Here is a 140889-nt window from a genome sequence, read left to right on the forward strand (position 1 = left end):
TAGCCTAGAACTTGTGATCTTCCTGCTTCAGCCTTCTGAGTGCTGACGTTGCAGATGAGCACCACGAAGCCTCGCGTTAGCTATCATATATGTTTATGTGACAATACTGTTATTTCTTTACATATTTACTTAATCTGTTTGTTCTTTGAGATGTGGTCTTCTGTATTCTAAACTGGCCCTGAACTCACCATGTACCAGCTTGGCCTTGAACTCATGGCTGCACATCTCAAGTGCTGAGATGAGAGATGTGTCCCACCATGTCTTGTCTGTTGTTCCATGTATATCATGTTAGATCATAAAATGTTACTCATTGGGGCTGGAGAGATGGCTCAGAGGTTAAGAGCACTCTTCCAGAGGTCCTGAGTTCTTCCAGAAGTCCTGAGTTCAATTCCCAGCACCCACATGGTGGCTCACAACCATCTGTGATGAGATCTGGTACCCTCTTCTGTGTACATAATAAATAAATAAATCTTTAACAACAAAAAAATGTTACTCATTAATGAAAAGGAATGAGTTACGGACAACAAACAACAGCATAAATTAACTTATAATTACACGGAGTTCAAGATGCTGGATTTGCCCCAACCCCAGACCAAAATAGTACCGTGTGGTTCCTTTTATATACAGATCCTAAGACAATATAAACTAGCCTATAATGACTGAAAGTGGGTCAGTGGTTGTCTGAGAGGGTAGGAGGTAGAATGTGGAGGGATGATTGACAGTGATTGCAAAAGGGCATGAGAAAACTAACTTTGGGGGTGATACATATGTCTGTTTTCTTGACTGTAGTGATAGATGTATGCAGATATCAAAATTTGTCAAGTTATACCCTTTAAATATGGAGTTCATTGCATGCCAACTATGCCTGTCGAAGACATAAATACCAGTAACAAAAATAACCAAGCACTAATTTCCCTATCTCGAAGGTATCTTTCCTATGGCTTTCTTCACTTTCACTCAGGGGATCTTAAGTCTTCCCCTTTGCCCACAAGATCCATCCTAGGTCCAGTGAAAACTTTGCTTCATAGGACCAGCTCCTACTCTTGGTTGAGAACTTTCTGCAGAACTGGCATCCCCCAGTGCTTAACTGATACCACCTCCCATGAGGCTCAGGAGAACTTTCTGGTGTAGGTACTATAATTAGCTTCAGAGGAAACTGAGGCAGAGACACAGGTCAGATACAAGGACTAGGTGTAGAAATTCAAACCCATATGCTGTCATGTCTTTCTAGAGATAGGAAACAAATACGAATGTACTTGGTGGAAGCAAGAATGAACGTATTGCAGGCTCTAGCTGCTGTAAGCCTGGAGCTGGTCCTCATACCTTTGGTTTGGCTTCTTGTTTAGCTGGATTGCGGACTCCTTTTTGGGGCTTTAGTTCCCCACAGCACAGACTTTCTGCTTGCGTTTTTAGATTCCACGTTGCCCTGATTGGCTTCATGGATTCTGGGATTGTTGTTTAAGGACTCCCCTGTGAGCTCATGTGACACACTCCTGCTTTAACTCACTAAAGCTGTCAGATGCTTCAGGTAGATGAACTCTTTGGGCCAGAAAGGGGTGGCTCTACCTCCACATAAGACACACATCAAAGGCTTTCTGGGGGATAAAGTGACAAGGCAGATAGATGACAAAATGAAAGGCCCAGAAGGAGATTGGCAGAAATTCAGGTGCAGTCCAGGCTGAGTCTGAATGGGAAAACTAGCCTTAGCCTGGAGGTCTGGAGAGCAGCAAGCCTTGTCCCAAGCCCCTGCTGTGTGCTGGGCAAGTAGAGCTGACAGGAAGAGAGCTCAGGGTTGAAAGAGCATTCTCTAAGAAGCTCTTGAAATGTCCTTCAAGAGGCAAGCTGTCCAGCAAAGCACCAAGGAACTGACAGCCTGTGGCCCTGGGCCAGCTTTTCCAGGGTTGACAAGGATTGCCAGGAGGCCCTGAAAAGCAGGACTTACAGTCTTGTCGCAACTCTCTCTCTCTCTCTCTCTCTCTCTCTCTCTCTCTCTCTCTCTCTCTCTCTCTCTCTCTCCACCAGTCAATCAAAACCATATAAAGGAGTCTCCTCAGGGTCTGAATGAAACTTCTTTCCAGACATGGACAGGAATGTAGCCTTCCCACCCTTCCAGCCTTCCAGATATTTCCCAGCCATATGAGCAAATGTCTCAGGAAAATCGAATAGTATGCTTCATCTTTCCATGCATGCATGCACCCATCCATCCTTCCATGCATGCATGCATGCCCACATCCATCCAGATGCTAACTGAGCACATGATGAACGCCACGACCCACTTTAGTAGCTGAAGAACAGTTCCCACCTATTATTCCTGACTGAACCTACAGCTGGAGAAGAGAGAGGGTTCTGTGAGGCTGGTGGTGGGCACAAGAATTTAAAAAGGGCTATTTCAAGGCAGGGGTGGGTGGGTGAAGAGGAAAGGGGGAAGGGGAAGGGGTGCCCACATAAGCTTCTCAAAGCAGCTATTAGAGTCAGTTGGAACACTACCCTCTTTTTCTTATAACTGGAAAACCTCCATTCCTAGAGTTTGGAGACTCTAATGTCTTGAATTCTGCCAGGTTTGTTTTCTGGAAGCTCTTTCTGTGTATCTACTTAGGGAAAACACACAGAACAATATAATTTAAGCAGAAAGAAAACTCAACAGGTTTTTAAACATAGATTTAAAGTGGTTGCCGGAGAGTAGTCAACACAGGGAACTTGTGATCCAAGGAACTGGAGTGTCTTCAAGAAGCAGTGGCTGCGGATGAATGGGAAACGAGCAGCTTTGGGAAAATGGGTGTGCTCCTTCATTGAGTCTTTATTGGATAAGTGCATCCCGGTCTGTACTAGGTGTGGAGGGGTCGATATTAGACTTTGGAGATTCAGACCTGGAAAGCATGTTTAGCTTGTGGGTGCTGGGCCTGTGTTGATCTGTTATGGACCACAGGGTTCATGTGGCATTATAGTCAAGGTCAGGACACATTTCTGAGTTGTTCTAATAGACAATGAGTCTTCCCTTGGTTTTTAGTAAAACAGTGGTTATAAGCAGAAGAGCCTGGCAGCTGGACACTTTCTTACTAAGTATGAGGAGTGTAGGAATCCATGAAATCTCATGGGCAATGGGTAAGAGGCAGCTATGGCGTGATGGCTATATAATGAAATGCTGCTATTTGTGTGTCCAAAACAATATTTAAATTAGCAAATGAACTGCTCTTATGGAAATTATTATTGTTCCCTGAAATAAAATTTACCTTTTTGTTGGGAAATATGTGTCTCTATTAGTTACTTTTATGTTGCTGTGATAAGACACCATGACCAAGGCCACTTTTAGAAGAAAGAGTTTGTTTTGGCTACAGTTCCAGAGGGTTAGAGTCCTTAATGGCCATGACAGTGTGGCAGCAGGCAGCAGGAATGGCAGCCAAAGTGGTCGCTGTGACTTGGCGTCTTGAACTGAAAGCCGGAAGTGAGAGTGAACTGGAGATGCACAGAGTCTCCAGGCTCTCAAAGACCACCTCCAGTGACAAACTTCCTGCAGTGAGGTCTCACTTCCTGTCACTCCCCTCCCCGCAAGCTGTGCCACCAAGGAGGGACCCAGTGTTCAAACATCTGGAGCCTATGGGGGATCTTCTTATTCAAACAGCTATGGTGCTCTCCACACTGTTCCCTCCAGGATGCTGTGCTGCAGGTTCGCCAGAACTGTGAGTCACATCTTGAAGCTTTATTTGAATCAATACTCCGTGAAGCTGGAAGTTCAGCCTGACAGGAAAATGTGGAGCAGGCCCTGTGGAATGCCTTGGCAGCCGTGCTGGAGGGGAAAATACTCACAAGCTGCAGCAAAGTCTGGCATGGGCTGAAGAAAAGGCAGCAGCTACTGGCTGAGAGAAGATCAGTGCAGGGAAGTCCTGGGTCCCTCGTGTGAGGCCTAGAGGATGGTACCGGGCCCAGACAGGAGGAAGTGTCCCGGAACTATGTCTGTTTCCTGAGCATGGAGAGGATGACAGCCACATAAACCAAGTTAGAAAAAGAACACCAGCATCGAGCCCTTTCCATCATGGCATTCCTCACCCAGGACCCTTCATGTGGCAGAGCAAGGTGCCAAGAGAAGGGAAGGTACATCAGAAGTCGTAACAACAGGCAGGCAGAGACAGGGTAGGAGGCCCCTCCGCAGTGGTGGGGTCTTGCACTGCTTTATGGTGGTCCTGGGGAAGTAGGAGTGCTTTCTTTTATACGAGTGCTTGTTTGGTGAAAACAATTTCTTTTTTGTTTCGTTTCCGTAAGGCTATGGTTTTTCTTTGAACCCTCCTGGGAGCTGGCTGAACCCTGTACCAATGACTGTTAATTCTGTCTTCTAGGACTGAAGGTAATGCTGGTCCACAGACTGTAACAATGACAGAAACCCAAATCCTTCAAATAAATAAACCAACCAACAAACAAAATGATTTGGAGTGGTGGGATGGCTCGGTGGGCAAAGATCTTGTGCAGTCCTGGTGACCTGAGTCTGATCCTGGGAACCCATGGTGGAAGGAGAGCTGACTCCCCAAAGTTATCCTCTGGCCTCCATACATGCACCCCCCCACATTACTGTCCCCCCCATACACAGAATAAAAGTGGAGACAAAAATTTTGCTTTGTTATAGGTACCAGGGACCTTGTCCTATGTTCCTGTGCAGCTGTCCTTGGGGAACAGAAAGTGTAGGAGTGTTTGATGGGGCACAAAGGTGACGCTTACAGTGATTTTGGATTGAGGCACAGGGGCCCACACAGTTACTTCCTGCTATCCTCTGGTAGTGAAACTACAATAAAAACCATTTATCCATGAGGCTTGGTAGACCTCAGAGAGAATGATCTTATGGATAAGTCATGGGATGAACGCTGTGGGAGTCTAGGACAGCTCCCAAACTCCCGCTCAGGGAAGGAGGGCTGTCTAGGATGCAGAAGTGTGTAGGGAAGGTGCAGCTGCCCACCTGCTGAATTCTGGGACAGGGGCCGCATGATATTGCCATATGATATGGTTGTTGGTTACTTCAAAGCAGAGAACCTGCTTTTGCCCTTGAGTTCTCCATGCCTAGCAAGGTGCCTGGAGGGTCAGATAACAACCAGATTCTGGTGTTGACTGAGACCATTAAAGAATGGATGCTATAAGGAGCAGAATTCCCAAGGCAAGAAGAAAGGAAAGCACCTTGTGGCACGAGAGCAGGCACTTCTGAGAGAGTGACATGCTGGCCACCCACCAGGTCCAGAGTCTTTCAGGAGGGGGCACTTTCAGGGCAGCACTAGTGGGAGGAGCTTCAGTTTGGGGGTGTGGCCTGAACGGGTAGTATAGGGATGCTGGTGACTTGTATTGAGATGAATTACCTCATTCATACTGTCTGCTTTAGCACTGGACAGAGCCCTCTGTCCAGCTGGAAACTATGTTTACGCTCTGATCCAATACAATAGAGACTTTATAGAAACTGTGTTATTATAAAAACAACCTTTCCCCCTCTTCACATGCCCACCTCACCTGAGTTCAGCCCAAATGTGTCATGCTGAACTCTCCTTCTGGTTCTTTTAGGTCAATAGCCAGACTGGACTGGTAGTGGATTGAATTTCTGTCAACAGTCTTATGAGTGCCCAGGAGTGACACTATGTGAATGCAGTACCATGCCACAGCCCATGCTTCCTGCAGACCCATCTCTACCCTACACCAGGACCTCTCTTGTGAGGGAGAGAGCAATCACGTGATTGGAGTTATAATTTAGACAGATTAATTTGGAGAGCAAAGGGGGGACCTGGGGAGACTGGATTTTCCTTCATGGTACAAACTTCTCAGTTCCTCTTATTTTCTTCTTTATGGTCTGAGAGATGGTATAGGCTGTTTGTTTATTTATTTACTTACTTCTTCAAACTGGGAAAGTTTGGGGATATATTTTTTCCATATTTTTACTACCTAGGGCAACATCTACTCCTACCCCTTCTATCCCCTCTTCCCACTCGTGTGGATCTCATCTACCACTGACTGAGCCAGAGCAAGTGCAAAAGAGGAAATGATAAGCAGCATAACCTTTAGTAAGGAAGGACACACACTAAAAACAGCACAGGCATTCCAAACAACCAGGGTCTCAGAAGCAAGCCTGGAGTGCACTGATTTAGCTAGACCATTGATAGCCAGCCAACGTCCTTTGGTGATCACGTGACTCTCCTCACACTTGTTGCAATTGTAGGGGGGTTGCTGTACCCATGGGGATTGTTCTTGGTCCTGGGGACCCAAACTTTGGTCTCAATGTTTGCAGTGTTTTACCACTGAGCCATTCCCCCAGCCCACATCTGCCAGGCTTCTTTTGCAATGCAGAGCAATAGGTTTACAAGTGCTTGGGATTAGGATGTGGGATTGGTCTTCATCTATTTGGTTTCTATAACACAATATCTTGAGCTGGTTAATATTTTGACTTATATTATTTTATGTGTATGAGTGCTTTGTTGTATGTATGTACACCACATGCATACCTGGTGCCGGCAGGGGTCAGAAGAAAGTATTAGATCCCCTGGCATTGGAGTTACAGATGGTGGTGAGCCACCATGTGGGTGCTGGGAACTATACTTGGACTCTGCAAGAGCAGCCAGTGCTCTTAACCACTGAGCATCTCTTTAATCTTGAACTGGGTAAGTTTTTTCTTTTGTTTGTTTGTTTGTTTGTTTGTTTGTTTTTTTGAGACAGGGCTTCTCTGTGTGACAGCCCTGGCTGTCCTGGAACTCACTCTGTAGACCAGGCTGGCTTGGAACTCAGATATCTGCCTGCCTCCGGTATGCTGGGGTTAAAAGAGTGCACCACCACCACCTGGCTGAGCTGGGCAATTTTATAAATGACAAAAACTGATTGGTCTTGGAGTCTGTGATGAGCACAAGCAAATCATGTGTCTGGTGAGAGCTCTTTGTAGCTAAGAGTTTTCCTGCCTGGCCCACAGTCAGGACAAATCTCTCTCACCCGCCAGTCCCACAGCCACTCAGACCCAACCAAATAAACACAGAGACTTATATTGCTTACAAATGGCCATGGCAGGCTTCTTGCTAACTGTTCTTACAGCTTAAATTAATCCATTTCCATCAATCTATACCTTGCCACATGGCTCGTGGCTTACCGGCGTCTTCACATGCTGCTTGTCATCATGGGGGCTGGCAGTGTCTCTCTGACTCAGCCTTCCACTTCCCAGCTTTATTCTCCTCCTTGTCCCGCCTACACTTCCTGCCTAGCTAATGGCCAATCAGTGTTTTATTTATTGACTAATTAGCAACACATTTGCCATACAGAACATTCCACAGCACTTGCCCCCCCTTTTTTTTTCAAAAAGGAAGGTTTTAACCTTAACAAAGTAAAATTACATATAATTTGGGAATTTGGGCATAGCTTCTCTTACTACTTCCTGATGGAGGGGGGTGCTGTATCTTATGGGGAAACAAAGAAAATTTTAGGATTATGGAATAGTCCATGAGGCTGTATCGTCTGAGCCAGATGCCTTCAAACCATTCTGGATGTTGGATCATCTGGGCCATGGTGTCATCGGAGACCTTTCAGGGGGTCTTGGCTGGTCAAACCTGATGTATCTTAATCTGGAACAAATCCAGAGCCTTTGGCTTTCTGTGGGAACAAAAGCAGAGTCTCCTTTCCAAAGCAACATATCCTTATATTCAAATTTTGAAGTCAAGGTACCTTTAAAATATACATTTTGGCATAACTCAACAGCTTTTACAATCAAATGTTTTTCTGCAGTTAAAAGTCCCAAAGACAACACAATCCAGATTCTCTGTGTAATATTCATCTTTATGTGGCTTATTTTTTATACTACCTTTACTGTCTCTTTAAAGACTTTATTTTTTTAAAACTATGTATTTGTTTATATAACTGTATATATCACCTTTTTTGTCTCTTTCAAGCCTACATATATTTTACACACATTGTAAACTATTACATCTGAATCTGTCTTATTGTGAATCTATTGCTTTAAACTGCAGCAGCTGTGGCTGCTGGCTCCGCCCACCTCAGCTTCCCAACATGGCGGTAGTACGTTTTCCGCCAGCTCTGGGAGCTATCCTGGGTCTATGCTTTTATCCAAGCAGCGTACAGCCCAGAAACCTCTTTTTTTGTTTTGTGCTAGCAAAGACTAAATCCACCATGCAGCTTAATGTGTCACTTGCAGAGGCCTCATTCCCGCCATACTGCAGGTCGAGCACGCGCTCTAGGAACCCACCAGTAGCTCAAACTGGCAGCTGCCGCTCATTTGAGAGAGACAATTAGGAAGCTGTTTTTAGCTCCGTTTTAGAATCTTTTTTCTCAGTTCTTAGGTGGAAACTCTTGTCACCACGTTGGACGCCATTTGTAGCTAGAGTTTTCCTGCCTGGCCCACAGTCAGGACAAATCTCTCTCACCTGCCAGTCCCACAGCCACTCAAACCCGACCAAGTAAACACAGAGACTTATATTGGTTACAAACTGTATGGCCGTGGCAGGCTTCTTGCTAACTGTTCTTACAGCTTAAATTAATCCATTTCCATAAATCTATACCTTGCCACATGGCTCGTGGCTTACCGGCATCTTCACATGCTGTTTCTCATCATGGCGGCTGGCAGTGTCTCTCTGACTCAGCCTTCCACTTCCCAGCTTTATTCTCCTCCTTGTCCCGCCTACACTTCCTGCCTAGCCAATGGCCAATCAGTGTTTTATTTATTGACTAATTAGCAACACATTTGCCATACAGAACATTCCACAGCAGCTCTTCACTTTTTCTGTAACCTTACATGATGGAAGGGACATGGGGCAAATAGGCCATGCACATATATGTATATATATTATTTAAAGCAATCTTTAAATTTAAATATATTTTGATAATATTCGTTCCCTCCCCCAAGTCCTTCTGAATCTTTTCCTTCTCCCTACTCACCCAGCTTTAAGTTTTTCTTCTTCAAAAACAAATAAACAAACAAACAAAAACTCAATATAACAAAATCCCCTAAAACCAAGGGAAAAAAAATAAAACAATCCCTCTCCAAAACAAAACAAAAACCACTAAGCTGAAATCAAATAACAGCACACAAAAAATTGTGGAATCCATCAAATGTTGGTCAACTGCTCCTGAACATGAGGTTTACCTGGAATGGCTGATATACCCAGTGCCACTCCCTTGGAGAAAAATGAACCCCTGCCCCAAAAGGTAAAAATGACAGTTTAGTTGTTTAAACTTTACCCTAGGGGCTGAGTTTTCATTCATTCATTCATTCAAATTTTAAAAATATAGCAAAATAAAATATAATAAAAAGCTATCACATTGGAGATAAACCAACAGAAGACACAAGAATCAGAGGCCCACTCATTCAGACACCCAGGAGTCCCATAAACACTAAACTGGAAGCAGTTATATAGATGCAGAGGAGCTGGTGCAGACACATGCAGGCCCTGTGCATGCTGCCTCAGTCTCTGTGACTTCATTGGAGCTTTGCTCATGTTGATTTAGAGGGCCTAGTTCTCCTGGGGTCCTCCATCCCCTCTGGCTCTAACGCTCTTTGCACTTCCTCTTCTGCAGGTTTCCTGAGCTCTGAGGAGAGGGATTTGAGGGGACATCCCATTTAGGGCTGAGTGTCCCAAGGTCTCTCACTGTCTGTGGAGTGTCTGGCAGTGGTTCCCATCTGCTTGCTACAGGAGGAAGTTCCTCTGATGCTGGCGGGGTAAGACACTGATCTGAGTATAGCAGAATATCATTATGAATCATTTCATCACTACATGCCCCCCGCCCCCATTTTTAGAACAGTATTATTTGGTTTTATCTAGGTCCCTGGGCTAGCCAGTCTCTGATTCTTGGTCATCAAGCCATGTTGTGTATGGGTTTCATCTCCTGGAGTGGGCTGCTGTGGGATGGTCTGTATGTCAAATGTGTTGTTGATTGGTCAATGAATAAATCACTGATTGGCAGTGGCCAGGCAGGAAGTATAGGCGGGACTAACAGAGGAAAATTGAGAGAACAGGAAGCTGGAGGGGGAGACACTGCCAGCCGCCATCAGGACAAGGAAGATGTAAAGTACCGGTAAGCCACAAGCCACGTGGCAAGGTATAGATTAATAGAAATGGATTAATTTAAGCTGTAAGAACAGTTAACAAGAAGCCTGCCACGGCCATACAGTTTGTAACCAATATAAGTCTCGGTGTTTACTTGATCGGGTTTGAGCGGCTTGGGACTGGCGGGTGAGAGAGATTTGCCCTGACTGTGGGCCAGGCAGGAAAACTCTAGCAACAAATGGCGCCCAACGTGGGGCAAGAGTTTCCACCTAAAAACTGACAAAAAAGATTCTAAAACGGAGCTAAAAACATTTCCTAATTGTTTCTCTCAAATGAGCGGCAGCTGCCGGTTTGAGCTACTGGTGGGTTCCTAGTGTGCGCGCTCGACCTGCCGCCATATGGCGGGAATGAGGCCTCTGCAAGTGGCACATTAAGCTACATTATGGATTTAGCCTTTGCTAGTACAAAAAAAAAAGAGGTTTCTGGGCTACACGCTGCTTGAATAAAAGCATAGACCCACGATGGCTCCCAGAGCTGGCGGTAAGCATACCGCCGCCATGTTGGGAAGCTGAGGTGGGCGGAGCCAGTAGCCACAGCACCAGCACCGTTTCAGGCTTAGAAGGCTGCAGCTTAAAACAATAGATTCACAATAAGACAGATTCAGATGTAATAGTTTAAAATGTATGTAAAATATACATAGGCTTAAAAGAAAAAAAAAGGTGATATATACAGTATAGAAACAAATACATGGTTTTAAAAAATAAAGTCTTTAAAGAGACAGTAAAAGTAATATAAAAAATAAGCCACGTAGAGATGACTATTACACAGAGAGTCTGGATTGTGTTGTCTTTGGGATTCTTAACTACAGAGAGATGTTTGATTGTAAAGGAAGCTGAGTTAAACCAGTACGTATATTTTAAAGATACTTTGACTTCAAAATTTGGATGTAAGGATATGTTGCTTTGAAAAAGAGTCTCTTTTGTTTCCACAGAAAGCAAGAGGCTATGGATTTGTTCCAGATTAAGACACATCAGGTTTGACCAGCCAAGACCACCTGAAAGGTCTCCGATGACACCATGGCCCAGATGATCCAACATCCAGAACCGTTTCAAGGCAACTGGCTCAGACGATACAGCCTCACGGACTACTCCATGATCCTAAAATTTTCTTTGTTTCCCCAGAAGAAACAGCGCCCCCCTCCAACAGGAAGTAGTAAGAGAAGCTACGCCCAAATTCCCAAATATACCAAGCTGACTTTGGAGATGTGTAAAGGTTAAAACCTTCCTTTTTTTTTTTTTTTTTTTTTGGTTTTTCGAGACAGGGTTTCTCTGTGTAGCTTTGCTCCTTTCCTGGAACTCACTTGGTAGTCCAGGCTGGCCTCGAACTCACAGAGATCCGCCTGGCTCTGCCTCCCGAGTGCTGGGATTAAAGGCGTGCGCCACCACCGCCCGGCTAAAACCTTCCTTTTTAAGAAAAGAAAAGGGGAGGTGCTGTGGGATGGTCTGTATGTCAAATGTGTTGCTGATTGGTCAATGAATAAATCACTGATTGGCAGTGGCCAGGCAGGAAGTATAGGCGGGACTAACAGAGGAAAATTGAGAGAACAGGAAGCTGGAGGGGGAGACACTGCCAGCCGCCATCAGGACAAGGAAGATGTAAAGTACCGGTAAGCCACAAGCCACGTGGCAAGGTATAGATTAATAGAAATGGATTAATTTAAGCTGTAAGAACAGTTAACAAGAAGCCTGCCACGGCCATACAGTTTGTAACCAATATAAGTCTCGGTGTTTACTTGATCGGGTTTGAGCGGCTTGGGACTGGCGGGTGAGAGAGATTTGCCCTGACTGTGGGCCAGACAGGAAAACTCTAACAACAGTGGGCCTTAAGCCAAATCAGTTATTGGTTGGTTTCCCCTACAAGCTTTGTGCCACGATTGCCCTAGCATACCTTACACCCTTTTGTTCCCCTTAGTCTCCTCTACTCTCAGCCATTGTTGAAGGCGAAAATCTCACTTTACCAATGACAATGTGTGTATCATTTCCATGCTATGTTCCCGCTCACCCTCTTCCCCGATACAATTTTCCGCGCACTTTTGTGCAGTGCCTGGGGGCCAGAGGAGGGCGTTGGATACCCTGGAACTGCATGCCAGATGGTTGTGAGCCGCCTGTGGGTGCTGGGCGCCATGTGGGTGCTGGGCATCCGTGTTGTAGTGAAGTCAGCCTCAGAGCGTGGGTGAATGCTGCCAGAAACAGCTCAGATTCATTAAGCATTTGGTTTTGAATTAGTTTTCAGCTATGCAAGGCATTCCGAAAAGGTTCACTTTCAGTTAGGGCCTCACAGGCAGTCCTGACCCACAGTATAAAAAGCTGTGCTGCCATGTCAAGTCTGCCCTGCCTTCTCCTGGTTTGCCTCAGAATCCTTTTCTGTAAGCTTGTGTGTCCCAAGGGGACCTACCTGAGCGTGTCACTGAACTGAGTCTACACCAGTCGCCAGTCCAGTGATGGTGGAGCGCAGCTTTCCTCCTGCGTCAGGTTCTTCGCGTTTCCTTCTCGCCACATTCGTTCTTCTTTGGGGTAATTCTAGTGAAGTCCTTGCTTCCTGTTGTGCAGAATCCCGGTCTCTCCTGGTGTTCCTATGCATTTAAGTTGTTAGCCACTGCCCCCTAGGCTCCTCTTGAGTTTGACCTTAGGAGTTAGGCAAGGCTTCTCACAAAGGAGGTGACATTTGAACTTGGCTTTGAAGAATTAGTAGAACTTTTCCAGGGGTGACAGAAGAATTGTCACTGGTAAAAAAGGGTACTTGCAACATATTCCCCCTTCTCTTCAAGATAGTTAGGAAAATTTAGATCTCAACTCCTATGTATTTATTCATCATGTTTAAGGCTCCAAGTAAATATGATTAACTAGATATAATCCAACTTTATAAATCCTCTTTTTAATGTGCAAAGTAAATATTTTTAAGCAGGAAAGCTTGATTTATTTATATTTTTAATTAAATGAAAATTACAGATAAAAGATGCTATACGAATCATCTTCTTAGGAAAGAAGAATATTGCAATGTAATTAAAAGGAAGGCTCAAATTATAATTAGGTTCACAATTTAATTATGACTAGAATACACCATCCTTATGTACACTGACACCTCATTGATATATAACCTTTAAAGTATATTTATTATATTTACTCCAAGATCCTAATCTGTGGACTAAATAAAACTCTTAGGTCCCTAAGAAGTATTAAAATTCATTACAATGTTTGTTTGTTTTTCTGGAAAAAATATTGCATTTTAGAAGTCCTGTTTTGACCATGGCTGAGTCTTCATAAAATGTCTAGCTCAGAACAGTGTAAAGATCCGTAGCAGAGGTGCCTTGCTGTGGTGGCAGTGTCCTTTGTTAGGACGGTCAGGCTTTGGTGTGTACCTGGTATTGCAGTTCCAGTTGAAAGAACTCCAGAACTCCAGAATCAATTTAGGAATTACATATATTCAGAAACAAAATTCCTATTACAGAATATCAGTATTCTATCTATGAATGAGATTAAAAAATCTTGGGCTACTTTATGTATATCCCAAATTTATAAATCATTTTTAATGTACAAACTAAGTATTTTTTAAGATGGAGGCTTTATGTATTTACATTTTTAATTAAGTGAAGATGACAGATTATATATTTATATTTATATGTATAAAGCTACTTGATGGAATCTACTCTGCAGTGAGCCCTGGTTAAGTACATTCACTATAATTAACTTCCTGTGGCATCATTTGACACTTCTTGCAGATTAGAAAACAATAACTTTCACAGTAAAAATGATTTAGTTGTAGCATAATGTGCTCTACTGGAAATGTTTTAGATAAAGATTCCCAATATGCAATTTCTATTAGCTTGATTTGCAAAGTATTGTGTGATTAAAAACTATTTGAAGAATTGCTACTTTAGCTTATTTTGACATAGAATGCACTTGACATAATGGAAGTTTCCCCTTCATCTGTAAAAATCTGAATTCGTATTCTGGAGACTTTCACTTTAAAATAGTTGTTAATTACACAATTGAAGTATATATGTAGACAGACAACTTATGGGATAAGCTTTTCCTCAATCTTAACCAGTGTGTGTTGGCCCTAATTTACTACAGTTATTACATCCATCAACCTTCATGGCAATGCAAATAGAACACACATCTTTATAAACTCAACAAGAACAAAGTGACAAGGTTTGATCATCTAAAACCAGCTCATTTTCATCCTACTGAGTTTGAACTGGCATTCCTCACTTAGCCCCTCCTAACTGAACCAATTTTTACCAGACAACTTCTCATAGATGAACTGAATGTCTACAAATGGCCGGCCTCCGTGGTCCTCTGTGCAGGCAAACCTCTCATTGAAGTCCTCATTGCTTTTGAAGGAACTTCAAAGGTCCATTGAAATCCAAAACTTTCCTTGAAGTTAAGTCAAGTTTTGCCTGTTTTAGGGCCTGCAGGATTTCATCCCGAAAAGCCTCAGTGGTTAACAAGGAGACGACATGCTAGCCTGGTCGGATCGTCACAAGTGGGATTCGGTCTGACAATTTTGGCTCCGTCAGGGGTTTAAAGCATATTCAGCTGCAGAAATGATAAAAGGATTCCCCTACCTGGTTTTGTAACACAATGCCTGAAAGACCAGCAGGTATTTCCAAGCATATTTCAGTGCATATCCCAAACTGCTGCACCAGCTGGGTCTTCAGTGAATGGAACTGCCCCACTGTGGAAGCATTTGAATCCCAGTCAAAGTCATTGACAGTGAAAATCCAGGTGGCTATGCAAATTGGTCATTTCCTTAAACGGTAAGGTAATTTGAGTCCCTCTGGGTGAGTCCTGCTCATAATGACAGCCAACACCCATGTAGCATGTTTCAGTTCACAGGACGCTTTTATGTATACTGTCACAATTAGTTCAGTGACATCCCAAGAGATGAAGAAATGCAAGTTCAAAGAGAGTAGGTGACTTTTTCAACATTGCACAGGTTGTAAGTGGTGAGCTGGGATTTGAACCCAGACACAGAGGCACAGTGGGCTTTCCATTCTACTACAAGTAGCTGTAGTATAGGCGATTATTCATTCATAGATCTCAATTCACAGGGCATGAGCTTTTTGTCTTCCTCATTGGGGTTATTGCGTTTGAAAACAGAACAGTGGGACCAGCTGAGGGACTCACTGTAGGCAAATGGAATACAGAGTAGGCAGTAGTAGGGGATGTTTCCTCTGTCAAGGTTATGGTTACATGATCAGCTACAGGAATGGGGTCTGTCATTTTTCAGGACTTTATCCTCCATATTTAGTGAAAACATATCTATTATAAAATAGAAACAAGTGCACTAAGTAAATATCTTTGCTACTTTTACTTTGTTATAACTGACTCAGACATAATGACTTTATTTCCATATCTAAGCATTGTTAATTTTATACCCAGTATTACAGAAGAGGAGATCAAAAGAGAAAACCCCATTCTGGAGTTGCACCTCCATCCCTGGGGGAAGACTGTGACTCTTATTTGAATGCAGAGGTGTTGAATGCATTTGGTTTACTCCTGACCTTGACATGAGCACATTAGCTATTTTCTGTTGCTGGTTAAGACCTCAGGGTCAAAGGCAGCTTATGGAAGGAAAGGTTTATCCTGGCTTATGGTTACAGGAGAGAGTCCATAGCATGAGGATGGCATGGTGGCCAGAGCAGGAAGCTGGAAGTTTATCATAAAGGAGGCCAAGAGCAGGAAATGGAAGTAGAGTGAGCTAACGGCTTGTGAAGCTCCTTCAGCGAACCTTCTTCCTCCTGCAAGGCTAACCTACAGAGGTTCCATAACCTTCCCACACATTGCCACCAACTGGGGACCGAATGTTCAAATACATGAACCTTTGGGGGACATTTCTCATTCCAACCAGCACAATGTGTGTGTGTGTGTGTGTGTGTGTGTGTGTGTGTGTGTAATTTGGTGACTGAATGTGGCTCAAAGAAGCAAACATGGTTGCCAAATTGGTAGATGATTAACTCATGTTAACTTTATGAATTATCTTGATTGAATGATAAGGACACCCAGGTAGTTGATAAAGCAGTTTTGGATGTTGACTGGAAGATATTAGTATTTGAGTTGGTACAATGAGTACAGATAAACACTCCACCATGTAGGTGGACATCACTCAATCCACCAAGGTTCTGAATAGACCAAAAATGCATAGGGGCATCAAACTTATTATCTTGTCTTAGTTTGTATCCTTTTTTTGCTCTCTTTTCTTGAGCTGGGGCTTCTTATGTCTTCTCAGAGGTGGTGGTGTCCTGCTTCTAGGTACTATGGGCATGGACCAAGACTTACACAATTGGTCACCCTATTGTCAGGTGTAGTTGGACTTTCTTTGTAATGCCAGCTCCCAAATAATGACATAGAGACTTCATATTAATTATGAAAGCTTGACCTTAGCTTAGGCTTGTTCCCAACTAGCTTTTAAAACTTAAGTTAACTTGTTTATCTTCATCTATGTTCTGCCACGTGGCTTGTTACCTCTGCTCAGTACTGTGCAGCCCATTTCCTCCATATCTGGTTGGTGGATCTTGCCTTTCTTCCTCCCAGAGTTTCTATCTCTTCCCAGAAGTCTTGCCTAGCTTCCCTTGCCTATGGGTCATTCAGTCATTTATTAAACCAATCAGAAGGTGCCTTGTCAGAGACACCGCTTCACAGTTTACAAAAAAATTATCCCGCAATACTCCCCCCCCCTTTTTTTGTCAAATAAGAAGGAAAGATTTTTACTCTAACACAGTAAAACTATATACAATAAGAACAATTATCAGGTAAAAATTACTTTTACAATGTCCAGTTTATTTGTATTTGACAACTATGGAGATGGTATTTTATTATCTATCTTATCTTGCTGAGTCCAAAGTTTTGTACCTAAATCACTTTCTATCATATTTTGTATTACTAACCTAAAAATATCTTTTTAGACCTTCAAACATTTTCTTAGATCAACAACTTAAGCTTTTATGTCTCTCAGCCTTTATAAACTTTACATCTCTTTTGTTTCTTTTCTAAATTTGATAACAAAGAAAACGGTATATATAACTATCTAGTCCTCAACCCCCATCAGAGACCCAAGTAGGATAAGATATTACCTGAGTAAATAGAAGTACAGAACAAGCAACTTCCAAAACTATAAAAATGACAGAGACAGCTGGCTGTCTGGACAGTCACATATGGTTCCTTTGTAACATAGGGGCATCCATCTTCAGCCTACAGGTCTAGAATATCTGACAGACTTTTGTGTGAAGCAGGAATTTTGAAGGACTGGCCTACCTAGTCTTGGCAAAGTTTGCAGTTGCCTTCTTATGTGTCCTACTTGTCCAGTTTGGGCAGGATACTGTCAACAGTCAAGGCAAGGGCAGTTTCTTGCCCATTGGCTAACTTTGTCACGATGAAAGCAAACTCCCTAAGAAGATTCTTTGATGCCCATCATCTTCTCTGAAGTAGATTGGTGCTGCCAGGAGCAGACATATTTCATTGTCATGAAAAGCCTTATGTTATTAAAACAAATGCCATATTTTGTAGATATCTGAAGTGTTTGAAGACCACCTATCTCTCTAAAATACACAAGGCTGAATAGAGCTTATTTTTATCTGTATCTAAACCCTTATTACAAATTTGGCTGTTATCTTACTTATCCTAAATAGTTTGTAATAGAAGCTTTTGAGGACTAGAGCTTTACATTACAATTTTAAATGAGTTGCATAGGTACAATACCTTACAGTATGTTGTAACAAAAATAGCCTTAAATTTGTATCAATATACAAAAAATCCATACTGATATAAAATAATTGAGACTAGAAGTTGCTTTTCAGTTTAAAAGTAGATTCAATCTTCTAGTCTTTTTATCCTATCAATCCTATATCTTCCCTTTTTTATTTTCAGGAAGAGGTCCCTAAATCTAACTTCCTTTGCTTAGTTTCTTCTCTGAACTTGATCAATAACAACTTGCAACTAGCCCCCTAAATGATGATAAACATCTGCAATCCATTGAATGACCAAAAACCACCCACCCCTCCTCTTGGGAATGTAGGTGTTGTGTTCTCTAGACTGCTTCCTTCTGTCAGGGAGCAATGGCATCTTTAGAGGGACCTGAGAATATTGGGATAATGGTCAAGTCCTAGGAGAGCTAGCTGTATCATTTGTTGTCCAATTTCTGTGTACTTGGAAAGTGTATAGCTTATCTGAAGTCCTGGCTGGAGCAGTGTGTGAGGGTGTACCATCTTAGCTAGCCACTTTGAAGTTGTTCTGGATGCAGATTTTTGAGGAAGCTGCTATAGAGGCATTCTGAGAGGCTGGATCACCTGGGTTACTTGTCTTCATTGATGTCTTGTCTTTTTGCTCTGGAAACACAGAATTTTAAAGGTAACACACAGATCTGCTTTAACACAAGTATGGAATGTGTGGTGTGCACAAATCAGCTAAAGTTGATTCTCTGCCCTGTGTTTGAGAAGTTAAAGGACATTTCTGTCAACTTTATAAATCCATTTGGACTGCATAACAAGCTATAATATAAATCTCCATCCATGTCATATGAAAGGATGTCATGTCATGATAAATCATTAGGACTGTGTAGCCAACAAGATTTATCATGTCTTATCCAGTCTCAGAGCTGGTCCCATAGCAGAGGGATCAGCATATACGTCACCTATCTTGTAGTTTTTCTTGGTTTCTTCCTGCAGCCATGATTTTCAGGAGGTCTCCCAGTCAAATCTGATCTTTATTAATTTTGAAGAAATCTATAGCTTTTGGTTTCCTGTGGAAACAAAAGCATAACCTCTCTCCCAACATAACACATTTCTTGACTTCCATTCTGAATTTAAGACATCCTTAAAGTATATATCCTGGTTTAATTAAGTGTTTTCCATAATCCAGTATCTCTCAGCAGCTCTTACTTTTTGCTCATTAGCATTTAAAAATTTCAAGTTAATAAAGCACTATTCAGGATCCAGACACCCTGTGTATTTCCCATCCTTATGTGGATTATTATTTTTATATTACTTTACTCTCTCTTTAAAGACTTTATTATTTTCAAAATGGCTGTCTATACCCATTTTCTTTTCTTTCTTTAGCATCTTAACACAGCATTCTCAAGCATACTGTATCCTGTTCAGAGGTTTTTTTGTTTTGTTTTGTTTTGGTTTTTTTTGACCTGACTATCTGTGTACTCGAAGCCTTGTGACCTTTAAAGTTTGACCATGTGGCCCTTTAAGGGCCAGATCAGCCACTGCCATGGCTTGCTTTTCACATGATGCTGGCAACTGACTCTGCCTGTCTTGGTTGGTCCGGCAGGCTACCCCACTGGTTCTGGACTGAGCTGCTGTTTGACCTTTCATGAGAGCCTAGTCTCCTGTCTGTGGGTATCTGCAGGGAGCTGTGCCTACCTGCCCCAGCTGTGGAAAGTTGTGGGGTCCATGCTTGCTGCTGCAGGTATGTCTATCTAGTGTTGAGTAGCACTGCTGCTCAAGTGCTTGGTTGCACAGCAGGGTCTCTTAAAGGAGCCCATGCCTCTGTTCACGGCAAGCACTGGGACTGCCCAAGTTAACTGGAAGTCAGCCATGTCAGGCTCCATGTCTGGAACTTTTTTTTCAAGTTTTTCAGGGCTTATATAGGATACAAGTGGCCTCTACATTGGACACCAAATGTAGCCGGACTTTCTTTGTACTACCAGTTCCCAAATAATAACATAAAAACTTCTTATTATAAAAGCTTGGCCTTAGCTTAGGCTTGTTCCCAACTAGCTCTTAAAACTTAATAACCTGTTTCTATTCATCTGTGTTCTGCCATGTGGCTCATTACCTCTGCTCCGTACTGTGCATCCCATTTCCTCCATGTCTGGTTGGTGAATTTTGCCTCTTTCCCTCCCAAAGTTCCTTTCTATTCCCAGAAGTCCCATCTATCCTCTCCTGACTAGTTATTGGTCATTCAATCCTTTATTAAATCAATCAGAAGGTGCCTTGTCAGAGACACAGCTTCTCAGTGTACAAGATTATCCCACAACAGTCAGGCATCTAGACTCAGGCTGAGTTATACAACCAACTTTTTGGTTCACTAGCTTACAGATGGTAGATCAGGGGTGGGGGTGGGGCTCTTTGCCTCCATGACATGAACATCCTCTCTCTCTCTGTTTCTTTTTCTAATAGATGATAGACAAATAGAAGATAGATAGTTAGGATTGTATCCCATTGTTCTGCATATTTAGGAAACTGTAACCTCCAGATTTTGAGGTGGGAGTTTATGTAATTCCTCCAAACTAAATCCTCCTGGTTTATAAGAAAAGTTGTAAGGCCCTGCCCTTGCAGAAGTCATCTAACTTGACTCTACTAGTTTGGCTTTTGTTTTCAATCACCTCATTGGTTTGGGTTTTAACTGTTTGCATATCCCTCCCTCCAAACACACATGGGGAAAAACGAAGCTGTGCCTTTAAGGAGGGCCCTTCCCTCTGGCTCTTCTGGTACTGCATCTGCCAGAGGGAAGGCTTGTTGTGCAGACCCAGGCTGTGGGGACAGGTGGAACAGACTGCAGCCTTACCTGCAGTTTGGATCCAAGCTCAGCCAATCCCAGCAGAGGCCAGTGGATTCCTGCAGAGTCCAGAGGAGCCCCAGCCAACAGGCACACCCATGAACAGAAAAGGAATGTTGCTGCTGCTAAGACGTTGAGGTTTGGGGTGTGGTTCTTGTGTCGTAACATCTCAGCAAAACTTGACAGCTTAAAGCATTAAAAAAATCGTTGTTTAAATGAAACATATTTGTGTAATGGATGCAGCTGGTGGGCGACTAGCCTGTGCTTTCTGAAGAGGATGGCATTTAGATGGCTGGGAAGAAAAGCTATGCCAGATGTTGGATGAATATTCAAAACAAAAGGCTGTGATTTTATGGATTAGACATCAATAATCTCCGTTTTCTTGTCCGGGGAGATGCATCAAGTAATGCCTGTCATTAGTTAAAGATGAAGTATGCTGGGAGCTTGTCCTCCTCATTTGCTGATATTCCAGGCTCACCCTTTGCATATCAGCACTTTTTTTTTTTTTTAATGCACATAGACCTAATCCTTAGAGAAGGAATTTGCTTTCTGTCATCCATGTTTGTGACAGTCAAAATTTTCTAGGATTTCCTGAGAACTCTTGGAAGATGAGTTTTCATATTTAGCAGTTTGTCCCTGTGAAAAACAAACTCTGATTGGATTTCATTTTCCACACTTCACCCTCCTAAACTGGGAAAGACCAATCTTAATTATTGAAAGGCATATCTCATGCTTCCCTAGACTCAGGGAATGCAGTAATTCATTTTACAGAGCAAATATCATCTGGGGAATTAAAGGAGATTTATTTCTTTGTGGAACCCAGGAGGAGATGAGCAGAGGGTGACATACAACAGAGAGATGAGTGTGTTGGTAATCTCTCACTGCTGAGCTGTCAGCTTGTGGGGCCCCAGCTGGGGGGTTTCGGGTGGATGAGAGAGGGTAACAGCACATCTTCTAGACCCATGGGCCTCTCCTCCAAGCCAAGCCTTGAGGATGTTCAGGTATAATCAAGAACACTGCTGAATCCGGATTCAGCTGGGACCCTTCAACGGAGCCACTTCACGGCTATAAGTGAACGGTGTGATGGCAGAGAGTGGCCTGGACAGCAGACTCCAGCATCACTGTGCTCCACACTGATCTCTTAGCCTCCCAGGTGATGCAGCCTGGTCTATGTATGATCCTAATCTCGGTGCAGTGGGTGGAGTCTGTCTGTGAGTTAGGGTCACAGGTCCTGAGACCCCTTAGTGGGTTGATCCTGCCACTCAAATCGTTGTTCGATTTTGACTGTGATGTGTGCCCCAAATGAGAAATTTGGGGAGCTGTGGGGCTGTATTGTGGTCATTGACTAGACCAAGGCACTGAGGAAAGATCCATGAATAAATAACGCTCTAAGAATACTAGAAAGGCAGATAGGTGGGACAGGCTTGAGAAAAAGAAGAAGTTATATGGGCTATGTGAGACAGACTGACAGAAAAAACATGCATGGATATGAATGAGAATGTGAGTCTCTGTTATTGCTTTTCCAAGGACTTACATGGTTGGAGAAAAGTGCTCCACAAGGTGTTTCTGGCATCCTCTTCATCCCCTAGTTTGAAGCAATGAGCTATTCCATGAATAGAAAAGAACTTTTGAAGAGGTTAAACATCGCTGGAGAAACTGTGAAGTAAAATCAATAAGCATTATGGTTAAGAGCCTGGAAATGAATACCAAACAGACCTTTTTTAAATCAGAGTTCTCTACTTAGTGGCTTTGTGACCTGGACAAGATACTCACTTCTCTTCTCTAGCATGCTTTCTTTTCATCTACAGGACAAGAAAAAATTAGTGCGTATTTCAGATGACTGCAGCAAGGACGGATTAGAACAGTACATGCAGACTTACTGTGATTACTCACAGGCTGCAGTTGGGCACAGATTGAAGCCGAAAGGCAAGCAGGCTCTAACCACGGTGGCTCTGCGGACTGAGTGGGTGGGAGCTGAGATAATATTCAATATTGTCTATAACATTCAGTCTGTAAAAGTCTGTTCTTGTATGCCACTTCCTGATGAGGAACAATAATCCACTCTAGAATTCTTTTTCTTCTCTTTTGAATTCATCTTTTAGGGGAGCTGTTAATAAAGTACCACAAACAGTCTGGATTGTCAACAGAGATGTCCAGTTCTTCAGCTTTGGAGTTGAGAAGTCCACTCAAGGTGTCAGCAGGGCCCGCAGCCCTGGGTTCCCCAATGGCTCCCTGTTTCAGTGCCTCTGTCTCTGCCAACTCTGCTTTCCCTGTGACTGTCTCTTTTTTGTAAGGGCACCTGCCATATTGGATTAGGTCAACCCTAGGAACCTCATTTTAATTTGACTAAATTTGTAAAAATCTTAGCAGATAACAACACAATCCTAGGTCCTGGGAGTGAGGACTTGGTCTCTGGTTTCAGGAGAGAACCTATTTACCAGTTGTTTGGATGATTTACTATACAGATGCTGAGATCATAAGATCAGTATACCCTGATGTTTAGAGTTCCTAGACTATCTGGGATTTATAGTGTCAGTTATCAAAATAGAGTTCTGATATGAGTTTTTCCCCAAGTTCTAAATATCTTCTTTTTCTGTCTTACCTTCTTTCCTTCCTTCCTTCCTTCCTTCCTTCCTTCCTTCCTTCCTCCCTCCCTTCCTCCCTCCCTCCCTCCCCCCTCCCTCCCCATCCTCCTTTCTCTGTCTCTCTCTCTCTCTGTATGTCTGTGTTTCTATGTATGTCTGTGTAACTGAAAGCACACATATTCCACGGACAGAGGACCACCTCATGTACCGGTCCTCACCTTCCATCTTATTTGAGACAATGTCACTTGCTTTTTCACATGAATGTCAGGCTAGCTAGCCCTCCAGCTACTGGAATTTGTCTGTCTTCATTTTCCATCTCACATTAGAAGGTCAGGAATTCCAGGTGTGAACCCTGTCTGACTTTATGTGGGTTCTGGGGTCTTAATTTAGGTCTTCACACTTGTGTGGCCAATGCTCTACCCACTGAGCCATTTCCCCTGCCACTAGGGTCTTCATAAGGATTGTCTCTGATTATGTAAAAATTTTCTTATCTCTTGGGATAAGGAGAGGGGACTGGAAGAAACCTCCATATTATTCAAAACAATCATTTTGAAAATTATGCCAGAATCAGGATGATATAAAATAATTTAGTAGTTCAACTGGACATTCTAATGTAGCTCCCTTTAGAGGGAAGTGTTGGAAGGTTCATGATATTTTTGATGATTTAAACTTAAACTCCAGTTATAACATGGAATAGTCTTGCTACACATACTATACTCTTCACTAGGGTTCCTAGGGTTCATATGTAGAGCTTATAGTGATGAAGTCATCTGCAGCCCCATAAAAGACTTCAGATTGATTCAGGATTAAAAACAAAAACAAAACAAAACAAAACAAAATAAAAACCCTTCCTGGGGCTAGATAGTGATTGAAATGGTTAAATCACATGTTGAAAAATGTGGTTTCAGTTCCAAGATTTAAAAAAAGGAAGTCAGGACTGTGCACTTTGACTCTTGGCCATGTACATTGCCATGTAATAATTAGATCCAGGTCCACAAGTTCAAAGCCTGCTGTCTGAAGCTGGGCATGTCCTTGACTGCTTGCCATGGTTTGGTCATGACTAATGGTGGATGAGGGCCAAGTGGTACCACAAATCAAAGAGAAACTCAGGGCAAGCCATTGTTGAAAGGTTCTGCTGCTTAAAGTTGTAGTCCACCATGTCTAGATAGCTCTCTGAGCTCCTCGCAAAATGGAAGACTCCCTTCCCACAGCAGCGACTTCCTTCTCTTTACCTGACCTTATTTGAAAGCTGCCCCTGAGTTTGAATGCCTGACTTATCTTAAGTGTGACCTTTGACACAGTTCCCTGCAAATGTTCTCCCCTTGCTGCCCATGTGATAATTGGATATTGTGCCCCCATCTGCATGATGGGATCGTGCTGCCTAATGCAGATAAAGCATACCATGAGCACCTATTGGGTGATGTCTCAGCTGCTCTCCCCATCCTATATATTCCCCTCACTCTGAAATAAAGTTGAGCTGTCTCACTGAAGCTGGCTCCGGAAGGTTATCACAGCTGGCCAAGCCCTGCTGGCTGCCTCTGCTCCCTTTGCCCTTATAGCCTGGTGGCCAACAGACCACAAGGAAACCAGAGACCTCACAGGCCATCAGCATAAGTCTTTCTCAGTCCCCCACTGTCCTCCACCACTCTTCAGGCCCTGCACTTAAGCTGTTTCATTTGACCCCAAGCCAAATGGGGTCCTTCAACTGAACAGAGAAATTTATATTTAAGCTGCAGATCATTGACTTGTTACTTTTTCTCCTGGGCGCAGACATTTTATAAGGCTGGACATGCCAACTTCTGTTGGCAAAAGGTTTTGACCTGAGTGTCTGGAAAGGAAGTGTCCCTGATGTCAACAGCTGCAGGTTTTGTCCCTGGGTGGAGATCTATCCAGGGGGTCCTGAGCAACATATCAGAGAAGAGGTCACCCTTCTGGGATGTCAGCTCTGAAGCCTCAGGAAGAAGATTAGTCACCTGGGAGAATTTAGGTTGTGGGGTAATTAGTCTACTTCTTGTGGAAGTTTAAAATCTGAAGTTGAATTCTTGAAGGAATAGTAACAAAAGTTAAGTTAATTAGGGGCTTAGAGAGGTCCTTCTGTTCATTTATCTGGAAACAAAGGAGGGGGGAAGAGAGAGAAGAGGAGGAGGAAGAGGAGGAAGAGGGGGAGGGAAGGAGGAGGAGAAAAAAGAAGAAGAAGGAGAAGGAGAAGAATAAGAATTACTTTTTCTTGCGCTGTTAAAAAGCCAGGTGAATAAAATCATGGGAAATATCTATAATCAACCTTTAGGGGTGGGGATCCCTGGAAATTAAAAGCAAGGGATATGTGACAATATAAACAACATGGTGAAAAAATAACAAAACTGAGAAGATTTTAGGTAAAATTAAAAAAAGGTAATGCATTGGACTTGAGGGATGATTGGTGGGTAAGAACACTTGCTGTTCTTGCAGAGGACCCAGGTTCTGTTTCCAGCACTCATGTCGAGAGACTCAGGACTGTTTGTGACTGTAGCTGCAGGGCATCTGGTGTCCTCTTCTGACCTCTGCAGGCACCAGGCACACATGTGGTGAGCAAACATACCTAAAGGCATTCATCCATACATGTAGATACTAATATATATACATTCAAAAGAAAGACATAAGAATGCAAGAGTAGCATTTAATCTATTAAACAAGAAATGATAACTAGATAAAACAGAAATAAAATATTGCTATTATATTTTTACCAAAATTATTTTTAACTCTTTTGGAGAAGAGATAAAACAAGTATATAAGAAAACCAAACACTGATAAAAATATAATTTTAAAAAGTTTTTTAAAAATTTATTTTATTTTTTTTAACTTTTGATATAGGATCTCATAAACCCTCATCCCAGGCTGGCCTCAAACTTGTTATATAGCTAGCTGAGGATGACTTTGAACTTCTTATCCTCCTGCTTCCACCACCTGAGTGTTAGGTAGGATTACAGGTAGACACCACCATGCCCAGTTTATGCTGAGTGGGGGATGGAACTCAGGGCTTCCTGCATGCTGGGCAACTGCCACCTACTAAACTACATTTCTAGCACTGAAGATGTTTTTAAAGCTAAAGTTTAATAAAACGTAAGTGGTGTCCAACGTGGTGGCAAGAGTTTCCACCTAAAAACTGAGAAAAAAGATTCTAAAACGGAGCTAAAAACAGCTTCCTAATTGTCTCTCTCAAATGAGCGGCAGCTGCCGGTTTGAGCTACTGGTGGGTTCCTAGTGTGCGTGCATGCTTGACCTGCAGTATGGTGGGAATGAGGCCTCTGCAAGTGGCACATTAAGCTGCATGGTGGATTTAGACTTTGCTAGCACAAAACAAAACAAAAAAAAGAGTATTTTGGGCTACACGCTGCTTGGATAAAAGCATAGAGACCCAGGATAGCTCCCAGAGCTGGTGGTAAACTACCGCCGCCATGTTGGGAAGCTGAGGTGGGTGGAGCCAGCAGCCACAGCTGCTGCAGCTTAAAGCAATAGATTCACAATAAGACAGATTCAGATGTAATAGTTTACAATGTGTGTAAAATATACGTAGGCTTGAAAGAGACAAAAAAGGTGATATATACAGTTATATAAACAAATACATAGTTTTAAAAAATAAAGTCTTTAAAGAGACAGTAAAATTAATATAAAAAATAAGCCACGTGAAGATGAATATTACACAGAAAATCTGGATTGTGTTGTCTTTGGGATTTTTAACTGCAGAAAAACATTTGATTGTAAAAGCTGTTGAGTTATGCCAAAATGTATATTTTAAAGGTACCTTGACTTCAAAATTTGGATGTAAGGATATGTTGCTTTGGAAAGGAGGCTCTGCTTTTGTTTCCACAGAAAGCCAGAGGCTATGGATTTGTTCCAGATTAAGATATATCAGGTTTGACCAGCCAAGACCCCCTGAAAGGTGACACCAAGGCCCAGATGATCCAACATCCAGAATGGTTTCAAGGCAACTGGCTCAGACGATACACCCTCATGGACTACTCCATAACCCTAAAATATTCTTTGTGTCCCCATAAGATACAGCGCCCCCCTCCAGCAGGAAGTAGTAAGAGAAGCTACGCTCAAATTCCCAAATATACCAAGCTGACTTTGGAGATGTGTAAAGGTTAAAACCTTCCTTTTTAAGAAAAGAAAAGGGGAAGTGCTGTGGGATGTTCTGTATGTCAAATGTGTTGCTGATTGGTCAATGAATAAATCACTGATTGGTCAGTGGCCAGGCAGGAAGTAAGGCAGGACTAACAGAGAGGAGAATTGAGAGAACAGGAAGCTGGGGAGAGAGACACTGCCAGCCGCCATGATGAGAAACAGCATGTGAAGATGCCGGTAAGCCATGAGCCATGTGGCAAGGTATAGATTAATGGAAATGGATTAATTTAAGCTGTAAGAACAGTTAGCAAGAAGCCTGCCATGGCCATACAGTTTGTAACCAATATAAGTTTCTGTGTTTACTTGGTCGGGTCTGAGAGGCTGTGGGACTGGCAGGTGAGAGAGATTTGTCCTGACTGTGGGCCAGGCAGGAAAACTCCAGCTACACATAAGTAAATAGAATGTTACTTTTCTTTATTTTAAGAAAACATTGACATAAAGAATGTGAGGTCATACCTGTAGGCGGACTTTTTTGTCCTACCAGGCAATTTGCAAATAACTACACAGAGGCTTATTATTAATTATAAATGCTCAGTCGATAGCTTAGGCTTGTTACCAGCTAGCTCTTACATCTTAAGTTAAAGCATATTTTTATCTATATTCTACCACATGGCTCAGTACCTTCTCTCAATATAGCATGTTAATTTCTTGCTCCATAGACTCCACCCTTCTTCTTTCCAGCATCCTTCTAGTCTGGCTCTCCTGCTCAATTTCTTCCTGCCCAGCTATCGGCCAGTCAACTCTTTATTAACCAATGAGAGTAACACATAGTTACAGTGTACAAAGATTGTTCCACAGCATTTCCCCCTTTTTGACTAATTAAAAAGGAAGGTTTTAACTTTAACATAGTAAAATTATATACAACAAAAACAGTTATCAAATAAGAATTACAGTTACAATATCCAGTCCATTTGTGTTTGGCAAATTTAGAGAAAATATTGTATTATCTATCTTGGAGAGTCTAAAATTTTATACCTAATTTACCTTTTATCATAACTAAGGAAAACTCAAGTCTAATTATTTTAGTCTTTAACTCCATCAAAGACCCCAGAAGGGTGTAATGTACCTAATGGCAGGGACATCTGGCTCCCTGGACAATCACCCAAAGTTCTTCTGTAACATTGGGGTATCCAACTTTGGCCTACAGGCCTAGAACATCTGACAGACATTTCTGAGAAGAAGGGAAATTTGAAGGACTATTCTACTTTGTTTTGGCAAAGTTGGGCAGTCACGTTTTTTTGCATCCTGCTGGTTCAGTTTGGACAGTATATGTCAGCAGTCTAGGCAAGGGCAGTTTCTTTGCCCAAATGGCTAGCTTTTATCATAAAGAAAGCAAACTCCATATGGAGGTTCTTCAATGCCCATCATGCTTTTTTGAAGTAGATTGGAGCTGTCAGGAGAAGACATGTCTCACTGTCAAGAAAAGCCTTATGTTATTAAAATATTTTAAATGCCATATTCTATAGGTCTTTGAAGTATTTGAAGACACTCTATCTAAATATATCTGCTTAACCTTGAAAACATACCTAATTCTTGCTACAAGTTTGATTATTATAGATGACTTCTAACCTGTATTTTTTATACATTGCACTTTTAAATGAGCTGCATAAACATAATACCCCAAACAAGAGTAGAAAAATACATACAGTATAAAAAAACCCTTAAATTTATATCAATAAACTAAAATCCATACCAATGTAAAATATTTTTTGGATTAAAGTAGATTCAATAATCTATCCTTTTTTCCTATTATTCCTATATCCCCCACTTTTCCCTTTAGAGAGAGATCTTTGAATTTAACTCTTTTGTTTAGCCTTTTTTTCTGACTATGACCAATAACAACTTATACCAACTCCCTTAAACAATGACAAACATCCATAATCCATTAAATAACTAGATCCATTCATACCCCATCTCTTGGGAATGTAGCATCATTCTCTAGAATACTTTCTGTTGTCTGTGAGCCCTGGTATCTTTGGAGGAACCCTGAGAAATCAGGATAATTGTTACATCTTGGCTGGAGTAGTTTGCAAGTCTGGACCATCTCATCCAGCAGCCTTGAAGCTGTTTTGGACACAGAATTCTGATGAGACTGTAACAGGCATTTGAGATCACTTAGGCCATTTGTTTTCATTGGTGTCTGGTCCCCTTGTTCTGAAATACATAAATTTTTAAAGGTAACATACATGTCTTTATTAATACAAGTATAGGCTCTGTGTTGTACACAAATTAGCCAAAGATGATATTTTGTTTTATGTTTGAGAAGGTAAAATATATGTTATGTGTTTTGTAGTTTTTCTAGGTTTATTTCTTTATTTCTGTAGCCAGGATTTTCGAGGGGGCGGTGGCGTTCTTTCCCAATCATACCTGATCCATAATAACCTGAAATGAATTCACAGCTTCTCATTTTCTGTGGAAATAAAAGCATAACCTCTCTCCCAAAGCACCACACCTTTTGACTGTTTAATCTAGCAGCTTTCATAAACCAATGTCTCTTAGAAGCTATTGCTCCTTTTTCAGCAGTCCAAAAAATTCAAAGACAACACAATAACATACAGGATTTAGACTCTCTGTGTATTTCCCATCTTTATGTGGCTTTTTTATTACTTTATTCCTTTTTTAAAGACTTTATTTTTTAAACTATTTTTTAATCTATGATTATATATATGCTTTTCTTTTTCTCCCAAGCCTATGTATATTTTTAAGTACACTGTAACCTGTTTAGAGGTTTTTTTTTCTTCCCCAATCTGGATCTGTCTTTACTGAGCATCTATATTGTTTTTTTGATCGCATGAGATGAATCTTAAATTGTTATGTCAGTCAGTAGCACTGCTTGGCTTCGTGAATGGTACTATCGCATGGTGGTTGGTGGCTGGCTGCATCCCGCAGATATGTCCCTTGTACTGGGGCTGGTGTGAGAGATACAAGACTAAGAAGCTGCATTTGGCTCTGTTTTTATGTTTAGAACCCTTTTAAAGCTTTCTCAGGTCTTATGTGGATGTACGTGCCCCATGTTGGAATTCCATTTGTAGGTGGAGTTTCTCTGTGTCCCACCGGCTACTCCCAAGTAACCACACAGAGACTTCTTATTAATTATAAAATCTCAGCCAATAGCTTAGGCTTATTTTTAGCTAGCTCTTATAACTTAAATTAACCCATTTCTATTAATCTATGTGCTGCCCTGAAGCTCATTTATGTCATCTACATACTTTTCATGCTGCTTTTTCCAAGTCTGGCTGGCAACTCCTCAAACTCAGCCCTTCTTCTTCCCAGCATCCTCCTAGTCTGGCTCTCCCACCTAATCTCCTCCTGCCCAGCTATAGGCCAGTCGGCTCTTTATTAACCAATGAGAGTAATACATATTTACAGTATACAAAGGTTGTTCCACAACACATACCTGCTGGGTGTGAAGTCACACCTATGAGATCAATGGCCAAGGGCAAACACTGACCAAGCCACAGGGGCATCTTACAAAGTCCCTAAGCAAGCCTCCCATTCAATCATCTTCTGGTGGATGGCCTTCTTTGAGGCTTCTTCTGTTGGGACTTGGATCAGTAATTTTTAGACTGGAAGCTGTAGGCATTGGTCATTGTCTTGGGAGCTACTGCAAGTCATTAGTTTTTAGGAGGAGGATTTAGTAAGGGAAGCTGAATGGCAAATTGTATGTGTGTGTCTGAAACAGGTCTCATGTAGCTCGCCCAGTTCATCCTCAAGCCCTTAATGTAGCTGAGAATGCCCTTGAACTTATGGTCTTCCTGCCTCTACCTTCTATGTTCTAGTAGTACAGGTTTGTGCAGTATGCCCTGCATATGCAAAGTTGGCGTCCAAACCCAGGGCTTCAAGACTGCTAACAAGCATTACTCTATCAACAGAGTTATGCTGCTGGCCCATGGTGTTGTTCTAGTATTGTTATTGTTGATATGTTGGACAAATCCTAATTGGTCTTATAATAAAAACTCAGAGCCAGATATCGGGGTAAATGCTGAAAGATCAGAGGAAACAAGCCACAGCCACTTCTCACCTCGCCAATTCCTCAGCCAAAAGGGGAAAATCTTGTCTCCATGAATCCTCAGACTGAATGTTCCTGAGTTCTCAGCCAAAAGAACTGAGTTCCTGTCTCTCCCACCTTATATGCCTTTCTCTGCCAAGCCGCATCACTTCCTGTCTCAACCTTCCTAGTACTGGGATTAATGGTATGTGTGCTTCCCAAATACTGAGAGCAAAGGCATGAGATCCCAAGTGCTGGGATTAAAGGTGTGTGCCACCATTGCCTGGCCTCTATATTTAATCTAGTGGCTGGCTCTATCCTCTGATCTTCAGGCAAATTTTATTTTAGTACAAACAAAATATCACTACATTGACACATGTTAACGTTATCCAGGTATCTTTCATTAATGGTTGTAGTAGTACTTTCGTTTTATAGTTAAGAAACTGAGGCTGAAGGAGGCTAACTGATGGAACTCAGACAACGCTGTAGGTAAGTGGCAGGGCAGTTCCTGGAAAGTGGGAGCATGGGTGCTCTGAGCTGATGATCTAGGCTGTGAGGGTCCACCAAAGGCTGTCTGTCCTCATCCTCATATGTAGATGTAACCGACCGACTTATTAAATAAGAAACACAGAACCAATGCAAAGAAGAAAGCCAAGAGATCAGAGCTAAGAGCCTTACCCGCCTGCTGCAGCTATCCTCTTCAGCCAAGAGACCTCTCCAAAAGAGACCTACTTCCTGTGTGTTTGTCTTTATACAGACTTTCTGTTCTGCCTTCTCATTGGTTGTAAACCCAACCACGTGACTGCCTCATCACTGCCTGTCTGTACAGACCTCCAGACACACATTGGAGCATGTGTCTCCAATGCTGGCTGTATCCTTGAACACACAGAGATCTACCCAGCTCTGCCTACCAAGTGCTGGGATTAAAGGCGTACGCCATGAACGCCCAGCTCTGCTATGGCTTGCTATTAGCTCTGACCCCCAGGCAACTTTATTTATTAACATACAAATAAAATCACATTTCAGTACAAATAAAATATCACCATACTCACAACTGGTAAGGCTGTGTATCTGCTAAGGAGTTGTGACAGTGGTACAAGTCTTAGGAAACCGGACTTAGACAGAGGTGAGACAGAAGACTTAATCATCCATGACAAAGCTTCATAATGGGTTTCTATGACTGAATGTGGAGGGTGTAAACATTTTTTTTGACAATAAACAAAAGGTTTTTGAATGAGCAATGGCCAACAATCACTTGTAATTCAAATGTGTAGTGAATCCAAGGTGTTTCTGGCCAGGATTGCCTGCCCTGAATCATGTGACTTCATCACTGCTGCCTTGGTTCTGCCTGTGCTAATGAGTGCTGCCCTAGACCCTCTGCTCAGACTCAAGACTATCGTATATCACAAATTATGGTGTTTATTGTATATACAGTTTCTGCTCTTATAGAAACATAATGGTTTAGTTATAGAAAACAGAGCTTTCGATATTTTCCTACCATCCTTAACCAGTATGTAAGCATCAAATTAATATATATTCAGATTGTATTTGCTAGACAAACAAGTACAGCCATCACATTAGTATGCAAATTTGGTTTTATCTGTCACAAATGACAAAATCCTGTATATGCCAAGGAATTATTTTAAAATAAACTTGTGAGTTTTTATAAGTGAGTGTCTGATTTTTATACCCATCTTATCTACTTGTATGCTTGGAGTATACATTTTCCTGGAAAGGGGTTGGGAGTAGAAGTTTCTGGAAGCCCTGATCTAGGAAGGGGTTTGTGTTCATCCTCAAATATGTGAGCACCTCCAGTTTACAGAGGCTTGGAAGGCTGCTTCTCTAGATGAACACTTGTACCTGGCTTGAAAGGGGAGTCAGTCTGTGACAGACCCAACATTTGCATGACATTGAAGATGGCAGAGTTCAGTGCTCTTCTGCTCCACCCTCGGCCAGAGTCAAGGCTGCCTTCACTATCATGCTAAGACACAATGAGCAGTCTACAACATGCTTTTCCTGACCACAGTCCTTCACAGACCCCGACTGACTGCCCACTGACTGATGGCACTTTCTGCTTCCCACCCCTGCCCTTCCCCACCCCTGCCCTTGCCTACCCCTTGCCCTTCCCCACCCCTGCCCTTCCCTACCCCTTACCCTTCCCCACCCCTGCCCTTCCCCATCCCCTGCCCTTTCCTACCCCCTGCCCTTCCCCAACCCCTTCTCCTTTTAGGGCTTCAGTCTCACCATCCCACTGATGCCTGGAACTTAGGGAAAGAGAAGGAAGCGTTCTCTCTTTCTGGCTGTAGAAACAAGCAGTAGTCACGCATTTACCCTCTGTTCACCACACCTGCCTGCTCCAGGAGAAGAACCAGAGTGCCTGGACTCCTGCCAACCCATCTCACCATCCCCTCCCTCATTGGTTTATGTGAGACATGAAGTAGCGTCTTGTTGGTGTGTGTCTGCATGCACAGGCTTCTGAGGGCATAGGGTTAGTGTTTGGAGGGACACAACTAACTGAAGGCATGTTTGGGGTTTGCTCTCTGTGGAATCTTATCAATTCTTGTTAGAACTCTACTGGAGATACAGAATCAGCTAAGATTCCCAACTCATCTTCTTTCACCAGCCATGGTATTCCTGTTTCTTTCACCAGTCATGGCATTCCTGTCCCAGTGTGCCCTTCGTATCAGGGGCATGTCATGCTTCCAACTTCAAAGCTTAGTGCTACCAATGGCCATCCTCAGGATGAACCATGGTAATAAATATTTGTCACAGAAAAACCCAGGCCCTGACAAGTGGCCCAGTAAAGACTAGACTTACATACATGAAAGATACTGGAGCTAGTATGAATTCTGTTACTATGTCTGTGTTGAACTGGGATGTCCCAAATCTCCAGATTGCTAGAGCAGTGTTTCTGGATATAGAGAATAAAAATACAACATGCCCAGTTAACTCCAAAGATAAGCAATCGATAGAGTTTGAAAAAATATAAGTTTGTCCCAAACATTACTTATACTAACCAAACACTTTCTGTTAATCTGAAATTAAAATGTAACAAGATGTCCTATGATTTATCTGACGATTCCAGATTCATCTGGAAAAGCTCCCAGATCAGAAGACAGATGACTTACTGATGTCAGTAAGAAGCTTGACAGCAGAGGACAGACTATTTGAAAATGATGATGGTTTTAAAAAGCTGTTCCATCCATAAAGAGAGAGAGGAAATGATTTTAACACGGTGTAGGAGCTCGGAATGTCCCATCCCCACTCCTGCTCTATACTCTTTCTCCTTTTAACTATTATTTCACGGTTTTCTTCCTCCTTTCTGCAGTCTCTAAGGTAATTCAAAATAAGTGGTACTCACAGAGAGGGGTCCTGAGCAGTGGTACTCATAGAGAGGTCCTGAGCAGTGGTACTCACAGAGAGATCCTGAGCAGTGATACTCACAGAGAGGGGTCCTGAGCAGTGGTGCTCACAGAGAGATCCTGAGCAGTGGTACTCACAGAGAGGGGTCCTGAGCAGTGGTGCTCAGAGAGAGGGGTCCTGAGCAGTGGTACTCACAGAGAGGGGTCCTGAGCAGTGGTACTCACAGAGAGGTCCTGAGCAGTGGTACTCACGGAGAGATCCTGAGCAGTGGTACTCACAGAGAGGTCCTGAGCAGTGGTACTCACAGAGAGGTCCTTAGCAGTGGTACTCACAGAGAGGGGTCCTGAGCAGTGGTACTCACGGAGAGATCCTGAGCAGTGGTACTCACAGAGAGGGGTCCTGAGCAGTGGTACTCACAGAGAGATCCTGAGCAGTGGTACTCACAGAGGGGGGTCCTGAGCAGTGGTACTCACAGAGAAGGGTCCTGAGCAGTGGTACTCACTGAGAGGTCCTGAGCAGTGGTACTCACAGAGGGGGGTCCTGAGCAGTGGTACTCACAGAGAGAGGTCCTGAGCAGTGGTACTCACAGAGAGATCCTGAGCAGTGGTACTCACAGAGAGGGGTCCTGAGCAGTGGTACTCACAGAGAGGGGTCCTGAGCAGTGGTACTCATAGAGAGGTCCTGAGCAGTGGTACTCACTGAGAGATCCTGAGCAGTGGTACTCACAGAGAGGGGTCCTGAGCAGTGGTACTGACAGAGAGGGGTCCTGAGCAGTGGTACTCACAGAGAGGGGTCCTGAGCAGTGGTACTCACAGAGAAGGGTCCTGAGCAGTGGTACTCACAGAGAGGTCCTGAGCAGTGGTACTCACAGAGGGGGGTCCTGAGCAGTGGTACTCACAGAGAGAGGTCCTGAGCAGTGGTACTCACAGAGAGATCCTGAGCAGTGGTACTCACAGAGGGGTGTCCTGAGCAGTGGTACTCACAAAGAGAGGTCCTGAGCAGTGGTACTCACAGAGGGGGGTCCTGAGCAGTGGTACTCACAGAGAGAGGTCCTGAGCAGTGGTACTCACAGAGAGATCCTGAGCAGTGGTACTCACGGAGAGATCCTGAGCCATGGTACTCACAGAGAGAGGTCCTGAGCAGTGGTACTCACGCAGAGATCCTGAGCAGTGGTACTCACAGAGAGATGTCCTGAGCAGTGGTGCTCACAGAGAGATCCTGAGCAGTGGTACTCACAGAGAGGGGTCCTGAGCAGTAGTACTCACTGAGAGGTCCTGAGCAGTGGTACTCACAGAGAGGGGTCCTGAGCAGTGGTACTCATAGAGAGGTCCTGAGCAGTGGTACTCACAGAGAGAGGTCCTGAGCAGAGGTACTCACAGAGAGAGGTCCTGAGCAGTGGTACTCACAGAGAGATCCTGAGCAGTGGTACTCACAGAGAGGGGTCCTGACCAGTGGTACTCACAGAGAGGGGTCCTGAGCAGTGGTACTCACTGAGAGGTCCTGAGCAGTGGTACTCACTGAGAGGTCCTGAGCAGTGGTACTCACAGAGAGGTCCTGAGCAGTGGTACTGACAGAGAGGGGTCCTGAGCAGTGGTACTCACAGAGAGGGGTCCTGAGCCGTGGTACTCACAGAGAGGTCCTGAGCAGTGGTACTGACAGAGAGGGGTCCTGAGCAGTGGTACTCAGAGAGAGGGGTCCTGAGCAGTGGTACTCATGGAGAGATCCTGAGCAGTGGTACTCACAGAGAGGTCCTGAGCAGTGGTACTCACAGAGAGGGGTCCTGAGCCGTGGTACTCACAGAGAGGTCCTGAGCAGTGGTACTCACAGAGAGGGGTCCTGAGCAGTGGTACTCACAGAGAGAGGTCCTGAGCAGTGGTACTCACAGAGAGATCCTGAGCAGTGGTACTCACAGAGAGAGGTCCTGAGCAGAGGTACTCACAGAGAGAGCTCCTGAGAAGTGGTACTCACAGAGAGGGATCCTGAGCAGTGGTACCCACAGAGAGGGGTCCTGAGCAGTGGTACTCACAGAGAGGTCCTGAACAGTGGTACTCACTGAGAGGTCCTGAGCAGTGGTACTCACAGAGTGAGGTCCTAAGCAGTGGTACTCACAGAGAGAGGTCCTGAGCAGTGGTACTCACAGAGAGAGGTCCTGAGCACTGGTACTCACAGAGAGGTCCTGAGCAGTGGTACTCAGAGAGAGGGGTCCTGAGCAGTGGTACTCATGGAGAGATCCTGAGCAGTGGTACTCACAGAGAGGTCCTGAGCAGTGGTACTCACAGAGAGGTCCTGAGCAGTGGTACTCACAGAGAGAGGTCCTGAGCAGTGGTACTCACAGAGAGGTCCTGAGCAGTGGTACTCACAGAGAGGTCCTGAGCAGTAGTACTCACAGAGAGATGCTGAACAGTGGTACTCACTGAGAGGTCCTGAGCAGTGGTACTCACAGAGAGGGGTCCTGAGCAGTCATACTCACAGAGAGGTCCTGAGCAGTGGTACTCACAGAGAGAGGTCCTGAGCAGAGGTACTCACAGATAGAGTTCCTGAGCAGTGGTACTCACAGAGAGGTCCTGAGCAGTGGTACTCACAGAGAGGTGTCCTGAGCAGTGGTACTCACAGAGAGATCCTGTGCAGTGGTACTCACAAAGAGGGGTCCTGAGCAGTGGTACTCACAGAGAGGTGTCCTGAGCAGTGGTACTCACAGAGAGATCCTGTGCAGTGGTACTCACAAAGAGGGGTCCTGAGCAGTGGTAGTCACAGAGAGGGGTCCTGAGCAGTGGTACTCATAGAGAGGTCCTGAGCAGCGGTGCTCACTGAGAGATCCTGAGCAGTGGTACTCACAGAGAGGGGTCCTGAGCAGTGGTACTCACAGAGAGGTCCTGAGCAGTGGTACTCACAGAGAGGGGTCCTGAGCAGTGGTACTCACAGAGAGGGGTCCTGAGCAGTGGTACTCACCGAGAAGTCCTGAGCAGTGGTACTCACAGAGAGATGTCCTGAGCAGTGGTGCTCACAGAGAGATCCTGAGCAGTGGTACTCACAGAGAGGGGTCCTGAACAGTGGTACTCACAAAGAGAGGTCCTGAGCAGTGGTACTCACAGAGAGGGGTCCTGAGCAGTGGTACTCATAGAGAGGTCCTGAGCAGTGGTACTCACAGAGAGAGGTCCTGAGCAGAGGTACTCACAGAGAGAGGTCCTGAGCAGTGGTACTCACAGAGAGATCCTGAGCAGTGGTACTCACAGAGAGGGGTCCTGACCAGTGGTACTCACAGAGAGGGGTCCTGAGCAGTGGTACTCACTGAGAGGTCCTGAGCAGTGGTACTCACTGAGAGGTCCTGAGCAGTGGTACTCACAGAGAGGTCCTGAGCAGTGGTACTGACAGAGAGGGGTCCTGAGCAGTGGTACTCACAGAGAGGGGTCCTGAGCCGTGGTACTCACAGAGAGGTCCTGAGCAGTGGTACTGACAGAGAGGGGTCCTGAGCAGTGGTACTCAGAGAGAGGGGTCCTGAGCAGTGGTACTCATGGAGAGATCCTGAGCAGTGGTACTCACAGAGAGGTCCTGAGCAGTGGTACTCACAGAGAGGGGTCCTGAGCCGTGGTACTCACAGAGAGGTCCTGAGCAGTGGTACTCACAGAGAGGGGTCCTGAGCAGTGGTACTCACAGAGAGAGGTCCTGAGCAGTGGTACTCACAGAGAGATCCTGAGCAGTGGTACTCACAGAGAGAGGTCCTGAGCAGAGGTACTCACAGAGAGAGCTCCTGAGAAGTGGTACTCACAGAGAGGGATCCTGAGCAGTGGTACCCACAGAGAGGGGTCCTGAGCAGTGGTACTCACAGAGAGGTCCTGAACAGTGGTACTCACTGAGAGGTCCTGAGCAGTGGTACTCACAGAGTGAGGTCCTAAGCAGTGGTACTCACAGAGAGAGGTCCTGAGCAGTGGTACTCACAGAGAGAGGTCCTGAGCACTGGTACTCACAGAGAGGTCCTGAGCAGTGGTACTCACAGAGAGGTCCTGAGCAGTGGTACTCAGAGAGAGGGGTCCTGAGCAGTGGTACTCATGGAGAGATCCTGAGCAGTGGTACTCACAGAGAGGTCCTGAGCAGTGGTACTCACAGAGAGGTCCTGAGCAGTGGTACTCACAGAGAGAGGTCCTGAGCAGTGGTACTCACAGAGAGGTCCTGAGCAGTGGTACTCACAGAGAGGTCCTGAGCAGTAGTACTCACAGAGAGATGCTGAACAGTGGTACTCACTGAGAGGTCCTGAGCAGTGGTACTCACAGAGAGGGGTCCTGAGCAGTCATACTCACAGAGAGGTCCTGAGCAGTGGTACTCACAGAGAGAGGTCCTGAGCAGAGGTACTCACAGATAGAGTTCCTGAGCAGTGGTACTCACAGAGAGGTCCTGAGCAGTGGTACTCACAGAGAGGTGTCCTGAGCAGTGGTACTCACAGAGAGATCCTGTGCAGTGGTACTCACAAAGAGGGGTCCTGAGCAGTGGTACTCACAGAGAGGGGTCCTGAGCAGTGGTACTCACTGAGAGATCCTGAGCAGTGGTACTCACAGAGAGATCCTGAGCAGTGGTACTCACAGAGAGGGGTCCTGAGCAGTGGTAGTCACAGAGAGGGGTCCTGAGCAGTGGTACTCATAGAGAGGTCCTGAGCAGCGGTGCTCACTGAGAGATCCTGAGCAGTGGTACTCACAGAGAGGGGTCCTGAGCAGTGGTACTCACAGAGAGGTCCTGAGCAGTGGTACTCACAGAGAGGGGTCCTGAGCAGTGGTACTCACAGAGAGGGGTCCTGAGCAGTGGTACTCACCGAGAAGTCCTGAGCAGTGGTACTCACAGAGGGGGGTCCTGAACAGTGGTACTCACAAAGAGAGGTCCTGAGCAGTGGTACTCACAGAGGGGGGTCCTGAGCAGTGGTACTCACAGAGAGAGGTCCTGATCAGTGATACTCACGGAGAGATCCTGAGCAGTGGTACTCACAGAGAGAGGTCCTGAGCAGTGGTACTCACAGAGAGAGGTCCTGAGCAGTGGTACTCACGGAGAGATCCTGAGCCATGGTACTCACAGAGAGAGGTCCTAAGCAGTGGTACTCACTGAGAGGTCCTGAGCAGTGGTACTCACAGAGAGGGGTCCTGAGCAGTGGTACTCACAGAGAGGGGTTCTGAGCAGTAGTACTCACTGAGAGGTCCTGAGCAGTGGTACTCACAGAGAGATCCTGAACAGTGGTACTTACATAGAGGGGTCCTGAGCAGTGGTATTCACAGAGAGGGGTCCTGAGCCGTGGTACTCACTGAGAGATCCTGAGCAGTGGTACTCACAGAGAGAGGTCCTGAGCAGTAGTACTCACTGAGAGGTCCTGAGCAGTGGTACTCACAGAGAAAGGTCCTGAGCAGTGGTACTCACAGAGAGAGGTCATGAGCAGAGGTACTCACAGAGAAAGGTCCTGAGCAGTGGTACTCACAGAGAGGTCTTGAGCAGTGGTACTCACAGAGAGGGGTCCTGAGCAGTGGTACTCACAGAGAGATCCTGAGCAGTGATACTCACAGAGAGGGGTCCTGAGCAGTGGTACTCACAGAGAGGGGTCCTGAGCAGTGGTACTCACTGAGAGGTCCTGAGCAGTGGTACTCACAGAGAGGGGTCCTGAGCAGTGGTTCTCACAGAGAGGTCCTGAATAGTGGTACTCACTGAGAGGTCCTGAGCAGTGGTACTCACAGAGTGAGGTCTTGAGCAGTGGTACTCACAGAGAGAGGTCCTGAGCAGTGGTACTCACAGAGAGAGGTCCTGAACAGTGGTACCCATGGAGAGATCCTGAGCAGTGGTACTCACAGAGAGGGGTCCTGAGCAGTGGTTCTCACAGAGAGGTCCTGAGCAGTGGTACTCACAGAGAGAGGTCCTGAGCAGTGGTACTCACAGAGAGGTCCTGAGCAGTGGTACTCACAGAGAGGTCCTGAGCAGTAGTACTCACAGAGAGATGCTGAACAGTGGTACTCACTGAGAGGTCCTGAGCAGTGGTACTCACAGAGAGGGGTCCTGAGCAGTCATACTCACAGAGAGGTCCTGAGCAGTGGTACTCACAGAGAGAGGTCCTGAGCAGAGGTACTCACAGATAGAGGTCCTGAGCAGTGGTACTCACAGAGAGGTCTTGAGCAGTGGTACTCACAGAGAGATCCTGAGCAGTGGTACTCACAGAGAGGTCCTGAGCAGTGGCACTCACAGAGAGAGGTCCTGAGCAGTGGTACTCACAGAGAGAGGTCCTGAGCAGTGGTACTCACAGAGAGATCCTGAGCAGTGGTACTCACAGAGAGCGGTCCTGAGCAGTGGTACTCACAGAGAGGGGTCCTGAGCAGTGGTACTCACTGAGAGGTCCTGAGCAGTGGTACTCACTGAGAGGTCCTGAGCAGTGGTACTCACAGAGAGGGGCCTGAGCAGTGGTACTGACAGAGAGGGGTCCTGCGCAGTGGTACTCACAGAAAGGGGTCCTGAGCCGTGGTAGTCACAGAGAGGTCCTGAGCAGTGGTACTCACAGAGAGAGGTCCTGAGCAGTGGTACTCACAGATAGATCCTGAGCAGTGGTACTCACAGTGAAGAATTTTGGGCAGAAGAAGAGGCACCATTTGCTCAACATCCTTTGATATTAAGGAGCTAGCTGGTACAGCTGAAGTTGGTGGAAGTACAGACAGAAAGACAGAAGGTGAGATTGTGGCAAGAAACAAAAATACTTTGCTTTCAAAACTTAAGAACCCTGTCAACAACTCAAGCATCTGTCACCTGTACCTGACACTGGACCCTTTACTTGCCAGCCTTTGGTACTTGGGAGAGTCATTGTCCTCCTGATTTAGGGTAACTCCACTTCAATTCCTTCCATATGTGTTTGTGTGTTTATTTTGGGAAGATTCTACAGTAATAGGTTTCCACATGGTTTTTCAAAGGTCTTTGGTGCTGGTCATCTCTCCCCATATACTGTCCTCTGCTGTCCCCCATCCCATCCAAGTTAACCCTTGCTCTTCCATCATTGCCTTTTTCCTTTTCATTCTCTCCTCATCTGACTCTCCACTCCTTGCCCCCTACCCATGCCTTCTGTGGGTATGCCAATTTAGACACACACACATCAAAAGATTCAAAGCTAGCACTCACTTATGAAAGAGAACATGTTGTGTTTGTCTTTTGGGTAGGGGTACCTTATTTAGAATGATTCTTTCTAGTGGCATCCATTTACTTACAAATTTCAAAATTGCTCCTCTTTTTACAGCTTAATAATGTTCTGTTATGTATATGTACCACATTTTAATTATCCATTCATCAGTTGGTAGCTACCTAGGCTATTCCCTTTTCCTTGCTATTGTGAATAGAGCAGCAGTGAACAAGCTGCTCTATTCTTAGATACATCTTTATCTAGATCTACCTGTCTCTAGATATCTATCTATCTATCTACCTACCTATCTATCTATCTATCTATCTATCTATCTATCTATCTATCTATCTATCAATCTATCTATCTATCTTCCTACCTACCTATATCTATGGGTGAGCAAGTATCTCTGTAGTAGGAATAGGGTCTTTTGGAATATGCCCAGGAGTGTATAGCTGGATCATATGGTAGATGTATTTATAGCTCTTGAGGAACCTCCACACTGATTACACAGTGGCTGCACCAGTTTTCACTCCCACCAACAGTGAGTAAGTGTCCCTCTTTCCCACATCCATGCCAGCTTTTGCTGTCATTTTTTAAATCTTAGTCATTCTGACCTGGGTAAGATGAAATCTCAAAGTTGTTGCATTTCCATGATGGATAAAGATCCTGGACATTTAAAAAATGTTTCTGAACCATTTGTGTTTTTTCTTTTGAGAACTTTATTTTGTTCCATGCCCCAGTTTTTAATTGGGTTATTTTCTTGGTGTTTAATTGTTTTTTGCTTGTTTGTTTGTTTTTGTTCCATATACTCTAGACCCTTTATAGGGGTCAAATGACCTTTTTACAGGGGTCATCTAAGACCATTGGAAAACATAGATATTTACAGTATGATTCATAACAGAAACAACATTACAGTTACGAAGTAGCAACAAAAATAATTTTATGATTGGGGGTCACCACAACATGAGGACATGTATTAAAGGGTCACAGCATTAGGAAGGTTGAGACCACTGCTCCAGAAAATAACCATCTGCCAGATATATAGCTGGGGTAAATATTCCCCCTCATTTTGTAGGCTGAGTCTTCACTTTGTTTATGGTGTTTTTTGCTGTACATAAACTTTTTAATTTCATAAGATCCTATTTGTTGATTATTGGTTGTAACACCTATGCTACTGGGAACCTAGGAAGTCTTCCTGGGCCCTTAGTTCAGGTGTACTCCCCACTTTCTCTAGAAAAGACTCAGGTCTTATATTGAGGTCCTTGATCCATTTGGAGCTGAGTTTTATGGAAGGTAAAAGATAAGGGTCAAATTTCATTCTTCTACATGAAGCTACCCAGTATGACAATTTGTTGAAAGATGCTGTCTTTTCTCTGGTGTGTATTTTAGGCCTCTGGCAAAAATTGGGTGGTTGTAGTAGTGTGGGTTTATATATCTTCAATGCTATTCCATTGATTACTTTGTTTGTTTTAATGCCAGTTCTATGCTATTTTTATTTCTATGGGCTGGTCAGTGTGTAAAGAGACTGTGAGGTACTCAGCTCTGAATGGTGTATCTATATCATATCCTTTCCATCCAAGGTTCAGCAACCATTGTAGAAGAGCGCGTAGGAAGTCTGTAAGGGCCAGAGGCAGCGAATGTCTGCAGTGAAACAATATTTGCTGGGCATGACAGGCCATTGCACACATGAACTCACAGTACCTGTAACTGTATGTGCAAGACCTAAACCAGGTCATGCCAGTTAACATCTCAGCACGCATGAGGAGTGTCATTTCCTCTAGGGCTATGGCCCCTGAAAGGCTACCTGTGGTCCCAACACTCATGCACGTACAGGCACCACTAGGTGGAGTTAGTGGGATTTTTAAAAGAGCACATGAAGTTGGGTGGGAAAAGTGGTAGGGAGGATAGAAGAGGAATTCGAGTCCAAGGACGCGGGGATGGATTTTATTGAAACACATTAAATGCATGTATTAATATTTAATAATTTGTTTTACTTTGCACTGCTTCTTTCTTGCTCTGCTCTGCTATCCCAGAGTGTGTCCTTATTTGTTTTGTGTGGCCGTGGGTCTTCACGCATTTGTTAGTACAAAAGCTCGTCCTCTGACCTGCTATGGTCTTACAGTTTTGACACAGACCGTCCTTTCCATTCATTCCTTTGAGTGGCAGATGTGGAGAAGAGGTGGAGACTTTTGGTCTGTACACATCCCGAGGCCATCCAAATGCATCAGTTTGCAGACCCTGCTTTCTCTCCAGGTGTTTTGGCACCTGGTTAGACCGAAGAAAAGGAAATACTGGAACGCTCTAGGTCTGGGTGGAATCTTAGAAACCCTGTGTCCTTCAGATTCACTCCGATCTTTGGCTGTGGTCTCAGCTCAATGATACCGTGCCATTTCCTGTCGATGACAGTTTCAAATGCTGGCTTGTTCCTTGCCTGATCCCTACTCCTACAAGGGATGCACCCCAGTACAATGATGCCACTTGTTTAAATTTGTATTTCCATAGATGACCCATATTCCAAACATGAAAAGTTCTCAGTTTTCTATGTATTAATTTTATACTCATTTTAATGAGCAACTAAATAATAGTTGTGTTGAAAGAGACTTTGGGGAATGTAAAATGGCCTAAGACAAAGTTCTTGCTCTCAAGGGGAGATGAAACATGTATGATATTTGATCAGGCAAGTGAGTTATTAGAGGGCAGGGCTGGTTAGGGGACGGGGAATCAAAGTCAGCAAGAGAGCTATGGGACATGTTCTAAACTCCTAGACCAGTAGGTTCATACAGATTACTAAAGGGTAAGTTTTCTGTCCTCAGCCTGTGGGTGAACAATCCTGGAGTCTTTCCTTGGGAACACCGGAAGTAGCCAGCCAAGGCCAGCAGGACTGTGGACTGCTTCTCTTGTAAAGCTGTTTGCTTGGTCACAAATAATATAGAGGAAAGGAAGAAATCCTGGACAACACTTATTTAAACAACAGTTCAGGCTGAGCTAGAGGGTTGGCTGAGGACAGGAGCCTTCATGTCCACACTGATCATCTCAGAGCTGTGGAGAGCAGCATCCAGGAACGTGCCCCACGCAGGCCTGGATATAAGCTGTAACTTCTACACAGAAGCGCAGGTGACTGATATACAAGCCTGGGGGAATTAGAACCCAGTCCAGCACCGTGGAAGCCATGTGAGCACAGACACTCAGCCATTTGAAACAGGCCAAGCTGGGCTTGGATTTTGTCCACTGATAATTCAATATAAATCAAGACAGAACATGGTGGAATTAAATAAAACAGAGGATTGGTGGCATTTCTGAGATAAAGGACTTATGGTAGAGCATTTATATTTAGATTAGAGTTGTGATGACAGTCTTTAGAAAGACAGGGATTTTAAACAAGTCCTGGTTGGGAAGGTTGGCAGCAAGCCAAGTGAAGAAAACAAAGCGTGTGCGTGCGGCAGGAAAGATGTCATGGAGAATGCTCTAGAATACGAGGACAATGGGGGAAACTGAGATCAAAGACCTGGATATACTTGGCTTGGCCTCAAGGTTTTTGAAACTGTAATTGAAAGATGGAGAAGGAGAGAAAAATGTTACCAGAGTGTAAAATCCGTTCACCTTTTACCTTTGAACTGTGCCCTCCCAGCGCCCTGAGTGGAAAATTAGGCGGTGAAGTCAGAGGGAGCCGAATGGGAGCAGACAGGGAGGGGGGAATTCTACCTGTGGCTACTGGGTGAGAAGGAGGCAACTGACATTCATCTTGCTAATTTGCCTTTAACATTTCTGACTTGTTCTGCTTCCCCGCCTCCACCTCCTCCCTCCTTTCTTCGGCTGTTTCCTTCAGATCTTCCCCCGAGCTCTCCTGCTCCAAATCCTAGCAGTTTTTCTGGCTGCATTTGTCTGGTGCTATTTTCCAGTCAAGGGAGAGCATACAGGAGGGAAGGCTGGCTATGTTCATAACCGTTTCATCAGGTTTCCTGTCCCTGCTCAAGGCGTGGATGAAACTGATAAGCAGCCCTCTTAATTTCAGGAAAACAGTGGAAATACCAAGTCTCAGAAAGAAAAGTTAAATTTTGTGACTGTCAATCAGAATTAGAACTTCCACGGGACTCACTACAACCCTGCAACTGCTGATAATTTAGATGTATTAATTACTTACATCTCCAACTGATATGACTGCAAAATTGGAAAATCACAAGGTAACTGACTAGATGATGTGAATTGACTGATTGACTATAAATGGCTCAAGTGCTACCTGGCTGTGTTAATGATTGAGCAATAATTTGTGAAGTTTTTTCTTTGCTTTTCCAAATTACAACAGGAAAATATCCTATGCAAATTATAAATGGGTCTGCAAACACGTTTTGATCATTATTTGGAAGGAGCTAGGTGAGATTTTTTGGAAGCCAGACTGTTTCTCATGTGCCCGTGAAACAAAAGGCCCAAGGCCAAACCACAAAGTGACAGTTTACTTTACCTAGAGATAAGCTAAATATATAGTTCAAAAGCCACACAAACGTCTCGTCTCTGGGTGCTGACATTAGGCTACTGCAAGCAAAAACGCTTAAACTTCCCATTCATTTTGGTCATTGGCAAAAACAATGGAATTATTTGCAAAAAAACAAAAACAGAACCAAAAAAAAAACCAAAAATTAAAAACAAAATGAGGCTGGATTCAACTTTTTTTTCTGGTGAGAAAATCTAAACTTCCAAAAGACCAAGTGAGTGAATCAAAGGCATACAGCTAACCAGGGCAGTCTCCATGGTGTGCAGTCTCTTCAGTGACTACCATTCACACTCAAACTCCTCGGTGAGGTGAGTACCGAACAGGCCAGCATAATCTGCACCCTCACTTTTTTTTTTTTTTTTTGTGTGTGTGTGTGTATGTGTAGGGGGCTTCTAATCTCTGTCAGAAATGTGTACTTGTTCTCTCCAACCACAGTGGTTTATTCAGGTTTTGAAACACTGAGATATGAGCTTTGCATGCACTGGGAGGCCACTCTTCTCTGCTGATTGACTTAGATAAGCATTGCTTGTTCCTCTCAACAAAACACAGTCCTGGCTCACCAGGACTCCATGTGCATAGGCCATCCCTTGAATCCTGTGGCACCTCTACAACCCATTGTCATCCTCTTGTCACATCCTGTTTTAATGCCCCACTACTCTGCTGCTTCCTACACTGTGGGCCATCACCCCATAAGGGGTCCTGTAACTCACTGTGACTCCTGTAACTCTTTGTACTCCATAGGTGGGAATGTGAACCAGTCATGAGTCAAATTAGAATGAAGGCTCTTTCAAAGCCTAAAACTAGACCTACCATGTGACCAGCTGTATCACACCTAGGCATTTACCCAGAGACCTCCAAGTGAACACATCACAGAGATACCTGTATATCAATGTTTAGTACAGCACTGGTCACAATAGCTGAGCTATGGAACTAACCTAGGGGCCCGTTCAACTGAGGAATGGACAAAAAAAAATGCAGTGCATATATACAATGGAATGTTTTCAGCCATAAAGAAAAATTAAGTTATGTTAATTGCAGGAAAATTGATGCATCCAGAGTTAAATGCTAAGCAAATTACATCAATTTCAGAAGGACAGCTCCCATGCTTTCTCTCATTTACAGGTCCTAGATTTTATGTAAATATCTAACATCATATATGCAGGGATGATTTGAAAGGAGCAAAACCGTCTAGTAGAACAAAGGGGACAAATGGGAAGTGGATGGAGCGGGGGAGGGGAGGTCTATGAGGTGGGGATGGAAACAGGTGTGAGGTGAAGAGAGGAGGTATATGAGGTAGGGAAGGGAGTGGGTGTGATGTGAAAAGGAGAGGTATATGAGGTGGAGAGGGAGTGAGGTATGAGGTGTAAATATGCTCAGGGTACTTTATACACTTGCAGAAAATGACCTTGTGTTGCACAGTCTAATAAAATAAGAAATAAAAAGTATTGGAAACAGTGAACGGTTTTTGAATGGACAGTGAATAAGAACTAGTTGGAAGCATGTAACGAATCTGAGGTATTTCTGGCAGGGCTCACCTTTGGTGCACTGTGCAGCTTTACTGCAGCCCTGGCTCTGCACACACCCCGGCCTCACACATTCTGCAGTGTGCAGCCTTCCACCTCAGGCAATGCCAATGAATGTTTCAGTGATCTTACTGTACTTGGGAAGTTTTCTGATCTTACATAAACAATGCTTTGTTACAGAAAACTTAATGTTTTCTTCTTGTCATTCCTCAGAGTATAAATCGTCAAATTAGTTTATCTTTAAAAGACTTATGTTTACACAAGCACATCTGTCTCACCAGTATGCAATTTGTTTCATCTTTAATACATGATAAAATGAACTATATACAAAGATGTTTTTAAAAGATTTATTTATTTAATTTATTTTTATGTATAAAGGTGTTTTGCCTGCATGAATATCTGTGCACCATGTGTGTGCCTGGTGCCCATAGAGGACCAAAGAAGGCATTGGATCTCCTGGAACTAGAGTTATAGATGGTTTTGAGCTGTCATGTGGGTGCTTGGAATTGAACCTGAGTCCTCTGGAGGAGTAGCCAGTGCTCTTAACCATTGAGCCATCTCTCCAGTCCCAAGATTTATGTTTGTTTTTATTTTTAGTTTGTATATGTGTGTAGCTGGAGAGTTTTCTCTCCAGGTTCCGCCAAGCCCCAGCAGTCCCTTAGCCCACTTATAAAATAAACATACAGATGCTTATATTATTTAAACTGTTTGGCCATTAGCTCAGGCCTATCATTGTCTAGCTCTTACTCTTATATTCAGCCCATTTCTATTAATCTATACTTTGCCACGTGGCTTGTGACTTATTGGTACCTTACATCTTCCTTGTCCTGGCAGCGGCTACAGGTAGTGTCTCCCTCTCTGCCTTCCTGTTCCCTCAATTCTCCTCTCTGTTAGTCTCCCGCCTATACTTACTGTCTGGCTACTGGCCAATCAGTGTTTTATTTATACAGAGAGATATCCACAGCATATGTGCATGGGTATGTGCATACGAATGCAATGCTCATGGAGGCCAGAAGAGGGTGACCAATCCCCTGAGGTCAAACTACAGGTTGTGGTGCCTGGCATGGTTGTTTGGAACCTGACTGGGCTCTCTGTGAAAGCAATGCATGCTCTTAACTGCTGAGCTATCTCTCCAGACCATAAAGAATGCTTTAAAATATTTTTATTAATACTTTATTACCAGAAACTGTTTAGCTTGAATGTATTTGTACACATTGAAATATAACATTTGGCCAAGGTACACTCAACAGAGAGCTGTTGGTTGGTTATTAGAATAAATGCCTCCATGAAGGAGATAATTTAATGTTAGAACATGGGTTGAGAAGTCTAGAGAGTGGGTAGATTCCACTTCTACTCATCAAATATTCCAACAAGTAGATGTAGCTTGAGTTTTCCTGCCTGGCCCACAGTCAGGGCAAATCTCTCTCACCTGCCAGTCCCACAGCCACTCAGACCCAACCAAGCAAACACAGAGACTTATATTGGTTACAAACTGTATGGCCATGGCAGGTTTCTTGCTAACTGTTCTTACAGCTTAAATTAATCCATTTCTATAAATCTATACCTTGCCACATGGCTCGTGGCTTACCGGCATCTTCACATGCTGTTTGTCATCGTGGCGGCTGGCAGTGTCTCTCTGACTCAGCCTTCCACTTCCCAGCTTTATTCTCCTCCTTGTCCCGCCTACACTTCCTGCCTAGCCAATGGCCAATCAGTGTTTTAATTATTGACTAATCAGCAACACATTTGCCATACAGAACATCCCACAGCAAGTAGAAGTGGGTGTGGGGTGCTCTTTGAATACCCTTTCTTTGAAGATGCTCAGATTTGCAAGTCATAGCAAGATACACTCAACTTTGCTGTATATGGATGTGAACTTACAAATATGCAACATCTGCTTAGGAAAGTCAGAAACTCAGGAAGCATTTGTTTATTTATAGTGGCATGCAGACCAATACAAGAGTTTGGCAAAATTATTGAAACTGCTTCCCATCTAGCAGGGCTAATATATTTAAGTAACCTACTTACAATTTAGAACTGATAAGACCTTGTGTGAAGCAGGATCTGCCAAATTCGACTTTTCTCCTGTTCTTATGTTTCCAAGTTTCAGCAAGATTATGGTTTTCCAGTGCAAGAGAAAGCATAAAGGCCATCCCTCTAGGACATGACTGGCTCTCATACATTGAGCCTTGACCAAAACACTCACTGTCATCATTTGTATGTTAGCAAATGAAGTAGCATGAAGGAAACTGTGTGGAAAAGAAAGCACACATTTCAAATTTCAGGGGTTTGACTTCGAAAAGAAAGTTCAAATTATACCTACTCATCCTAGGGCAAGGGACATCATGACCTCACTGGAGTTGTCCTCAGTCCCTGACACAGCCAGCATTCAAACCTTTGTATCTCATGTTTGCTTAGGAGAATGAGTCTGCAGCTCTGATTAGATAGTCAAAGGAGTCCGTGGCTTCCTCAACTACTGAGAATCACTGCTGTTAAGTCATTTCAGCTTGAAATCCTCTACAATGGGAATGGAAGAGTCCATTTTCTAACAGTATTCACTTTGGAGGGAAATTCAGTAACTTAAGCAAACTGTGAACTCAGGATGCCCTGATAAGGTTAGCATGAATCCGCCCTTAGTTCCCTGTGCTGTAACCAAATGACTGTTTCTTCTGTGTTAAATTGAAACTCCAGTGAAAGGACTTCCCTTCCCAATTGGATTGTACTGAAGACAATAATTCAGAAAGTGTCTCTAGGGATGCAGGGACACAAAGTAAAGCCTGCTTCTATGGTGGTAATGAGAAGCCTTGTTGTGCATGAGCTGTAACATTGGCTGTGGCCTTTGCTTGAATGATCATCTAGATTCAAAACATTTATAAAACTCTTTTACTCCTTAGCTGTTTGACCATTGTACAGAATTTGTCAATGTTGAAATAATATTTTTGAAGTGCTAGAAAGAGTCAATAAAAAAGCAAGTAAATTGTTATTTCACTTAACAAATATGTTGAGGAAAGAATATTATAAAAGAAATGATTGGATGAAATAATCTAAAAAGCATCATCCATCTGCGTGATTCTAGACTTTTATCATTGAAAATATATGAAGGATATTTACTCTTGTATAGAGCAGCATTTTGCGGTTATATCAATATGTTGTGTCTGAATGAACAATGAGGGTGATTATTTATAACTTGCATTCTTTATGTTAATATATTATTCAAAGAACCACTGGAGGGTTAAAATGAACATAATTTTCTCTACAAATTAGATTTGTTCAAAGATAAGTTATCAAGTACAGTTAAAATATGAAAAGAGTGAGGCTAGCATACATGTTTATTCTTGTGCCATTGGACTAATATTTTTTTTCAAGATTTTAAAAAGTATGTACTGATTTACTCTGGCAAAATAACAAGAAAAGCAACCCAAATGAAGAAGGATTTATTTGGCTCATGGTTTGAAGGGATACAATCAATCACAGTAGAGGAGACATGGTGGTAGGTGGCTCCATGGTAGGTGCCCTGAGATCCCTCACCTTCTCACATCTCCACGGAGAAGGAAGCAGAAAGTGAACAGGAAGCAGCATAGATTCATAAACAATCATGGCCCACCCCCAATGACCTACTTCTTCCAGCAAAGCGCCGCCTAATACAAGCTTCTCAAGACAGCGCCATCTGAGGGGAAACAAGTATTCAAATACATGAGCCTACGGAAGACATTTTACACTCCAGCAGTAAGACTTGGATTCCAACTATCATATCCTGGGTTCTGTTCTCCCTCAGGATTTACCCTTATACTGGCTGACTTGAACCCTACCTAGCATGTCTTCAGTGGAGTAGTCAACTCTGGTTGCTTGTAATATTAAAAGACCAAACCCTTATGTTATACCTTCAGAAATAATTTTCTCTCACTGATTACCTATTTGCTTTATTTTAGTTTTTCCCAAATCAGCTAAAAAGAATTAATGAGCTTTCAACTCAAGCCTGACCCACTGACCCTGTTTTTAGCGATGGTTTAAAACCCCCCTTGGCTCTTCTCAAGGTAACCTTGGTGATATTGTTGTAGTTGTTCATTATCATTTTTTAGTGCAATAACTATCTCTATTGATTCGTCTCTGCCCTTTGGTTCCATGAATCACAACATACGGCTGTTTGAGTGTCTTTCCATTTGCCAAGGTTTAACTACAGTGGAATGCCGCTCAGGCTGCATTAGAGAGTACACCGCAGTCATTTGGTTTAATGGTGTTGCGTCTGAGGTGAAAATGTTACACTCAAAGTTACCTTAGGAGCTAATTATGGGCCTCTTTTGCTTTTTCAGTTTTTATTAATGACCTGCCCACATCATATAGTTCATAAAATGCTCTGCACAAGCACATGCTGCTGATATGACCTCAGACCCAGGCAGAGTGCAGGCAGTATAAAGCCATTGTGTCTTGAATTAGACATTTACTGAGCGATGTTAATAACAGATATACATTTTACCCAAAATGCTCAGGTTCAGAGTGATTTAAACTGTACAAAGCAGTCCTTAGCAAATTCACTTTTACCTACTTTATAGATGTAAGTGAACAGGTAGTCGAGCTAGATGCAGGAATGTGTGTCCAGGGCTTTTCTTTCTAACGGCGCCTCTCTATGCAAGTGCACAGCCGTGCTAGTTTGCAAAAACTTAGCATGTCATAAGTATACTGTTTCACACCAGAGAATGAAAAAAAGGTGACTTCTTCATTGCCATGTCTCTGAATATAAACTGCGACATGTGCTTCCTCCAGGATTTTAAAAAAACTTGGTAAGTTCTCTACTAGCAAAAGTATTTTTCTTTGGAACTAGCATGTCAATTGCAATTAAAATACTATGGGAGGCATTTCACATATATAAGGCTGGAATACACACAGAGTGTTGTCTATGCCTCTGAATGTGATTTCTCATTCTGCAGAGGTGTCTTTCAATTGCTTCCTGTGCAGAGCAGGTGGGATGCTGGGCCACATTTGCTGCAATGAGCTCCCTTGCTCATGCTTCCCTTGGACCAGGGTCGTTGACTACACAGCTTGCAAGAGGAGGATGGGTGGGGTGGAGATGGGTGGTTTCAGTGTGTCTTCAGTTTTAGTAGCTGCTCAGACCTTGATTTCTAAGAGTGTCTTTGGTGGCTTGTGGATAAAACCATCTTATCTTCAGGAAATATGTTTGTATTAATAGCATGGAGATGAAAGAGAGCTCAAGAGAGTGAGAGCAAGCCAGAAGAGGAGAGAGAGAAAGGGAGTCGAGAGAGTTTCCATGCTCAATCCGATTTCCAGTGGGCTCTATAGTGGTGAATGAACTATATTTCAAGGAAGTTCTCCTGGTTTCAAACCCTGGTTCTGGAGTGACCCTGGGCAAGTTGCCTAGCCTCTTTGGCTTCAGCTTCCTACTCACTCTTATGGTGATATTGGTCACTCCTTCCCGGTGGAGCTTCCTAGCCTTAAATGAAGCAGTATGTGAATATGTGGAAGGGTCTTTAAAAAATGAGTGTGTAGGCAGTGCCAAATGCTTGGCTCACTGGATTCTTATCAGAGAAGTAAACACCCTGCCATAAAGGAAGAGGAGACTGTGTCAATCATGTTGTGAAGAGACATTGACTGAATGGAAGGGAATATTATAGGACAGATGGCATTTATACCAGTATTTACAGATGGGTAACTGTGCTAGGGGCATTGTGCTGAGGACCTCAACAATGCCATCATTTAAACCTCACAATAATGTCCTTTCAAATATCCTTCTGCATGCAGAAGACATGGAGGGCCCATGTCCCACAGCAAGGAGGGGCCAGAGAAGGGAGGCAGGTGGACTCTGTTGGCCTCACATGCAGGCTACATTACCCTGAAGTCCATGCTTCTCACTGCAGATGCCTCGTTTCCCCTGTGTTCACATTGGGGAATGTCCATGGGTAAATACATGCAGAAGAACGGATCTGAACATGTCTGAAAAGGGATTTGGGAATCATAAGATAAAAGGCTATCTGGACCATGATAAAGTGTTTGTATTTGGGCTCCTAAAGAATATCAAACCTCTGAGTTTACTTTTAAGAGAAAAAAAAAGCCCACCGAATTCAAGACGGATTTGTAAATTATGGTTTGTGAGCCCACGTGGGGCTTTATGACCCAGTGTGGAGCTCATGAAAGGTGACAACAATAAGGAGGTTTCTCAATGAGCAATGATGAAAAATCAATTCCAAAGCAAACATGTGACGGGTCTGAGGCGTTTCTGACAGAACTCACCCGTGTTGCATCGTGGGACTCCACTGTAGCCTTGGTTCTCAGCATATGGTACACACTTCCCACTGTGCCTGCCAGCACACCACACATCGCCAAGGAACATGCCCTGGACCCCGCAGCAGCTCAAACGCAACGCCATGTTCTGAATTGCGGTGCTCTGACCATGTCCACAGTTTCCTGCTCTTACAGAAACATGGTTTACTTAGAGAAAACAAAGACTTTCAATATTTTTCTACCACTATTTCTCACCATGTCATTATCCAATTACCACACCTTTAACAACTTTTAAAAGATTTTTTATTTTGTTTTATGTTTATGAGTGTTTTGACTGCCTGTATACATGTCAACCACATGCATGCAGTACCTGGGGAGGCCAGAAGAAGGTATGGAGTCCTCTGGAACTGGAATTGCACTACAGATGGTTGTGAGCAGCCATGCGGGTGCTGGGAACCGAACCCCAGTCCCCTGGAAGAGCTGTCAGTGTTCCTAATCCTCCAGTATAGTCCCAATTACTGTACTTCTGAATTATACTGTGTTTAGACCAACAAGGACACCCATCCCATTAGCATGCAAATTTGCTTTCACTTTTACTAACATAGTAAATCATATATATTTTGCAACCAATTAATTAAGATAAATTTATTTATGTTCTATTATCAGCAAATGTTTGATTGTATACTTAGCTTTTATACCTGTTTATTTGGGGTCACATAAAATTTCTCAGTAGAAAAGCAGTCATAGGTGGAGAAAGTTTAAGCAGCTAAATTTAGAGATGGGAAATGTTGGGAGTGGTCCTTTGTATCAGTGCAGAACATAGAGGTAAGAGCTGGTGGCTTGGGTGTGGTATGGAGGCAGGGTAGAAGCAGCAGTTTGGGTAGGGGTTTTTTTAGTTGGTTAAACAAGATACATGAGAGGCTGAGCAGGTCTTTAGCTTTGTGCCTTGTGTTTGAAATTAATAATGATGAGGACTAGAAAACATTTGCTCTATTTCTCATTAAGGATTTGTTGGGTAACATGTCTTAGGAAAGGGCAAGCCTTTGAATGTAGGTGTCAAAGACAAGGGGGAGCTTGCAGAGACAGTTTGAACTTGACAATGCAACTTCTATTGTGTGCAGGAAGAGTAGAGGAGAGACTAAAGGTGCCCGTGCTTGGCAACGTTCCAAGTGTCATCTCAGGCTCTCAGAGGGTCAGAGAAAATGGCAAGTATGCACAACTCCCAATTACCGTAAAAGCCCACTGATTTGGACTAATTGGGGTAAAGGGCAACACGACCAAATAAAAGTCTGATTTATAGAAAAAAAATTAAAATAAACTCAGTTTGATTACTTTATAGTATTTTAAGTTAACTGTTTCCTATTAAAAGTGATAAATTAGTGAGAATGATTTGTAAATACCATGAAACAAGGGCATGGATCTAAGGGCAATTATAATTATTAATTTTCCATTTATTTAGTGAGTACTTGTAGCTGACTTAGTGTTAGGTAACACTGTATGCCATGGTGCCTCTAAGTGGCCTATCAGTTGAGCATAAAACAATCATTTTCCTTCTTCTCTGACAGGCCCAAAACTTACAGTGTGTGTTGGGCTTCTAAGACGTGGTGTGGAAAGGAGTTTCTCTGCAATGCCCTCCTGCTGTGTGGAAAGCAAGCAGCTCTTGGCCTCAGTGATCCCTGCGCCGAGGTGGGACTGAGACATGATCTGGGTGGGAGGGTCTTACCAGTGTCTGTGCTTCTGCCTTCATTCATTTGCCGCCCAGACTTCCCTTGGCTTCACTTCTGGAATTTAATCTGACCCATTGGCTTCAGGATTAATACCTTTGTATTTTTTTTTGATTAAAATAATTTTTTTGTTTTTGCATGTGTGTTTAAGTGTGTATGTGTGTGTGTGTGTGTGTGTGTGTGTGTGTGTGTGTGTGTGGTGTGTAGGCATGGGTGTGCACATGCACAAGAAGGCAAGGCTGACCATCCAGTGAGACACAAGGCCCCCTCTCTCTCCACCTTCCCAACTCAGGGATTACAAACTCACACCGCCATGTTTGGTGTTTTCCTTAGTAAGTCCTAGGGATTGAACTCAGGTTCTCTGTTTGAAAGGCATGCACTCTTGTTAGTCCAGTGGCCTGCCGTTTCTGTCCCTGTGTCTCCATACATGACACTTCATCCATCTGAAAGTCCTTACCCATTTCACCCTTGAGCTCGTGTTCATCCTTCAAAGCCTTCTTGAGACCCTCTCTTTTATTCTCCTTAGATAGTATGGTCCACTGCTTATCTGTTTACCACCATGATCCTGATATTGTTTGTATTCTGTTAACCTTTGTTATGTAAATAATTCTGTCCCTTAAGACTGTAAATTCTGAAGTCAAGGACTTAGATGCATTTGTTTTTGACTCTGGGACACTGAGCACAGCATTAGATGCAAGATAGACACTAATAAGTACTTAGTGAACTAAGCAGTTTCTAATAGGTATGGATGTGTCAGCGTGGCTAGGTTAAAGGATATTTAGATAGTGGATGAACACTGTTTCCAGGAGGTTAATTCTGGAATCAATAGATTCAGTAAAGAAGATCTACTATTGCCAATATGGCAGGCACCATTTAGTCCCTTGAGCATCTGGTAGGACAAAAGGAGTACTTGCTTTCTAGCATCAAACTGAGGCATTCTTGTTCTCCTGCCCCCAGATACCAGGACTCCAGGTTCTCAGGCCTTAGACTCTGAAAGTCACAACAGAGGTCCCCATTACCTCCCCTGGTTCTCAGGCTTTAGACTCTGACTGGAATTGTACCTCTGGATTCTTTCGTTCTCCAGCTTAGAGACAGTGTCTCATGGGACTCCTGAACCTCAATAATCACGTGAGCTAGTTCTTATAATCAATGCCTTCTCATGTACTCATATCTGTATCTGTTATTTCCATTTTTCTGAAGAATTCTTAACTAGTACGCCATTAAAATAGGATACCGGACACTCTTATTTCTGCTATTAATTTTGGGTAAACGTTTGCTTGTCCAGCTTTGTGGTTTCTTATATTTATTATCTATTAATTTACTTATTTGTTTTTGAGACAGTCCTGAAACTCATTTATGTAGCCAAATTGGCCTTGAACTCATCGCAGTTCTCCTGCCTCAGTTTCCCAAGTGCTAGGTGCATAGGCGCAGACCATCATACAGGGCTCTTTTCTTATCTGTGGATCTAATGTGCCCATATGTTTCTCTCCCACTCCTCAGCACACTCTCTCATCTTTCTGTCAGCATCTCTGTCACTGTCTGGTTAGGTCCAAAGTCAGCTCTATAATTAGACTAGACTTCGTTCATGTGTCTCAGCAGCTCAGAATAGTTCACATGTTGGGGGGGAGGGTGGTTAGGTGCAGTTAGGCTTGATGGTGCATCTCTATAAATCCACACTGCATTTGATAGTCTGACTATTAGCTTTCTCTACTGTCCAACCCTCCCAGTGGTCCTGTCTTAGGGCATCTAACAGTAAATGATCACCATGCCAAGAAGAGAGATCATTAATTAGATTGATGCTCAAACAGTCTCCCTCAAGTTGTCAATACCCATATTTATATCACAATGCTGTGATTTTGACAGAATTATTTGCTTTTTATGAAAATCTGATGAAGCAATTTTCAGATTTTCTAACATGAATCAAAAGTTTGAGAAACATCCACATAGATATATAACTATATTTCTGTTAACTTTCTACCATTTAGTGTGATTTTTATGCTTTGGGATGTGAGCTGGGAACGATTAACCAAATATGGGAAGAATGAGATTTCCAACAGGTTTTCAGTCCAGTCTTGAAAAGGCCAGACATTCTGATAGAACTTTACTTATGAAAACATGTTAGGAGTGAAGTCTACTCAAGCTTTTGATCTCTGCTGAATAATAGCGAAGTACAAAGAGAATGGGAAAACGATTTTTTTTGTAACATCTACAAGAATGTCATTTAGCAATGTGAGGTTGTTGTAAAGAGCTACTGAATGTCTTATGTGTGAGACTGTAAGATATAACCACCCAGGCTTACACACTATCGTGCTACAAGAAACAATGCATAAAAATGATTTCTTTAACTAATGAAAAAATGAGTAGTTAAACTCATAGGAACTGATTATTTTAATACTAGGTAATGAATATAAAGCCCATATTATGTTTCTACACATCAAAGCTTCTGGAGATTTGTTTAAGATGTTGTATATTGTTCTGTATGGAGAATTTTCTATGATAGATATCTGTACTTTCAACATCAAGTGAGTTTGCTAAGTATGTACCCAGCTAAAGTAAAAGAATAAACACCAAGCAACAGATGAATAATAAAACAGCATCAAATGTAGGTCTTATGACACCCAAGAGAAATGGCTGGAAGAGCCAGCTGTGGTTCCCTATTGAGAGTCCCTGCAGAGTAGAACATCCCCTTGGGGAGGCTTCTGCTGCAGACATTTCCACACCACATGATGAACAACAGTGACCTCTTGGGATTGGCTTACCTTCTAGTGGTCCTCTAGAGAGAGACATTTTTAATACTCCAGGCTGTTTGCTGTTCCCCTTTCTCCTTGTCACAGTGCCAGGGGACCAGCCTGCTCTAGAACAATGACTCTGGAGATGGCAGAGAACAGGGAGACAAAGTCACAGGTGTTTGGACCAACACCAGGGTCATTTGTTTAGAAATACTGTCATTGTGTTTGAAATCTATATTTTTTGAAACCTTGACTGTTTTCTTAAAAGTATCTATTTATTTCTATGTGTATGAACTTCTGCCTGCTTGTCTGTGTGTACCTTGACTGTTTTCTTAAAAGTATCTATTTCTATGTGTATGAACTTCTGCCTGCTTGTCTGTGTGCACTGCCTACAGAAGCCAGAAGATGGCATCACTGACCCAGAACTGGAATTATGGATAGTTATGAGCTGCCATGTGGGTGTTGGGAACTGAATCCAGGTCCTCTGCAAGAGTAGCCAGTGCCCTTAACCACTGAGCAATCCCTCCTGTCCCTTGATTCTGTTAAAAAAAAAATCACTGAAAAAACAAACCACAAACCCACGAAACTCCCACAACACTGATGGAAAGCTCAGGGTAAGGGCTTCCTATCTCTGCATGGAAGACGTCAGAGAAACCAGACAGGAGGCATCATGAGTCCTGCACCTGATGACATGGAGGTGGATGTGGCCTTCCTGTTTGCACCAGTGCTAATCAAGGGTGGACTGCTAATCACCCCTCAGGACTGCAGACACAGCCCCTCACTGGCCTTTGCTCAGGGGCACCTCCAGCAGAGGTAGTCATCCTTTGTCATGTCTGTGGAGCCCAACAAATGTACAGATTCAACTGTACAATTCATTTACATTAATTGACATTGTTTCTGGCCCTTTGACAGTGCAATTTAATCCTTAAACATTACTAAGTGACTATTATATGAAATCCCAGATATTGAAGGTGAGACCAATAAAGTCAGTGATTATAAAAACTCAAGTCTCATGAGTTCATGATCCAAATGCTCTGCGGAATTAATTGTCCATGTGGAGTAGACTTTCCTCCATTGCCTCCCAATGCCAGGCATGGAGCAGCCTGGCTTTAAGTCAGAAGCTTATGGCAGGCATTCATTCATCCAATTGGTCAGTGAATAAACCTATTGAATATTTAGAGCATCAGAAGGCAGACACTGTTTCAGCTCCTGAGCTACAAAGGAACCTGTGAATCTTCTGTACCACATAACTTCATGATAATACAGTACCCTGCTCAGTTGGTTAATATAAACTTCTAATTCCCAATCAGCTATTATTCAGTCATTCATAGATGAACAAACAAAAATTGATCTGCCTTACTACAGCTGAGGTCCTCTCTTAGGCTGCCCCTTTTATTGGAGGCTTTCCCTCTGATGTTGGTTGATTCCAGCTGTTTCTGGACTCTCACCTGGGTTATCAGCTCACTCTGCCTGGTCTCATGTTTGTGGCTCCTTCCTTCAGCTCCTGGCCTTAGACCCTGATATCTGTGTTCACCTCCCATCTCAGCCTTCTCTGCCTATGACAGAATTGTGGATCCTTGGATTTATGTCTGGTCTACACGGAGCAGTTGCCTGGGGTTCTAATATTTAGGCTCCATTTAGAGGATATGGGTCCATATGGGTGAGTACCTATAGATGGATTCAGTCTAGTATTTTCTCAGCAGATGAACACATCTGTTATCCATCACCACTATATGCAGTGTTAAACCCTCTTTAAGAGGGAACAGAGCCTCTTCTCTAACCTTTGATGCTACTCTGTCCTTGTTGATCTTGACAATCAATACCATTTCCCTTCAGAGCCCAGGCTTCAAGAGCTCTTGTGTGGGGGCTCTTCCCCATAAGGCTGTTACTGCTATGACGACATACTTGAGCTGGTCTTCTGGAAGGTGAATCTGTACAGAGCGTGGATGACTCCATCTAGTTGTCCAAGCTCAGGCTAACCATATGAAAAAGCCCTGCACCATCAGCAGGCTTCCCGCCTGATTCAGCGGCCAAGCCAAAGCTCATCATTTTGTGCTTCTGGGTTGTGATGGTGGTTACTACACTATGTTCCATGGAAGGAGATAATAGCCATGCTTATTTGCTGAGAGAACTTGCTGGCCCAGGACAATCTAAAACACACTTGCACTAGTGTCAAAGTCACAGTGACTTGGCATCTGCGAAGTCAGAAGGGCATTTTGTCATCAGCCTTCCATACTGAGCTGCATTCCAGTCGTTAAGGATATTGCTACCATGAGGTCTTGAGCTTGGAGAAGCAGGCCTCATGTGTGGGGAGGGGAAGGGGACCTGCTGTGAGCAACCCTGCAGCAGGGAGCGATGGTTGAGCAAGGTATGGGTAGAAACATGCATGGGGTAGAGTGTGCAGTGTCTCCCGAATCATCCAGATGGCTCCCACTTTTGTCTTGGCGTTCAGAGGCAAGAGGAAAGAAGTGGCAGGCCTTTCTTTCCAGCTTCGTGCCTTCCTCTTGGCTCCACTGGATCAGCCTCAGAAACACCTGTGACTTTAATGGAACCTCTTTGACTCACAGTCATCGCGGTGGCCAAGTCTTTTCAGGCATTGCTTGGGAAAGCAATGGCTGGCAGCGAGTTGGCTCAGAAGACTTCTTCTGCACTTCCTTGGCTCTTTTCTCACTTGCACCACGGCACTGCCACCAGGTGGGGGAAGAAGGTGAAGCCTAGAAATCGTACCACCTTGTGTGACCCCACAGAACCTGACAGATTTCTGGCGGAGGTAGCTGGAGATGAAAGATGGGAAGGCATGAAGTACATGACACAGGCTAAGGGAAAAGCCAGCAGTTAGTTCTCTTTGGCAGAAATACAGAATGATGGGGAAAACCAGTGGAGGGAGGAGGGATGCAAGCTCGTCCTCAGATTGGGGGAGCCTTGGAAGGTGGGGTTAGCAGAGTTTCAGTATCTTATGCCACTGAGAACAAAAAGGTTAAGAGATGAGCACTACAGGGGGGGGGGGTGAATGGTTTCAGTGTTTGTTGTAGCGAATCAGGAAATAGGACTACGGCAGTTACAAAGGAAGGACTTTGTTCTGAGGCAGTAGTGACAGGCTCAAATGTAAAGGGTCAATTGCTGTTGACTGGGTGTGGCCTTGGTAGAGATTGCTGTTGACTGGGTGTGGCCTTGGTAGAGATTGCTGTTGACTGGGTGTGGCCTTGGTAGAGATTGCTGTTGACTGGGTGTGGCCTTGGTAGAGATTGCTGTTGTGGAAATAGCTCAAGGAGGAGATGCTGCCCTGTGGACCTTTCCTGAGTCCCTGTCTAGACTTAGAGCTTCCTGGGGCTCCTAGAACAGACAAGGTTAGTTCTCCTTTCTATACTACTCCACAGGGAGCATAATGCCTTACTCAGATGGATCCACTTGCTGCTTATGAGAGTTAGTGATGAGTTAAACAAATACAGTGCATTTAAGATTGTGGTTGTTTCTTAGTTTAAGATCCACATGGCAATAAACAAGTCACATTTCCCGTTTGTCCCTAGATATAGCATCGGGGACACAGAATGGATAGACCCTCTCTTATAGGGCAAGGTACAATGTTGGAATGGCTTGTATGCAATGTTACTAAATATGCCTGTGTTTCTCAGGCTATGTCTTCTGCACCTGATGTTCCTTAGTGTGGAACAGAGACAAACACCTCTATCTTTTGCCTTGCAAGTGCAGTCAGGAACTCTCATCCAAAGGTGATGTATTTCAGACTCCAAAAAATTATATGTGTAATGAGTGTGCAGAAACATCATTTTCTATAAACTACTCACATAGCCTTGACTCTGTTAGGTATTATACCCAGATGCCAATCAGAGAACACAGAAAAATATGCACAGATAATACTCACTCACTCTACTTTGTTAGATAACAGATTTGGTTATCTGTAGGTGTGTGCATACATGAAGGTCCTGGAACCAGTCCCCTGACATCTGCCTTTCAAATACCAAGGTACCACTGTGGCTTAAAAATGACACTGACTAGTCATAGGCAATTTTCCCTTTGATTTCTTTGTAACAGAAAAATTGGGCTAGGGCATGGTGGTACAAGCCTTTACTTCTAGCACGTGGGAGATAGAGGCAAGTGGATCTTTGTGAGTTTGAATCTGACCTGGTCTGAATAGTGAGGTTCAGGCTAGCTAGGTTGACATAGTAAGACTGGGTCTCAAAAATTAAAAAAGAGTTTCTTTGTCACATTTCCAGCGCTAAGACGGCACATTAGATTCTAGAAGCTGACTGTGGGAGGACAGATGACACAGCAAATTAAGTTTAGAATGGTAATTCACATCCATAACACCATTGCTTTTCATTTTCTTCATGTTTTTGGACACCATTGGTTGAAGGAGAGTATATTACAGCAATGGGGGGGGGGTCATATAGTGTGGAATAATTGTATTCACAATGCTGCTACATATTTGGCAAAAAGGAGCTTCATTTTGTCATGGTATATGGGGAAAGTTGCATCCTGTTCCATAGACCATAAACATGTGATATGGTTCTAGGAAGAGCTGCGTGGGTATATCTAGATTAAAAATTAAGTTAATTTGAGGCCAGCCTGGTCTACAGAGCGAGATCCAGGAAAGGCGCAAAGCTACATAGAGAAACCCTGTCTCGAAAAACAAAAAAAATTAAGTTAAAAAATTAATGTTAAACATATTCAGGGCATCCTGGAAGAGTAAGGGATGAGACATGTATTTTGTGTTAGTGGTTCTATGTCTTCAGTTTGCAGGTCCTGTATTTTCACTCATTTTCATTAGTGCTGACAGTGACCTCCATATCTTTATTTGAACTGTATCTTCTCACTATTAAGTGCTGCCTGTAGCTTGGAGCACCCTGTGCATTAAGAATATAGGAGGTAGTTTTGAAGTTATGCTCATTGGTGTTTAATTTGCTCCATAACTTTGTGAATGTTCTACTTTTCTTTTGTAAACAAAGTGTTACCTTTTTAAAAAATGTGTGTGCGTGTGCGTGTGCGTGTGCGTGTGTGTGTGCGTGCGTGCGTGTGTGTGTGTGTGTGTGTGTGTGTGTGTGTGTGTGTGTACTGTGCCTGCCATTTCACTTGTGTGAGGGTTAGAGGACAACTTCTTAGAGGTAATTCTCTCCATCTACTGTGTGAGTCCTCAGGATCAAACTTAACTTGCCGGATTTGGCAGCAAGCTTCTTTGGTGCATTTTTTTTTTTTATGTCCATGTATCTCTGTTGTTGAACTTGTGGATTTGTTTCTGGAACTTAGATTTCGGCACCACCATCTTTTGAGAAAAGGACTGACTGTGTGCTTAGTTACCTTTGCACCCAGCTGGTTTTGCACAGTGTTTGGTGCCCCGTAGAGGCTCAGCATGGCTGCCTAAGAGCTAGAAAAAACCACATTGTCTACTTACCACACAGATTTGCCAGTGCTTTATTCCTTTAAGCTTATGACCTCATTCATCCCACCTCCCTTTGTGGTTATTTTACAGATGGGTACATTGAGCCTCCCTGGTCATTCATCAGAGTATTTGTAATTATAGCCTGCATCAATGTTTGTAGCTACAGTGAAATGTTCATATATTCCAACAGTCACTGCTGCACACACATGTGCATGAGCTCTCATGCCATTTTCCATATCTGGGCTTTTACAGAGCGGCTCAGGTGTCAGTCTCGGGACTAACTTCGTCTTCCCTGTTACTTCTCCTTCATCCATATGAGTTACTCTGAGCCATCGCTGCACCACGTTGTGAAGACTGTAGTTAATCCATGCAATGTAGCTTATTAACACTATCAGAACAAATGAGCCCTTTCTTTCCTTGTGTTTGCAATGCACACAGTCACCAGACATAAAGCTTTCCCTAGGCGCCAGCATCCTAGAGTCCATCTTACTGAACTGACTTGACAGTGTGGTCTGCTCTCTGAGATTGCGGCAGCACACGCAGCTGTAACACTGAGAGCTCCATGCGGTGCACAGTCCACCGGCATTAATGAGAGTTGTGAATGTTCTGGGGTAAAGTACAAAATGTTTTTATTGGCCTTTATTCATGGGACAGTCAGTGCCTGTGGCACTTATACGCTACAGATAAGTTTCCTGTCCCGATAAGCTCAGAGTCTAATTCAGAGAGATGGCAGCTGTCAGGTGATGCTTTAGTGAGCCGGCTACTCTCCCACACATCACGACACCCTGAGGACAGTGGAATGTGGTCCTCGCTACTGAGGGCCTAGATTCATTGCTTGAAAGCAAGTGATATTTTAGAGCCATCCCAAATACAACCACCATGCTTATCCAATGGGGGTGATTATGTGGGTACTGCTTATGTATGTGAAGGGAGAAGATAAAGAAGCATGAAGTTTGGAAAATAGAAGAAACCAAGTTGAAAAAAAAATCAAAAAAGCAACAGAGAGAGCTTCCAGGTGCCGTGCTGGCCGTATCAAACTGTCCAATCTGGGATTAATCATATCAGTCATTTACGAGTCGGTGTGTGTCTCACTTTTCATAAGCGTCTCACCCCACTATAAATGACATTTTGTTTTATGAAAGCATAATGTGAAAATCCACTGATAAGCCAAATAATAAAAATGTTATAGCATGTCAGGGCTTTTTTTATTATTATTATTTAACCTCAATCAAGTTATAATAATGAACACATGTATTCTTGGCCTAAATCACCTTGTCAGGTTTAACTGTATATTCAAGTTCATTTACATGACATATGATCTAATACAGGAGAACAACAATACCATTGTAGTATTAATTGAAAACTCCAAACTGAGAGCCAGGGGAAACCACTGGGCTGATTGCTGAGGGTCCCAGGGAAGGATCAATTCCCACACCTGCAGTTGGCCCATAACACGGACATTGTTACACACATCTGTGTCTAATCAGCCCGGGGCCTTGATACGCTGCTCCCGGGGCACATAAATTTAGCATTACATTTATTTTAAAAGCCCCCTCTTTCAGTTTTTTAAGGACAAGATAGATTCATGGCTCCACAGAGTCTGACAAAGTAGAAACCACAGACAGAGTAAGTTACTGCCACAGGCCTCACGGACTTGACTTACCAACGCTTTGCCACTTCCCTAATGGAATCTTACGTTCAGCCCTGGCTAGCAGCAGTGCCTTCCCACCAATAGTGAAGTCTGACTGAAAAGCTGGATTAAAACTAAAAGCAGATCTTCAGAACAGGAGCCAGTTTGTCTAAATCAGAGTTTCTCTGAGATATTATAATACGGAAGAGAGAAATACAAGCTCAGGAATCTATTACTCATTCCACTCTCTTCACAACTGGAGGGCTATTGAGAGGCGGCCCTTCATAGAGTGCTTTGAGGGAGTTTCTATCCACAGGAGCTTTTCTGAAGAAAATCTGGAGATTTCAGGTCTCCCCCTGCAGTGTGGTGGGCTGGTGACTGAGGGCAAAGGGTCAGCTTGCCCTGATGATCACCTCATGCAAGTGCTCCACAAAGCTTGGCCAAACGCTCAGCTGCCATTCAACATGAGGGAAAACCAAATACCTTCCTGTGTTCTGTGCACAGGCCCCAGGTAACTGGAGTTCTGAGAAAGGAAAAGCCCATGTGATTCTCACAACCACATTTATTATTAATGATATAAATATGAACAAAATCAAACAGCCTTGCAAGCTACTTAACTTTTGTGCCTCAGACAGATTTGTTGGAGGGCAGAATTTTTAATATCTTTGTTTTTTGGGTGCCCTTCTCTCTTTTTCTTTCATTCTTTTATGTTGTCAAAGAAAAAAAATGGCTTATACATCTGGACATTGTACAGGAATTCTGTAAGTTCATGCAGTTTGTGCTTTCTGGCTGTACTGATTTTCTATTTATTGGCCAAACATGGCACCTGGTTTACAGGATATTCTATTAACCAGATTGATTACCATTAATAAATGTCCCTAAATAATCCACCTTAGGAAATTAGTCAATGAATGAGTTTAATTGTTCACCAAATAGAAGAAAGAAGAGGGTAGGAAGGCATGTTTCTTGCCTTTACAAGCAATAAGAAGCCATGTTCCTCTTCTCCCTGCATGGTTAGTGAGCACATCCTGATACCAAACCTCAACTGCACACATCCCAACACAGAGCCTATTCTGTCTGCATCCCAACACAGAGCTTATCTGCACATGTATGGTACAGAGCCTGTCTGCACACATCCCAACACAGAGCCTACTCTGTCTGCATCCCTACACAGAGCTTGTCTGCACACGTATGATACAGAGCCTGTCTGCACACATCCTAATACAGAGCCTCATCTACACACATCACGACACAGAGCCTACTCTGTGTAATCCTTTCCCATAGGCTAATGATTTACCTTGTAGGCAGTTATATTGTACAGAAGTTTAAATTCAAAGGGAATTTCAGTGGAAAAAAAAATCCACCTTTGTGTAACAAAGAAGTGATTGTGAGTTCCGGGTCCCCAAGAAAGGCACCACAAGTGTGAAGCTATTTGTAAGGATAACTTCCCACAAAGAAGGTTTGAAGAGGCTCTGCTTTTGGGTTTAAAAACTATTTCCTCCAAAAACTTTTGATTTCAAAAGAATGCTTTGGATTTTTCTGGAGAATCCAGCAATATGAGGATAAATATTAACAAAGCTATCCACATAAGCTAAACAATGCAGGCATTTGGATCTGTGACCAGAGTGTTAGTAGTTTTGAAATTTCCCTCAAGTCATGATTTTCAATGCAGCAATGTTCAGAGCTGGAGCCTTGAATGGGGTTGGGTCACGAGGGCTCTGACTTTACGAAGAGACATGTGGGTGCACTGGTAGCTGATTAGTCTATTAGCAAGGAGGGCCTAGCTGAAAGGAATAGGTTGCTGGAGACTATGCTGAGGTATCTTGTCCCAGTCCCTCACCTCCTTCCTTCCCAGGTGAAATGAGGTAAGCAGTCTCTTCCACCCCATGCTCCTGCTGCTGTGGTGGTCTTATTCCAAGACTCAACATAACAGAATGAAGGCACTATGGATAGAAATCTCTGAAGCCACAAGCAAAATAAATCTTTAAGTTGATTGTTTTCAGTCAGCTTGCCACAATGACGGAGAGTTAATTAACACAGGAGTAGCTTGGCCTGTGATGGATGGTTACTTCTTTTTGCCAACCCGACTTGCCTTGAATCACCTAGGAGACACAGCTCTGGCTTTGTCTGTGAGGGCTGTTGCTGAGTGGGTTAACTGAGGAACGGAGATGTACCCTAACTGTGAGCAGCGCTGTCCCGTGGAGGCTGGAGTCCCGGGATGAATCAGAGAGAAAGTGGAGGGAGTCAACTGAGGACCGACACTCACCACTTTCTGCTTCCTGACTGTGACTGTAACATGAGCAGTGGCTTCAGGTGCCCTTTGTCACAGCTAGAACCAACTTCTACCATGCTTTTTCACCACGCGAAATTGTCCCCTTGAACTCTAAACTTCTCCTTCAAATAACTGCTTTTGCGACAAGCAAGGACCGGAGGAACTAATACTGAGATCTACCAAGAGAAGTACCCACGCGTGTCAAACCTTGTAGTAGGTTCTGCATTTATTTAGTAATGGTGAGTACTTTTAGCTAAGGCCTACTTTTCCGAAGACAATTGTTACCTACTTTTTGTTAATGCCAAATTTCTTTTGTGGAGATGTTTGTGCTTTTTGTCCCTGGTGTGGTTTCTAGAAGCTGGTTGTACCCTCACAGCCAGTGTGTTATGACTGACACATTGTAGTCACATTACACTTTCTGCAATTTGTATTTGAAGAGAAGCTAAAGGTAGGTCAAGGAAGCCATATATGCTTAAATATAATGCACACTGACAGAAGTATAGAGTTTATTTCATTTGTTTAACATGAAGTGATCAAAATCATATGCAATGGGAGGATTTCCCATGAGACACACTGAGAAGTGTTGACAATTTCCCATTTACCAAATAATGTATGTGGGAAAATCCATACCGAATCTTAAAAGGCCCTTCAACGTTTGCTTTCAATGGTTTTTAAATACCTTGTTCCCGTAAGCTTAATTTTGTGACTCGGAACACTTTCAGGAAGTCCGTGTACAGTATGTTAACAGTCCTTGTATGCCTGGGGTCAGAGGCATGCAGAACAGAAGCTGTCATTATTAAATTTTACTTGGTTACTTGACAAGCTCTGAAACCCCTAGAGCTGTGCACAGATCTGGGTGTGCACCCATTTCCTAGTGTTGCACTAGGTTAGGGGAAGGATGAGGTGTCTGCCAGGAAATCTGAGCCTGTGGCTGGATCCCTTAACACTTGTGCAATCTGCATTTCCACAGACAAAACCAAGGAGGGCTCTCAGCAGTGTTCCAAGAGCAATGCACAAAAGATGGTGCCTCTGTTCAGGAGTGTTAGTTTAAGGGGTGTTACTTTTGCTCATGTTGCATTTGTTTAACTCTGTGAACCTGTGATACTGTGCCTGTCTAGAACACCTGATGGTCTAATAAAGAGCTGAACAGCCATTAGCAAGGCAGGAGAAAGGATAGGTGGGGATGGCAGGCAAGAGAATATATAGAAGGAGAAATCCGGGAGGTGAGCTCTAGTATCAATAGAAAGAGGAGGACTCCAGGGGACAGCTGCCCAGCTACACAGCAAGCCTACACAGTAAGAGTAAGATTTACAGAATGGGAAAAGCCCAGAGGCAAAAGGTAGGTGGGATAAGTTAAGTTAAGGAAAACTCACAAGAAGCAAGCCAAGCTAAGGCCAGGCATTCATAAGTAAGAATAAGCCTCTGGTTGTGATTTATTTGGGAACTGGGTGGTGGGCCCCCCAAAAGAGTAAAAAAAAAAAAACAAACAACAAGCCATGGCCTGGACAACTGCAAAACTCTCATTCTTCTCAATGGTAACCAAGTCTATTACAAGGCACAGATACGCCAAGACATTTTCATACATTGTCTTATTTAATTACTATAGCAACCAACAGCCAAAGAAGGAGATTATAATTCATAGAGATTAACATGCCCAAAGCCACACAATGCTTTGGACTGTCAGGTTCTTCATATCACAGTTTAAATTTCAGAACTGTCGTCATTATTGATTGATAGCTTTCATCTCCTTTTTGAGGTCATGGTCATGTTTATTTCACTTCTGGAGTTTGGCAACAATGCCTAGCACATAATTAAGGCTCCTACCTTCTGGCCCTCCTTCTTGCCTATAATTGGTTGTTACTATCTAAGTGGATATGGTGGTCTCTACCTGCCTTGATGTGTTCCTGTGTGTGCAGTAGTAATGCTAAAGGAGCTTGGGTTGGGGGTACTTTCTCTTTCCCTGGACTATCATTCTTGTATTGACTGGATTTTTTTCTTCTTCTCTTTTAATGTACTTCAGTCACCTCGCCATGCCAGCCACGGCCCAGCCCACCAGTCACCGCACCCATGGGTAGCAGGACTTGCCTTTCAATACTTTAAATCTGCTTTTCCCTTAGCCTTTTAAAAACCAAAGCTGAACTCTTACAGTCTGTGTATTAGTAGGGAGAATCACTACCCATGCCTATCTGTTGAAAATTAGATCCCCATCCCCACACTGGACCTGGAGCTCTGTCTAGGCCTTGTCTTGAGGAATATATATTTCTTCCAGGTGCAACTTGATCAGCAGTCATAATGGAATTGAAGTTGTGAAGGCCTGCAGAATGCGTGGTCCATCATCATGACAACAGGGTAAGCAGAACAAGATACTGATGGATAATGTACTAATGATGGAGCTGGTGTCAGCTAGTACTAGAGATGACGAAGGAAGGGTAGTCAGACTCTCACCATGGACCACTTACTGCACATGCACCCCACCCACCCCATCCCCAGCTACTTGTGGCCTTGGTGGTCGCTAGAGAATATGGTGAGGAAAGTTTAACTGAAGGGGGGACTCCATGATGCAACTTCTGTGAGGCTGTCACCCACAATGGAGTGGATTTTATTGTGATGCAGCTGTTTCTAGGCCATTTATGTTCCTGTTAGCAACCCCTGCCCTTTGTTCCTATAGCTAAGTCCAATAAACTCATTGGCTCACCAAGGAAGTCTTGGGTAAAATAACTTCTTTAGTCTATTGTTAGTGCTCTATCTGGGGTGGGGAGATGTTTGTTGCTCATGTCTTCCGTTAATTCATAACAAACACCATATGAACCTGCAGACTATTCAAGGCTGTCCAACTAGGGCTGCATCTATGTTTGAGTTTGCATTGTTGCTGTAAAGAGAGATAGGTGAGAAAGAGACTTTGAACTAGCATCCTGATTCTCGAGACATCATGCTTGGTTGCCAGGGGATTGGCTCAGTGAGTTTGAGCATTTCAATCCCTAGCACCTTCTTAAAAGGTAGAGAGGGAGACACATGAAACAAAAGTAGGAAGAACTGACTGAAAATGGAGGAGTAACATATTGTAAATTGAGGCTAGCCAGAACTAATGTCCACTCCTTGCTACTTTTCAGACTAACCCTACGTGAACTGAGGTCTTTCTGTTCTTTTCTTTGGGGGGGGCGGGGGTGGTAGTGGTTGTCTTTGAGTTCTTGCAGCCTAGGGAATTTTGTGCAGGACATTTCATGTGCTTGGTGACAATTTGTATCTTGTCACCATCCCCTTCATCTACCAGGTGTCATCAGAGAGATGACAAGAAACTTAGAAAACTTTGATCAGTAGATGTCTTCTCTTTCAGAACTCTTTCTTTCCCTCACAGCACTTACCATAATCTGTACCTTTCTAGAGTCCTGCTTGCTTATCATGTAACATCTTTTGCTCATACTCCACTCCAGCCTACAGGGGACAGGGCCATGCTTGCTCTGAGGGCCTTCTACTTCCATAGTGACAGGAGAATAGAGGCTGAAGGCTAAAACATCAAGACTAATGTGTGTGAGAAGTCCTTCACTTGGGCTTCATTTAAGGAACAGAGCATTGTAGCTAGAATTTTCCAGTCCTGCCTGGCCCACGGTCAGGACAAATCTCTCTCACCTGCCAGTCCCACAGCTGCTCAGCCAACTAAGTAAACACACAGAGACTTATATTGCTTATAAACTGTATGGCCGCAGCAGGCTTCTTGTTATCTAGTTCTTATATCTTAAATTAACCCATTTCTATTAATCTATAAGTTGCCACATGGCTTGTGGCTTACCGGTATCTTTTATATGTTGCTTGTCATGGCAGTGGCTGGCAGCGTCTCTCTGACTCAGCCTTCCACTTCCCAGCATTCTCCTCTCTCCTTGTCCCGCCTATACTGCCTGCCTGGCTACTGGCCAATCAGTGTTTTATTTATTAACCAATCAGAGCAACACATTTAACATACAGAGCATCCCACAGCAGAGCATGCTCCAAAAGCCCACGCTATATGCAGGGGAGAGGCTCATAAAGGGCTGTACACCTCACGACCTATTACTTTTGGCTCCTACCTAAGCTCTCCAGACCACTCCCATTCTTGAGAGTTCTTTCCCTTTCTTAATAAACTGTCTCTACTTCAATTTTAACCATGTGTCTGTGGTGTAACCTTTCGACCTGTGATAGCAGACTCTGGAATGGGGTACCCTTTCAACTCTGACACCATTCAAAGGCATGCTTTTCCAGACATGGGACTTTCACACTGTTTCTTAGATTTCCATTCCTAAATTTGAAAAAACATGCCTTTTTTTCTCCATTCCCTCTTTCTCTTCATAGCTTCTGAGACTTTTCAGCTTGCCTAGCCTATTGTTATTCCTCTCAAACTTTATTAAAATTTTCCTCATGTTTCCTCTGGGATCCATTTTTAGATTCTCTTACTATGCACAAAAACAGGCAACTATGCAAGATGACAGTTACGTATTGTAACTGTCACCATGTTTATCAAAATATATTGGATTCCTTATATTTTACATCTACAATAAAACAGCACTGAGAGACCACTAGGTCAGCTCAATAGTCATTCAAAGTGGCAGCAAAGGTCACTGAACATGGAGGTCGATGATTGTCAATTGTCCCATGTGAAAGAGTGGAAGAGACAAAAATCCAAAACAATGACCAGACCCCCAAACACATGAAAGACGATTTAGAACACTAAAAGGCAACTTTCAATTTATTGAGAAGACACACCAGTTGTAACAATTATGGTCACGATATGAAACCTGCACTTAGACAATGAGAGGGAGAAACAGGAACAAATTGCATCATAACTGAAAATTTCAGCACTTTGCTCTCAATAACTGATAAGTTCACATACTCCCCCCCCTCCACACTCACTAACCAATAAGAAAACTCTGAAAGCATTGTCAACCACTTTACCTTAACTGGCATTTATATAATAATTAATTTAACAACAATAGCTTTACATTCCTTTCTATAACACAAAGTCTGTTCAATAGTGTATATTTTATTCTGAGTTATAAAAACAATTGTCAATATATTTTAACACACTTAAATGTTTGAACTACAACAGACTAGACATCAGTATTAGTATCAAAAAAAGTCCTAAATACTTGGAAATTAAATACCACATGGCTAAATAAACCATAGATCAAAGGAAACAGCACATGGGAGTTAGAAATCTTAACAATGTAATAAGTATAAAAATATAAATTATCAAATTCTGTGATACATAACTAAAGTGATATGGGCACAGACAATTGTAGTTTTAAATGATTATCTTAAAAATATTTTGAAATTTAATTGCACATTTCTACCTTAGAAATACCAATGAAAATGACCAAAATAAGAAAATAAATATACAAACAGAAGTCCATTGACAGACTACACTTGTATTTGGAAAACACTGCTAAAATTGGGTAACTTCATCTTTTGAGGTATTGTAGCATTTTTATAGAGAGTCTTTTTTTAAGCCCATGTCTTGAAGTAGTTTCTTCTAGCAGTTTTAAGGTTTAAGGATTTACATTAAGGTCTTTGTTCCATTTTAAATGGATGCTTGTACAGGATGAGAGATACGGATTAAATCTCATCTTCTGCATGAGGATATCTAGTTTTTTAAGAACTATATTTAAAGATGCTGCATTATTTTCCAATGCTTGTTTTTGATCCTTTGTCAACAATAAGGTGGACTTACCATGTGGTAGAATTTCTGGGTCTTCTACTCCATCCCATATGTGTCTGTATTTATTTGTGTGCCTGTACCACATTTTCCTTTGTTACTTGGGTTCTGTAGCACAGTTTGAGATCAGGTAACATGATGTCTCCAGCATTGCTGCTTCTGGAGAGATGGATTGTCTAAATTAGTTGAAGCCTGCAGTAATGGTCAACTTTTTATACTTCTCCATTTGAAGAATCAATCCAGTACCAACAAGCTTTAAAATAAAAGTTGAAATGATGATTATAAACTATGTATAGAACTGTAAATGTTCCTTCCAGAAAACTCAAAACATATTGAAGGAAAAAACAAATGTGGAGTAATTCTATTACTTAGTTAAAAGCAAAAAACTGTTAAGCTATTCCATTTGGGCAATGTGTCACTGGTTCATACCTAAAGCATATTCATAAAGTAGTTTGAAGAGTCCAGAGATGGAGCAAATTTATTTTTGACAAAGGTACTAATGAAAGAAGCAGTAAAAAAAATCATGTTAACACCAGTGCTGAACTTAAAACTACATGAAAGTTGGCTTTCATTTATGTGCCATGGTATCACAGAAGTAATCCAAGTGCCCATAGGAGTTATTGTTAAAAATAGAAAAATTAAACCTCCTGGAAGAAAACATAGGGTACTATTTTCAGAACCTTGTTATAAGCCAAGATTTCATAGGTAAGACACATAGAACCGGTGAGGTATCTCAGAAAGTAAAAGTACTTGTTACACAAGCCTGATGACCAGAATTTGATCCATGGAACTCATGGTGGAAGGAGAGATGATGGAAAGAGAAAAGTGATGTTCACAAGTCATTTTCTGACTCTACACACATGCTGTTGCATGTATGTGCCTTGAATTAGATAAACACATTATATACATACACTACCCCACCATAAAATTACAACAAATAAAATAAAACATAGACTAGACACATGAAACAATAACCCCACAGTTAAAGAATTAATAATTAAAATTAACATCTGATCACAAAAAGAAGATTAGATGAGTCCCAGAATACTAAAAATTTCTATTCAGAACATATGAAACCTATAAAAACACATGATTTGAAAATAGTGAAAACCATAGATATTGCAGAGGGAAGATAGACAAGCAGCAACTAAATGTATGAGAAGTCTCTCAGCATTCTTAATCATCGGGGAAATGCAAACTAAACAGTCAGTGAGAGCCCATTATGCCCCCTAGAATAGTTAAAATTGAAGATACCAATGCCACTAATAATTGTCTAAATATGGGGAAATGAGCACATTTAAGAATTTTATTTATTTCCTTTTATGTGTATGTTTGTGAGTTTATGTCCACCACATGCATGCAGGAGCCAACAGAAGCCAGAAGAGGGCATCTGATCCCTTGGAGTTGAAGTTACAGACACGTGTGAGCTGCCATGTAGGTGCTGGGAACCAAACCCAGGCCCTCTGCAAGAATAGTAAGAGCTCTTATCATTGAGATATCTCTCTAGCCCCACAACTTGAGTTCTTATATGTCACTAGATGCCATAAAAATGGCACAACCAGTCAGTGAGAAATTTTGCCAGTTTTTATAAAGGTAAACACGGACTGAGTATATAACCTAGCATTCCACTCCTAAGCCTTATGCTTAATGAAATGAGAAACACATGAGCAGAAGCAACAGCTATTCAGAATGATTCCTCATGATTTTTCCCCAACATCTTCAAACCAGAAATAGCTCAAATTCTAATTTAAATCATAATGAATAGAAAGGTTTGGTATAGCCACTTTAAAGCACTGTATAAAACAATATATTACTTGTTCATAAAAATATGGAACTACTGACAATTGTAACAAGGTGATGTATCTCATGTGTCTTATGCCAAGAGAAAGAAGACACAGGAAAAGTAAATGCAATGAATCCATTAGTACAAAGTACTATAATGAAGTGAGCTAGATTATGAGGAAGTTAGGAAAGAATGGAAGGATAGAGGGAATGGATGGAGAAATGGAGGGAGGGAGAAAGAGAGGAAAGGAAAGAAAGGGAGAAAAGAGACAGGAAGAAAAAAACAGAAGGTTGCCTTCAAAGTAGATGGGCTTGACTGGGTAGGGGTTTGAAGGAAACTTCTGACTGGTAGAAATAGTATTTATATTGAAAGTTTTATTAAATATCATGTGCAATTTGGTAAGCTCATTTTGTTGAGCACTAAAATTCATATGTTTTTCTGAATTTACCCAAAAGTAACCTAGAAAAAAAATACCATAACTGTAGTGAGTCTTTCTCTGTACTGCCAGTTCCCCAATAATGGCACGTAGACTTATTAAATATGAATGCTCGGCCTTAGCTTAGGCTTGTTCCTAACTAATTCTTATAACTTAAATTAACCCATATTTTTAAATTGACATTCTGGTACATGGCTCGTTACTCCTTTCTGTACTGCCCTTACGGCTTCTCCTGCACTGACTGACAACTCTCTTGTGTGCCTAGATTTATCTACAGTTCCTCTCTTTGCCCAGAAGTCCCTCCTATTTTCTCCTGCCTAGCTATTGACTATACAGGTCTTTATTAAACCAATCACAGTGACACATCTTTACACAGTGTAAGCAAATATTCTGTAACATTTCCCCCTTTTGTCTAATTAAAAAGGAAAGATTTTTAGCTCTAACAGAAAAACTATATACAACAACAACAATTATCAGTTAAGAATTAAGTTCTCAATGTCCAGTCCATTTGTATTTGGCATATTTGGAGAAAGTACTGTATTATTTATCCTATCTTAGTGAGTTCAATTTTTATACCTAAACCATTATCTATCATAACTTGTATTACCATCCTAAAAATATCTTTTTAAACCTACAAATATATTCTTAGATAAAGAACTTAAGCTTTTACGTTTCTCAACCTTATAAACTTTAAATCTCTTATGTAAGTTTCTTTTTTTTTAATTTGGTAACAAGGAAAACTGTAACTATAACTACTTCTTCAACTCTATCAGGGACCCAAGAAGGATATAATGTTACCTGAGTAAACAGAAAGTGCAGAGCAAGCAACTTCCAAACCTATAGAAATGACAGAGACAGCTGGTTACCTGGACAGTCACCCAACATTCTTCTGCAATGTTGGGCATCTATCTTCAGCCTACAGGTGTTGAATATCTGACAGACTTTTCAGTGAAGCAGGAATTTTGAAGGACTGTAGTCATTTTCTTTTATGTCCTGCTTGTCAAGTTTGGACAGCATACTGTCAGCAGTTGAGGCCAGGGCAGTTCCTTGCCCAAATGAATAGCTTTGCCACATAGAAAGCAAACTCTGTATGCAGGCTCTTTGATGCCTATCATCTTTTTTTTGAAGTAAATGGTGCTGCCATGAGCAGACATGTCTCACTGTCATGAAAAGTCTAATGCTATTAAAACACTTTAAATGCCATATTATGTAGGTCTTTTAAATATTTGAAGACCATCTATCTATTTAAAATATATCTCTGTTTGATCTTGAAAATATATCTAACATGACCACAAGTTTGATTATTATAGATGACTAACTACTAACCTGTATTTCTTAATTAACCTAAATGGCTTTCAAGGACTAGAACTTTACATTGCATCTTGAAATGAGCTGCATAGATACAATACCTTAAACAAGAATAGAAACATATATACAGTATAACAAAAATAACCTTAAATTTGTATCAATATACAAAAATCCACACCAATGTAAAATACTTGAAATTAGTGGTTGTTTACAAGTAGAGTCAACAATCCACTATTTTATTTCATCATTTCAGTACTATATCTCCCCTTTTTCCTTCAGTAAGAGATCCCTGAATCTAATCTCCTCTGTTCAACTTTTTTCCTGAACACGACCAACAACAGCTTTTAGCAACCTCCCTCCCCCAATGATGATAAACATCCATAATCTGTTGAATGAGCCAAAACCACCCACTACACCTCTTGGAATGTGAGTGCCATGTTCTCTATACTGCTTCCTGTTGTCTGGAGGAGTGACAGCATCTTTAGAGGACCCTGAGAAGATTGGAATAATGCTCAAGTCCTGGGAGAGCTAGGTGTATTATTTTTGTTTAATTTCTATGTCATGGGAAAGTATAGAGCTTATCTGAAGTCTAGTTGGAGTAGCATGTGAGGCTGGATCCTCTCAGCTAGCAGCTTTGAAGTTGTTCTGGATGCAGAATTTTGAGGAAATAACAACAGAGGCATTCTGAGAGGCTGAATCACTGAGCTACTTATTTTCATTGGTGTCTGGTCCTTTTTTTCCCCTGAAAATGTACACTTTTAAAGGTAACATGTATCTATATTAACACAAGTATGGAATGTGCAGTGTGCACAAGTCAGTTAAAGATGATTTTTTGTTTTATGTTTGAGCAGGTAAAAGACATCTGTCAACTTTACAAGTCTGTTTGGACTGTATAACCAAATCTGTATCCATCCATATGAAAGGATGGCATGTAATAATAAGTCATGGTGACTCTGTAGTCAACAAGATTTATCATGTCTTGTCCAGTCTCAGAGACGTTCCCATGCAAGGGGATCAGCATACACATCATCTGTCCTGTAGTCTTTTTTGACCTTTTCCCTCACATCTGCAGCCAAGATCTTTAGGAGATCTCCCCTGGTCAAATCTGATCCCTATTAACTTTGAAGGAATCCATAACTTTTCATTTCCTGTGGAAAAAAAAGCATAACCTCTCCCCCAATGCAACACATTTCTTAACTTCCAGTCTGAAGCCAAGACATCCCTTAAGTATGTAGGTTGGTTTAGTCAGCAGTCCTTTCCATAATTCCATGTCTCTCAGCAGCTGTTATTTGCTCATCAGCATTCAAAAAATTCAAAGTCAACAAAGCACCATATAGGATCCAGATGCCCTGTATATTTCCCATCCTTAAGTGGCTTATTTTTTTATATTGTTTTGCTTTCTCTTTAAAGACTTTGTTATTTTTTAACTATTTTTTTATGGCTGTCAATACTCATTTTTTTACTGTGTCTGTTTAAAGGTCTTTGTGGTCTGGAATGCTTTACTGTGTGCCTGCAGTGTTGTCTGACAGTGAGACAAACAGCTGTACCAGCCACCTCATGGCTCTACCCACCTCAGTTTCCTGAGAGTCTAGCCTCATGTCAAAATGTTTAGCACCCCAGCTGCTGTGTCCACAAGTGGCAGGCATTTTTACCTAGCATGCTGGCCACTTAAGTGCTGTGTTTCACAGCAGGGCCTCTTAAAAAAGCCATGTCTCTGTGTTCCGAGCCTATTGGAGAGACTGCTTTCTCAGACGCTATGTGGATATTCATGCCCCATGTTGAGCGCTATATGTAGTGAGTCTTTCTCTGTAACACCAGCTCCCCAGTAACAACACAGACTAATTAATTATGAATGCTCAGCCTTAGCTTAGGCTTGTTCCTAACTAGTTCTTAAAACTTAACCCATATTTTGTAATCTACATTCTGTCACGTGGCTCATTACCTCATCTTTGTACTGCCCATCCTGCTTCCTCTGCATCTGGCTGGTGACTCTCTTGTGTGCCTAGATTTATCCACAGTTCCTCTCTTTGCCCAGAAGTCCCTCCTATTCTCTCCTGCCTAACTTTTGACCTTACAGCTCTTTATTAAACCAATCTTCACAAAGTAAAGTGACTTTGTGACACGTCTTCATAAAGTATAAACAAATATTCTGCAACACTTAACCGATACATTTACTAAATAAGCAGCTTTTTCCCCATTAAGGTAGAATGATATGCCCTGAAAAATAAGCACTTAGCTTTGACATGATTTTATACAGACGATCGAAAGAGATATAGATATGTGGTAGATACATGGGAAATGATGGATAAATGGCAGGTGATTGGTAGATGAATAGACTATAGATAATAGAAAGGTAAGTAGGTATGTGATTGATAGATGAAAGGTTGGTAGATTATATATATAATATATCTATTATCATATATATAATAATAGATGATCTATTGGTCTGTGGATATAATTATTAATCAGACATAAGCCTTGCATGCTTTCTCTGTTTTGAAATCATTTGTTTCTACATTTCCATTCCCTTCCTATCCCCTTGTAACACAAATTGCTAAATAGTCTTATTAATAAAAAGCCCAGAGCCAGATACTAGGGTAAAAGCTGAAAGATCAGAAAAACAGAGCAAGCCAGCAACGTTCTTACCCCTATGAAATCCTCTGCCGAAAGAGGACAAGTTCCTGTTTCCTCATGCTCTTCTGTGTCCTGCCATATTACTTCCTTGGATTAAAGGCATGTGTTCTTCCCAAGAAAAGTCATGAGATCTTAAGTACTGGGATTAAAGGTGTGTGCTACCACTGCCTAGCTCTATTTCCGGAGTGTCCTTGAACTCACAGAGATCCAGATGGATCTCTGCCTCCCAGAGTGATAGGATTAAGGGTGTGTGCCATTATTGTCTGCCCTCTATGTCTAATCTAGTGTCTGGCTCTGTCCTCTGATCCCCAGATAAGTTTATTAGGGTACACAATATATTGGGGTACACAATATATCACCACATCCCCTTCCCCATCTGGCATGTAACAAACACACGTATTCATAAGATGTTTCAGTAAACTTAAGGGCATGATTCTATATGGAGAAATGGGCATAGAAGGACACACTGGGAATAGTTCACTTTCTTAAGTCAGATAGACCTAGTTCCAAACCCTGGATCCCCGATTCATTCATTGGATGACCCTGAACAAGGAACTCAGCCTCTCTGAGAAACCAGTTCTTTAGTAATAAATGGCAGCAATATTTACCTGAAAGGGTTCATTTGCTCATACCTCTGAGAAGGCATATTCAGGACTCACTGTATACTTTGAAAAGGACATCTATATCCAGAACGTAAAGTGCTTCTGCAGCGAAACAATAAAGGGACAAGCCACCCTCTTATAAGAAAAACAAATGGACACTTGAGAGTAGAGGGTGAGCATGAGGAACCAGAAGAAACTCAGGAAAATGGGTGAGGTGGCTCTTTCAATAGTCTGGGGCTGGGATGATAGCAGTTTGAAATAGGGGGATGGCAGTGGGACAGGAAATGCCTGTTGACTCCATGTGTACTTCAGAGGCACAATAAACAGAACTTCATGTGAATTAGACATTAGCGTTATGATGGAGTTGGCAACAGAGGTCGTTCTTGCCCAACAAGATAGAGGGTGAAGCTTTCCCAGAGAAGGGACACTATGGTCATTCTTGAGATATGTGTCATGGTGACTGGCCATAGGTCATTGTTGTTGTCAACTTTCCATCATTGCACAGATACTCCAGGGATCAACTTAGAAGAACTCGGGTTTCGAAAGTGTAGGTCAAAGTCTGTTGGGTCAATCCCCTCTAATGAGGCAGAGCATTGTGGCAGGAAGGCATGGCAGAGCAAAGCAACCTACCTCAGCTCATAAAGCACAAGAGGCAAGAGAAGGGGCAAAGGTCCCACCATCTCTTCTAGGATCACAGACCCAATGACCTAAAGACCTCCCTATGGGCTTTGCCCATGTGTGCATGTTCATGTGTATGTATGATTTTGTGGTTTCATGTATGCATGCAGGGGTGTGTGTGTGTGTGTGTGTGTGTGTGTGTGTGTGTGTGTGTGTGTGTGTGTGTGTAGGCCAGAACTCAACATTGGATATTTTCCTCTGTCCATCTTTTTTTTTTTTTTTTTTTTTAAAGACAAGGTCTGTCACTCAAAATGCTCACTGATTTTGCTAGACTGTGATTTCCAGGGAATCTTGCTGTCCTCATATTCTTTGCACTGGGTTCACACACTGCTATGCCTGACTTTTATATGGATGCCAGGGATCTGAATTCAGGTCCTTATTGTGCAGCATGCACTTTAAACTACTGAGCCATCCCCCAGCTCCCTAGGCTTCATCTCTTTGCATTTATACTAGATCTGAAGAGTCTCATGCTGGGGACCAAGCCCTTTGGGGACACTTTAATTTCAACCTGTAGCAATATTTCACTGCAAGCCTCTGTGGATGTTAGAAGCTCTTTAATGTATGTAGACAACAGGTACGTGATATTGATTATAGCCGCTCTTTGGAAGACAGTGAAGCACATGAAGATGTGCCCAGTGTATGTGCACAAGTGCCACTGGAGTTTTTCGTTTCAATGTAACTGCACTTGATCAATGAATTTATAACTTTCACCACAGTTTGTGTACTGTGAGGACATGATCGGGCCTCTTAATTTCCCTTTCCCCTCTCTTCCACATGCATAAAAGATTCAGAAACTCATGGAAATGCACAGAAGTTTGGCTCAAATAACCTTATTTGCTGAAGAAGTAGGTAAGTTGGTCACAAAGAAGGAGGCTTATTTTACAATGGAGAAACAAGGTGTAAGGCAACAGTCATTGTGTTTGGTCATTTGGGACAAGATTGCTCTTTAAAATGTCCTAACAACAAGTGGCAATTCTGCTTCACTTGGGCGTGTCTCCTACTGTGCTCTGGTGACCAGGTTATGTATGGAAGAAACCTGCAGATCTCAGTGACAAAACCAAACTCTGATGAAATGACTTTAGCTTCTTTGCTATTTTTTTCATGCTTTGAAACCTGACCTGAAATATTTCACCACGGTGAAATCACAACAGCATCAAGACAAGAGCTGAAACCCTGGGGAGGTTATTAACAATTTTTCTTTTACACCTCCCACACGGTTGTAGACATGTGGGTTATACTTTCTCCCAAGATTCTTATTCCCACATTTGGTACAGCTGCTGCTATGTTAACAGAAAACATTAGGAACTACAGGGGTCCTTCATAGATCACGCCCTAGAAAATGAAATAGTCATGGAAAAAATATGTTAAAGGTTTGCCTTAAGTTGGGGGGAACTTGAGTTCCTGTAGAGAAAAAGGGTCATGATACAACACATATAAATAATGCTGAAACATGGTGGGTAGTAATTTTATAAAGTAGTAAGTTTCATAAATGAAGTCATATTTGGCCAGAGATACACAGGGTTATAGAATGCAGAGACAGTGGTAGACATTTGTGATAAGGTACCACGTGAGTGTGGCATAGGACTGTGGAGATAAGAGGTTTACCTAAGGAGGAGCAAGGGACTGCCGGGATGGGAAGAAGCTGGAGTCTAGCATATGTATGTGGGTGGTGGGAATGGAAGGGAAAAGTCTCACTGTAACTGTGACTTACAAAGAATTGTGTGCACAGAAATGAATTATGGAAGCCTATTTCAGGTGGTTATATATGTTAGAGCTCCCTGGCTCAGTTGATTGGTAGGGTGGAAGAGTTGACCTCAGGTACATTTGGGAGGGCCATTGGTGCCTTGTATTGGTGCCTTGTATTCAGGAGTTGGCTCCTGAAAGTTCTGAGCTGTGTAAGAGTAGAAGCAGCAGAAAACAGCTTTTTTAATCAATCACAAAGACATTTTAGAGTTGCTTTTTTTAAAAAAAAACCATGGAACATAAGCAAAATATTAGGACAACTTATAAGCTTAATGAAATGCAGCCAAGTTGGGTAGAGAGCAGATTCTAGGATGGGCTGTAGTTAAGTCATCCTTCAGAGATGAGCTTCCTGTAACATATGCTCTGGCCCAAGTCAGTCCTATCCATTGGGAAATGCAGGATGGAAAATCTTATTTCTGTAAGCTATTAAACTGCAAATAGAAGACTGAAATGAATACAGGGCTGTAGCATTGTGAGAAACTGTTAAATCAGGGTGGGAAGATGTTTCAACTGGTTTTCCAGCACCGTAGCAATTGAGAATAGGAAGGTTTTGGCCCAGACATCCTCATAAGTACCTCTGGACTCAGAACTGATGAGTGGGATGTTGCCTGTAACTGTGGCAGCTGGTGAGTAATTTGTAGCCTGTAGCCACCTCCCTCTAAGTGTTTACGGCAAATCTTTGGCTCCAATGTTTGGGTCAGAGCTGTTCTCCCTGGACCCATTATCACCAGGCCACACCATATTTATGGCATGTGACCAAGGGCTGCAGATGTCTGGAGACATTTTAGCTTTAAGATATGCTAAGCTAAGAATTCTGATTCTTAGAGTGTAATAAGGAGAGGAGTTTTGGGTAGAAGATGCTACTTTGGTGACCCAAGTGTGGGATAATCACTTCTCATCCCAGTTGTACTTATATGGAGCTGAGTGCTGGAGGGAAGGATATCAGACAGGGTTGGGTGTGGAGGAGACACTTCTCATAGAAGTACTAGTTGGTCCCACGTGGACTGTGAAGAGGACCAGGGAAAACTGCCACCCGTAGTTCCACAGTTCATCAGAGGCTTTTCGTTTTTCAGGGCTGTCTTAGCTTATAGTAATGACTTGTTCATCAACCCTTTCCCTAATTTCATTTTCTTCATTTACAAAACAAAAGACAGAATTAGGGGTAGAGTTCAGTAATGAGGCAGGTGTCCAATAATAGGCCCCATGTTTGATCCTCAGCATCTAAATAAATAAATAAATAGACAAGTAAGTAAGTAAATAAGCAAGTAATCAATCAATCAAACAAATAAATAAATAAGAACAATTGCCATTTGGAATCCTAGCACAAAGACTTGTATTCATGATCTAATAATTTCCACATGAGCCCATTTCTTTTTCCAATGTCCTCACCATTTGAGTGGTGACCGTCATTCTCTCATCAAAGGGATGAGTATAGTTCTTCATACCCTAAATATAGTATAGTTCTTCATACCCTAAATATAAACTGATCTCGTGACTTACTTCGGTCAACAGAATGGAATGGAGTGAGAATGTGCCAATTCTGATGGAGGCCTCAAAGGTCTCCATAGTTTTGCTTATTCTTTTGGATCTGTGCCATCACTCAGTGAACAACCCTAGGCTGGACTGATGGATGATGAGAGACGTGTGGCCCGGCCACCCCTATCACTCCAGCTGGCAGCCAGAAAGACAGCAGATGTAAGGGAGGCCACGGAGGCCAGCCAGCCCCTTGTTAACCTGCCAGCGGATGGCAGGTGCATGAAAGAGCCAAGCTGAGATCAGCTAAACCTGGCTGTATGCACAGAACAATCCATCTGACCTATAGGAGAATGACCAATAATACCTGGTTATACTTTTAAAAGAGAGGTTGACAATGATGGCCCATGAACCAGCTGCCAGTTTTTTTTTAATAAATAAAGTTTTATTGGCACACAGCCATGCCCATTTGTCTTTGTGCTATCCATGACTACTCTCATTCTACAGAGCCAGATTTGAGTATCTGGGAAGGAAACTTCATGGTTCACAAAGATTAAAATACCTTTAAAAAAAGAGTTTGATGAAATATTGTCTTAAATGACTACATTTGGGGGTGATTTGTTACACAGTAATGTCTAACAGGTACACTGTCACTGTGAGAGATTAAGAAAATATTTTGTTTATTCTTCCAAAACCAATTGGAGAATCTCATTGGCTTAGATAGCAATTATTTTGTTATTGCTCACAAGTCTCTGGGTTGACTGCTCAGCTGGATGGTTCTTCTGGGGTACTTGAAGTTGGCTGTTGATGTTGTATGGGAAAGAGACTAGCTGGAACTTCTACGCTGGCTCATGCACGGGCTGGCAGTCCACACTGGCTGTTTGGGGTTGGGAGATCAGCTGACAGCTCTTAACCAGGGGCTTTCATGGGTAGACTGGATTCTCAGTGAAGCACTCCTGTCAGAGGAGTGGACTTTAAGAGAAGCACACCAAAGCTACAGGACTTCCCATGACCTAGCCCTGTTGGATATTTATTGCTGCCATATTCCATTGGTCAAAAATGAGTCACATGGTCAGGTCAGGGTCAAGGGGAAGGACTAACTAAGGAGTAGGTTCACTTTTATTATGGTACTAGAGAACATCCTGTGGGCTTTGCTATCTCAAGTATAACGTTTTTCTTTTCCCTCCCTTTTTATCTATCCCCAGCTTCATTTTTGTTTGTTTGTTTGTTTGTTTTGGTCTTCATCTTATAGTGAGGGAAGTACTAGACTTACCAGCATACTTGATAAGCATATATATGCATATGTATGAATATGTATAATATATGCAAATGTGTGTATACGATTAATACTTAATCACAGTTCTTCAGCTGGAATATTGGACTGACTTGAGTTACAGCCAGGTGATGTTTACATATGGATCTCTACCTCTGGAGCAGGCCACCACAGTCTCTTCAATTAACATGGTGATGACTCTTTAACCTTCCTAGCTTTACAGCCTTAAGTAACACTCCATCACTTTGCTCATCACTGGCAGGCTGCTGGTTTGGACTGGAAGGTATCCAAGAAGGACATGTATGGAATAGTGTAACAGTTTCCTGTGAGTCTTCCTTCTCCCCTTGCCAGCCATTGCTGCCGCTGCACCTGTGCCTTCCTCGGGGTCTGTGGATGCAGGGTCTGAGGGAAGTCAGAGGGCAGGCCACCGAATGCCATGACACTGCTCACTTAGGGGGTTTTCTCAGTGGCACCTAACATTCTGGCACTCGAAGCTCTTAGTGCATTCTCTTAATTTAGGGTCAGTTGCTGTAAACTACAATATCTCTGCTCTTTGCTTCATGCTTTTGATTTTCCAAACATTGGCTTTCTCCTTAGCACCTTGTGTGCCCCTTGGTGTGTCTGTGTCTAGACCCTGTCACCTTCCTGTTGTTGTTGTTAAGTTCCGTGGCTCTGTGCCTGTGTGGACACCCCTCAGCACGGACCTGCACAATGAAAATGTGCTCAAAGATGTGAGGCTGCATCTCTTCATTTCGTGCTGGATGTCACATTGAGTGGGATGAAACAAGACCAAACATTTATTCTTTGATCAGTACTTGCAGTACAGAGAGTCTTTAAACATTCTCTTATCTTATTTGTAGAATTCACATGTGGAAAATCCTGTACTCTCTATTTCCAAAATCAGTGAGTCTCTTCTGTGACTGTGTTGAATGTTTCCATTTCTTGTCTTCTTTGACCATAGTAGTTTGTAATCCCTCATCCTGTGTTACTGGTTTCTTCTGCATTACTCCAATACTGACTGTAACGCCTCATCCTGTGTTGCTGGTTTCTTCTGCATTACTCCAGTATCGTTTGTAATCCCTCATCCTGTGTTGCTGGTTTCTTCTGCATTACTCCAGTATCGTTTGTAATCCCTCATCCTGTGTTGCTGGTTTCTTCTGCATTACTCCAGTATCATTTGTAATCCCTCATCCTGTGTTGCTGGTTTCTTCTGCATTACTCCAATAGCGTTTGTAATCCCTCATTCTGCATTGCTGGTTTCTTCTGCATTACTCCAATAGCGTTTGTAATCCCTCATTCTGCATTGCTGGTTTCTTCTGCATTACTCCAATACTGTAAGTAAAGCTGACGGCTCCTGGCTAAGCAGTCTTTCTTATGCCTTCATTCTCAGATCTTCTTTAGTCTGTACTCAGTTCTATCCTGATCCCTCTTGCTTCTCCTCTTGTCCCTACTGTCCTATACAATACCAGAAAGCTGGAGGTAAGAGCTCTCTGTCCCATCTAGGGCATGTCTCTTAGGACTCATGTAGTAGGCCTGTCAAAGAGGCCAGTCCACCTCTAGGCAGGAAACATATGCACAGATGACATAAGGTAATAATTAGTCAGGTGTAAACTCAGAATTTAAGAGGCAGATTAGGAGTTTAAGGCCAACTTTCATTGTGGGGTACATGATGAGTTCAAGACCAGTATGGACTACATGAGAACCTGCATTGAAGAAGAGAAATAGGAGGAGTCGGAAGGAGTGGGCAGAAGAGGAATCACTGTCATCATAAATGCTTTGTTTTGGAAAGAGAGTTTCTGTCTAGGACAAAGTCAAGACAGAGGATAGAGGTTAATTCATCAGAATAGATATACTAGGAGAAAGATGAAATAAATAAAGGACAATAATAATGAGTGAGAAAGAGGACAGTAAATCAGGTCCTGCAGTACATTTCCCACCAATGGCATGTGGGTGTCAGGGTCAGCTGCTCCATGTGGCGGTGCCTCCCTCACTGAAATGGCTGGAATCAGAGCCACCTGCTCCTGTAGGGACACTGTCCTCTTATTTCTTCTGCATTGTTCTTATATGTTTGCACCTGTTGTTTCTTCATGGAAAGCCCTTAGAGCTGTCTATGGGGCTGGGATCCTGGTCCACACTCAGAACTCTAGGTCTTTAACAGAGTTACTGCTCAAATACAGGAACATCACAAAACTGGAGTGTGTCTTTGAATGTGTATATCCTTGTATGTGGTGTGTGTGTGTGTGTGTGTGTGTGTGTGTGTGTGTGTGTGTGTGTACCTGTGTGAAGCTATAGATAGGTGTCCTTTATGTCCTTTTGAAGAATTATTACACTATGAATTAATTTTATCCTTACTGACAGTTTTTAAAGAGCACCATCAATACAGAATAATGATATATTTAACAGACAACATTTTCTAAGTTGTGAGAGGTGTGCAGTTGTGAAAAACATCAACCCAGTTTAGATAAGGAGCAGATCCATCATGTCGTGCCCCCTTTTCCTTTCCACACTCTCTACCCTCAATCCCAGGTAAGGCTCAACTGCACTGTCCAAATTAATATGTGATTGAATTACAGAATACAACTTTCATTGTCTTACTTCTTTTACTCCACGCAATTATTTTCTTGCCTATTCCTTAGTCACTGTATTTCAATATACTTCATTCCTTATATTGCTACCTGATACTGTAATAAATACACAGATTTAATGAACACATGATATTTGAGTTGCTTTACTTTTGGCCTTACAAATGAAGCTGCAGTGAGCATGTTGTATGTTGTTAGTTCTTATGGGTGAATATCTAGGAGTATATAGGCTTGATCACATGCTGTGTTTATTATTTTTTACATGAAATTGCCAAACGTTTTAACATTTTTTTATTGATTCTTGGGGAATTTCACATCATGCACCCCAATCCACCCCTTTCCCAGTCCCATTGACCTGTCCTTTACCCTGTAGTGTTCCCCCCAAAGGAAAACTTAATAAGAAATTATAAGAATAAAATAAAAATAAGAAATAAATAATACCAAAATACAAAAAATATTAATTTAAAAGACATAAAAAACAAAAACAATCCAAACAAACAAAAACCACACTCTGCTCCTCCACTTTTCCTGCCTCACTATGGCCTCTACATTAGTCTTTGTGGCGTTGGGAGCTGTGGTGCATCATGCAATACACCCTTTTGTCCAAACAGCTTTACTTGCAAATGTTCATTATGTAGTGTGTTGTTGGTCAGGTTCAAGTCCTCTGGCCTCTGGAACACCATCAATAGTGTACCCTCAGCAAAACTTCTCCTGGATAATCTGCCGTCGCCCCAAGTCATGAAGATCCTGTGGCTATGACTCTGTAGGGCCAGTCCCTTCATGTGCTCCAGCAGTCCATAGATGGGGTAGATGCTGGGGAGTGCAAACTCAAAGCCCTGAATATGTGCCTGGGTGGTAGGTGAGTTGGTCAGTTTGAGCTGCTAGGACCACCCTCCTCAGGTGAGGGGCACAGCCAGCTCTCCCATGCCTCTGGTAAGCAGTGGGGGCCAGCTTTCCTAGGTGCAGGGGCCAGTTCCCCTATGAAGGGTTGGGCCAGCTCTCCTGTGCTGGGGTCATTGTGGTAGCTATCCCAGGGCCAGTGAGGGGTCAACTGTCCAGTGGGGAGTGGGACTTACCCTGGTCCAGTGAGGGGTAGGGCCAGCTCAGTGCGGCCCTTGTACTTAAACACAGGATTCAACACATGGTTCTCATGGGCCCCTATGGTAACACGGGCAATGGACATCATCAACACAGACCTCCACTGCTACAGGACCATGAATGCAGACATGGCCAGCATCAGCAGCTTTGGCCCTGATGTCACCATCTGGGTGGCAATGCAGGCCACTCAGATCAGCCTTGCTCTAGCTGCAGGGTGACCCTTGGACACTAACGTGGCTCCACGTGGTGGCCTAGGCCCAAGGCATCCACGTACGTGGTCTTCAATGGTAACAGGTGCCATAGATATCAAAACAAATCCTTCCTGCCAAAATTGCCAAAATTTTATTTATTTTTTCTTTGTTTTGTTTTTGGGGCTGAGGACCGAACCCAGGACCTTGCACTTGTTAGGCAAGCGCTCTTCCACTGAGCTAAATCCCCAACCCCGCCAAACTTTTAAAAGTAGTTGTAATATCATTCCTATCTTTATCCAGTGGAGGTTTTTTTTTTTTTTTTGTCATTTCTTGGTATAGTTGGTATTTTTAGTTTTAGCCATTTTCATAGGTGTGGAAGGTGTTTCTGGTTTTACTTGCTTTTCCAGTGACTAGTGTTAGCAGCCTCTGTCCACATCCTTATTCTCTCTTCACATATCTTATTACAGGAAGTGTTCAATCAAACCCTTAATTTAGTTTTATGGGTTTTTTTTTTTTTTGCTTATTATTGAGTTGAAGGTTCCTTGTGTATTTGGGTAAAAGTACTTTATCATGCATACTCTTTGCAAATATTGTCTTCAAATTTGTGGTTCCCCAACTGTTTTTTAAATATATAATGTCTTTAGAGTATCACAGCTTATAATTTTGATGAAATATAATTCACTATTTTCCTCTTACTTTTTTTAATGACATACCAAAGGCATCTTTGCCCTATTTTTGGTCAGAAATACTCTCTTCTGTGTTTTCTTCTAAAAGTTTTACAGTTTGAAGATTTACATTTAGTTCTATGATATATGCTATAATCTATTTTGGATTAATTTTTAATATGTCAGTAAGTTTGGATCCAATTAATCTTTTTGTATCTAAGTACCCAGTTGTTCTAGCACAACTTACTGAAAGGATTACTCAGGCATTTGAAACTTCCTCTAAAGGAATCAATAGAATGACCTTATTGTCTCGCATTTCTTTTCTCTCAAAGTTGAAATTATGGACTTATTTCCTGTGTGTTCCAACAGTTTGTCACATCATTCCTTACTATGTGTTACCTCATTGTAAAGACATACCACCATCCACACATCACACCTACTTCTGCTGAATCTGCAGGCTGGTCCCAATTTCTTGCTCTTGGGGGCATTCTGGTCTTCTGAGGATGTGAGCACTGACCTTAGGGAGGCACATGCTCAGGAGTGGGATTTCTGAGTCATTGGGTATGAAGTGTTCAGTGCTATAGACAGTGCCAAGACCCGAAAGTGGGTGCAGCAATTTAGTGTCTTGCTGGCAAGTATACGAGCTTTCCTTGCAATTATTTGATATCATTAGCCCTTATTTCGGGCACTCCAGAGCACAGAGTGAGGCTTAGATTTGCTTCAGCGTGGACGTTCCTAGGTAAGAGCAACACTGAGCCTGCTGTACAGGGTTTGAGGCTGTTTGGCAATCTGTTCTGGTGTATCCTTTTTAAGACTGTTTCATTTCAAACATGTTTGTTCATTATTTATCTGTAAAAGTGTTCATGTTGTGAGGATGGAGAGATGGATCTGCATCTGAGATCATGTGATGACCTTGCAGAGGACCCAGGTTTGATTTCTAGCACCCACACCAGGAGGCTCACAATTCTAGCTCCAGAGTGATCTGACACTTATGGTCTCCAAGGGCACCTGCATTTGTCTGCCCATACCCACACATACATGTATAGAATTAAATATAAAAGAACTCTTTAAAAGTTTTATATTTCGTGTTGTGAGTTCTTTATAGAGTACATTGGGTTTATTTATTTGTTTTTAGATTTACTTTCATTTTAATTCTGTGTATATTTGTATCTCTGTAGTTGTATACATGTGACTACAAGTGTTCCTGAAGCTTAGAAAAGGGCATCAGATCCCCTGGAGCTGGTGTTACAGGTGGTTGTGAGTCACTTGACATTGGTGCTGGGGACCAAATTTGGTCTTCTGCAAGACCTGTAAGCAAGCACACTTAACCACTGAGATGTCCCTCAAATCCAGGACACATTTTAATAGCATAAAGCTTGAATCTTTCATATAATGACTTCAGTTCCAAGACTTCATTTAAGAACTTCATGTAGGTTGCTGTCTACATTCTCTTTCAGAATTCTTGTCTTTCCTTTGAAATTTTGACCTATGGTGTATCTTTAAGTTTTCTGTGACGTGTGGAAATTCTTTCATCTATAGATACCTGTGCTGATTTAGATGAGAAGACCCCCATAGTCTCATATATTTGAATTCTTGGCCCCCAGCAGGTGAACTGTTTGGGAAGGATTAGGAGGTGTGGCCTTGTTGGAGAAGGTGTGTCACCAGGAGTAAGCTTTGAGGTTTCGAAAGCTCACGCCAGGCCCAGTGTCTCTCTCTCTGCCTGCTCTTTGTTGGTCAGTGCATAAAGCTCTCAGTTAACCCTTCAGTGCTGTCTGATTTCTGCCATGCTGATAATGGACTAACCCTTAAAACTATAAGTCAGCCCCCAAGTAAATGTTTTCTTTATGTGAGTTGCCTTGATCATGGTATCTCTTCACAGCAATAGAACACTAAGACAATATCCAACTGATGTAGGCGACGTACTATAAGGAATGTCTTTTGCCCACTGAACCTTACCATACCTCAGTTTTCTATGTGTAGATCTTTTATTGATCTTCTATTTTGTGGTATTGTTTTGTCTTGTTTACTCCCCCAAATGCAGAAATCCACTAGGGAAAGCTGTGTTCTTCAAAATGGCCATGCCGGCCTAGATCCTTTTCATTTTCTTATAAATGTGGGAACTGCTTAGCAATTTACACAAAATCTCATTGGGATTTTGATTATGACTGTGCCAGTTGTCCAGGTCAACTTGAGAAGAAATGCTTTAAAACTTATCCAACTGCTGTAGCTCATGAACTGGTATAGCCCTCCAACTTCTGTCTTTATCTTGTAGGATTCTTTCATTGCATTTATTCTGGTATATTTTATGTATCTTGTTGAAACATTGAATGCCATCTAAATGTTATTTTATTTTTGGAGCTGGAGAGATGGTACAGTGGACAAGAGCACTGACTGCTCTTGCAGGGGAACTGGGTTTGGTTCCCAACATGCACATGGTGACTCACAGCCATCTACAACCCAGTTTCAGGAGATCTGATACCCTCTTCTGGCCTTTGTGGGCACCAGGCTTATACATGGTGTATATATACATATGCAAGTAACACTGATATACATACATACATATATGTGTGTGTGTATCTATACACATACATACATATATGATAAAAATAAATGCATTTTAAAAGAATTTTAATTTTCTTTTCTGTATGTGAAGACAGAGAAATCACATGGTCAAATTTCTCATAGGAAGGATCCTACTTCTTATCTGTTTTCTGTATTTAGTTGTATATGCTTCTCTGTGGTCTAATATCTAGCAATAAACAGTTTATAGGAGGAAGCCTGGCTTACATTTCAAGGAGATACAGGCCATTATGGCTGGTGGTTATGTTAGGAGGAGCCACAGGCTGCCTGACCACATTCCAGCTACCATCAGAGAGTGGCCGAAAAGTGGGGCTATGTTACTCCACTTCGTGTCCACCCACAGTGAGATGCTGTATTCCCTGAGGTGCCGCTCCCTGAAAACTTCACTATGTTCCCAAACAGTGCCCCATCTATGAACCCAGTGTTCAGCACATGAACGCAAGTGGGTCATTTCACAATTAAACCACAAAAGTATTTAATTATTCTGATTGCAAGATACCAGAACCAACTAGATAATTTTCTGCTTGTCCACTAGAAATAGTATTTGTAGAGCAGAGATTATGTTTCTTTAATCCTGTTATTTGGGGCATTAATCACATTGCATGGGTTCAGAAGTGATATTTGGTGAATATTTGATAAATATTTGCTGAACAAAAGCATGATTTGTAAACCCTGAGCTTCCATGGACCTCCTATATCTCATTATTAACTAGATGTTTTCATTTGGCTCCATGCGCAGTGGGACACTTATGCCTTGAATTCAATGAAGAAAGCTTCCGCTCTCCTTCTGGGTTCCTTTCTCAATGACTCAACTGTCCAATTAATTCTCTGGGACATTCATCTGGTGGTTTATTTTTATTGCTTCCTTTTTCTTATTTGGCTGCCTTTATTGAATCAGTTCTCATAAACTACAAATTCTTTCTTGCTGGGTTTGTTGCATTTGAGCCTCTTTCCATGATCAGGATCCTGTTCCAAAGTGTTATCTGTTCGTGCCTCTCCTGAGTTCCCTATCTGGATGGTTGTCAGTCTCTAGTTCTTCTCCCCACCCTCCTAACAGACCAGCCTCTGTCAACGTCGCCTTTAACCATGTATTTCTTCCAGTAAATGACCCACCATAGGCCCCTTACCTCGAACGCCATTCTGACTGTCTCCATTGCACCTTGTGCACAGCCAGCTTTGTCTCTAACGCAGCCACCCGCTCAGCCTCACAAAACACAACTTCTCCCTTGCTCTGAAAATACCACTTCTTTGTCAGGCTCTTCCGGTGCCACAGAATGTCTTCTTCCTTTTGTGTTCATCATGGCACTGCTACCATCTTCTGTAAGACCCCTCTTTAGACTTTATCTTTTTCAAAAAGATGGTAAAGAATTGGGCCATCTCAAAGAAAATGTTTCCTTTATTCTATACTCTCCTGATCCTTGTAGCTTGGGAATACTACTTTTGAGATCAATTTATTTTGTTGTGTTTTATTTTTAATTGTGTGTGTGTGTGTGTGTGTGTGTGTGTGTGTGTGTGTGTGTGTGTGTGTGTGTGTGTGCGTGCATGCGTGCGTGCGAGTGCGCGCATGTGCGCGCACTCGCATGCACATTTGGGTACAGTGCTTGCAGAGGCCAGAAGAGGGCATTGGATCTCTGGCTGTTGTGGGTCACCTTGTGGGCACTGGGAACCAATTTGGGTCCTCTGTAAGAGTAGGACACTGGAGGTTGTCCTTTGACCTCCACATGCTTATCTACACAGTACTTATATGCACTCACACATAGAAACATGTGCATGCCCATGTATACACACATGCACACACACACACACACAACAACAACAACAAAAAAGATACCCATTCTAAAACAATTATTTGTCTTCATAGTTGTGAATTATTGTAGAAGGCTGACATATGTTTTAGCTATTCACAAAAGAGACAGATTTCCTGAGCAGGATCATTTTTCTACCATGTTTCCTAAGAGCTCCCAGGATTTCCTGATCAGTGCTAGGAAAGTCCATAGGTGAAGCTCAAGCTTGTCACAGCAAGTGTAGTGCCAAGTGTTACCTTTAGGCTGCTGTTGGGAATGGTCCTAAGCAGCTGTCCTTCTGGGGCTGAGAATTCTCTACTGATCTATAACTGTCCTCCTGGGGTTGAGGATGCTCTGCTGATTGGCAGCTGTCCTTCTGGGGTTGAGAGGATGCTCTGCTGACTGGCAGAGAAACTAGAATATTAAAGTCTCGACCCTAAACAGGAGCTGGGAAATCTCAGATACAGGTTCCAGGCAAGAGCAGTAAGTTGCTCTATTTTAAAGCAAAGGTTGATAGAATTTTTAGTCATTTCCCTCCGAATGTAGGTACTCACCAATGCTTGCCTTCTTGTGTTAAAATCCTTGAGTTTGGTTAGCGCTAAAGTATACATATTCATTTAATTTTTCTTTTTTTTTTTGTTTTTTTTTTTTTTTTTTTTTTTTTTTTTTGGTTTTTCGAGACAGGGTTTCTCTGTGTAGCTTTGTGCCTTTCCTGGGACTCACTTGGTAGCCCAGGCTGGCCTCGAACTCACAGAGATCCGCCTGGCTCTGCCTCCCGAGTGCTGGGATTAAAGGCGTGCGCCACCTCTTTTTTAATCTCTAGATTCAAGTCCTGAAAACCAGAGAGTGGGAATGAAGGCAGATATTGACAAGAAGGGAGATGCTTGTGATATGGTGATGGTACACACAGTAAACACTGACAGGCAGACAAAAGTGTGACCGCTGAATGATGCAGAGCCGGAGTGGAAACTGAGTACAGTCTGACAGTGGCCATTCAGACGGGGAAAAGAAAGCTCGTTTTTCATGCCTTCATACTTTGGAAATGGTATTTGCAAGCTCAGAACCTCCCTTCATCATGGGGGCTTGAACACTGTTAATTTGTTTCAAGCAATTTCTGTTAGCCATGAAATCCCACTATTTCTAACAGCTGTGCTTGGGTCATCTGTTTACTTAGTTCCTTCATGAAATTACGGGGACTATAACTTTTAGGCTTTATAGACTTTCCCCATTTCTGTTTTATGCAAAGAAAACCCAAACAAATTATTCCCATATTTTCCTTTGTAAGGAAGGTCCCGTCTGAGCAGCACTACGCCAGCCTCTGTAGTTTTGGTTTTCTCCTTAGCTGGAGTAGAGAAGTGGTTCTTTTTTCCCCTTGAATGTGCATATTCCTGACAGAGCTTAAAAACTTCCATAAATCAATAAAGTAATTGCTACATAATGACCTATTGTTAGTGTTCGTGCCCAGAATGATGTCACAAGGGGGTAATGGAGCTACTGAATCAAAAAAAATGGCAGCTGTTTCCAATTTATTTGAGAGTCAGTTGGACAGAAAATTAAATAAACACATAGACAAGAGGACAAGGGCGAGCCCTTGTATTATTCTTATGATAGTTTTAATTCAATTGCAGAAGTCAGCAGGCAGCTGATACTGTGGCCCGGAGTTTCATTAATTGCCTGTCTCTCGTGTCAGCGAGACGGCACATGCTCACTCCATCCTTCTCGGCTTCTGCTGTTTGAATTTAAAGCCCGGATCAAACTTTTCTCTTATGAGTGTGTATTTGTTAGTACAGCCCTTCCATTCTCAAACATGCATGATTGGAAGGAATCACTTGATCTCTTGTGCCCCCCCCCCCCCGCCGTGTGTGTGTGTGTGTGTGTGTGTGTGTGTGTGTGTGTGTGTGTGTGTGTGTGTGTGTGTGTGTGTCTTCTCCTCCCTCAGGGATGCCAGCCTAGAATTTTTAAAGCAATCTCTCTCTCCTCCTTGGGGAAGGCCTGGAGACTGGTGTTTGTTGTTGAGCCGGAAGAGCAAAGCAGTCCCCAGGTTTTCAGGGCTCCCTCCACTGTGACTCGGCCCTTTGATGTGATCTTTTGAAGTTCCTGCCTGGGGGCTGCTGGTGAGGATTATCAAAAGTAGCCTTAACAGCCCAGGTTGGAGCTGGGTGTGCAGCACCGTCCATGCCAGTCTTCTCATTCCCTTCAGCAGGTTTCTGAGGTGGGGGTGGATCTCCACAGAGAAGGTTGCCAAGGCCCTCCACCCAGCTGCCTGTGTGGGCTCTCCTCTCCACAGTGTCCTTTTGGCAGGACTCTATCCTCCAATAATTGAGAAGCTTGCCACTTCATGTGGTCACCACCATTATTATTATTATTTTCTTCTCTTAAACCACGGGGTTTAATGCCTCATCCAAAGGGGATTGTAGTTTTCACCTAAGAACTTTAAGGGTCATTTTTTAAAAAGATTCTCTTTGAAATGTACACAATGCCTCTTTGTTTTAGAAGTGAGAAAAGCCGACATCCAGTGTCTCAAAGATTCTTACTATAAACTGATTTTGGGGGGACTGTGATGAACTCAAGGAAGGAATTTAATAGAAGGACACCGTGAGGAGGGGCTCTGTAACAGAGGTAAGGGAACCCCAGAGGCTCCAGAAGCAGAAGGGATGGACGGTAGAGCTGTGTGGGAAGGGAGGGGTGTGACAGGGGACAAACCTATAAACAAGTGCATGCAGGGTGCTGAGCACTGCAGAGGGCAATGCGGCTGTCTTAGCATTTCAGAGAAACCCCAGCGTGGGCTGGAGGGGCTGATGGTTGGTTCAGTGGGTCACCTGTCTTTATAAGCAACTGTTTAATGGAGCTGACCTGGTAGGTCCCAGCATGCCCTTCCACCACGCAAACACTAGGAAGGAAGTGGAATACAGTAGACAGAGGAAGGAGCTCAGGGTCAACTTGTGCTTCCAAGTGAGCTTCCATCTTAGGGAGGAGGCCATTGGGACGGAGGAGAGTGGGAGGCTGGAAAGTTGGGTGGGGTGGGAAAGAGCGGAACATATAGGGATGTGCGAGCCACTTAGGAGTGTTAGATTTCCTGTCATTGCGGTAATGGTCCCAGGACTAAGTGGGGTATGACGCACATGGTGATGCTGACGTTTGGAGGTTGGCAGGACCTGGTGGTGAGTTGGGCAAGTGACTACACCCTAAGTGGACCCCACGCCTCAACCAAAGTGCAGATGATTATGCGTTATGAGACCTCTGGGGTTGCCTGTGAACACCCAGAATTACAGACAGGAAGTCTCCACGTGCAAAGATCTGCATTGAAAGTTTTTCTTTTAAAAGTTTGGGAGATGTTCATAAGAAGTTAAGTTCTTAGTGATCGGTGGTTGCATGCCATGCACATTGTTGTTTTGTGGTTCTGTTGTCAAATACTTAACAGCAAATTTCATGACTTGAAATACACATTAATAATTATTCTTTTTAAAGGAAATTAATAACTTTTGCCAGCACCAATTATCCAGGATTTTGAAAATAGTCTTTGTGTATTTTTAAAACAGGTCTTTTTGAAAGGAGAAAGCAAGTGTAAATTCACAGATAAGCCACCAGCTAAAAGAATGTTGAATTGAGGCTTAAAGGACATACTTTTTCAGAGGAGGGGATGAGGGGTGGGCTGGGAGGTAAGGTTGAGGAGAGTGAAAAGAGAGATGGGGGGGATCTGTGGTTGGTATGTGGAATGAATAAAAAAATTTCTTACCAAAAAAACCCCCAAAGTCTTAATCTTATTTTATTAAAATGCTATCCAGTAGAAGCCTGCAGTACCTCTGCAGCAAAAACAGTAAGTGATGTATTTAAGTAAGTTCAGAAAAAAACAAAAACAAAAAAACAACCAAATAAACAAAACCAAAAAGGCAGATCATCAGGTCGTTCCTTCGGAGTAGGGGAATAATTCTGGTAAGCCAGCAGAATTTAACAGCAACCTGTAACTGTGATGTACAACAGGCAGATGGAGAGCAGATACCTCGGAAGCACGGAGTCTTTTTCTTCTGTCTTTTCCACAGATAGCAAGGCATTAGGAAGTTTTTGACCATGGGGAGAAAGCCTAGCCAGTTAAAGGAAAGTCCTTCCCTTCATGATCAGCTCGGAAGGGAAGATTGAATGCACCACAGTTGCGGGGCAGGGGCTTCTGCTGTGAAGAATTGAGAACAAGATGCAGTATGGCTGCTTGCTGTCTGCAGAGGCCATAAGAGAGCGTTGGGTCCCCTGAAACTGGAGTTACAAACGGTTGTGAACAACCATGTGGGTGCTGGGAGTCAAACTCAGGTCTTCTGGAAGAGTAGCCAGGGTTCTTAAGTGCTGAGATAGCTCTCCAGCCTACCCAGATGCATTGTGATCAAATCCACCACCATCACCTCCCTTCTAATGACTCCCCACACCAATTCCTCCTCTATTCACCTCCCACCACTTTGCACTTCTAACTTCCTGGGCTCTTCATTGTTACAACCCTCTAATTCACTTCAGGCTGCTGTTTGTGCATGAGTAGAGGATGATCTAAGCCGATGCTCCCTCCCCCAGCAGACATCAGTTGCCAATAGCTCCTCAGCTAGGAGTAGGGCTTCGAGAGCCCTTCTCCATTCATGCTGGCTTGATCTTGTCCAGGTCTTTACCTGGATCCACAGCCTATGTGAGTTCATATGGATAGCGGCATTGTGGTGTTCATCAAATGCTGGTTCACTGCAGATGTCCCCTACCTCTGGCTCTTCCAATCTTTTCGTCTCCATTATAGTCAGCACATAGATAACTCATGCTTGATTTAGTGAGTGATTTTGTTACCCTAATTTGGAACAGTAGTGGGAATTTCAGAATAAAATATATGTAGGCTCAAATCCTAAAAGACAGGACCTTAGAAAGTAATTTCACCTCCCTGTGTTTGGTTTCTCATCAGCGAAATGAAGAATATAGTGATATCTACCCAGTTTTATGTTTTGTAGAAGCCTTAGCTGTTATTGTGACTGTTAAAAATAATTTTGAGGCTGAGATATGGCTCAGTGGTGTATCATTTGCCTAACACACATGAGGTCATAGGTTCATTCCCTATTTCCACACATATACACAAAAAGGGGAATTTTTGATAGAGTGTGTTTCAACGGCCTTGTGATGAATACACACAATGGATGGCAGCTTATTTAAACCACCCAGTCAATTGCTAAGAAATGTGCCACCCCCTTACACAGCAGAATGGAAACTTTTCATCATCCATGAGCACCATGACAGTCAGCAGGGTTCAGTGTGGGAGATATTTCCTAGGATGGATAATTGCCTAGGAACACCAAGGAAGCCACTCAGCCTGTGACATGCATACCAAGGGTGTTCCCTTGCCTGGACCAATCTTGGCCAGAAGGTGGGTGTGGACCATGTTATAGGCACCTCTGGAGGAGTTGAGGCGTGGACTGCATTCGTAAATCCTTACCAACCATATGTTTGTTACATTGGCCTATGATTGTGAAGTCTCTATGTTACAACTATGAGTCCCTTAGCAACAAAAACAGATCCCCAGATGCCTGTCATTTTGTGATTGCTCCATTAAAAATGGAATTGGGAAATGTATTTATGAGAAAAAAAATCACGTGTCTCTCTTTTACTTTTAAAAATCCTCATTTAACAGTAAAGAACTGTACAAATGAAAGACTCACTTCCCTTTCCTTCCTCCTGGGGCCTCTGGGGGTCGGTTGTGTTTCAGCTCTGTTTTCATCACTTCAGCACATCCCACGTCGCTCAAACCCTGCCTTTTCGACACAGTTTCAGCAACTGCCACTGATTATGTTTCCAATTAGGTGCCCATGGAATCGTGGGTACGCTGATTACACTATACTCTTTTACAGAGGGAAAGGGAGAGGCTAGACTAACGAAGCCACAGTCTTACAGAGAAAACAATGAAGGAAGAGAGGGGGTCAAGCCACATAGAACCACCGAGTTTGCACTTGATACTGAGGCATCTTCTAAGGAGCCTCCCATCCCCACCCCATGCCTGAAATATGTGCACATGGACGATTTGTTTTTTTCTGGATTTCAGTATTCCCATTTATATAGCATGAATCGCTTTGGTGATATAAAAAGTAATGTCTGCTCTTCAGTAACCCTGTTGTCTTTCCATCTGAACCCCCCTTTCAAAGCTGCTTCATTTGGTACAAGATCGGCTCATAAGTCAGCTTTTATGAATCGAGCCAGCTCTGTATGGTCTTGCTGTAGCAGCTTGTACAGCTAATTTTCTTCTACACTTACACTCTTCAAGAGGCGTGCATGCACTTGTGGGGTAACTGCACACCCTATTAGTTTTTTAAACCTAATAGGGCCCTTGGCATTTCGAATCTTAAGCTAATTTGTTTAATTCTACCTCCCTTCTGTTGTAGTCAGAAAAGAGACTTGCCTCAAAGTTAAGCGACTCACAATCATCCTTTGTGAAGTCTGCTGTGGAAACCCCACCCTCAACGGTCTTGCTCTGGACTCCAGAGTCCTTGTGCTCTCTATGGAAAGAATTCAGAGACACACCGAGCATGGTGTAGAAGGCAGGTAGAACTTATGAAAGAGCAGAGGAGGGTGCACTCTGAAGAGGTGAGGGTGGGCATGGCCAAAGAGAACACTGTGCCAATCTGCACTTTAGGAGAGCTTCACACTCACTATTGCAAACGCCTTTGGAGCAAGCAGCTTTTCCTGAAGGACTTTGTCCTGACCAGGTGATTGACAGATTGACAGATGCCTTTGGATTGACTCTCATAGGAGGGTTGATGGTATTTTCTTGTTCTTTATCAGAAAGTCTCCAATAAATACTAATCTGATAGGGTTCAGGACTCTTAGAATCAGGTTTAGGTAGATATCCATAAGTGACCTTCTGGACAATTTAGGATATCATGTGCCGCCTACCCGAAACTGGATATAACTCCAGCCCCTCCCATTGGTCTGACCTATGGTGATATTTTATTTTGAAATATGATTTTATTTGTGTATTAATAAATAAAGTTGCCTGGGGGTCAGGGCTAATAGCAAGCCATAGCAGAAGCTGGGTGGTGGTGGTGCATGCCTTTAATCCCAGGACTTAGGAGGCAGAGCTAGGCAGATCTCTGTGTGTTCAAGGATACAGCCAGCATGGAGACACACACCTTTAATCTCAATACCAACCATAGAAGACCTGGAGGTCTGTATAGAAGGGCAGTGACGAGGAGGTCATGTGGTTGGGTTTACAACCAATGAGAAGGCAGAACAGAAAGTCTATATGAAGACAGATACACAGGATGTAGTTCTCTTGGCTGAAGAGGACAGCAGCAGTGAAGGGTAAGGTTTTTAGCTCTTAGCTCTGACCTCTTGGGCTTTCATCTCTGCATTGGCTCTGTGTTTCTTATTTAACAAGACGGTTACATCTTCACCGACCAGTCATAGGTTCTACAAGCTTCTGATTATTAGGGAGGGATCCATTCCCAAAGCCTGCTAATACCCAACTGCTACCTGTACTACTGATTGACAAGTGTCTCTCCTCCCTGAACTGCCCTCAAAGCCACAGCAATTTAAAGAGGAGCTTTGATTGTGACCTTATGCTCTTCAACTTAACAAGCTTCTGAATATTAATCTCTTATATAAATACATAAAGCCAAAGAAGAAGAAATTCACTCAGCGAGGGAGTTTGTTAAAGTGAGTTTTTCCATGGTTTCTACTCTTGAATATGCATGACCTCACTGAGATATTAGGATGTTATCGAAATCTGGGCAGGGCATGGATGTCAGTGGTCGAGTGCTCCCCTAACTGCACATGTGAGAGGTTTGGGGTTTGATACACAGCATTGAGTAAAGAACAGATCCTAGTTAAACTAATCCTGACCTCTGTATTCTTACAACCACACTAAAGAAAGGTCTCGGGAAAGCAAGGCAAGAACAGGCCGTGTCTTCCCCAGGAACTCCCAGATGCCAGTTCTCCTAGTGAATTGGGGTCATATTTTGTGTCAAGAGTATTTAATAATTCCCTGACCTACTAGCTACCATTTAGAAATTCTACCTCAGTATTTTATAATACTTTGTAGTATTTTGAAAGAGCTAATTCAACCGTTAACATATTCTTAAAAGGCATGGTTTAGCCATTGAAATAAATTAATGATAGTACAAAAATAGTACTGAATGTCCCTCACTTTCTGTGTTACTGTTGAGTTCATTGAATTGTCACTGGTACAATGTTCAATAAAAAAAGTGGATTGTACTAGGTGAATATTATTGTGTGTATATTAAAGTTTTATCGTTAAAGCACTTGTAATTCATTGTTTTACATCTTTATAACATGTTTTATGAATATAATTCAGAGCATATGACTATGTTTTTTTAATACTGCATAGTGCATTTATTGCTATCTGGATTCCCTATTATTAAGATATAGTCCTTTAAGTTTTTGGAGCTGTACATCATTTTATTTTTTATGAAGGAATGATTTATCAGCTCAATAATAACATGCTTTCAAATCTCTAAATCCTGAACATTTTATTTGCCACCAAGGCCATTGTTCCCACTTGAAGGCAATACATGCCTGTGCTTTGACTGTGTGAATCCCAGATCAAAGCTTATGAATTGGTTTTTGAAAATGCTTGAGTATTAATTGTTATAATACTCTCTTTTAAAAATCACCATTGTTGCCGGGCGGTGGTGGCACACGCCTTTAGTCCCAGCACTTGGGTGGCAGAGGCAGGCGGATCTCTGTGAGTTTGAGGCCAGCCTGGTCTCCAAAGCGAGTTCCAGGAAAGGCGCAAAACTGCACAGAGAAACCCTATCTCAAAAAACCAAAAAGGAAAAAAAATCACCATTGCTGCTCATAGTCTTTTGTCTGAGGCAAATTTTGTATAATTTTTAGCAGGGAAATTTTGCCTTGTCTTTTCTTCTTTACTCCTTATTTCCTACCAGGCAATAATCGCATCTGGTCAATACATTGAATACACAATGAAATTACATATCAGTTAAGATAACTAACCCATCCTCCCTCATCTTTCTGTTTTAAGATTTATTTTCCTTGTCAATTATCTGGACAGGCATATTGTTGTGTGGGTGTGCACATGTGAATACAGATGGCTACAGAGGCTAGGAAGGGCATAGGATCTCCTGGAGCTGGACTTACAGGCAGTTATGAGCTCCCACATGGATGCTGGGAATTGATCTCAGGTCCTCTTCAAGAGCAGTTAGTACTCTTAACCACTGGGCTGTCTGTCAGTTCCACTTCCTCATCTTGTTACACAAAGGAGATGTTCCATGCAAACATAATACTGTTAAATATTTATTTAGATGAAAGTATTATTTAATTTAAAGGACTTTGATCTACAACCACTAGTGGTATTAGTTACTTTAAAACACCAGGCAGAAACAGCTTAAGGGAGGAAGTCTTTATTTTGGCTCATGGTATCAGAGGGCTTGGTGCATCGTGGTAAGAAAGTCATGACCGAGTGTCTCATGTCACGATGGAGGGGTAGATAAGAGAGAGGGAATATGAGCAGGTAGTTTTTAGCTTTCTCCCTTTCTCATCTTGTTCCATCAGGGTCCCCAGCCCATGGGATAGAGCCACCCATATTCAGGGTAAATCAGCTAATGCCTTGGGAATGCCTTGCAGGAATACCTAGAAGCATAGTTTACAAATCTCCTAGGTGATTTTAAATCCAATCAGGTTGACAATGGAGACTATCATATACTTCTTTCCCATGCACTTCCCCAAACCCCCCAAGCAGAGGCCACAGGTTTCGTGTAAACTGCAGCTGATAGTATAGTAAGGTGGAGTCCTTATATGCTTATGTCCCTGTCTCTCTAGACTGATGTGGAGACTCTCTGAAGACCAAGAACATAAATAAAGCTATGTCTGCCACCAAGTCCTTATGACAAAGGACTATCAATATAACATATTCCTGCTTGCTGTTGTACTGTTGCCTATTCTTATACTGGTCCCTTTTCGTGTGGATTTAGAGACTCATAGCATCACATGTTTTGGCTGACCATCACTGTTCAGGCCAGATGGGCTCTAAGCGATAGAAGGGACAAGAGACAGAGCTAATAGAAGCTGAGAAAGTTACCTGTGATAGGCTGGCTGACTGTTCATATTAGGCCTTCCAAAATGCTAGCTTCAAATAAGGGGTAATTAGGGGTTTAGAGTTTTGACTCAACTTTGCAAGCCCAGCAATGTGTGAAGATTTTCCCACGCAGAGATTACAAGAATCAGAGAGACAAAACCACACAAGTAAATTGTAATTGCATTAATATTAAATAAAAATAACTATATATTCTGCTTATCTTTGTTATAGGGCATTGTTTAATAGTGATCTTTTTAGAAAACATGAGTTTAAATCTCAACATATATTCATAAAATATTTTTAAAAAATCCTAACTACTCTGATCTCCCTATATAGGTATGAGGATTTTGTATATTTTTAAAAACTGTGTTTATATATTACATATTAAATTAAGAGGACACAAATGCTTGCCATATATGTGCATAAATTTTGTATATATGCATAATATAGATAATTTCAAATAATTAGCTACAAGTAAATCAATTAGAACAATGATTCTCAATCTATGGATTTCAACCCCTTTGCAGGGGGGTCAAATGACCCTTTCATAGGGGTCACCTAAGACCATCCTTCAGCTCAGATATTTACATTACAATTCACAACAGTTGCAAAATTACAGTTATGAAGTAGTAATGAAAATAAATTATGGTTGAGGGTCACCACAACATAAGGGTTGGAGAATGTTGAGAACCACTGAATTAGAATATTTACCAACTTTTTACATTCTAAGTCAGATTCAAAGAAAGTAACCTCCTTTTCTGATGCTTACCACAAAGAAAGGGAGACAGGAAATATCAGTAAATAAGTGGACAAGATGGTTCCATGTTGTGGTAAGAGTAAAGAGAACAAAACGTGGAGGTGTACAAGAGACAATCACGTGGGGGAAGACTCTGTTAGACCAATTGGTCAAAAAGGCCTTTCGGAAGAGAGGCCTGGAGATAAGATCAAAATAATATAGAGAACATGAACATCTGGGGGCGGGGGGAGTGATGTACTCTCTAGAAGTCAGTCAATAATTAGGCATATTTAAATTAAAAAGGCTACATCTAGTGAACGACAGGGAGGGGAATGCAAGATAAAGTCTTGCATTCATGGGGACTCAGATTCTCTGCCAGTGTATAGTGGTTTCAACTAGAAACACCCCCCAAGGTCATGTTTTGAGTGCTTGATATCCAGTTGGTGGTACTGTTGGGGAAGTTTATGGAACCATTAGGAGTTGGATGCTTGCTGGAGGTGGTACTCACTGGGGTGGCCTTTAAGGGTTTATAACCTGGCCCCACTTCCTGTTTTCTTTCATTGCTTCCTGTTTGTGGATAAAATGTGACCTCTCTGTTTCCTTGCTGCTAGGCTGGCTAGCATTCCTGTTATCATGCCTTCCCAGTGATAATGGACTCTGTCACTCTGGAACTGTAAGCTAACGTAAACCCTTCCATTTCTTTCATAGCTTGCTTTTAGTCTGGACTGTCTGGGCATTTTATCACTGTTTTGACTGTGATGAAGAACGAGTCCAAGAAGGGATGTTATCTGGTTTTTACTTGAGAGGTTTCAAGAAAGAATTGGGATGGTGAGGTGGAGATGGAGGAAGTGGAGTCAGTTATGGAGATAAAATCTGCAACCCAGGTGTTTTAGAGTTGTTAGAAGGGAACAGATGAAAGGCACATGATAGATTAGATGGACAGATAAAATCTGTGTAATCCATGAAGGGCTATCAGGAATATACTTGAAGTTCTGAGTTGATCAGCTGAGTGGATAAGGATCCTGTTTACTGAAATGGAGGAGATCGGGGTGTGGGAGTTTATCATTGGCATGTTGACTTTGAGGTACATTTTGTCTTCCAGATGAGAAATAGCGTATGAAGAGTTAGATATATTAATCTTTCATTAAAGATTGAAAATTAGGTAGTATTAGCTGGATATATATGTACTTTAAAACTCTGGGTCTGACTAGTTACATAAAAAGGCTGTGTAGAATGAGACCCATGTGTCATGCCTTGGGGAATACTGATACTTTAAAGCTGAACAGTAAAGAAGTCAACAAAGGAAAATGGAATGAAATCAGATATGAACAGGAATAGGAAGGAGTGAAGGAAAGAAAAGAAGAAGGAAGGAAAGGGAAGTGTATTGTCTCAGTTAGGGTTTCTATTGCTGTGAAGAGACACCATGGCCACAGCAACTCTTATAAAGGAAAACAATTATTGGGGCTGACTTAGAGTGCAGAGTTTTAGTCTATTTTCATCATGTCTGGAAGCATGGCAACATACAGACAGACATGATGCTGAACATTCTGCCTCTGGATCTGCAGGCAACAGGAAGAGAATGCCACACTAGGCCTGGCTTGAGCATCTGAGACCTCAAAGTCCACACCCAGTGACACGCTTCCTCCAATAATGTCACACCTACTCCAACATGGCCACACCTCCTAATAGTGTCACCCTCTATGAGCCATCCATTTTCATTTGAACAACCATACACATATTATCATAGTGTCTTAGAAATGAGGAAGTCTCTATGACTTGGATGGTCCTGATTGAGATGGTAAGATTGATGTCATTGGTAACTGCAGAACTGTCACTACATAGTGAGGACAGAAATCTTGGGCATAACTTCTTCACTTCTACAATACTTCTGCTTAAGGAACTAAGACTAGCCAAGCAAATTTAAAAAATATCCCTTTTCCCTAAATGGAAGAAGGGAACCCTCACCACCAAATTATCCATTTTCTTTGTTAGTCAAAGTAGTGGCACAGGCAGCCTGTCATTTCTGGGTTCATTGTGGCCTTCTTTAACATTTGGACACAACTTTTTCTTGTAAGAGTCAACTATATAGTATCTTTAATCTAGTTTGGATTTATATGATGCTTTTAAACTTTCAATGAACAATTCAGTATGGAATTAAAAATGCAGACAGAGAAAAGCAGAGAAGTTTGGAGGAGTCAGGTAACTCTTCCCCCAGCACACAGGAATTAAAGATAGGAGCCACAATGATAGATTGTTTTCTTCTAGCTAAGTCACCTACTAAAAATGAATTTTATGACAGGAAATAGCTTTAGTAGGGTGATCATAGTCATTGGAAAGCTTGAAATTTAAACCAAATTTATAATTGAAATTTTCATGGTGTCTTTAGGACATAAACGATCATTTTCCTGTTATCAAAGATCTAATATCACGCAATGAAATATTATAAAGTACATGCAGAATTTTGTAACGAACACACACAGGGTCATTCAGTGTCCTTAAGCTTCAAAGGGTGATATAAACACATGAGAGTTCTTAGGATCCCTAGAAGGTACTTTCTTAGTATTGGTTACATCTTCATTGAGCTCCCAGAGACTAGACTAATACTCTGTCCAATAACACATTGTAGATATGTTTTACCCTAAATACTTGTACACATGGACAATACATTGACTAGTTGCCAAAGAGCATGGTTAGTTACCAAAGTGGTAAACACTGCAAAATCTGCCCTTTGTGTAGCTGACATAGAAGATGTCACAGTAGACGAGGTCAGAGGGCATGGCGATCATGTTTTCATCACTAAAACTGATTGGTCACTGTGACCTGGCATCCACCCTGGCCGAAGTTTGCCATATTTCTCTGGTGTGGTCACCTTGGTGGTTTAAGAAGGATACCCTGGGATCTTGGCAGTCAGAAATTGGAGTATGTGGGTCACTAGGGGTTGCCCTCAAGGTTTTATAGCCTGGTTCTGTTTCCTGTCTATCCGCTACTTCCTGTTCCACCAAGATCTGAGTAGGCAAGGAATCTCATCTACATATTTCTGCCACCATGGGGGTCACCTGCCACCATGCCTTCCCTCCACAATTGGCTGTATCTCCTTAAACTGTGAACCCAAACAAAAAGTTCCTGTTTACAATTGAGGCCAGCCTGGTCTATATAGTGAGTTCCAGGACAGCCAGGATTATACAGAGAGACCATGTCACCTAAAACAAAAAAAAGAAAACAAAACAACAAAAAAGTTTCTTCAGTCAGTATTTTATCCTTCCATTAGAAAATTTAACTAATTCCATCTCCAAATCCCAATGACTTTCCTGTGTAGCACAGTGGCCTGATTATAATGAAAGTAAAGAACTCTTGGCATGGGTGGCAGTCCTAATTTAGACAGGAAAAGCTTGGAACTTTCTTTGGAACCTGCTTGGTATCACCTCTATCTTGTCACCTTTCTCTCACGCTGTCTTTGTGTATAAAACACCTTCCCTGAGTTACCTCCCTCTCTGAGGCCCACATGTTCCTCAAAGCTGTTCCCGGCTGCTTTGGATTTCTTCTCTGCCAACTTTCCTGTCCCTCCTGTGCTCCTGACATCCTCCTTTCTCCATGATGTATATATTTTTAAGACATTAGAGGACTTACGGTTACCAGGTAGTAGGAAATCTGAGCCTCTAATGAATATAACTTCAGGTTAAATTCTTCAGAAACAGTGAGCATCATTTTACAAAGAAAACTTCAAAGAGCCATTCATTTTTTAATTGATCAGTTTTTTGTGTTCTTAACTGGTGCATGTATTAAATTTAAAACATGACTAGTTATCAGCTTTGCTGGTTTAAGCATTTCCCACATATTACATTGTCAACTTCTGCCAGTCTCTGATAAAAGAGAACTAACAGGGCAGGGAAGTTTATGGGTTCAGGTGGTAAAGAAGTGCATACTTTAGAGATGTGGTATTGTAGCAGTTGAGTTATTTTTGTCTTAGAACAGAATTTTAAAGTAATGCATAAGGAATTTGACTCAAAGATCACATACATTTAAAAAGCTTACCCTATAATGTTATATAGGGGATAATGATACATATTTGAGGTAAGCAACCTGTAGTTTTACTTAGAATTTAAAGTCTTTGATGTTCTTTATGCTATATTCAATAACAGTAAATTTTATTAAAGATAATTTGCAGGTATCCATTGGAAAAGTATAATTGTTGTTAGTATGCAAATTAATTGACTGTAATTAAATGTTTTAAATAGTAACTTTAATCAGGAGAAGTGAAAGGTAATTGATATATAAATGACACCACGTTGAAAGCTTCCTGAGGGCAGGGACTATATCCTTTGAACTATTTCACATGTTCATGAACATAAATGCATCCTTAGTAGACTTTCCTGTTCCTGGAAGCTCTGTGAGTAGACTGAATCAAAGAGAAATAAATGATAAACTTTTCCAAAGCCCTGCAAGGAGTGATTGAAGTGATTTTACTATTCTTCATTTGTTTGCCTTTAACATCAGAGTGGCATCATGGGATATATATATATATATATATGTGTGTGTGTGTGTGTGTGTGTGTGTGTGTGTGTGTGTACATCACATGCATATATATTCAGGAAAAAATATAGATGTAGTCAGGGTATATAAGTATACTGAGTTGGTCAGACATAGACTGTGTTTAAGAAAGTTCTTCACAGTGTGCCATGGATCACAGGGTATGTGTACAGTTACCTAAATTGAAGCCTTTAATTTTTGCATAGTACTTTTTTTACACCTGTATCATATATGCAAGTCATGTTTTTTTGCTCGATACTAGACATGCAGAACTCATTTGTCACAATCCAACACTGTGGCCTGTGCTGGGCCTATTAGTATTTTTGTTCTTATTTCTTCATTGACCATGTGAGTTAAGACTTGTGCCCACTGGTGCTTCACAGGCTGTATTAAATATGCTAGCCATAAATATTACAAGATGAATGAACTCTTCAGTAGAGCAGAGATGGACAGGTTCAGGAGGGTTGTCTTCTAGTCACACTACTGGCTAATTTCTTCATGTCCAGAGATCTTTTTCAGTGTCAGGCTCCGTTTCCAGAAGGGATGGACAGCACCCGACTCAGTGTCCAGACACTTAATTTTTGCTGCTTCCTAAGTCTCTGATTCATGGTAGAAATCATAACCCTTACTTCTGTTTTGAGCAAGATCTTAAAACAGTGGGATCCAGTGATTGATATTGTATGCCTGAGGCTGGGGATGACTCGTGGGTTAAGAGCACGAGTTTTGTTCCCAGCTCCTGAATTGTACAGTTCATTCACAACCTCCTGTGACTCTAGTTACAGGGGAACAGACACCTTCTTCTTACCTCCGTGTTCACTGCATGCCCATGGTGTGCATGCAGACAAGCAGGCATACACAGTTACATACATAAATAAAAATAAATAGTTAAAAACACTAAAAAACAAAGATTGGAGGCTCTGGATCAGACATCCCTTTTTCTGGAAGTTTGATCTTTGACTGGTCTATCCCAAATCTCTTGGGATATCTCTAATGTGAGTAAACAAACTCTCTAGTATGAACACCCAGTTTAACTGGGATAATGTACTGTAGAACTTTGAATGCAAGTGCCGGCATGTGAGCAGTCTCAATGCACCCACTCTACCTCACTGTTACTATTATGCTTGAATTTTCTTGTGTATTTGCTTGCAACAGAAAACACGGCTCTTTAGCAATTTCAGCTACAACATTTAGGCAGAAAGAACATCAAGGTGGTGATTTTTTGATCCTGTGAGGTTCTAAGAAATTGCTGATAAGGTTTAATATGGGGTGGGATGGGGGTGAAATGTAAAGAGTAATAACACACTGAATAATTGTACAAAGAATGCCTCACTCTCCTGGGGATGCAGCTCAGTTTACAGAGAGCCTATGGAGCATGTGTGAAGCCCAGGTTTGAGCCGATCCTAGTTCGCTTTCTGTGGCTGTGGAGACAACAGAGTAAGGAAAGGGTTTGTTTGGCTTCTACATTCTGATTGTGATCAAGTCCGTAACCAACGGGAGTCAGAGCAGGGACTCAAGACAAGCACCTGAGGCAGGGACTGAAGCAGAGGCCACAGAGGGGTGCTGCTGACTGGCTTGTTCCCCAGGGCTTGCTCAGCCTGCTTTCTTATAAAACCCAGGACCACCTGCTCAGGGGTGGCACTTCCTATAGTGGTTTAGGCCCTTCTACATCAGTCACTAATAAAAAAAAAATGCCCCACAGAACTGACTACAGGAAATCTCATGGAGGCAATCCTTCAATTAAAGTTCCTCATTCCTACATGACTCTAGCTTGTGTCAAGTTGACAAAATGTAACCCGCACAGATCATGAACACTCGGCATTGCTTGAACTGGGTGTGGTTACACAGTCCTGTAATCCCAGCATTTACGAGGGGAAGCAGGAAGATCAGAAATTCAGATTTATCCTTGCCTACATATGGAATTTTAAGCCACCACGAGATACGTGAGACTGTGTCTTAAAAAGCAAACAAAGGAATCTTTTCTAATTACTCTATAATTCAAAACCATTTCCCATTCCTTTTGTTTCAATATGGGCAGCAGGCTTGTTTCTACACACTCGAACCCCTTCCAGGGACAGAGGACAATTTTGATCTTCCTGCATCCTCTTCAGCATTTCAGCCAATGGATAGTTTTTATTAAATCTTTCCTTCTCTCCAGCCATGCCTGGAGTCTACCAGGTGAGCATCTTAAAAACATTTAAGTAATACATATTTAAAAGCTCTCACATTATTCATTATAATTCTTTCTAGAAGCTCTTGATATCATAGGGACAGAAGTATAGGATAAACATGTAAGTGGAAATATAGTCCACTAAAATAAAGAACAAAATGAAAGCTTGTGTATAATATTTGGAGAGTCAAATGAATGATTGTATTAGGAATCTCTATTTCTTAATATTAAATTTACTGATTTTTTTATTTGCTTAGTTGTAAATCTCATCTCTTCAAACTTTCACGTATGTTTTGCAATTAATCAACATGTGGCTTTTACAAACAGTTCTGGTGTGTTTATATATCCCAATGTATACACCCACCCTCCACCTTTCACTAAAGAGAATAACACCGTCTTTACTGAAAACTGGAAAAAGCACATTTCACCTCCTGTGGCATCTGACTATGTAAGTTACATTTTCACGACTTACAAAGGATTGGCTGCCAGGTGCTCAGACCAAAACTAAGGATGTAAAAATGGCTGTTCACAGGATAAGCTATGACGAAGAAGCCTCATGACATGTCAGGAACACTTTGCCAGCTGAGGCTTCCAGGAAAAAAACGATCATGTCTTGAGAACAGAAATGCCTCAATTTACAGAACACGTGATTTTTTATTTCCCAGCAAACATTCAGCAATGCAGTCTTTTGCAGAAAATGCATTTTCTCACTAAACATTTTTCTAATTCTTGAGAAAGAATTATGAAGTGAGATTTGCCTGACTGTATGGCAGTGACCATAGCCCACCCAAGTGTAGTTTTTACAGGCCTATACTTGTGAAAGAACATTGCCTGAAGTTATCAGAAGAAAAAATAGGGGGTTATTTATGAAGTTATAATGATGAAAAATAACATTGGCCAGTCACACTGGTTTTCTTACAATAACTATACTTTGCCATGATTCATGATTCTTTTGACTAAAATATTGAGTGAAATTTGCAGTCTTATAAATGGAGATGTAGAGGGATTCAAAACAACCAAACCAAACCAAACAAAACAACCTTCCTAAGTTCTGCCTTAATTCTAATCCCACATGTTGAAAGCAGAGAAGGTCATCATTTCCCACAAATGCACAGAAACACAGTAAGTGTTCTGGGCATCACATGCCTTCAAAGGTGCAAATTGGTAATTGGACATCAAAGAAATGAGGCTATTCCTTTGTCGAGGTGCAAATTGACAGTTGGGTTGTGGACATCAGCAAGGGAGGAGACAAGGGACTCCAAGATGATAAACTATGTTGCTGCCTAGGACAAGGGGAACCTCTGTTTCAAAGAGAGGAAACTACAGTGAAATTGAGCCATTTTATGGAATACATGTTTATGTTTGAGTGTGTGTGTTTTTTTTTTTTTTTTTTTTTTTTTTTTGTGTGTGTGTGTGTGTGTGTGTGTGTGTGTGTGTGTGTGTCTGTGTGTGTCTGTGTATGTGCATGTGCATGTGCACTTAGAAGGCAGAGGTCAATATCGGTTGTCTTCCTCAATTGCTCTCCCCCACCTTGTTTTTCAAGACAGGGTCTCTCTCTTAAACCTGGAGTTAGCCAAGTGACTACATTGCCTTAGCGAATCCTCTTGTTCCTGCCTTCCCCATGATGGGGTTACAGATGCATCTGGCTTTCTAAGTAGATCCTGAAGATCCAAACTCAGGTCCTCATGCTTACACTGCAAACACTTTACCAACTGAGCCTTCTCCCTGGCCCCCGAAATCTCACTTTTTAAATGACTTCTCTGGATTCGAAACTTTGAAAACTTTTTAACTCCTTGTCTATATTGCAAGTATGGAAGCCATGTCTCAGCTTTCCATTTTAGGTGGTTCCAAACAATGGCTCTTGAGATAAATGTATAAGAAAAATAATATAGTGACAGGATAATCCAAGCATCAGGGCTGATTCCTTTATAGTTATCAAGGTTGACAAATTAACCTTGATATCTGCCACAAAAAAAATGGGTGTTTGCTTGGGAACTAAGGAAGTTTCTGAGCACATAGCCTACCCACCTCCAAGAGTTCGTTATCATAGGCATGCATACAGCAGGATATGGTAGGATTAGTAGATGTCTAAGTTGCACTTGAAATTCCAACTAGAACTTCAAAAACTTGCAGTCCTATGTCATTTTAGTAGAACTGGTTGTGTTATGAAGATATATACACAAATGAGACGTGAAGATATGGACAAAAAAGGGGAAAACCACATCAGCTCAATCTAGAAGAAAAAGATGAGTAACTCATACCAATAGGAAGGGGCTGAGACTTCCTAGAAAAACAACTATAAAGACATTGAAATCAAACAGCATAGAGTTTAGAACATCAAAACCTTAGAAATTTTCATCTATTATTAATTATGATAAAAAATTCTATCTCAGAATATTTTACACAGCAACTGTGCCAAGGAGATCTACATCTTCCCGAGCTGGGGGAAGTTAGAAAGAAGAATTGGAGTTCTCAACTTCCAACTAAATCAGAGAGCCACTAATAAAAGAGCCTGGTGCCTTTGTACATTTTTCTTTCAATTAAAAAGCCACATTTTAAAGAGAAGAAGATTTATTATTTCAGTAGCATTTGAATATTTAATGGGACTACAATTAGAATGGCCACTGATAATGGGGGAACTTAGTAAGTTTCTAAAAAAAATCTCTTTCTTGCTGTTAGATTGTTATCTTTTCACCTGGGTTATATATAAGCTTACTCATAATAGCCTAAAGAAAACATTAGAGAAAACCCAGTACTAGAGTTTTATTCTGACTTGCTGATGGAAGACCTTTGTGGGCCTTCTTATTAACCTTTTTATTAACCTGTTAAGTAAGCATCTTATTAACCTGCGCAGGCAATAGCAGGGTAGACTTCTCCACATTGCCTCCAATGGTCTTTGAGGGGCTAATTAGTGAGTGAGGCACCACTAGACTTTCATCTGCATCCAATCCATATTCTATTCACTGAACATCTGTATCCCAATTAACACCGTCACCTCATCTATCCTCCATCCACATCTGCACCAGGACTCAGATGGCAACGGAACGATGCAGGGGCACAGATCAAGGCTAATCTCAAAAGCCCAGAAAGATTATTTAAACTTAGCTTCAGCTACAAAGCTCTCCATGGAGTTGAATTTCCTTATGTTACGGTTGTCTGAGTTTTGAAGGAGACATAGGTATATTCTTTTTCCTGTTGTAATATTGCATTCTTACATAAGAAATGAATGGGCCAAGAATTCAATGAGTAGAAATCCTTTGGAAGCAAAATCAGCACTCATTGTTGAGGAGATGGTTAGTGAGTGAAGTGTAGAAGTCTCCGTACCCACATGCAGAGCATGCAAGACAATGAACCCTTTGGATCTAGAGCTGTGAAGGTCTGATGACACCATCTTGAGAACGTGATTAAACTTTCTGACTCCCCAGCCTCCTCCTCTATTCACAGTGACATTGGTAACTACTTAATTTGCATTTTCAGAGTGTCACTGACTTATGTGGAAAACTGAGATAATGTTTATTTTCTTAGGTTGTTGAAAGAGGTAATGTACACTTTTAAATATGGTCTAGGAAGGAATTAGACACAGTATTTTATTCAAGTTCTTAAGAATTAAGCATTGGACTGGGAATTGTATTTCATTTTATATGCTTGGCTAATGACTATATTTTAAACATTGCTATCTAAATTCTTTAAATCATTTATTTTGTTATTTATTTATTATATGTGTTTGTGTGCGTGTGCATGTGCATGAACACAGGTGTGTGGGTGCCCACAGAGGCCAGAAGAGAACATCAGATCCCCTGGAACCAGAGATACTTGCAGTTGTGAGTCATTCTGGACACCTCACCTTCATGTGGGAGCTGGGAACTGAATTTGGTTCCTCTGGAAGAGCAATAAATGTTCTCAACTACTGACTCATCTCTCCAACCCCCTAAATTTTTTATGTAAGGAAAATATTGTAGAAAATAATTACCTTCCTATAAATTAGTAAAATAAAATTGAAAATCAAATAATACTAAACAAAAATCATTGAATACAGATTGAAACTGTTTGGCTATTTATTAATGTCATGGGATGTGTTCATTAAAGCGTATCAGACCACTTCAGATAAATAGCCATATCAGAATGTACAAATGGGTTTTCTTACCATGTAAATGTTAGATGAGTGAAAGAATTACTATAATTTTATGAAATAGATTCTGTAAATGGATCAATAGCAAATGTAATATTATTGGTAAAATGTGAAACAGTTATGAAAAAATCTGTAACAATGTAAAGAGAAAACACATTAACAATAGTTCTTAAAATATCTTTACATTGTGCTACATTTGATACTGAAATTTTCACTAGAATTTATAGTAGTAAAGTCAGCCATTGATGGCACATCACTGTAATCCCAGCAGTTAGAAGGTGAGGCCAGTCTGGGCTACTAAATGAGCTTTCTCACAGCTTGGCCTGAGTGTGAGATCAAATGTCAAAAATAAATAATAAATAAAAACAACAAAAGTAGAGGAACATACATAGAGATTGAAATCAGGCCTAGGTGCTTCTAGTCCTAGTGGGGGCACAGACAAGCAGGGGCTGTCACAAAAGTCCCAGTGAGCGGGACCCATCTTACTGGGTTTGATGAGCATCACTCTATGTATGGATGTGTGTGTACTTAGCACACACATATGATATTATTGGGAGAAATTTTAAATTCGCCTCAGTGCAACTTGCAGGTAAAAAGTTAGCTAGGTTTACAGGGAACCACTCTGGGGCAAATCTGTTGCTTTCTAGTGTCCTCGTAGACAAAGGCTGCCTGGAATAAAAACTTGACTTGGTCAACTGTGGTCCTCGAGCAGTAGGACCCACTACCATAGCCTGGCTTTAGGAGTGAACTCAAATAGAAACGATAGTCCCCATGTATGGTGATATTTTATTTGTATTAAAATGTTATTTGTATGTTAATAAATAAAGTTGCCCGGGGGTCAGAGCTATTAGCAAGCCATAGGAAAGCAGGGCAGTGGTAGTGTACGCTTGTAATTCCAGCACTTGGTAGGCAGAGCTGGGTAAGTCTCTGTGTGTTCAGGGATACAGCCATTATTGGATACACATGCCTTTAATCTTAATACCAATCATGGAAAACCTGGAGGCCTATACAGACAGGCTGTGAGGAGGCGGTCATGTGATTGGGTTTACAACCAATGAGAAGGCAGGACAGGAACTCTATATAAAGACTTTAACACAGGGGTAGCTCTGGTTCGGAGAGGTAGGACCACCACAGGAGGAAGGGTAAGGTTTTAGCTCTTAGCTCTGACCTCTTGGCTTTCTTCTTTGCATTGGTTCTGTGTTTCTTATTTAATAAGAAGGTTGGATACATCTACACCCATGTGCAGTTCACTGGGCAATTTTGATATTTGGGTTGATTTCCTGAAAGATTTACTTATTAATTGAATGAATGAATGATTGAGACAGGTCTGAATCTGTAGCCTATAGACTGACTGGCCTGTATTTCCAGGGTGGTCTGGAACTCATTATGTGGCCAAGGCTGACCTCAAACCCATGAAATCCTCCTGCCTCAGCCTCTGAGTACTGGGTCCATGGGCATAAACTGATACATTCTTAGGGTTCTCAGATATTTTTCTTTTAGAATTGTTTATTTTATGTGTATTAATGTTTTGCCTGCATCTCTGTATATGTGCCATGTTTCTGCCTGCTGCCCACAGAGGTTAGAAGAAGGTATTGGATTCCCCTGGCACTGGAGTTACAGATGGTTGTGAGCTAGCATGTGGGTGCTGGGAAAAGAACCCTGGTCCTCTGCAAGAGCAGACAGTGCCTATAACTGCTGAGCCACTTCCTCCGACTTGACATGCAATATGTAATGATACTGCCTTGTCAAATAAAACTGTGCCCATGCTGAGCATGTGGCTATTACCCTGCTTGCCTCTGGAACCAGTCCTTTGAGTGTGCATGGGTTTCCTGGACTCCAGTTGACAGACAGTGGAATCAGTGTGTCTATTAACAATGCAACGTTGTCGAGGATGACAGAAACAGAATTCCAGTGAGAGTTGAGTGTCCTCCAAGGGAAACTGGATCCTTCCTGAGGATTTCAGATTAGGCTTGCTCTTATCTCATCATTTATATTTGCATACACTTTCACTGATGTAAGTTGGGGTAATTCCATTTATTAAATGCTGACAAAATAAAGGTTGAGAATTAAGCCACCAGCTTTTTATTTGTGCATATCTTAGAAATAAAGAAGCACTGTGAGAGCCTGATGAAAGAGTATTTCAGCACAAAACACTTTTCCTTGATTCATTCTTTATGTATTTACTTTTCAGCCAATATTCTGACCCAGTTCTTTTCTTTGTTCATAGGCCATTCATCTCCCATTACTACAGTTATTTGTTTACCTATTTATCTGCTACCGAGGCAGGATCCCCTACAAGGGCAGAAGTTCTGCTTATGTAGTTTGTAGGTGCACTTTGTGCACATTTAACAGATTCACACACCTTCCCTTCTGTTTGTGTGAGTTCCCCCCATCGTCTGTCTTTCGGAGTGCGAGGGAGACCCAGCAAGAAGCAGCTGCCTTTATTCTGGGGACACTAACTACAGTATTCACGTTTCACTGGAGTCCTGTCTTGCATGGACACCTAGGTACGGGCAAGGGTGGAGCCCACATTAATACCAAATAGTCCCCACAGATGGAATCCATGTTTTAAACATGCTTTCTTTTTTGTTTTTGTTTTGTTTTTTGAAACAGGGTTTCTCTGTGTGGTTTTGGTGCCTGTCCTGGATCTCGCTCTGGTAGATCATGCTGGCCTCAAACTCACAGAGGTCTGCCTGGCTCTGCCTCCCAAGTGCTGGGATTAAAGGTGTGCACCACTGCCACCCAGCCTTAAACATGCTTTCTACGACTGATCAAATATACCTTATGGTTGTTAGCATAATTTCAGTATTTAAAATTCCGGTTGATGGCTCACACCTATATTTCCTAGTGCTCGAGAGGTAGACAGACACAAGAGAATTGCCATAAGTTCAAACCAATTTGGGCTACAGAGTAAGACCCTATAAACAAGCAAACAAACAAAATGTATATAATGAAAATTCAATAGGGTATTTTTAATTGCAGAACTGAATGGAAATGACTACTTACGTCTTTCATTTCAGAAAATCAACTTATCAACGCTCTGTCTCTGTGTGTGTATGGACATCACTCATCGTTTAAAATAGTGGTGTGTGAAATGAGATGTGACAGGTTTTTAACAGTCATATAACAAGTCAATATAATCCATGAAAGATAAAGTCATTGAAAAACACCAGAACTCAGAGGAAAGTTAAGAGATTCTTCTTAAGTGGGCATTTTTTTTAAATGAGCGTTACATTTTAAAGTTCTTTCCAATATAACAGATGAATTCTATCCAAAGAAATCTAGCTCAGGCTGTGCCTTAAAGTCATCAGCCTTCACGATCCCACCACATATTGTGTCTCAGAGACACAAGATGCAGACAAGAGAGAGAGAGGCATCTTCCTAAAGGTTCTGGATAGATTTTCTTTAACCTTGATGGCATATAACAATCTTATTGCCAATGAATTATTTGGATCTCATAACTGCTGTATAGTAAGCAGCTCAGTATTTCTGTGCTAAGATATATGCTTTGGGATTTCTTAGTACTTGTTTGTTCTCCTCTGAGGAGAGTTCTTATTTTACAAAAATCCCCACTGGCTTAGTTTTTGGAGTATGCATATGGTGTTAGAGCTGGTTAGTTACTGAACTCATACATGGTATCCCCACCATGGCCAAGGGGACTGGTCTGTCTCTTGTTGACATTCATCCACTGATTTATTCATCTAATAAGCTCTGGGTGTCTACACTGTGATTATGCCTCATTAAGAGGTATGGATGCCGCAAACATAAAATTAAGTCCTGTCCACACCAAGTTTCTGTCTGGAAAAATGGCTGGAGAAAGAGAAAGTAAACCTTACTGTTGACAGGGGCTGTGGATCTGACAGCACAGTCTCACTGGCTCTTATTTTCCTCCTGGTCTAGGTTGGGTGTTCTGATGCTCCTCTACCACATAAAGAGTGGACTCCCTTACACGATCTTCTCAGAAGTCAATGTTAAATAAGACCTGGACTACTTATAAAGAGTAAAATACAATATAGAAGTACTTCACATGCTTAAGAAGTATGTAGGCTTATACAGAGTAATATAGACCTATCTCTGTTGAATATCAGAATCCAATGCATAAGGAAAACATACAAGCTAACATTACAGGCCGATAATAGATCTGAGGGTCTTGTGGTTAATTTTAGCTGTCAACATGATACAACCTAGAATGACCTTGGAAGATCAGTGTGGCCTGTGAGCATGTTTTTAGATAACTTTTCTGATTGCCTTAATTGATTTGGGAAGACCAAGTCCACCGTGATTGGCACCAATTCCTAGGCAGGGAATCCTGAATTGTATAAGATGGAGAAATGGATCTGAGCACAAGCAAATGAGCCTGTATGTGTTCGTTTCTTTGTGCATGGGATATGACTGGCTGTCTGAAGTTGTTGCCTTGACTTCCTCATAATGATGAACCGTAACTTGGGTTTGTAAGCTGCAGTGAGCCCATTCTTCCTTAAGTTGATTTTTATAGAAGTAGTTTGTCACAGCAGCAGAACAGGACTAGGGCAGAGGGTGCATCAGTTATGAGACTAGGGCAGAAGGTGTATTGGTTATGTACTTTCCTTGTTGCAACAACAAAATCCCCGATAAGAAGTGATCGAAGGGTGAAGGGTTTACTTGGCTCACAGTTTGACATGAATTGGGAAGCATGGGAGCAGGAGCAGGAAGCTGGCTGCTCACATTACATCCACAGTTAAGAAGCAGAGAGGTTTCTAGCACAACAATTAGGGTGTTTGGCCATCCCATCACCAGAGTAGGTCAGAAACCTCATCCAACTACTGAGGGATCTGGATGCAGAGATCCATGACTAGGCCCCGGGTGGATCTCTGGGAGTCCAATTAGCGAGAATGAGGAGGGTTTATATGAGCGAGAATTGTTGAGACCAAGGTTGGATAAAGCACAGGGACAAATAGCCAAATGAATGGAAACACATGAACTATGAACCAATGGCTGAGGGGTCCCCACTGGATCAGGCCCTCTGAATGGATGAGACAGTTGATTGGCTTGATCTGTTTGGGAGGCATCCAGGCAGTGGGACCAGATCTTGTGCTCATTGCATGAGTTGGCTGTTTGAAACCTGGGGCCTATGCAGGATTGTTTGGCTCGGCCTGGGAGGAGGGGACTAGACCTACCTGGACTGAGTCTACCAGGTTGACCTCAGTCTGTGCGGAAGGCTTTGCCCTGGAGGAGATGGGAATGGGGGGGGGGGGGGGGGGTCGGGGGGAAGGTGAGGGGGACGGGAGGGGGGAGAACAAGGGAATCCGTGGCTGATATGTAGAACTGAATTGTATTGCAAAATAAATTAATAAAAAAAAAAAAAAAAAGAAGCAGAGAGGATATGAACTGGGACCATGCTGAAAATTCTCAAGGCTATCCCCAGTGACTCACTCCTAAAAGTTTTGCCCTCTTCTCAGGTGGAGCCACCAGTTGGGGACCAAGAGTGTTCAGATACCTAAGCCTGTGGAGGACATCACATTCTAACTGCCACAGAAGACACAGATTTCTAAAGACATAAGTGAGTGACACAGGCATGTGGCTCTCTTTCATTCTACTTAAGACTATTTTAATCAGTTCCTCAGCCCCAGTATTATTGAAAATTGAGTTCGGAAATTCTTTGGTATGGGAATTGTCTTGGGCACTGTGATATATTTAGCACCTCTGGCTTCTACCCATAGATGCTAGTTGCATCTGCCATATTATGACAACCAAAAATGTCTCATTTGCCAAATGTTCCGGCAGGAGGCAGGCATCCCCTGGTTGAGACTATTTTATTGAATCCAGCAGTTTTGAGCCTGGCTGTTGTAGCTTGTGGTAATTCTCTTAACAACAGCAGTTTCTACTTGAAAGCCTTGGAAACCGTGTAAGTACTGAGAAGGGGGAGGGGGAGTATTTCACAGTGAAGGTGGAGGGTGGCAGGTAGATGTTACAGCAGTGTTTTGTGGAAAGATGAGAGATAAGTTAGCTACTTTCATTGGTGTTTTATGGTTGACAAGGGCTGGGGAGATGACTTAGTAGATAAAGTGCTTGCCAGACAAGGTTGGGGACCTGAGTTTGGATTCCCAGAACCCATATAAAGCTGGATGTACTAGTATGTAGATATAATCCCAATGAGATGGAAGATGGAGACAGGAAAATCCATGGAAGCCCATTGACCAGTTATCCTCGTGCACATGTGAAGGATAAGGGATCTTTTCCTTTACATACAAGCTGTGACACACGCATATACACACATGCCCATGTTCTCACACTGAACACACACATGCACATACACACACACACACACACACACACACACACACACACACACACACGAAGAGAGAATAGAGAGGGAGAAGGGGGTGGAGAGAGATTTAAATATATATATATATGTGTATATATATATATATATATACACATATATATTGAGAAAATAAAAGTGGTGAATGGAGTACAATGACCCACTGAAATTTGAAATAGGTGGATGATATCATCATCCTGTTGATGAGGTTTCGGAGGGACAAGGGAACCTAGGAACTATACATAAAGTTCTGCTCTGAGGCTTGAAACACATACTAGATATCAACTAGCCATAGTAAAGGAGCACAGCTATTTAAATAAAAGGAGGGGCTGGAATAGATACAAAGGAGGGTAAAAACACCAGGTTGGCAGGAGTGTCACATGGTGGTGACTAAGACAGCTAGCCGGCAGCTCAGGCAGAGGGGGAGGTGGGAGGAGAAATAATTCAGCCTGGAAATTATGGAAAAGAAACGTCATAAATATCAGGTAAGTCCTAGGGTAAAATTGGACTTACAAGCAGTGTGCTATAGAGCTGTCTGTTCATGAAGATGTATGCAAATGCCTAACTGAAACAGAGAATGAGACACACAATGAAAAGTCACAAAGATGCTGTTATGTGACTTGGAGGTCCTTATTTTCTTATGAATTAAAAATTAATTTAAAATATAATAAGGTAGTTTGTATGTCTGAAAAAAATTGCAGTGAAACTCTGATTCCAGTTGAGTATCAGCATTGTCCTTCCCAATTTTTAGTGAAAAATATAGATATTAAAATTGCACATGTAAAGTTTTAAAATCACATTTCCAATTTCATAGTTGTTGAAAGTCTAGTGGATTCAGTGACCTGTTTTGGACTTTTTTTTATCCTCTAGTGGAAGTAGGTATTTGTATAGTTATTTGTTGATGCAAAAACAAGCAAGCAAGCAAGCAAATAAAAAAACCCACAACTCGAATATCAAAGGTAACAAAAGAGCTTATTCTGAAGCCAAACTTGAGCAACTGTGGCTTGGGAAACACAAAGTTAGGTTACCAGGTTCCATGTTCCCATGTGGAGTGCAAAAAGTTTTGTGGAGTTTTATAGCAACAGAACAGAGAAATTCATAAATAAAAGGCAATGTAAACAATACATTGGTGGAACCATTAAGTCAGCAGCTACAGCAGGCAGAGGTTATCTCAACTATAGGTCCCAGATGCTATCTGGTAGCTTCTAAGCCCTTCTATTGGTAGAGAAAGGGTTTTAAGAGTTTAATTATATTCCAAAGGTTTTTATGTGTTTATCAGGATGTTATAGGCCTGATACAGAGATGGGCAAGGAAAAGTGCTTATGGGGCTAGAGATAGCACAAGAGAAATTACCATTTGGCTCTGGACATGTGACATTCGAACTATCCATAGTTGTTGACATTTTGTAGTGAATCAGACTTTTCAGACAGCTTCTTTCTAGAAATTTTCATCCACACGATCCCCATAAGGATGGTTTTCTACAGCAAAGGTTAGGACTCAGACCACAGGGTACTTTGATTGGCATGATCACTGGCACAGCATTCCAGAGCCACATCCTCAGGATTCTGGAAACACCACAGCTCCGAGCTCCCACAGGAGGAATGTGCCTTGTTTTCTTGGCTCTCCTGAGTTCCCCACCTTTGGGACATGGGCCAGGGGAGTTTTTGTTGTTCTCAACTGTTCTTTGGCTCCTCTTACAAGATTCTGTGTTGAACTTTTGCATAATCTCCTTGGTTCTCCTGAAGGGTTGCTGAGCATTTCTCACTCGAGGACAAGGATGTGTGACATCTAGAGCAGAAGTAGTGACCTCATCTCCACCAGTATGGCGTCACTCCAGAAGGCCATCTATAGACTATAGCAGGGGCCTTCTCGCCTGTCAAGTCCAACGATTGGGTTTTGCTAGATGGTCAAGTGGTTCATTCTTCTGATTTCTTTTCCCTGATATGGAAGTTTTTATTTATGTTCTTCTTGGCTTTCCTCTTACCCCAATTTCTTCCGTTCTCATCTTCTGTTTTTCTTTACTCCTATCTTATTAATATTTGTTTGCTTGTGCCCCTTTCAACTTTCCTTTATATTACAAAATTCCAATTTCAGTTTTGTCTACCCCAAATTCTGATTTTTATACCTTCTTGTTCAAGTATTTTTATATGGAACTTTTTCCTATGATCATAACAAAGTGGCATTTGGGGACTTTGCCCTGTAGCCTTGAGAAACAAAACAGTGCTTGCCAGGGCTTTGGTCATAGTGATGGAGTTATTGACTGTCCCTCTGGAGGGTCAGGAAAGCATGTCTGAGATTCCAAAGGCTGTCACTTCCTACCCCCAGTGGCGAGTGAGCTTGAGAGATGTTGGATTGTATGTAGATGTGAAAGGTTGATTGAAGGCAGGATGCCATGATGCAGCTTCCAGGAGGTCAAATGATAGAGTGGAACTTAGTGGTAATGCAGCTGTTTTGGGGTCACCCACACTCCCCAAAAGAACCCCTCATCCATCTTTTGTAAGAAAACCCAATGAATTCATTTATTTCCCCAAGTTGGACTTTGATGAACTCTTTGTCTGTGGGATGACCATCTGTGGTGATTGTATCTCCCCAGGAAAAGCTAACACAGCATGTGTTTAATGTATCCTGTTGATGTATGAAGTGAAAACCAATAAGTAGTTGAACTACTAGAGCTTTATTTGGATCTGAATAACTAAAGACTATGTACAGTTTTTCCTTAGGACACTGGTAGTCTTTAAGAAGTGTTTTGTATATTATGCTTAACTAAGCATAACTTTTTTTCTGTGATCTTTAACTTCTGGTTTCTTTCCCCCACAGAAGCAGAAACCCCAGATATTTGATCAAACTGACAGTGCATTCATTTTTCAGATTTCTGGTTCTTGGAAGGGTGCCTTCAAAAGCCACAATGGTCTTTAATTGTACAGAGCACCTGCTTCAAAATACCTCAGTGTTAAACTATTTGTTTTTCCCCCTTGGAAGACCATAGTATTAGTTCTGTTAACACTTTGACACCATGCCAAAATATACAACATTCATTTAAGATTGAGTACTAAAGGCCCTATTCACCAGTTTTTAAGAGAAGGGAAAAAAGGAATAAGGGTCTTTCACACGTTCTCTCTGTAATTATAAATATAAAACTATTCTTGATTCATCTACCCAACAGATGGAAATACTGTAAGGGTTTACTGTATAGCTCTCGTATTTTCCAGTAAAAGAAAATACTGATTTTATTCATTTACTTTGGATTTCTTTTGCCTCTTTTTTTCATGGTCTCCAAGGTGCAAAACTAAGAAAGAACTTGTTATATTAGTTAAATCAGTCATGCGTATAGGTGGGTGCCTCTATGCCCAGAATAAATGCCACTGGGCGTTTAACTACAGCTCTGGCCAACTGCACATAGCTACCCTTGTTCTCAGACCCTCCCCCTGTGCTGCTCAATGCCCCCACAGTCTCTGGTCCTGATGCCTCTGAAAGAAAGGTGAGCTTGCTTTGTGTGGCAGCTGACTAAAAATTCCTGCACCCTGTGGGCTCACTACTGCTTCTCCTTCTGTTTTTTTGTTTTTGTTATTGTTTATCTTGTTTTTATTTTTTGAATAGAAAGATAATGGTGTGCAGCTTTTGGGAGAATATTAAAAGACACTGCCATAGGACTGGGCTTGGTAGAATTAAAGCATATATACAGGTATGTGTAAAGGAGAATAGCTGGAGAACACACACACACACACACACACACACACACACACACACACACACACACACAGAGGCAGGCACACATGTACACACAGGTTGTACACACGCATCGATTGTCTGCACAGCTTGCTTTTGTTGATCTCATGCAATTCTTCATGCTCTGTAAAATCTATTCATGCACTAGACCAGGGCTGACTCAAAGACAGTCTGAAGGACTGGCCAGTGACCTAAGCCATGGTGGCTTTGAGGTCCTGTAGCTGGATGAGGATGATGGAACAAAATTCTCTTAAGTACAGTCAAAAGCAGAGCCTGTGTCCACAATGATGAATGTGTTATAGTTAGAAGCAGGAAGAATATGTAATCCTCACAGTGGAGTCCTCCTAAAAACAGATTTCAACCAGGGCAAACTAGATACCCACATGAGTTGCCCCTCTAATCCAGAAGCCTCCTAAAACCCTCAGACTTTTCTGCTCCACAGTCGGTCTTTTCCACTTCTTACCCATCTCCACCTGTGTTCCAAATCAGATTTCTATCATCACTGGCAACTGTGCCCTTCTGTTTTGCATTTGGTCCTGGGGATTCAGCCTAGGCCTTGAATAAGCAAAGTGCATGGTCCACCTTTGCAGTGGACGCCGGTTAGCTGTTTCCCTGAATTTTAGATTGTTAGCTCGGGAATTGCGATCTCATCCCTCCAGAGTACTATGAGACTCAGCGAAGTCTCTACACCTCTTCATTTCTCATTTGCAGCAGCTTCCCTCACGCGTCATAAACTAATGGCATGTCTTAGAATGTGAGCTTGCTCGTTCATGCTCTCTCTCTTTGTTGCACACATATAGAAAGCCCGTTGAAAGGATGTTGTCTGGGGCCCACACTGGTGTCTGGCCATGGCTGCAAACATGCACACTAGGATGAGGCTGCTTTCACATCAATTCAGAGTCATCTGAAGATCAACTCCATTGTGACACTTCTTTAGTCAAGTTGTGTCACCAGAAATGAATTTTCTGAACATTCTCTATGGCTCTAGGTCTTATTTTTTTTCATTTCCACGACTTCCTGGCATGTTGGAGTATCCCCACCCTTAAAGTCAAATAAACACCCTGTCAAAATGCATCCCATCCACACCAGTTCTTCTGTTAAGGTTGATGTTTCCAGGTTTTACTTCGGGAATGCCTCCTTCCAGCCTCTAGAGTCACTGCATCTAGTCCTTGTCATAGTGTTGATTCTGTGTTTCTTGTGGTGTGGCCCCTTCCACTTGTAAATGGGGAAATGGGACATGATTTTCTAGTGTGAGGGCTGTGGTCTATATATCATAAAAGTTTAGCCACAAATCATATACATATGTCATAAACTCACTGTTTGGGAGCGTGTGTGTATGTGATGCATTCACATGTGCTTGTGGGTGAGTACACCCACGTGGATGCCAGAGCAGGATGGACAAGTGTCTCCCTCTGTGCTTCTCCATTCCCTCCATCCCACCCCACCCCCAAGCTGGAGTTACAGGCATACACAGTCATTTCCAGCTTTGGGGGTTTTATTTTAGATGTTTTTTGTTAACATGAATCAGTCTCACTGTGGCATCTTCATGCATACATACCATCACACTGTGTGACTTTAAGGTCCACAAAGTGGTTGTGTCTACTGTTTAAAAGGTTTTTAAAATGTTTTTTTTATTCTTTGGCAGTTTCATAATATAAATAATGAATTTTAGCTGTTTACATTCCCCTTTACTCTCTCTCATTCTTCCTCCTGCCTGAAACCTTCTCCTTCCCAGCAAGTCCTCTTCCCGCTTGTGTGAGTGTGTGTGAGTGCATGTCTGCCTGCCTGCCTGCCTGCCTGTCTGCCTGCCTGCCTGCCTGCCTGTCTGTCTGTCTGCCTGCCTGCCTGCCTGCCTGCCTGTCTGCCTGCCTGCCTGCCTGCCTGCCTGCCTGTCTGCCTGCCTGCCTGCCTGCCTGCCTGCCTGTCTGCCTGTCTACCTGCCTGTCTGCCTGCCTGTCTGCCTGTCTGTCTGCCTGCCTGTCTGCCTGCCTGCCTGTCTGCCTGCCTGCCTGTCTGCCTGTCTACCTGCCTGTCTGTCTGCCTGCCTGCCTGCCTGTCTGCCTGTCTACCTGCCTGTCTGCCTGCCTGCCTGCCTGCCTGTCTGCCTGTCTACCTGCCTGTCTGTCTGCCTGCCTGCCTGCCTGCCTGCCTGCCTGTCTGCCTGTCTGTCTGCCTGCCTGCCTGTCTGTCTGCCTGCCTGCCTGTCTGCCTGCCTGCCTGCCTGTCTACCTGCCTGTCTGCCTGCCTGTCTGCCTGTCTGCCTGCCTGTATAATCAGGGGTGGGAGGTTATTGACTGGGGCAGGGGCCACTTGTTGGCTACATCACTGAGGAGTAACCTCCTGACCCCAGCACCATCAGCTGACTGTGATCCCTCAGAGAGAGATGCCTCCTCAAGAAAGAAGCCTTTCCTCAGCCAGACAGTGGTAGCGCAGGTCTTTAATCCCAGCACCCAGGAGGCAGAGGCAGGCAGACAGCTGAGTTCCAGGTCTACAGAGCGAGTTCCAGGACAACCATGGCTGCACAGAGAACTCTGTCGTGGAAAACAAACTAACAAACAAATAAACAAAAAACAAACAAACAAATAAAAGAAGCCTTCCCTCTTCATGATGAGATGCTGTCTTCCATGAGTAACCACAGCTACAGGGAGCTAATGAGTGTGATGGCCATGTCATGTCCAGGAGACATCTTTGTTAAAGCTCACCTTTCTATCCTCCAAGACTTCTGTTCTTTCCACCTTGGTCTTCCACCCAGGGTTACGTTGTTGTAACATTTATTCACATTGATAGATGTCATTCCAGTACACACTACTTCATCTCCCGCCATCCTCTCTTCATTAATAGGTGTTTCTGCAGTGAGGAGCCTTATGGTTCAAAAGTGAAATGTCCCCATAGGCTCATGATCAAACACTTGGTTCCCCTGCTGGTGGCTCTTTGTGGGGAGGCTGTGGGAACTTTAGGAGGTGAGTCTGGCTGAAGGAAGCAGGTGGTCAGGAGCTGGATCCTGTCCCAGGTTTCTTTGACCTCCCTTTCTCTGCTTCCTGTCTCCTGTAAGGTGAGCAGCTCCCGCCATATGCTCCTGCTGCCATGATATTTGGCCTCACACTGGGCCCAGAGGCATGGAGTCAGCTGACCATGGGTCACACCCTCTGAGACTGAGCCAGAACACTCTCTCTGAAGTTGTGTTTGATCAGTTGTTGAAGGGTGAGAAAATTACTCCTCCGAGTGCCTTCTTTGCCTGTTGTCTTCCTGCCCGTTCCTTGTCTGACATCTCCTTTTCCTAATTTCTAAATAGCTTTGCCAGGGTTATTGTGGTGGTTTGAGTGAGAACGCCCCAGAGGCTCAGATATTTGAATGTTTGGTTCCCAGTTGGTGGCCTGTTTAGAAAGGATAGGAGGTGTGGCCTTGTTTGGGGAGGAGTGTCTCTGAGGGTGGGCTTTGAGGTTTCAAAGCTCATGCCAGGCCCAGTCTTCTTCTCCCTCCCTGCTTCCCTCCCTCCCTCCCCTCTTCCCTCCTTCCCTCCCTCCCTTCCTTCCCCCTCTATGCCTTCAATTTGTGGATCAGATGTGAGTTCTCAGCTACTGCTCAGCACCATGCTCCCCACCCTGGTGACAATGTAAGCAAGCCTCCAGTTGAATGTTTCCTTTTATGAGTTGCTATGGTCTTGGGGGTTTCTTCCCATCGATGGAACAGCAACTAAGACCATCATTTACACAAATGTCACTATTTCCTGATCTTTCACAGCCCCATCTTCCAGTTTATGTTGCTACTGTATACACCCACTATTGGGGGTTTTATTAAGGCAACTCCACATAGTTAAAAGGGAGGTTTATTTTGGGGTAACTTACAACAAGCAAAGGGATAGGTTACAGGATTCAGGAGAGGTGAAGTGCAGTCCAGTGGTGTTCTCTGGAGAACTCTGCTCAGTCTACCATCCAGCATCCAGGATCACCAGGAACCAAGAGAGCCGGCACATCCAGATCTCAGGTCTTAAGGCCTCTCGTCTCAGCTGCCTCAGGGGCAGGTCATAGGTAGGCATGACAGTTACTGGAAGCCTCACTTGGGGTAGTACTTCTAGGTCAAAGCTGGCACAGCTAGCTGCCCACTACAACCCACCAAAACAGCTTTTGCTTAATAAACAGGTAGTGAGAAGCTGAGGTGCTTAGTAGCCCAGTACCCAGAATATGGGCTGTGCATTGCTGTTCCTTCTTGAATCTCTGGATCCAACATTTGTTTCCATGGGGGACACAGAGTCAACTAAAAGGTGGCAGTGGATCTAACAGCTACCGTAGGACTCTTCTAGGCTACCACGGCCAACTGTCGTCTTGTAAGAGAGGGTCATTTGTCATGCTATCACAGGTGGACATTAATTTAGTAGTGCTTTATTTTTAACAAATAACTTAATATCTTTTATTGTGTAGAGGAAGTTTCATCCTACTTATACTTAATTTTTTGTTATAAAATGATGTTTGATTTTGTCAAAAGTGTTTTCCATATTGGGATAATGATGTGAGCTGTTTCTATTTGTTATATTATTATTGTGATGATATACCATCTGACTAGATTTTTGCTCATTGAACCAACCTTGCATTACTAGGCTAAATGTACTCACACAGAATATAATCCTTTCTATGTGTTCCTAGGTTCAGTTTCCTCCTATTGGTTTGACTTTGTAAAGTATAATTCTCTTTCAGTTGTGAGAAACCCTTTTCAGCAAAGCAGTTAGGTCCTGGCTCTTCTCTGAGGAAAATACTGATAATTTCTATTATTAGCTTTTTAACACACTAAAACTCCATACAGAATTTTTATTTCTCTATGAGTCAATTTTGATAGTTTGTGTCTTTCTGAGAATTTGTCCATTTCATTTTTATTATCTCATTTGTTAGTATGAGATTGCTTGTGACATTTACTTTTAATTTTCTTCCAGAAAGTTGTAGTTGTAAACTACAATTTAGTTTTTAAAAAATTAATCTTAAACTTATTTTAATTTCAGTAAAAGACTGGGCCCATTGTTTTCTGATTGGTTTTAGAGTTTCATGAGATAATTACATTTCTGTATCTTTCTGTCCTGGTTTTATACATTTCTATACATTATTGATAACAAAAAATTATGTTAAGAACATTTCAGCTTATAATCTCCAATTTTGTGTCTTGAATCCCACACATTTTCTTTAGACTAGAACTTTTAGCCAGGTTGTCTGTATATTTTATATGCTTATTAATTTCTTACCCTTCTAATTTATTAATTAGAAAAATACATTAAAACTAAGCACCATATATATAACTCATTAATTCTGAAATCACTTATGATTTCCAAGATATGTAAATACATTTTATAATCATTTGGATTTTCTGTCTCCTATGATCTTTGCCTCTTTATTGAATTTTTTTCTAGTTCACAGAATTAGAGTTTATTTTATTATTCTTCCTTCTCTATTGATTAATATGTTAAATACCAATTTTAATTCTATTCCAGTTGCAATTTCTGAATTTTAATTTTCACAGGTGTCTTAGAAAGCTTAAAATGAATCAATAGCCTTGTTTTCTTTCCAGTCAATACAGGAAGCTTTTAGTGCATTGTAGTTATTCTAACCCTATCTAGATATTTCATTTACAAGTTTAGGTCAATATTACTATAATGGTTTCAATGCTTTTTTAAATACAAAGTTCACATTTAATTTTACTAAATGTATCCTATTTCTTCTTGATATTTATTAATTTTAATCTTTCTCTTTTTTAAAATTTCATTCTTAGATAATGGAATTAACATTCATTTCTGTAACTAGTTGTGTTTTGTATACTATATCTTTTTGTTCTTCATGAAAATAGTTGTGCTTCACACCTATCTTAGTGTAGCAGGGTATGAAATTCTAGGCTGAGAATTATGTTCTCTTCACAGATATTCTAGTTAGAAGTTTTTGGAATAAAATCTGTTTCAGATTAATTATTTAGATTATAATTAATTATTATCTGTGGATGTAAATCAGGTTATTATAGTTATTCTTTTGATGATGTTTACTTTGTCTTTAAGTTTGCCATCCTGTTAGATTGTATCTAAGAATTATCTAGTCTGGTCCCCTAAAGCACAATTGTATGGCAGTAGCCTGTTATTTATTTGCTTATTTATTTATTTTACAGAGTATCTCCAGGGAAATAAGGCAAAAGAATAGGGTGCAGGCTAAAAAAAGACATGACTTCTAATAATGCTTGAGAGTAAGTAGTTTATTAATTTTTAATTTAATAATTGTTCTGCATCTAGTATCCACTTATGAGTGAACACATACAATATTTGTCCTTCTGAGTCTGGGTTACCTCACTCAGGATGATATTTTCTAGTTCCATCCATTTGCCTGCAAATTTCATGATGTCATTGTTTTTTACAGATGACTAATATTCCATTGTGTAAATGTACCACATTTTCTTTATCCATTCTTCGATCGAGGGGCATCTAGGTTGTTTCCTGGTTCTGGCTATTATGAATAATGCTGCGATGAACATAGTTGAGCAAGTGTCCTTGTGGTATGCTTGAGTATTACTTGGATATATGCCCGAGAGTGCTATCATTGGGTCTTGAGGTAGATTAATTCCCAATTTTCTGAGAAGTAGTCGTACTAACATCCCATTACCTTGCTCACCCCTGATAAAGCAGGAAGGGGCTCGGTCCTACCTAACTGAATGTACCAGGTTTAGCTGTCCCCTCGTGGGAGAACTTACCCTGTTGGAGGAGGGATTGAAGAGTGAGGGGGGAAAGTGGGGGGACTCGGACAAGGGATTAGAGGGGGATCTGTGGTTGGTATGTAAAGTGAATAAAAATTAAGAAAAAAAAGAATTTTTACACAATATATTTTGGTAATGATTTTCCCCTCCCTCAACTCTTTCCAGATCCTCCCTACCAACCCAACTTCGTATTCTTTCTATATCTCAAAAAACCCTAGAAACAAGCAAACAAATAAACAAAAAACAAAACACACACAAAAAGAAAATCAAGACAAACAAAAACCAACAAAAAAAGCCAAAACAAAACAAAAGTGAAACAAAAAGCCCACAAGGAAGCATGGCGTTTGTTTTGTGTTAGCCAGCTATTCCTGGATATGGAGCCTGCCCTGGAGTATGCCTGACAGTCTCAGTGAGACTCTGTTGGAGAAAACTGATTTCTTCCTAGCTAGGAAGAATCAATACAGATAGCTTCTTGGTTAGGAATGGGACCTTGTTCCCATGTTCTCCCAGAGAGGGTGATTTAGTGTTAACCACTCAGGATAATGTTTCCCTTGGTTTGAATCACTGACTCATGTGCCAATCAGAAAGCAAGGCAGAGATCCAGCTATCCATGCACAGGCTACAGGAGATCAAACTATCCATACTATCCATGCATAGGCTACAGGAGATCAAACTATCCATGCACAGGCTACAGGAGATCAAACTATCCATACTATCCATGCATAGGCTACAGGAGATCAAACTATCCATGCACAGGCTACAGGAGATCAAACTATCCATACTATCCATGCATAGGCTACAGGAGATCAAACTATCCATGCATAGGCTACAGGAGATCAAACTATCCATGCATAGGCTAAAAGATGGATTAAAGACCAGGCTTAAATGGACAGATTATGAATGTCAAGGTATCTAGTTCTTCATGGACCAAGGCAGTTAGGTTCTCACAGTGAAGGATAGAGCATGCTTTGCAATCAGAAGTGAAGCCATACTTTGAGTCTACTATGGAGGATGAGGCTGGGAAGACGTGAAGGGAATAGGAGCAGACACTTATAATGTCTCATAGAGAGTGATTTTTATTGACTCAGTGCACATACTCTGAGATCACTGGATCCATCATTTTAAAAAATATTTTTACTTGTACCTGCTTTACTCTTTAGACTATCTGCTGAGAATTAATTTTCATGATTATAAATTATTTCTTGGTTTTATTTTCAGTCCCAGTTATCAAACCCAGGGACTTGCAACATGTCAGACAAGTACTCCATTATCAAGCAACATCCCAAGTCCATCATAAGTTCTCTTTAATTTGCCCCTTTAATGGTGTCTTATTTTGCCTTCTGTTTTCTATTACTTTTATTAGAACTTTGAACATAATTATTTTGATATATTTAATTTTTCTTGTGATCTCTAGTAAGATCATTTAATATTACTAATGTAGGCATGTTTACATGTTTGTTTTTAAATTTTATTTTTATTTTATGTGTTTGAGTGTTTTTCTTGCATGTATGTAAGTGTGCTGTGTACATACCTGGTGTCCAAGAGGACAGAACAGGGCACCAGGTACCCTGGGACTGGAGTTACAGATGGTTATTAGCAGCCACTTTGGTTCTGGAAACTGAACCCAGGTCCTCTGAAGAGCAGAGGACCTTAACCACTGAACCATCTCTCCACAAATCCCCCATGTTTGTCTTTAAAAACATTATAGTGAGATCATCAACTACAAGATTGGGGACAGGACAGGGGAGAGGGAGAGAGAGAGAAACTCAGACAGAGGAGAATCAATATTCTCCAAACCAGTTTTATCTGCTCATGGCTTCTCCCCAGGTTCTCTCTCTCTCTCTCTCTCTCTCTCTCTCTCTCTCTCTCTCTCTCTCTCTCTCTCTCACACACACACACACACACACACACACACACACATGAGAGAGTTTCCTGTGCCGATATGTTTTCTTTGCACAGATCTCTGTAGAAAGGTGAGGTTTCTGGTTGGTTCCCCAGTAAATGGATATTTATTTGTAGTATCTCTTTTCCATAGGAATGGAACCCCTGGTGATTCTCTCTTCTCTGTCCCCATCTCTACCTTTCCACTCTACTTGTCCCAGAGTCTTATCCCTTCTTGTGATCATCAGTGAGCTTTAAACTGTCTTCTGGCTGTTAAAGACGATTTTCTAAACACTTCTGCTGGATTTCAAATCCATTTTTACCTCTAGTATCTGAGACATACTCTCCCTTTCTTTGAGTAGAACTATTGATTTCCTTACCATTCCCCTGTGCGAGGATAGAGTATCCCAGAACAGGTTAGTTAGTGCATCATGCAGTGAGGGCAGGCTATTCTGAAAGGAAGTAGAGGTTATGATTCATAGCTATTGTGTCCAAAAGAATGGTAGTGCTGTGTGTGTATGCATGTGCATGCACACACTCATGTACATGTGTCTTATCTTTTATTATTTAAGAATTTCTTATAAAATGTTTTCATCATGCTAATTCCCTTCCTCAACTCTACCAGATCAATGCCCCTTCCTTATTCACACAACTTTGTTGTGGATGTTGTTGTCTCCTCCTCCCTCTCCTTCTTCTCCTTCTAAACCCATCAAATAGTTTGTGCTGCCCATATACTTTTAAATGTGAGACCTTCCACTGGACTCCGGAGACTACAGGGTGGTTGGCCTACCAGGGGCTATACCCTTAAAGAAACTCTCTTTCTCGTGGCTCCATCAGCTGCCAATAGCTGCTTACCAGGAGTGGGATGGGACTCCATGCCCACCTCCGGCCTCTGTGCTTGGCTTTTGCCAGGCTTGAGCATGTGCAGGCCTTTAGTCAGAAGCTCAGCGAGCTCATATGTGCAGTTTCCCTGCTATGCCCACATGATACTCTTTCCTTGTGACCATCACCACCTCCGCCTTTTTAATTGAAAAATATTATTCTTGGGACTGGGGAAATGGCTCAGGAGTTAAAAGCAGTGGTTGCTCTTCCAGAGGACCCGGTTCAATTCCCAGCACCTGCATGATGGCTTATACTTGTCTGTAACTCCAGTCCCAGGAGATCTGATACCCTCCTTTGGTCTGCTCAGGCACTGCATGCATGTGGTACATAGACATATTTGTAGGTAATACATCCATACATAGAAAATAAAAAAATAAACATTATTTTTGACAATTTCATTTATAAATATAATAAATATCATACCTCATTCCCCTCATCAAGTTGCTCCACAACTCATTCCCCTCCCAACTTCATATTCTTTTTATTGTTTTTTTTATTGATTACTTGGGAATCTCACATCATGCACCCAATCACGTTCACTTCTCAGTCTTCCCATGTCTGCCCCCCTCCTTCGTGACCACCCCTCCCCCCAAAAAAAACCGAGTCCATTCTAGTTGTCCATATATGCACTGAAGCATGGTCAAATTCCTAGTGGCCAGCCCCTAAGGGAGGATGACTCTTTCTCTGCGCCAGAAGAGCCAGAAGCCATCAACCTAGGGGAGCCATGCTGTGGGCTGGCAAGGGGTGGGGTCAGCTCTCCCGAGAAGGATGAAATCGCCCCTCCCATGCCCACGCCACTACTGGTGCCTGCGCAGTGGTGGGCACCACTACAAAGAACAAACATGTAATGGAGAGATGGGAAAGGCTGAAAAATGGAGCAAGTAAGCAGGATGGGGTACAGCAGCCTGGAGCTAAATCAGATGCAGACTTGGCCCCAAACCTGCTGCCTAGCTGTGGGATCCCCTTGGCTGTGGGCAATGACGGTGGCCCAAGATGAGGAAAGGTTCACTTTCTGGATTCAACCTCCTCAAAGGACTGCTGTGTTGCTGCCCCAGGACACAATGAAGCCTGCGATCCAAGTGGACATGTACAGGACAGACCATGCTGGTGTCTGTGCGGCTGCCCGATGCCTCGGTGATGTCTTCAGGCTTTGCTGCCTCAGCTTGCCATGCTGATATGAGCGGCATATGTAACGACCACCTGAGGCCATGTGGAGGCTCTTTATTTTTTAAAATAACTCACCAGGTCTAATTGATGCGTCTATCTGTACATAGGTATGGGACCATGCACTGGAGAGGATGGGCAGCTTACCTGTGGCCACACTCCAAAGAAGTCTTTGTCCCACAGCAATTACCGACTATTTCTCAGTTAAGGCTAGAATCTTATGAGCTCCTCTCCCATCTGTGCTGCAATTCTGGCTGACTTGATCTTGTGCAAGTCTTGTGCATGCAACCACAGGTGCTGTGATTTCATGGGTGTAGTACCGTGTCATGTCCAGAAGATAGTGTGTCACAGCATTCCTTCCTGCCATTGTGTTCCAGGTTAAGCAATGTCCCCAGGGCTAGATGAGAAGTGTGGTCAACATTCTCCTATTGTCTGCAGTCTGGTTGTTCTTAGATTGATGGTCACACCGTACTTCTCGTAGCTTAAGTAAGCATGTGCAGATGTCCTAACATGTTATTCTAAAGGGGTACACGTGTGTCTATAATTATATTTTACGAAATGGTGATCTTAACAATTGGAGAGTCTCAGTGACTTGGGGTACCTATGAGAAAACCGGAACTGATTTTCATGAGTAGTTGGGTCCCTAGATCTGAATGGACAGGAATGTTCTTTTAAAGGAATAAACCATATTGTCTCTGAGGTTTTAATGTTTATCACCCAATGTGGCCCTTGATTAACTCAACAGGGAATACTGTCAGTAACCGACTGTCCAAATTTAAGCCCCTGAATATTGATGATAACTATCAATCACTTACATCAGTGTTCCAAACATTAGGAATGTATGATCTCACTTTATGCTTATATGTGTGTGTGCATTTAGTTTGTAAGATGAGACTCTGATAAGATGATAAATCTGCTGCAGATCAAAGACGATGTAATAATCAGTGTGATTCCAAACCATGTGCCCTTGCACTGTGTCCTGACAAGGACACAGGACCATCCAGAAAAGTGTGAAGCAATTATAACAATCAGGACAAATTTCTAGTTCAATTACTCCCTATAAATATGAAAGAGAATTATCTCAAGAGATTAAGGTTTGATCAAACACTGGCAAGCCTGAGTAAGAACTCAGAAATGTTTGATGAAGCAATCACTCAAAACTGCCCATACCCACAGGGAGCCACACCCAGAATGAGTGGAGCCATGACCCATCTGGAACTGTGGGTCCAGAGTGGCAACTTTTAGATGTAATTTAGGGTAGGGAGTATATTTGCACGTACAGCTTCCTAGTCTTAGGACTCTCAGAAACTGGTTTCCAATCCTGATTCTTGATACGACAGGCATATGCCAACAGTTCTGGACCAAACCCAAGGCTTGTCAAAGTCTCCAGTAAAAATGGTGAAATGGTTAGCTTTGCCCTGCTCCCATATTTTTCAAATATTTCATAAGTATATCTGATGCTGAAAAATCTCAATTCTATCCAGAACCTTAGCTGCAAAGGAATGTAGTAAATGTGATTTAAAAAACAAAACAAAACAAGACAAAAAAGCAAAAAAAAAAAAAAACCCTTCCTAACTTCTATGATCTAGAAAACTCACTAGAAGAAGTAGAGTGAAGATGGAGTAGACACTCCCCATATTCTCTTCATGGGGTTAATAATGAAAAGATTAACAAGCAGCTTTCTTCTGAGACATGAGAGATTAGAAAAGTAGATCCATCTGAGACAATACGCAAACATCTCTGGAAATAGATTGGGGGAAAACACACTTTGCCTGAGAATTTTCTTGGAAACCTTCAAACCTCTAAAGCTGAGGTGGGGCTCATTTGACCAGAACAATACTAGAAATAAATCATTCAAATCATGTGACTCCCTATGATCTATGAGACACTTTCTGATTTGTACCAGTGGCAGTTAAACTTTATTGAGTAGTTTATAATTCTAATTAAAAATGAAATCCAGGAAACATCCAAAACCAAAATCCAGTCAGTGTTCTTGTTAGTACTATGGGTCAGTCCACACAAGATATTTCACACAGGAAATTCAAATTATCTGGTAGACATTAAAATCAACTCTCCAGGAATTGTTCCATCAATGTCCTATTCTTTTCCCCGTGGTCTATGCCATTAGGCTAAGCACGTTCTTCAGGGAGTAACAGATTCCTTTACAGATCTTTTCATGGACCGATATGGTTTGTGTAGTCACATCCAGCTTGTTGCTTCTCGTTGGAGTCGTTCTTTATTCTTCTGTATCCCGGGCACATGGTCATGGCCTGTGTTCATGTCTACGACTTCTGCCATGGAGTTATCATTTCAAGTTTGTGGGATGTAGTAGAGAAACATGATAGGTACAGCAGGAGGGAACAGCTGACGAATAAACAGTCTACAGAAACTTTGAACTGATGAGGTCTGAGTGGCTGAGAAAGAAGAGTCGGGGGGAATGGACCATAGATTTCTTTCCCTCCCATCCCCTGTTGTATTATGTGGCTTCTTGAATGTTGCATAATATAAATCATTTTACCATGAGAAGACCAGTTTTAGTCTAGCAAACTCAGAAGATTTAGTTCATTTTTTCCCCCTACTTGGAGATCTGCATTAATTCCAGCCAAGAGAGTATCTCATGTCACCTAATGCAACAAATGGATCCTGGAGCGTCCCGGGCAGTATCCACAGTGTTGGCAGATACACGTTTCCTGTCCCCTGCCAACCGCCATCAGCATTATTTTTGGGTGGATCCGAATTTGAACAGTGCAGAGTTTCCATTACATCGTCCTAATTGTCAAAGGGGGGGGTGTTGCTATAATTTTGGAAAACTAATCTCTAGTTGTACCCGTTGCCATAACATCCAACTGAAATACTACTTCTCTGCACTGGCTTGGCCACAGCGTAGCCGCCAGCCTGTAGTGAGAAGGCCTTGGGAAGGCAAAGCTCTCCGCAGCCCACAGTATGAATGGATGGAGCAGTTCACATTGTTGTGCATAGATATAGAGGTTAAACCCAAACACATGAAAAAGTGATGCTGGAAGCACTTGGGAACAGCTGGGCCAGATGAATAACTCGATTGGATGCCATGAGGAACAAATTAAACAACTGACTAGAGACCAGGCCGCTCCTGTGACAGACACTTTAATCAGGAAGTCAAAAGCTGATTGACAAGATGAAAAGCTGGATGACATGAAAAATGGAAACAGAAGGAACAACACAAGAAAAGGGCACCCCGGGTCAGCACGCTGACAGAAATAATCAAGGGGGACAGGCCATAATCCAAGCTCCGCACGCTTGGCATGGCGTTCGTTAGGAACGCCTGCAGCCAAGAGGAAAGAAAACTATTATTAAGCAAAGAAATTATCTGGCTTTCTAGAACTTACTATTACATGTTCACTGCAGGATTTTTTTTTCCTAAACAGGCATAATAGCTTTTGTTGAGTTTCACAAGATCGATTAAAAAGTGGTGATATATCTAGATATGAATTGCTAGTAAAGCAATGTGATACTGTTTTTAATTCACAGTTAAATAGGTAATGTGAACACTGATTGCCTCAAATTGCAAAATACGGGACCTTTCTATGTTCTGCTATTCAAGACGGAGGAAGAAGAGGTAGCAATTACTGACGGGAGGCTTCTGCAGCCCATTTATTAACTCTTATACTGGATTCTGCTGCAGGAATATCAGGCTGAGCCTCATGACCTAGTAGAAGTTTATCAGTGACTTGGAGTTTTTCCATTATACCATACGCTTGTCACCCAGCCAGTGTATTTGTAGATGAAGTGTCTGAAGAGGAATAGAATAATAATGGTAAGTTTTTTTTAAAAAAAAAACATAAAAGTTGAGTTGGCCATTTGTGGGACAAACACGTGCATTGATATTACATGGTTGAAACTGTACCTTTATTCCAACAGTGGATCATTTACCAGATGAAGGCCCAGAAAAATAAGTACCTTGACAGAGGGTTTAGACACTGACTTCATGCCTTTTCAACAAACTCATATACCCTGTGGAAAAATAAAAAGCTTACAGGAAATGTCTAAAGACCAGGTGACACTGTCTCCACGGGACTCCTGTATCAGAGTTAAACCTGCATCTCGAGAGAGAAGAAAGAGGTTTTAATTCATTGTCTTAGTCTACTGGTTTTCCAACTGTGTTTCAAATCTCTGGGGGGTTTGAAAGAAAAGTGTGGTCATGGAGGACATGTTTCATTTGTATCTGCTCCATTACCTTCAAGTCCCAAAGGTATTAGAGTTCTGGGGCATTAAAAACATTGTCAAAAGGTTTTCTGGCCTCAAAAGTGTGTAAAAAAAAAAAACCCT

The 140889-nt window shown here is 42.2% G+C and overlaps 1 long non-coding RNA gene across 1 annotated transcript; it reads left to right on the forward strand.

Annotated features, from left to right (window-relative positions):
- Positions 1–46010: 46010 nt before the first annotated feature.
- LOC128099972 (uncharacterized) lies at positions 46011–121456 on the forward strand. The gene is made up of 3 exons (XR_008214628.1): positions 46011–46586; positions 70055–70134; positions 121355–121456. It is a non-coding gene; the product is annotated as an uncharacterized LOC128099972 (long non-coding RNA).
- The last annotated feature ends 19433 nt before the right edge of the window (positions 121457–140889 follow it).

The sequence above is a fragment of the Peromyscus californicus genome, unplaced genomic scaffold (genome assembly GCF_007827085.1).
Source record: "Peromyscus californicus insignis strain IS unplaced genomic scaffold, ASM782708v3 Scaffold_6__1_contigs__length_162567912, whole genome shotgun sequence".
Lineage (NCBI taxonomy): Eukaryota > Metazoa > Chordata > Mammalia > Rodentia > Cricetidae > Peromyscus > Peromyscus californicus.